The sequence below is a fragment of the Castor canadensis genome, chromosome 8 (assembly GCF_047511655.1).
Source record: "Castor canadensis chromosome 8, mCasCan1.hap1v2, whole genome shotgun sequence".
Lineage (NCBI taxonomy): Eukaryota > Metazoa > Chordata > Mammalia > Rodentia > Castoridae > Castor > Castor canadensis.
The window spans coordinates 63,678,217-63,782,993 of NC_133393.1; the positions used below are offsets into that span (position 1 = coordinate 63,678,217).

The 104,777-nt window shown below is 39.1% G+C and overlaps 2 protein-coding genes, 1 non-coding gene and 1 pseudogene across 8 annotated transcripts; 1 reads left to right on the plus strand and 3 right to left on the minus strand.

The window, feature by feature from the left end:
• Positions 1 to 6,381: 6,381 nt before the first annotated feature.
• Positions 6,382 to 24,161, minus strand: Med21 (mediator complex subunit 21). The gene is made up of 4 exons (XM_020156808.2): positions 24,083 to 24,161; positions 20,601 to 20,715; positions 19,955 to 20,055; positions 6,382 to 19,581 (listed from the first exon to the last, which is right to left on the minus strand). Exons 1-4 carry the CDS (start codon positions 24,122 to 24,124, stop codon positions 19,405 to 19,407), a joined length of 435 nt encoding a protein of 144 aa, XP_020012397.1. The 5' UTR covers positions 24,125 to 24,161; the 3' UTR covers positions 6,382 to 19,404.
• LOC141426012 (U6 spliceosomal RNA) lies at positions 18,466 to 18,572 on the minus strand. Its single transcript, XR_012451126.1, has one exon. It is a non-coding gene; the product is annotated as a U6 spliceosomal RNA (small nuclear RNA).
• A 12,461-nt stretch (positions 24,162 to 36,622) lies between the features above and the next one.
• LOC109681864 (DCN1-like protein 1 pseudogene) lies at positions 36,623 to 51,260 on the minus strand (annotated as a pseudogene).
• Positions 51,261 to 51,264: 4 nt separating this feature from the next.
• Positions 51,265 to 89,478, plus strand: Tm7sf3 (transmembrane 7 superfamily member 3). 6 transcript variants are annotated; one of them, XM_074083065.1, is made up of 13 exons: positions 51,342 to 51,496; positions 53,442 to 53,530; positions 61,209 to 61,363; positions 65,053 to 65,203; positions 66,330 to 66,450; positions 67,957 to 68,128; positions 73,002 to 73,179; positions 78,290 to 78,376; positions 80,273 to 80,353; positions 80,943 to 81,095; positions 84,999 to 85,096; positions 85,891 to 86,053; positions 87,547 to 89,478. In XM_074083065.1, exons 4-13 carry the CDS (start codon positions 65,125 to 65,127, stop codon positions 87,807 to 87,809), a joined length of 1,395 nt encoding a protein of 464 aa, XP_073939166.1. In that variant the 5' UTR covers positions 51,342 to 51,496; positions 53,442 to 53,530; positions 61,209 to 61,363; positions 65,053 to 65,124; the 3' UTR covers positions 87,810 to 89,478. The 6 variants fall into 6 exon arrangements, with proteins under 6 accessions (XP_073939165.1, XP_020012388.1, XP_073939166.1 ...); XM_074083064.1 differs by lacking the exon at positions 53,442 to 53,530 and having other exon boundaries at positions 51,265 to 51,496; positions 80,288 to 80,353; XM_020156799.2 differs by lacking the exon at positions 53,442 to 53,530 and having other exon boundaries at positions 51,267 to 51,496.
• Positions 89,479 to 104,777: the final 15,299 nt, after the last annotated feature.

Below are 104,777 nucleotides of genomic sequence, written 5' to 3' on the forward strand. Positions count from 1 at the left end.
CCATATGCAGGTATTCAGTTTACAAAGCACCATTTGCTGAAAAAGCTATCTTTTCTCTAATGTATGTTTTGGGATCCTTGTCAAAAGTCAGAGAGATGTAGCTGCATCAATTTATTTCTGGGTCTTCTTTTCCATTCCATTGGTCCTAATATCTGTTTTTGTGCCAATAACATGCTGTTTTTATTGTGATGGCTCTGTAGTATAGTTTGAAGTCAGGATTGTGATACCTCCAGTGTTGCTCTTTTTGCTCAGTATTGCCTCGGTTATTCCAGGTTATTTTACTTCCATATAAACTTTAGGGTTGATTTGCAATCTCTGAGCAATGTTGTTGGAATTCCAATGATGTATAGATTGGATTGCAATGAACATATAGATTGCTTTAGGTAGTATAGCCATTTCACGATATTAATTCTGCCAATCCATGGAAGATCTTTCCATCGTCTGTAGTCTTCTTCAATTCCTTTCTTCAGAAATTTATAGTTTTCATCATAAAAGTCTTTCACTTCCTTTGTTAAATTCATTCCTAGGTAACAACGCTATCGTAAATGGGATTGTTTTCCTACATTCTTTCTCAGTCTGTTTGTTGTTGGTATATAAGGTAGCTACTGATTTTTGTATATTTATTTTGTATCCTATTACTTTGCTGAAAGTGTTTATGATGTCTAAGACTTTTTTGGTGGAGTTTTTAGGATCTTTTAGGTACAAGATTATGTCATCTGCAAATAGGGAGTATTTGACGACTTCTTTTCTTATTTAAATGCCTTTTATTTCTTCCTTCTCCTGTCTTATTACTCTAAGAATTCCTAAACTATGTTGAATAAGAATGGTGAGAGTAGACACCTTTATCTCGTACCTGACTACAGAGGAAACAATTCCAGTTTTTCCCCACTAGGTATGATGTTGGCTATAGGTTTGTCATATGTATGTTTATTATGTTGAGGTACATTCTTTCTATTCCCAATTTCTTTAGAACTTTATCAAGAAAGGATGTAGAATTTTGTCAATGGCTTTTCCTGCATCTATTGACATGATCATGTGATGTTTATTCTTGCTTCCTTTATGTGCTATATTACATATGTTGCATATGTTGAACCATCACTGTATCCCTGGAATGAACCCGACTTGATCATGATATATGATCTTTTTGATATGTTGTTGAATTCAGTTTGCCAGTATTTTATTCAGAATTTTTGTCTATGGCCATATCACTCTGAACACACCTGATCTAGTCTGATCTCGGAAGCTAAGCAGGGTCAGGACTGGTCAGTACTTGGATGGGAGAATTTTTCATCTATGTTCAGTAAAGAGATTGATCTATAATCCTCTCTCTTTTTTGTCTTTGGTTTTAGAATGAGTAACACTGGCTTCCTGGGATAAGTTTGGTAAGTGTTCCTCCCCTTTCTAATTCATGGAAAGGTTCGAGGAGCACTGGTATTAGTTCTTTAAAGGTCTGGTAGAATTCAGCATGAATCTATTAAGTCCTGGGCTTTTCTATTTTGGAATACTCTTTATTACTCCTTCAATTTCACTACTTTTTATAGATGTATTGAGGTGGTCTATGTCCTCTTGGTTCAATTTGGTTTAATTTTGGTTGGTCAAATTCATCTAGCAATGTATCTATTTCTTCTAGATTTTCCAATTTATTTGAGCATAGGTTTTCAAAAAATTCCCTAGTGATCCTCTGGATTTCATTGGTATTTGTTGTGATATCCCCTTTTGCATTTCTAATTTTATTGATTTGAGTATTTTCCCTCCTTTTTTTAGTCAGATTCACTAAGGGCTTATCAATCTTATTTATCTCATCAAAGAACCAATTTTTTGTTCCATTGATTCCTTGTACAGTTTTTTTGGTCTCTATTTCACTGACTTCAACCCTTGTTTTTATTATCTCTCACCTTCTGCTGGTTTTGGGTTTATCTTATTTTTCTGAGCTTGATATGCAACATTAGGTCATTTGAAATCTCTCTGGATATAAACTTCCCCCTTAGCACTACTTTTGCTGTGTCTGGTAGGTTGTGTTTTCATTTTCCTTAGATTCCAGTAATATTTTGATTTCCTCTGTTATTTCTTTGATGACCCAATGGTCATGAACAGCAATGTGCTGTTCAGTCTTCAGGTGTTTTAGTATTTTCTGCTGTTTCTTTTGTTGTTGAGTTCTAGTTTTATTCTGTTGTCATACAGGATGCAGGAATTATTTATTATTTCAGTTTTCTTATATTTGTTAAGACTTTCTTTGTGTCCTAATACATGATCTATTTTGAAGAAAGTTCCATGGGCTGCTGAAAGAATATGTATTGTGCTGCTTCTGGATGAAATACTCTGTAGATGTCTGTTAAGTCCATTTGATCTATGGTGTCATTTAACTCTAAGATTTCCTTGTTGATCTTTTGTCTGGATGATCTATCTATTGGTGATAGTAGGGGATTGAAGTCTATCTGTACTTTTAACTCCAGTAGTGTTTGCTTAATGAAGTTGGGTACATTGATGTTGGGCACATATAAGTTTACAATTGCTATTTCCTCTTGATGTATTATGCCTTTTATTAGTATGAAGTGACCTTTTTTATATCTTCTGATTAATTTAGGTCTGAAATCTAGTTTATCAGATATAAGTATAGCTACTCCTGCCTGGTTTATTTTTTTGGGGGGGAAGAGCATTTGCCTGGAAAAAAAAACTTTTTCTATCCTCTCAGTATTTTTTATTTATCTATTTATTTACTGCAGTAATATGTGTTTGCTGCAGAGAACTACCAGATCTTGCTTTTTAGTCCAGCTCACCAATCTATATCTTTTGATGGGGGAGTTGAGACAGTTAACATTCAATGTTAATATTGAGAGGTATGTGGTAATTCCTGCCATCTTGTTGCACATATGTGTATGTGTGTGTGTGTGAGAGACAGAGATCGATTTTTTCCTACTCTGCAATAGCTTACCTGCTCATCTTATGAAATTTATTTTTTCCCATATCTTCATGGCCATGTTTACCTTCATCTTCTGTGTATAAAATTCCTTTGAGCATCTTCTGGATTGCTGGCTTAGTGGTCATAAATTCTTTTATTTTCTGTTTATCATGATACTGTAGTTTAGGTTTGAAATTATTTTCTTTCAATACTTAAAATACATCATTTCATGCCCTTCTTGCTTTTAAGGTTTCTGTTGAAAAAATCTGTTATTCTGATGAGTTTACCTTGATAAGTGATTTGATATTTCTCCCTTGTAGATTTTAATATTCTTTCCTTGCTTTCCATACTTAATGTTTTAGCTATAATTTGTTGTAGAGAAGTTCTATTTTTGTCATGTCTATTGGGTGTCCTAAAGGCCTTCTGTACCTGATGGGCATCTCTTTCTCAAGATTTGGGATGGTTTCTGTTATTATTTTGTTGAATGTGCTCCAGTTCATTTGGCTTACACCTCTTCTCCTTGTTAAATGCCCATGATTCATAGGTTTGGTCTTTTAATGGAGTCAAAGAGTTCTTGCATATACCATTCATATTTCTTCATTCTTTTTTCTAAGTGTTTATTGGGTTGTTTTCTATTATATCTATTTGTCTTCAAATCCTGAAATTCTGTCTTCTACTTGTTCTAGTCTGCTAGGATAACTTTCAACTGTATTTTTTATTTGACTTAAGGAGCTTTTTTATTTATAGGTTTTTTTTGAGATTTAATATATTTTTATTAAATTTCTCCTTTCACATCTTGTATTGTCTTCCTTATTTCATTTATCTGTTTTTTGTATCTTCCTTGATTTCATTGAGATGTTTTTTGTATACTCTTTGAGTTCATTACTAAATGAACTGTGCCTTCTCTTGGATTTCATTGACTTTTTTTGCATGTCTTTAAACTCCTTTATCATTCTTATCATCATGCTTTTGAGCTCATAAATTGAGGTTTCATCACCGTCAGTGTCCATAAGATCCTCTGTGTGATTGTTGACCTTTTGTGTCATATTCTCCTACCTCTCCCTATTTCTCATGCCTCTATTTTGAAATTTGCTCATGGATTGTTTAGTTGGTAGGGGTTTTAGTCACCTGAAATCTTTCCCTTGAATTTATTTCTATGTTCTGGCAGGATTGGCTATTGGCCAGGTTGTTTTATCATTTCTATCTGCTGACCTAGGGGTATAATTTATCAATAACAAACTAATGAATTCAATACTGAATCAGATATTTATAGAAGCATGTTGGAAGGTATGGTATATTGTAAGAACTTTAGTAAATGCCACAATATACCCCCCAGTACAGCAATAGTATGATAATTTGAAATACTTTGATAGTAAAAATAATGGGGGCAGGAAAGGACATAGGAAGGAGGAGGATGGGGAGGAGGAAAGAGATGTGAGGTGTGGGGGCTGCAGGTAAATAAGACCCTAGTGTGTAGAACTGTAGTTCAGTTGTTGTGCAGGAGGGTGCTATTGGCAGGGATTGCAGAAGGATAGAAAGGATGGGAGTAATGTAAGAAGGTGGTAGAATAAACCACTAACTGAGTGGTTTGTAAGAAGGAGATAGGGAAAGTGAGGAAAAAAGGAGAAGAAAAGAAGAAAAAAGGGAAGAATTGCAAGAATGAGGAGAGAATTTTTAAATAAAAGAGAGACAAGTTAAAACTTTAACAAAAAGAAATAAAACCTTTTTGGGGGTACTATGGTTTGAACTAAGGGCCTCATGAGTGCTAGGCAGGGTGCTCTACCACTTGAGCCACTCCATCACCCCCTCTCCTCAATTTTTTTTAAAGTCTGAATTTCCTCCTTATTAAGAAGTTGGTGTCTTCTGTGCCCAATCAGTACATGGGGTGCTTCTCTCCAATTTCTGATCCTTAGGTTTTTGTCTGCAGTTCTACTCTGTATTTACTCATGTGTCCCCTTAGGGGCCTGGATGTAAACTCTACATCCTTCTTGTTTTTAAGCTAGAGACTGGAGGCTGAGCTGTAGCCAGGTAGCCTGCTCACTACCTACCCTTCCTTTTGATAGACAGGTTGTGTTGGGTGGCAAGGATTGGCTGCCCTCCCCCACCAGACAGGTGTGGGAGCTGTCACTCAGTCTATTAGCCTAAAAGCTTTCTCCTGGGGTGAGGGTAGGAGTTTGGGGACAGTCAGATTCCTGCAAGCTGAATGGTCTGTGTGGTAGCCTTCAGGACTGAAAGTGGCTAGTTTACCTGAATGGTTTTCAGTTCATCTCTTGTATTAGAGGGATTCTCAGGTTGAAGGTCAGTGATTGTCCCTTTTCTCCACAGTCAGCAACTACCCAGAGCTCCTGAAAGGCTGTCAGCCTTGTGCATGGATGTTTAGCACTTTGGGTGGTATTGTTGTTCTGGAGGCTACTCAGATCCAGGCATGGGAATAAAGAAAGAAAAACATCCACCCACAAAACTCAAGCAGTGGCAGAGGCACAGGATGGAATGGGTTCCTGGTGGCACTTACACAGCTGGGGAGGATTCATGCTTTAAAAGGTTTAGAAGTTGGTCTTGGGCTGGTGGAGTGACTCAAGCAGTAAGAGCACCTGCCTAGCAAAGGTGAGGGCCTGAGTTCAAAACCCAGTGCTACCAAAAAAAAAAAAGTTTGTCTTTCTAGATATGGTCTGTCTATATATGGGTAATCTCTCTCTTTTTTTTTTTTTAGCAAACTAACTGGACCAACTACACTTGTAGACATGAATATAAGGTTTTCTTTCAGGTGGGGGCTTGATGACTGTCAGCAATCTGCCATCTTACTGTTCACCACATGTTTCTCTCTGTGACTAGTACAAAGATTATAGCAATTTAGCATCACAACCTACTTACATTTTTTCAGACATTAATCTCCTGTACCAAAAAAACTGCTCAGAAAGGGAAAACTGCATTCCATTAGATTCTTGAGTTGGGAATTATTGCCAGAATTAAGGTTTTGGCACACCAAAGCCTTAGCTGGCTTAGTTAGCAGGATTTACTTAGGGGATTAGTGATGGGAGGATGATAAAGCCAGCCTACATCTTTCTAAAGAGGCTGTATTAATCAGAGATTATTCTGCAGTGATAACCAACCTTCTGGTTAGCAGTGGCCTACAGCAACTAATCCATACCTGTCTTGGAGGATTTATGGCAGCTGAGAATCTGCTGCTCTGTGCCACTGCTCTTCTACAGATGTCTTCATTTGGGTACCTAGCTGAAGGGATGGCCCCTCTATCCTTGTTTCATGGCAGAGCAAAGGGTAAGAAAGGAATCATGCAATGGCTCCTAATGCTTCCGCTTTGGAGGAGGCATAAGTCACTTCTACTTTCATTACATCAGCAAAGCTGCTATCAGTGGGAGCAGCCTGAGTAAAGGTTTAACAAAATCATTCCTCTGCTGCCTAAGAATTTGGCCTTTTCACATGAAAAATCATTTCAAGATATAACAAGGAGTCCCACAAGGTGGAAATTTTAGCAAGAATTTATTTTATTATACGATGGTAAAGTAAGGAGAAATGGTGTACACTATTTTAGTATAGCAAGGTAGAGTAAGGAGAAATAGTTGTACAAATTTGCATTCCTGTGAGCAATCTATGAGAGTTTCATTTGCTCTACATTCTCACTAAAATTTGGCATTGACATTCTAGTTGAGGCACAGTGGTATTTCATTATGGTTTACAATTGCTTTCTTGACACCAAAGCATGACGAGTACTTTTACTTGTGGCCATATAGATATTGTCTTTCTGTAAGGTGTACATTTCCACTCATTTTAAAATATTTGGGTTGCTTGTCTTTTATCATTAATTTGACATTTGCATGAAAATATCTTCTTCCAGTCCTTTGCTTATACAGTCATGCATTACTTTATGATGGATACACATTCTGAGAAATGTGCTGTCATTGTGTGAACATTATAGAGTGCTTATACAAACTAAGATGGTTATGATATCTCTAGGTGATATGTTTTATGATATCTTCATCAATGGACAAGCACATCCCTGTTCTGCCACTTAATTGACTGTGTGTGTGTATGTGTGTGTGTGTAGAAAGAGTAGGAAAGGGGAAAAAAAGAAATTTTGAATAACACATGGAGTGAGGTTTACACATTTGCCATGCTCCTACACATAAAAGTTTTGGTTCTCAAATATCTGCTGAAGAAAGACTAATACATATTTTAGCACTGTAATAAAAGACAACAAGCTAAAATCAGTTTTTCCCTTCAAACTACTTCAAAGGAACTGTATACCTCAGCCACTCCTATTCTTTTTTTCTAGATGAAAAGTGAAAGTGACCAATACAATTAATAATCCAAAGCCTGTATAATCTCAAATGGACAAAAAAGACTTTTTAGTTTCAGTATTCATAATGATTTCTTCTTTTTATTCCGATAACATGCCAAGAATGTTCCCACCTCAGAGTCTTTGAATTTGCTATTCACACTACTTACAACCTTATTCTTTGCTCAGCTGGTTTTCTCTAAGGATCAAAGTATTAAGTTCAAGTGCCACTTATACAGAAAGGTCTTCCCAGACACCTATATCGATGACCTCCTCACTTCTCCTCACCAGTCTCTTCCCCTCAGTCTGTATGACCTTATGGAGGAGGACATGAACACTCAGTGAATTATTAAACACTATAAAATGATGTTTTCAGGGCTGGTAGTATGGCTCAAGTGGTAGAGCCCCTTTCAAGTTTAAGCCCAGTACTGCAAAAAAAAAAAGATATTTTCAGGTAGCATAAAGTAACAGCTAAGAAGATAATAAAACAGAGTCATTTCTACAATAAGAATGTTATCTGCTTTATCCATTGCTGTATCCCGGGGTAGTGCCTACAAATGAACTTCCCTAGTATACTTAATTATTCAGGCCACTGTGCTGGACTCTGTACAAGGTTAAGATTGTCTTCATTCTCTAGAACTTTGAGAAACTACCATATCAAATGTGAGCTAATGTTCCTAAGCACAACAGTTTTGGTTCATAAATATCTACTAAGGAAAGGTAGATTTTAATATCATGTGAAGAACAGCCAGGTTTTGGTAGCTCACGCCTGTAATCCTACACATTCAGGAGGCAGAGATCAGGAGGATTGCAGTTCAAAGCCAGACCTGGACAAATAGTTTGTGAGACCCTATCTTGAAAAATCCTATCACAAAAAAAGGGCTGGTGGTAGAGCTGGTGGAATGGCTTAAGTGCTAGAGTATCTGCCTACCAAGTTTGAGGCCCTGAGATCAAACCCCAGTCTCACAAAAAAAGAGGGTGCGAGTGGGGGGGCTGGTGAAGTGACTCAAGTGGTAAGAGTGCCTGCCTAGCAAGCACTGAGGCCCTGAGTTCAAACTGAAGTGCTGCCAAAAAAAAAAAAAATCATGTGAAGGAAATAAGCAACATATAGTAAATGAAAATTTAAGAAAGGCCCGGTGGAGTGACTGAGCGCCTGCTGTGAGGCCCTGAGCTCAAATCCCAGTCTGCCAAAAAATTAAATAAACTCAATAATTCAATAATGGATACACTCTTAAAAAGTTTTAAAGTTCAAATTTATATTCTTATGAATTGTATAAATCCTCTGAATTTGTTAATTAGGGTCTAAGACTATATGAGATATCAAATTTTTATGATTCCTCTACTTATAATAAAAAAGTGAAATTTGTAGATTTAGAATAGCATATTGAGAAGTGCTCTGTTTGGAATCAGAGAGCCTGCCATGGACAAGCCTGGATCACTGGAAAATTAACTCTGAGACTCAGTTTACCATTAGGGATACCTATCCAGAATAACCACAGGGTTGTTGTGAGGCTCAAGAAATAAAAGCAAACCAATTATAAACAACATTTATCAGCTATTTAGAAACAGACTAAATACATTTACTATTCACATAAACCACATAATCCTATGAGGTAGCTTACTGCTACCTCATAGCTTACTGATGCAGTAACTGAGATACAAAGTGATTATAGGACTTTAACCAAGGTCACAAAACTTGTAAAGACAGGCTTCAAACCTAGAGCCTGTGCTCTAAATAGTTATGCTTTATGTTTTCCAGAGAGTAAAGAGTTGTTCAAGGGTGATGTATCAGTAATATTTAGATCAAGTTCTTGTAGCAACGATTAGGAGACTGAGGACTGGGGATGTAGCTCAGTGACAGAGCACTTGCCTAATATGTGCAAGGCCCTGGGTTCCATCCCCAGCATCTCAGAAAAATAATAAGGAGGCTACATAGTAATATCCAGCTTCTCCTAAACCCAGCTCATGCCTACTGAGCCTAAAGCCAATGCTATTGGTATTCTTGGTAACTACATCTGATTCTCAGCAAAAATTGTGAGAGCAAATAAAAGTCAATGCTGAGTCACTATATAAGTCCTGATTCTGCACAGTATGCTATAGCTGGCAACTATTCCTTTGTTTTGACTTAGCCAAACTGGGAAATGAAGGCCAACATTGAACTTGCATCTCAAATCTGGAAAAGCCTTTCTGAATTCCTATGTATCAACCATTGTTAGAAAGAATAAGTACAAATCAGGGGAATTAAGTTTAATCCTTGTAATAAATAAAGAGGGTCTTACCCAGAGTAGGGAGAAATCTCTTCCAACAGCACTCTTAGGAAGGACAGGGATTTACTGTACTTTTGCACTATTTGCTAAAGCATTCTAATAAGCCAATGTCAGAGAAAGCATACTATGTCAGGATGAGGAAGCTCATCTGTCTTCTATACTCACTGCATATTTAAACTCATTACATTTTTTTCCCTTTGGAAAGGACTTGTTTTCAATAAATAATTCCTTCTTTGTGGTGTGAACCATAGTCTCAAGATCACCCATACAATTATGGCATCTGGTTATTTTCTTAGATTTTTAGCTCTAGCAGAAGAAATTTGTAATTTTTTTTGAGACAAGATCTTGCTATTATAGCTTAGGCTGGCCTTGAACTTGTGATTCTCCTGCCTTTGCCTCCTAAGTGCCAGAATTATAGGCATGTATTACCATGTCCAGCTCTGTAACTTAAGAAGAATCTTCCAACTTTAGCTAATCTTGGATCTGAATAATGAATATAAGCAATGGAAAAAGTCTGGATAATTCTGACAAAGAAATTCATCTTTTATACTCAGCAGGTTTATGTGATTTATGAGGACAATTTATATTATCAGAATTATTCTTGCCAAGTTTAAACAGTTAAGATAAAATACCAACTTCAAAGACAAGAGGAAAGAGTGAAATGAAATCATTAGGGTGTATAGCTCAGTGGTGGAGCATTTGCCTAGAATGCAGAAGGCCCTGTGTTTGACTTCCAGCACCAAAAAGAAACAAAAGACTGAAAGTGCTAATTTAGTTTTAAACCATCCCACTAAAACTAAATAAGAATGTCTGGGCACAAATGGCTCATGTTTATAATCCTAGCTACTCTGGAGGCAGAGATCACAGTTTGAAGTCAGCCCTGGCAAATAGTTCATAAGATCCTATCTTGAAATTACCCATCACACAAAAATAGGCTAGTGGAGTGGCTCAAGCGGTAAGAGTTCCTGCCTTGCAAGCATCAGGCTCTGAGTTCAAACTCCAGTGCCACCAAAAATAAAAAATGTATCTATATCATCTATCTATGCATATATATAAGAATAAGATATGTCTTATAGAAATTAACTATATTTTCCAAAGCGAAGTATAACTTGTGAGGACAAAAAGATTTTATAAATTCTGGGTTGTCATATCTGTTTCTGATTTCAATCTATTGTAATATGTTGTTTGGTTGAGGTATGTGAAGAAAATCTGTACATTCAGTTGGAATAGGGAGGAATATTTTAATAAACATTTCAGATAGTTGTGCATATCCTTCTTTGATACTACACTAAGAATCAAAAGTGGCAGTTTGTTAAGGTTAGTTGCAATGTGGAATCCAAAACCATTATCAAGTAATTTTCTTTCTGTGTACATTAAAACTCATTACACTTAGAATGGATATTAGACCATGAAAAATTTTATAACACCATGTACTAGCCATTTGGGAAACAAACAAAATTGTTTGCTTACACTGCTCAGATCATCCATCCATTGATAAATTTCACAGTTGTTAACACCATCACTGAGATCATCAGAAAGATCAGAAAAGTCTTTAAGGAAGGCTTCATTTTAGGAAGTTGTGAAGTTCATAGAGAGAATTAGAAGTTTTCTAATTTTTTTTTACATACTGGGAATTAAACTAAGGGCAGGTGCTCTACCACTTGAGCCATCTAGTTTGTTTCTCAGATAGGTTCTTCTGCTAACTTTGCCTGGGCTGGTCTCAAACCTAGATCCTCCTGTCTCCACCTCCTGAGTACCTGGAATTACAGGTGTGCACCACTATACTTGGCCAAGTTTTCTAAAATTCTAATTTTCACTTGAAGGCTCAAATTGTATCACTGGTAACAAATATGTTGTATTCCTTGAAGTGGCAGGATTCGTTAGTTCATTTGGAGATGAAGTTACCTAATTGTGAATAACCTGTTTGTCTCAATGATTAATAAATGCTCCATGAGAAAAACAGCTAGATTATGTCCCAAATCTAAACATTATGTGAACTCCTTTTATTCAATATAGCCATCATGCTTGGATACACAGGAGAAGTGTTTTATGGATGTATACATGTTTTTCCACAAAGAATAATAAATATATGTACTCAAGAGTCAAGATTTAATAATGAGTTTTTACTGCTTCATCAAGGGTGTTTGTTTTTAAGTGAAATAAGCTTCTTTTTTTTTTGAGTGTGTGAGACAGTAAAGAATAATAGTGTGTCTTGTTGGGTACCAGTGGTTCATGCCTGTAATCCCAGCTACTCAAGACGCAGAGATCAGGAGGAGCAGTTTGAAGCCAGCTCTGGGCAAATAGTTCAAGAGACACTATCTCAAAAAAACCATCACAAAAAATGGACTCGTGGAGTGGCTCAAGGTATAGGACCTGAGTTCAAACTCCAGTACCACCAAATAAATGAACAGAAGTGTCTTGATTGATGCTAAGGCTTTATCTACCACTACGTTTGCACCATCAGTACAAATGTGAACATAATGAAAAGGCAAATTAATGTCTTAGGTTATTATGAAAGTACTCTAACTTCACAGCTCTGGGGGTTTATGGACCACACTTTAAGAATTATTCTCTTTAGTAAAGTACATTAATAACTATAATATCTATATTGAGAAGTACCACCTTCTGGTTTTCTTCTTGGAAATTATCTTGGTACCACCTACATAATTATTTTGACTAGATGTTGTCATTGAGATAATCTGATATTTACTTAAACATATGATTTGCTTTACCAACAAATAGACCTATGATCGCCAAACATTTCTATTGGGCACTCTATCAAAACAACTGTTGAGCTGATATTCCTTACATGTGTATATTTTTCTATAAATCATATATAGTGGCTTACTAATATATATTGCACCTAAGCTATAACTCCAAAAATAGGAATTTAGAGCTGGCAGAATTGCCCAAGTGGTATGGCACCTACCTAGTGAGTGTGAGGCCCTCAGTTCAAATTCCAGTACCCCCCCAAAAAAAGAAAAGAAATTTAAAAGGATGAGAAAGAAATTATATTTTTTTTCATACTGAGGATTGAACTCAGGACACTGTACATGTTAAGCAGTTGCCTGATCACTAAACTCACTTCCAGCCCTAAACACTATTCCTTAAATGCTTTATTATCAATAAAACATTTCTTTGCCTTTACCAAAAGAAATATTAGTGAGAGAAATTTAACTTGATATGCTTTATTACTATAAAATTTGGGTATTATGCCATGGGACAAAGTGATATAAAATTCTGGTCAAAGGTTTAGTTTATTTTAATGTTTGATATTAAGGGCTCTCATAGTTTAAAAAAAGCCCTGTAGACAATTACGCATTTAAATTGAAGAGTTGCCTTCACTCACTAAATCATACTATTAATTTCTTAGTTTATAAATTATAAATATACTTTTATTGAAATTTAACTAACAATCTTCTACCTCCCTAGATATTAACAAATTGTTCTTGCAAAGTTTTTGTGTTCTCATATATATACATTTTTGGGAGGGTGGTACTGGGCTTTAAATTCAGGGGCTTATGTTTGTTAGGCAGGTGCTCTACCACTTGAGCTAACTCCCAGTCCTGTTTTCATATTTTAAATAAAAGGGTTCAAAACTAACTTTAAAAGATTTTAAAACAGATAACTGGTTTTAGAACTAAATGTTTAGATAGGAGAGATTTACAAATCATGTACATCATTTTTGGCAACAAAATTCCATGATGATGAATATATTTCCAAACACCTGTAGTCAAAAAGCTTTTGAAAAGTGTTCTTTCAAAACATAGGTACAGATTTTTCTCACTCATTGTTAAATGTTCCTTTTCCCTTGAAGTGATAGATTTAATGTGGGGTTTTGTGCATTTGCATGTACATGTAGAAAATAATTCATGCAAAGAAGTTACATGAATTCCTTTGTGGTTAATGCTTGTGCTTAACAAACTGTCTATGGTAGGCTTAAAACATCTTACCATGAAGTTGTGTCTACAGTTTTATTTTTTGTTTTCAGATGAAAATAAACAGTAATTTGGTTATCATATTCAAGTTATTGGCTCCAGGAAGATACTAGGTCAAATTTAATCATAGCACTAGCCTTGAATGGATTCCAGGGGAATCTCAATTTTCAGCAACTGCTACCAAGCCAGCTAATCCCCAGGAACTCCTCTGAGTGATAAAGCATCCTATCCAGTCATGTCCTACATAGAGCCAAAGTTTGAGATCAAACTGCCCTCTTGTGGTGAAAATTGCTGTTTTGTCTTCAGATATTTGCTCTTTACATGCAAGTTTTTAATCTACTTGGCATTGTTATTGTACATATAGTAGTGATAATTTATTATTATCTTATTAAGTGTATATATTCTTTCTATATATATATTACATACATAGATGAAGATAGATATATTTTTGTGATGCTGGGGATTGAATCCAGGGCCTTGCACATACTAAGCAAAAGCCATACAATTAAGCTATCTCTTTAGCCCTATTTTTAATATTATTATGTTTTATTAATTTATTATTCCCATAACATAAAATTCACTTTTAAAATACAAATTCACCCACTCCGCCCCCTCCCTTCGCCCCCCCACCCCCTCAATACCCAGCAGAAACTATTTTGCCCTTATTTCTAATTTTGTTGTAGAGAGAGTATAAGCTATAATAGGAAGGAACAAGGGTTTTTGCTGGTTGAGATAAGGATAGCTATACAGGGCATTGACTCACATTGATTTCCTGTGCATGTGTGTTACCTTCTAGGTTAATTCTTTTTGATCTCACCTTTTCTCTAGTTCCTGGTCCCCTTTTCCTATTGGCCTCAGTTGCTTTTAAGGTATATGCTTTAGTTTCTCTGCGTTAAGGGCAACAAATGCTAGCTAATTTTTTAGGTGTCTTACCTATCCTCACCCCTCCCTTGTGTGCTCTTGCTTTTATCATGTGCTCAAAGTCCAATCCCATTGTTGTGTTTGCCCTTGATCTAATGTCCACATATGAGGGAGAACATATGATTTTTGGTCTTTTGGGCCAGGCTAACCTCACTCAGAATGATGTAACACAGGTTATTCCAGAGGCACCTGCCACCCATGTTTATTGCAGCACTATTCACAATATCAAGTTATGGAAACAACCAAGATGCCCTACTACTGATGAATGGATCAAGAAAATGTGGTACTTGTACACAATGGAATTTTACTCAGCCGTGAAGAAGAATGAAATCTTATCATTCTCAAGTAAATGAATGGAACTGGAGAACATCATTCTGAGTAAGGTTAGCCAGGCTCAGAAGATCAAAAATCATATGTTCTCCCTCCTATGCGAACTTTAGATCTAGGGCAAATACAGCAATGTTGTTGGACTTGGGTCACATGACAAGGAGAGAGCACATACGGGAGGTATGGAAATAGGTAGTAAACCCAAAACATGAAATCATTTGATGTCCCCACTCCAGAGGAACTAATACAGAAATCTTAACGAGAAGGGGATCAGAAACCAGTGTAAAGATCAATTAGGGATGACTCAATTTGGGTTGTAACACATTGTACATGGAAGCAATGCTAGGACTCTCTCTGTATAGGTATCTTTAACTCAACTAGCAAAAACACTTTGTCTTTCTTATTATGCTTATGTCTTCTCTTCAACAAAATTAGAGATAAGGGCAGAACAGGTTCTGCCTGGAAGCGTGGTGGGGAGAGGGGGAGACAGTGATGGCAGGGGGCAGGGGGGAGAAATGACCCAAACAATGTATGCACATGTGAATAAATAAATTTTTTAAAAAAAGTTGTTTTAGTACTCACTCTAGTGATAATGAGTGTAACTCATTAGAGTCTACTAGCATTATTACTTTTTACCACTTAAAGTGGAATATAGGCTGGTGGTGTAGCTCTGTGATAGCACATGCTTAGCACACGTGAGGTCCTGGGTTCAATCCCTGGCATCAAAATAAATAAACAGAATAAATACAATCAAATGGATTCTAGAAACCTTACCATTTAGATTGGCTTTCATTCTATGATACAGTGCTAATTTTTTCTTTCAACCATGAAATGTGATTTTTAGAACTTCAATTAGTCTATCATTTCATTGTACTTTCTTCATTCCTAGGTTTCCAACTTTCTTTCTAGTACCACTTCCCTTCTTTCCTGAAGGAAAATTCTTTTACAGCAGAGCTGGTGATAAATTCTGTTGTTTTCCTTCATTTGGAAAATGACTTGATTTCACCTTCATTCCTGAAGGGTATTCTTGTTAGATAGGCACTGGCATTGAATTCAAGGCCTCACACTTGCCAGGAAGGTGCCATAACACTTGAGCCACTCCACCAGCCCTTTTTTGTGTTGGGTATTTTTGATAGGGTCTCATGAATTATTTATATTTACCCAGGCTGGCTTTGAACCACAATCCTCCTGATCTCTGCCTCCAGAGTAGCCAGGATTATAGGTGTAAGCCACCTGCACCTGGCTTGTTCTTTTCCACCACTTAAATGTGCTACTTCCTTCTCACCATCATGGTTTCTATAATATGGTATTATTTAAAATAATTATTTTCCTATAGGAAATATGTCATTTCTCTGTGGCTATTTTCAGTATCCTTGTATTTATTAGAAATTTGATTAAGAAATGTTTGGATGCCACTTTCTCTGGGATTTTTCTTATGGTTTGCTGGGCTTCTATGTAGCTTTGTCTTTCACCAGTATTCTTCAAATGCTTTTTTGGTCTTGCACTTTCCCCTTTTACTTAAATATTAGTTTCTTATTACCCAATAGGTCCCTGAGGCTTTTTTCATTTTTTCTTTAATTTAGTCTCTCTCTGCTGTTCAGATTGGGTAATTTCTACTTATCCACCTTCCAGTTCACTGACTGTTTTCTTTTCATCTACGTAATACTGAGTCTACTCAATGAGTTTGTTACTATATTTCAGTTCTAAAATTTCCATTAAATTCCTTTCTACATCTTCACTGAAGCTTTCTTTCAGTTCATTTTAGGAGTATTCACTGTTATCTTGGAAATTTTTTTATAATTGCTACTTTCAAATCTGTCAGATAATCCATCTTTTTAGAATAGGCTAATTCTCCTTACGCATACATGTTAGGTGACATTTTGAGTATGTGAATTTCTGAGCATTTTATCTTATGTAGAATCTTTTTTTTTTTTTTTTGGCAGTACTGGGGTTTGAACTAAAGAGCCTCACGCTTGCTAGGCAGGCACTCTACCACTTGAGCCATAACACCAGTCCAGAATCTTAATTTTAAAATTTATTTTTATTTACTTTTTAGCAGGCAACCAGTCGCATTGGATTCAGGCCACGAGTTCCAAGTAGCACATTGTGGGTTTGTTTCCAGTGTCAGTTCAGCACCTTTATAGCTATTGGGATTTGTCTCCTGTGCACATAACCCAGAGGATTTGGCTGGTCGCAGTTCACTTCTCAGTAAACATACACTGTTTAGAGTCAGCCACACATGCACTGAGGGTGAGAAGGTACTCATAGCAACTTTAAGAACTCACTCTCCCAAGTTTCTTCCTCTCCTCAATCTCATTACTTTCTGGTTCCCTGGGGCTCACCTTGCAGTCCTCCAGCTACAAACTGGAGCTTTAGTTACCCTACTATGCTGCCCACTTTTAACAAATATGACTATACCCTTGTGAAACACTGGGGGGAAGAGTGAAAAAAAGAATGGGCATTTGTTTTACTCTGTTGAAACCACAGCTTCTCCAATGGGTGAGAAAGATTCCCCTTCCTCAGAGTTTTGGTTTTCTTTACAGGCTTTCCTTTAATCCAGTGGAAAGTAACTTTTTCTTATTAGTACCTTCCAGAATCCTTTATAACACCTGATCAAATCTTCTTTCCCCAATAACTATTCCAATGAACGGTAAGGATTTATGCTGAATGTCTGTGTAAGTATTACTAAACTTTAATGACAATGAACAAACAAAAAGTTAAAGAAATTCTATGCTTAACCAATAAATTGCTGCAACTTTTGTAGCTACCGGTGTTCCTCAACTTTGAAACATACCATTTTTTAAGAAATACAGAAAAGCTTGATTATAATGGAAATAACATACAGAATGCTCTGGCTTTTGCTCTTGAGGATTCTTTAGAAAGTTAAACTCTGGATAGCATTAGATTGCAGCAACTATAGCTCAGGACATTACGGAAAAAGATTTAGATGATAGAATCAGTTACAGTGTGGAATACATTTCAACCCAGCCTTCCAATGGAGGTAATCCATCAGATGCAAGAGTTGGATGATAAACTGACACAAATCTCAGCAATAACAAACTAAGGTAAAATGAATAAACAACATTGACGTTACTGAGGTAGCAAAAGTATGTTCTGGTTTGATAAGAATATAGCAATAATGCTGAGAGGTCAATAAGATCAGAAGACAGTACCTTCAGATAAAGAGAATGAGAAATAATCTGATTCAAGAAATGTACTTCACTGTGATGACAAGCAAATTGGAAAAAAGCAGGTTAAAAGTATTTTTAAATAGTTCAGGATAAAGAAAATATTTCGTAATAGCTAGGCAGGCACTCTACCACTTGAACCACTCCAACAGCCTCCTAGCATGGAAATTCTATGAACAGAGAAAATGCAGAGATGGATTAACATGGATATAAGGTTCTGGAAAAGGTCTGCATAAGTAACTTATGCTCATTTAACCCCACTACCCATTTTGTTTCTTTTTTCTTTTGTACTATTGAGATTGAACCCAGGAGCTGTCACTTTAGCTATACCCCTAGCCCTTTTGTTTGTATTTTGTTTTTGAGATAGGGTCTAACTTTGTCTGTGTTGGTACAAAAGTGTACCACCACACTCACCTACTTTTTTTCTTTTTTGACAATACTGAATTTTGAAATCAGGGCCCTGTGCTTGCTATACTGGAGCTGTATTACTTGAGTCATGCCCCCAGTCCTTTTTTTTGAAAAAGTCTGGAACTTTTTCCCTGGGCTAGCCTCAGGTTGCAATACTCCTGTGAATCCCACATAGCTAGGGTTACAGGCAAGTATCACACCTTTGTTTTTTGTTTTTTTTTTTTTAACTATGGAACACTTCACGAATTTGCATGTCATCCTTGCGCAAGGGCCATGCTAATCTTCTCTGTATCGTTCCAGTTTTAGTATATGTGCTGCCGAAGCAAGCACAAGTATCACACCTTTTTTATGGGTTGAGTTTTGCTTTTTGTTTTTTGGCAGTACTGCAGTTTGAACTCAGAGCTTTGCACTTGGTAGGCAGACAATCTACCACTTGAGCCATGCCCTTAGCCCCTTTCTTATGGGTTGAGATGGGGTCTAAATTGTTTTTTTTTTTTTGCTGGGTCTGGCCAGCAAAAAAAAAAGAGATTGATCCTCCCAATCTCTGCCTCTTGAGTAGCTGAAATAACAGGCATGAGCCACCATACTTGGCTCTTCTACTTCTTAAAAGCAACAAAATTATAGAAACTTTAGCTCAAGGATTCACATTTATACAATGCTACCTCTAAAGGGCAGAACACCACCAATCTAAAGTGAAATGTCCCATATCTCTTCCTTGAGGGATACTGTGATTTGTAAAAGGACTGAAAAATACAAGAAAAGAAAGAACAAACTTGGGATTGGGGGGTGTAGTCCAGTGACAAAGCACTTGCCTAGCATGCACAGGCTCTTGATTTCCATCAGCACCACAAAAAATACAAACAAAATAAACAAACAAAAAAACCCCATAAAAACAAAAGAGAACTTTATAGTGTAAGTTCGTTTTAGTATGAACATTAATGCAATATCTATCTTGATACTTTCATTCAGATAAAAAACGATGGCAGATGATGGCGTAAAGCTAATTTGATTACAATTTTATAAGCTATTTTCAAAAGTGAAAATAGAAGGCTTTTAAAAATAGCTTAAAAGGTAATGTGTCATAGTGTGATGTTTCTGTAATGGTTGGTAAGGCTTACATCTAAATTTGATGCATTGAAACAGTTCTTTTCTCAGCCACAGGCTATGCATCTGGAAGAGTCTGGCTACGGGTACCACTTCTTGTCTTCAGCTGTGACTGTGCAATGTCAGCAAGTGCACTTTGGATCTTTTCCAGAAGCATGTCTCCTCGATAAACCACATCCTCCAGACATGTAGCAGCTTCATGGTTTTCTTCTTCTAGCTTATATAAGCTAGCTGCCTTTACAAAACACAAAACATAAAATCAGCAGAGATGAGGATACAAACTGCAGCAGAGATATTTACTTTTAAATCTAGATGATTTTGCAACCATTGTATTTTATTTTCCAGTAACAGGAATTGTAAAAAAATCAAATAACTAAAGAATTGTCCCTATATAAATTATTAAAACAATGGATTTTCAATTAGAAACACCTAAGTATCTATATGTGGTTTTCTTCCACAGTGCTTTTGACACTTATTTTAATTCCAGTGCCACCCTGTGCTAGGAAAAAAAACTAAGGAACATAGGCTTTCTTATAAATTGAAATTGGATAACTATTCAGGGAACTCAGTTTTCTATTACTAGCAATATTCTCATAAGAGATTTTTACCTGTAAAGCAGCTGTAGATTCTTCACTGGGTAAGGAATCGATCAAAACATCAATGTCTTTTGCTGTTCGTGCAATCAATGCTGCGAAAAGCTGAGCATACTCTAGAGAACAATGACTCAATCAGGATATCAGAGAATCTCAAGTTTTCAGAAATAAAAATTAAATTTAAGTTAATAGAACCAGAAAAGTTCATTTACCTTTTCTGTACTATGATTCTAGTGATTAAAGTATAAAAACTAAAGATAAAATTTTAGCACCAACCTATCACACATTTAACTTCATATTAGTTCAAAATGGGAATTAAGCATAATGTATCATTTTATTTATTAGGACAATATGGTAGTCACTTGAACAAAGGAATTTATAAATGGGATGCCTTCCTTAGGTCCTGCAAGTGAAATTCAGCTAGACTCACACAAGCTCTCCTCTAAAGGACTACCAATCTCTTATTTGTCATGAACAGAATTATGAGATGTATGAAAAAGCTCATTTATTTTATGACAAACAAAACTTGTAGTAATACCTCCAAACAACAACATTTTTAGAAAGTATCCATAAATAAGCTGAATTTCTCAATAAATCTAATTATACAGGATTATAAGAAATGTCAGAGTCAAACCAACAAAAACTGAGAAAACCTATGTACCTTCTGTAGGATTAGCTGGCTGGTCTTTGTTAATTCCTGTTTGAATGTTATTAAAAGAAGCAGGAGGACCACATTGTTGTAACACTCCAATTGCATTACAAAACTGATCTGCAAGCTTGGGCCAAAGAAAATATGTCAAGGTTAGAAAAGATTTATGAATTTTAAGGATCTTATCAGTTATGACAACAACAATCATTGTTTATAATAATAACCTGTGTGAGCATGGGAATACTCCTCAGAGAAAGGAGTAATTTTGTGTAAAATAAAACAGTTATTATTAGCAACAGTTAATTTTTCAGTGATTTCCAGCACTAAACCCAGGGAACTGTATACACAAAACACACATTCTACCACTGGACTATATCCCATTCTGGATTAAATGTTTTAATCAAACAAAGAAACCAAGTTGGGATTCTAGATGATTGGTATCAATCTAACTGAAATAGTTAAACAAGAAATACAAAATAATATTATATATATTATATATATAATAATAATATTGTCAATACTTATTTCAAGCAACAAAGACTTTTTGGGGGTAGTGATAAGAGAAAAAAACATGTCACACACAAAGTATATGATTTCTTTTCTGACAACAGAGTAGTTACAGGTATAAAGAAACAGTAAGAAAATAACTGCTTAAAAAGTCACCTTAAGTAATCAGAAACATGTTTCTTTCAACTCAAGTTATAATCTTCTGTTTATATATAATACATATTCAAATATATTCTTTAAGCAGTTTTGAAGACTGAGACTATAATTTATCTCCAAACTAAACAAACCTATGCTTCCCCACCTACTTCTCTCACTACTCCTGACCCCTCAAACCTCAATTCCTATTTCCAATCAGTGAATAGCATTGCTATTTTCTGTACCATTATTTCAATGACAGAACTCAAAGTCAACTGTTTCCTGTTAAATATCTAATTTGTATTAAGTCTGCTAGTCAAGTCTAACTGTAGATTCTTATTTTCCACTCATCTTCAAATCTGGTTAATACTACCTTTCATCATTATTGCTGCTGCCTTAGTTATCTCAAAGTTACTATTAAAAACTCCCTTATATTGTAGCTCACCACATTATTTTACCCTGTTCAAAGTGGGCACCTGTAATGACACCTGTAATCCTAGCTACTTGGGAGGCAGAGATCAAGAGGATCACGGTTTCAGGCCAGCCTGGGCAAACAGTTCAAAAGACCTACCCATATAAAAAGAGCTGATGGAGTGGCTTAAGTGGTAGGGAGTCTGCCTAGCAAGCATGAGGCCCTAAGTTCAAATTCCAGTACCACCAATAAATAAATAAGTAAGGATAAAATCTTCGACTTCCAGGCTGTTTGAAAGCTTTCAATAATCTAAGTCAACTCTTACAAATTTTTCATTTCTCCTTCATAATTATCTGACTAACCATAAATTCACTTATGTCTAAACGGGTCTGCTACAGTTTCACTGCTTGTGATGGAGTAATAAATGCTCAGAAGCAACACAAACTCAGATTCTCATTCTGGTTCTACTAACCTGAGTAGCTTTGTTTCATTTTAAAATTGGAACATTCCATCTTACAGCACTGTCATGAAAAAGAAAAAATGCAAACAAAAACTATTCAGCACAGAATCTACCTGTTCTGTCCTGCAACATCTTTCAAGATCCATGTGTTCAAAATGAACAAACAGATTTTTTGAAAAATCTATCCCAAGTATTGTATATATAATACAGATATAGTGAACATGACATAACTTCTTCACATGGAGTTTTCAGATGATGGAACAAATGTTAATAGCTATAAAATAATAATGATTAGGGTAAGTGCTAAGAAGATCCCATTTTAGCTCATTTTGCCAAAAACACCCATTTCATTTTAACTCCCTAGTCATATCTGGGTTTTGCATCATTTAAATGTCTCTTGAGTATACGACATCTTTTTCATCTCCTTAAGGAGTATCTCTTTGTAAGTAATGATAGTGCTTATATACACAATAGGCTCTCATACTAGTTAACCTAAAGGCTTCTCTCCCAAATCCGATTATCAGCATTCCTATCCTAAATTAAGGCCATATTCACTGTATCCGTACTATCCTAGTTACAGGATTTGTATAACTATGCAAAAATTTCCCTAAAATAATATTTGTAACCCCCATAATTACAATTTGATTTGTAAAACCTCAAAGGAGTTATCCCCCTGAGAGAGTTAGCTGGCAGCCCAAACAGTCACTGCAAGGTAGTGTTTACCTCGGTGAATTAATCAATATTTAGAGGCTGGCTCTCAGCCTTAAAAGCTCCTATTTTATTTACATCAAGATCAATTTTTCACAAGTAGACTCAAATTCTTCAAGGGCACGCAGACTGGTGTATAAGCAGGAACACCAAGTTATTCGCTTCGCTTCTATTGAGGAAAAAAAAAAAAACTGGCCAGATATCTAGGATTTTCAGTCAGCATATTCCTTCTATTGGCGCCTTACTTGGGACATTAAGTTACAATCAGAGTGACACTAAGAAATGTAACTACCAATAGAAATCTGCTTAATTCTTAACGGGAACAAGCAGGGTATCCCTTAATTAGCATGTACTTCCCACTCGGGCATAGTCAGCAGGAAAAGGGATAGTTAGGGGAGCCCCCTTACAAGGCCAGACCTTTAACACAGACAGACTGAGAAACATTAAAGACTTAAATAAATGGAAAGAAATTCGCAGAAGTTTCGCCGTCATAAAGACGTCAGTTCTCTCCAAACCGATACATGTTCGCTAGAGTAGCCAAGAGCCGCAACAAAACGCTTGGCCTCCGGGCACCGATGCCTCCCGTCTGTAATCCTGGCTATTCAGGAGGCAGAGATCAGAAGTTTCGGTTGGAAGTCAGACCCAGGGAAATAGTTCCCGAGACCCTACCTGGAAATTACCCAACACAAAAAAAAGGACTTGGTGGAGTGGCTCAAGTGGTAGAGCGCGCCTGCCTAGCAAGAGTGGGGCCCTGAGTTCAAGCCCCAGTGCCACCAAAAAACGAACAAAAATACAACACCCGGCCTACAGGAGCGAACAACGATGAAACAGAACATCTCACTCACCAGCTATCACTCCGCCGGAGCTGAGCATGATGGCGAAGCGATGCTCTTGGTTAGCAATAACTACAAAGACTCAAAAGTCAAGAGCACGCCGGGATCCGCTCGGCCGGCTGAGGTTGATGTGGAAAACAAACAAGCGAAGCTTCTGCTTCTCCTCCCAACCGACAGAACCAAGGAGACCCAGAAGCACCGCTGACAGGTCGGTCTTGGGACCAACGCAACCACGCAGCCTGCGGCCCGGGGTTTCCGCCCATACCACCGGGAAACGGCCTCTGGCGTACCGCCGCCGGGCCCAGGGCATTTGGCTGGGCATTTGGCTGACGCCCTTTGTCCGCTCTCCACTCCCGAGGCTTAACTCTCGGACCCCTCTCTTCCCAGCCTTTACATCTGGAAAGAGAAAGGCAGGAACTAATCGAATGAATTTACTCACCGAGTTCACTGCATCCTGCAGCTGCGTCAGCCTGTCCGCCATGTTCCTAGAACAAGCCAAAGCTGCTGCTAGCGCGCGATTGGACAGCTTTAGGACGCGTCACAGCCAATCAAAGAGCCGAGTTTTTGAAAAGGGTGGGGTCAGAGAGAACGCTCTGCCCCAGGAGGGGATGGGACTTTTCTGACGCTTTTTTCTTTAGACTTAGGCAAAGGATGGCTAGGCGGCTTGAGTGAGTCTGGGGTAGGTGGAGGTCCAGTCGCTTTGCGGTTAACTATTCAAGGTTGTTAGTTGTTCAGCACTTCACGGAGATTGTTGGGTTCTGTGGAGTGGGTTTGTGGTTCTTCCAATCCCCTGATCTATTTGGTTTTGATATTGTCTTGAATACTTATTTTCCAGGTCTACCACACAAAGCATAAACACGGCAAGCAGTTTACAAGTACTTGGGAGTCAAGATTGTATACTTGAAACTGAACAGATTGAAATTCACCAATCAGGAAAGCTGAATTAGGGCGTCTACTCTACTCTGTTACTTAGGGGCATGGGAAACTTACCGAAGTGGACTGAGTGCTTGCTTTAGTTTTGAGTGTTGATGTACTGGGGAAACTGATGCATAAGAAATGAAAATGTCAGAAACTAAGCATTAAAGTAGGCTATGCTGGGTACAGAGGACTCTGCAGGTAAAGGCGAGAAAGAGGAAGAAGCGCATTTGGAGTTATGAGGTAAGGTGTGAGCAGGTAACTAATAAGCCTCTTTTGTGAGGAATTTTATGTGAAGAACAAAAGGGTTAGTGGACAGGAAAATGAAGGATTCATGGTGTGTAATGGAAAGAGGAGGTTCTGGAAAAAATAAGTAAAATAAGCAGGTAAGGTACGTTCAATTTTAAGAGAGATCAGCCTCAGAATTTAGACTTAGAGTTGGGACCTATTCGGAGTTTAGGTGTGAAGAGTGATAGTGGAACTTGCTAAAGGAAAGTTAGCCTGGAGATTATCTGGTAAGAAATGAGCTTGAAATTAGCAAATGACTGGGTGTGGACTTCTGACAAATTCTTATAGCATCTTTTTCAGGTGATTATCCCTAATTACCTTCCTAGGGTTGGAGGAAGGTGGGTGTCTTTAGTTTGTTTTCTGTTGCCATACCTGAATGCCACTGACTGGGTAATTTATAAAGAACAGAGTTAACTAGGTAAGGTGGTTCATGCTTGTAATCCCAGCCCTCAGGAAAACAGATGCAGGAGGATCTCAAATTCAAGTCTGCTGTGGGCTACATAGTTTTTTTTGCCTCCAAAACAAAAAGAATAGAGGTTTATTTAGCTTAAGATTTTGGAAGCTAGGAAGAATAATATCAAGGTGCTGTCATCTACTGAGGGCCTTCTTGCTTCATCGTAACATGGAGGAGGGCATCACATGGAAAAGAGTAAGTAGGCCACTGAGAGCTAACTTTTATCAAGCCAGTCCCTTGATAATCCATTAATCCATGAATAGGCCTTTAGGAGATTCTTAAGATCCATCTAAACTATAGAGCCTTTATGACTTAATCATCTTCCAAAGTTCTCGCCTCTCAATTGCCATTAACATGGAACTTGGGGGAGTAAGTTGCCAACACATGGAATTTAGAGAGCACGTTGAAATCATAGTATTGGGGGAACAATCCTTGAGAACTCAGCTCCTTGGATTTATTCCAACTCTTCTGGATAGCTCCACTTCTGCTTCATAGCTCTCCTCCATTCCCATCCCCAACCTACTTACCTACAGACCAAACTGGAAACCTCTCTAGATGGGGTACCTCCTCCAATAAGTGGGATTAATGAAAGAAGGCTGTAATTTGTTTTAACTCTAATTTGGGGGTAATCTGTAATCTCTCACCCTCAGTTGAGAGTGTGCCTTGTTGGATGTCTGCCATGTGCCAAGAAATATTTTGGGTGCTTACTTTGTAAAGATAAAAAAAAAGCCAGGGACTCATTAGATGAGAGTTTTACAGTTGTCCAAGAGTGAGATGAGTTGGACGTAGAGTGTTAACCCTGAAAAGATTAAAACACTTTTGAAGTGGGGTGCTAGTGGCTCACACCTATAATCCTAGCTTCTTGGAGGCAGAGAATCAGGAGGATTGCTGTTTGAAGCTAGCCTTGGCAAATAGTTCATGAGACCCTATCTCAAAAATACCCAACACAAAAAAAAACTATTGGAGTGGCTCAAGCAGTAGAACACCTGCCTAGCAAGCATGAAGCCCTGAACTCAAACCCCAGTACTGCCAAAAAAAAGTTTTTGAAGGAAAAATTAATACGGGTTGGTGACTGGATAGAGTTTAGCTGGCAAGGATTCTGTTAGGTTGGATTAGCTAGAATTCCCCTCATCCCTTTCCTCTTATCAGTTTTTCCATCTGCTGATCCCCACCCTACTCATTGGCTATAAATATCCACTTACTCATGCTGTATTTGGAGTTGAGCCCTGTCTGTCTGCACTGCAAGTTTCCTGTCACAGTGGTCCTGAATGAAGTCTTCCTTACCTTGTTTTAACAAATTTCATCAAATAGGTTTTTCTGTCACAATGACACAGCTACTGTCATTTTTCAGTGGTATACAGAGACCTCAGGGTAATGTTCAGCCATCTCTCTTTGGTTTACAAGGATCACTACAATTGGTTCAGTAAACAGATACAACTTTGGTTCCTGATAAATATTCCAAGTCAAATAATACTCTGCTTCAGCCATGACCCTTGAACTATTGGTTTTCTTCATCTTAGTGGATTCCTTTCAGAATCAGATCTGTGTTTCTTAGCTTTTTGTACTGTAACAAGACTGGATTTAATCAACTAATAAACAGGATTTGGGCTTATAGAATTTAGAGGTTTCAGTTCATTATTGGTTGACTTCACTGCTTTGGGCTGGTGGCAGCATATCCTGACAGGAGTGTGTGGTAGAGCAAGCTGTTCACCTCATAGCCAGGACACAAAAAGAGAGGTGGGAAGAGATCCGGGCTCGTAATCTCCAACAGGGCACCCCAGTTACCCAAAGCATACTACTAGGACCCATGTTTTTAAGTATTTACCATCTCCCAATAGCAGCATTCTAGGGAACAAGTCTTTAACATACTGGCCTTGGGGGGACTCTTAAAATCCAGACAATAACAGGATCCCTTCCCCAGACAAGACTCTCAAAATTTTGCATACGTTTAAAGGGGGTTATGAATCTCTTGAAGCTGTGGACTTTGGGTATAACCCACCTGCCAAACACAGTCTTGTATGCCTAGCTCAGGATTTCTTAATAGCGGTAATGTTGATATTTCAGGCTAGATTACGCTTTATTACTGGGTACTGTCCTGTGCACTGAAGAGTGTTTAGCAGCATCCATACCTTCTACTCATTATATGTCAGTAAGAACTCCCTCACTCCAATTGTGACAAAAGTCTCCAGAGATTTCTAAATGTCTCTTGAATGCAAAAATTGCCCTCCAATTGAAAACCACTGTCTCAATTGTTTATTGTTCTCCTTTCTCAAAGTAATTTCTTCCTTGGTATTTAATTTATATTCTACCAATTTAAATTTTATTCTTTTCATGAGTTAATAGGAAAATTCCTTAAACCAATTAAATTTAGTAGAGTTTATTTGAAAAAAACAAAACAAAACCAAAATGACTTACAGGGCAGTTCCAAGAATATGAGCAGGTTCTGAGAACTCCTACCAGCAAGGTCATTTAAAGAAAAATAGAGGTGAGACACAGCAAACAGCTTAATTGACCACAGCTTAATCAATCAGTCAAGTGACTAGAACATGACTGTTGTTGTTTTTTTCTTCTTTCTGCTTTAGTAATAGAATTAAAACAATTCTAAGGTGCCATTCATAATGAACAACTAACTTTTATGCTTGTCATGCTCACTGTTTTGGCCAACAGTTCCAGTGTGGGTCTGGTAGAAAACTGAAAGAATGCATGTGGAAGAGGAGGCAATTGCATGTACAGATAGGTGGCTTTATTCCAAGCAACAACACAGCAGACTGCAGGAGGAAAGGAGAGAAGGGGGAAAACTGCCACCCCATCTCCTAAAATCCCCCAAAAAAGTAGTTACACCGCAGCCTGGGTTCATAAACACATACACTGTTACATGAGTGCAATTTGGTATCCATCCGGGGCCTAGTAGTTCAACGTTAGGTTCTACTTTTTTTTTTCCAAGGTTGCATTCCTAAGATAGCATTTCCATAGTTTCCCTTTCAAAGCTGTGCTTGTCCCAAGACAGTGTTCCTAGGGCTGTGCCCTCTCCTCCCTCCAAGTTGCATTGCGTGACTGAGAATATGGTTTCCACACACTCCACCCCCTCACACAGATGCATCCTTGAATGGTATTTGGGGCCATAAGGAAGCTCCTTAAATCCAGAAGCCATAACAACATTATCCACTAACAGGTGGACCCTAGGTTACTCCACCATTTCTGTTAAGGGTCACCAGTGAGAGCATCTACTTGCATTATTTTCCCTTGGTCCTGTGCCATCTATGGTGTACAGTATCCCAGTTGGCAGGGTTCTATTGCAAAGTAGCCAGAATGGTCCTGCATATATGCAGACGGTCCCAAGTGCAACACCCTACACAATATCTTGAAGATAGGGGCCAATTATGATGTCCACATACCCATATATACCCATGTAGGGTCCAATTGGCTGGTGTAGTGCTGATTGAACTAAGAATGATTATCCCATCAATGTCCAGGTGAAGGATAAATAATAGTATTACAGAATTCTCTGGGTAGCCAACCAGCTACCCACTTAGAGTCTCCTTTGGTTTGTTCTATACATATGTGTGCCTATACTTGTAACTCCACATGTTCTGCTGATACCACCCCCATCCATTCCAGAGGGTGTGGCATGTTGCCATGATCCTGTCTTAACAAAGTCTTAATCAGCTGTTATTGCTGATCTTATTCCCATTCTGTGCAGTTGCACTGGTACAGATGATTCCAGTCCTCCTGAGTAGCTGGATATATAGCTTACAGCAGTCCTCTGGCTGCATCCATTGGTAAGTCTGTGCATACCCAGCAGTGGGAGACGTTGAGCACATGAGCATATATGTGTGCCCAGGACAGCAGAGTGTTACTGTTCACCCCAGGAAACAAAGCAGAAGAAACTACTACTGGTAATATTGTAGGATGGCTCAGAGAGTCTGGGCATCAAACCTTTCAGGAAGCAAGTTTAGTAAGCAGGCCGGCAGTGACTCAGTGAACTCAAATCCAAAGACTGAGCCCTGAGAACAAAGGGGGCTTTCATTATATACCATCTAGAGCAGGTTACAGAAATGGGAGGGTACAGCTTGTCCCATACATGGTCACATACTATTTCTTGGCCATTTTAACCTCTGGGGCAAGGTGACCCTTCTCTGGTCTCGCCCCAAGTGCTACTCGACATTCCTCAAATCTGGTTTTTTTGCTTCACTATCTCATTATCTCGCATCTCCATCATTGTCTCTCATTATCTCCCTTCCCCCTCCCTGCCTTCCTGCCACAGTGAGGTGTCCTAGTCAATACTGTAGCCAATACAGGTGGATGACCCTGCTGCCAGTATCATACTCTTGCTCCAGATACTCTAGGGAGGAGTCCACATTGCATGGTTGTGGGCAACACTGAAAGAAGGCTCCAATAAACAACATAAGAACCTTTTAAAATAGCAGTACCAGTCTGTGAAGTAGAGATAACAATGGGTTGGGGCCACCCACCCACAGGAGTTTCAATTACAATTGATGTTCCTGTCCCAAAGCTGTAGGCCACACCATCACCATCCATGGTGAGGAAGGACCAGGTATCACCCATGGCCAAGACCACTCTTGTGTTTGCCCTTTTGAAATTGTAGTTGGAGCAGATAGCATTAACAATCCTTGATCTATCTGTGGGGCTGGTAGAGAAGCATCGTTCCAGACCCTTTTTAAATACATCTGGCCTGATACCAACAGCCTATCCAGCAGAGAATGGCCATCTTTTCTGGGCTGCTCATTTAATGATGGTAGGACGTTAGGGAGTCACTCAACCCATCTATTCCAAGAGGGGAGATTAGGTGCTATTATGTGCAAATGGCACTTTATCATCCCATTATATCATTTAATCATTCCAGCAGCCTGTGGCTGATATGGCACGTGCAGTTTCCATTGAATGCCTTTTTTCTGAGCCCATGTTGGCACCTTGTGTCTAGCAAAATGAGTGCCCCATCACTGTGTATTGTTGGGGGTGTATCATAGGCTGACATAAATTGTTTTAGGCCCTGTATATTTGTAGACTGGGAGGCCATTGGCAGTATCCACTTCAGTTAAAATGTAACAATTGCCTAGTGATCTTGGTAGAAGCCCAATATAGTCTACCTATGAATCCTGCAAGGGCTTCTGCTCTCTATCATTGTTCCCTAAGGAAACAACATCACAGGGATGCTCTGCAGCATACTTGGGACAAGCATTACATGCTTTCTGCACTTACACAATGGTAGTAGTTACTCTTAATTGTGGTCCCATAGCTGCCATAGTCCATGCCCCCACATCCAGGTGACTACCAAAGGATGAACTTTCCCAGTTCCAATTTTGGACAAATGCATCTGCTTCTACATGTCCAAAAGTACTAGTGGGCTGATGGGCAGACACATGCAATACACACCTAACATAAGTCTTGCCACAACTTCATACCCCATAGGGTGCTTCATCACACTCACTAGTCCTGGCTTTTCCATTGTGACAACCATGTAGTTAACTCCTTATACATAGCCTAACTGTTCATAGTAATATGTATAGGGGAGTGTTCCTCTTACAATATGCCATACAGCATATAGCTCAGCCTATTTAGCACTTTGTCCATAGCCTTGTTTATTCCATAGTTTCTTGGGATCCACCCAATATCCCATGGCTCCCTATAAGGTAGGCCCTCCCTGGCAACTGCCATCAGTATATCAAGTAGTGAGGAGTAGGGGCATTATCCCCTCCTGATATGGACTGGGGTCCTTTCCTATAACTGGGACATCAACTTCACCAGAAGTACATTCTAAAGGTCCCAAAACAGCTGCCAGCTGTTCTCATAACAAACTAGATTGTAAATTGGCATGTTGTTCCAAATAGGTTTCCCACTTGGCCAGTGTGGGGATTTGAACTACTCCCTTTTGGAAACTTAGATTTACTGCCATCCTGGGAACCTTAGACTTACTCTCATCTTGGAGAACTTTGAGTTACTCTTGTCCTGAGAGACTCTGACCAAAATTGTACCCATCCTGCTATGGGATACTTAATCCAGACCTTGACCTCTTGTTTCCCTATCAAGGGTCCTATAGTTATTAAAGCAGCATACATTGCCTCTAGCTGTTTCTCAATTAAAGTGTAGTGGAGTTCATCTCCTTTCCATATTGGAACCAAAAACGAACAGGCACTCATGTGCCATCCTGTCTTTGCCAGAGACCCCACCCATATCCTGTTGTCTCTACAATAACATCCAGTTCAAATGGTTCCCTGTTCCTAATAACAGTAAGGGCTTGCACTTGAGCCACTAACTGTTTTTGCTTTAATGAAGGCAGTCTGTCCCAAGTAACTCCAATCACATGTCATGCCCTTTTGTGCTAGGGCACATAGGGGAGATACAGTTAAAGCCATGTGTGGATAAATGCCCTCCAATATCCCAACAGACCTAAGGAGGCTTGTAGCTGTACTTTGCCCTGTGGTTTTAGGAACACCTGTATTTTGTCAATAATGGCTTTGGGAATCATCCAAGTCTTACCCAATCATTCAACACTCAAGAATTTGACAGAACAGCCAGGTCCTTGCACTCTGGCATTGTTGACTGCCCAACGCCATCACGATAGGGTCAATTGCAGAGATACTGCTGCTGCTTCTAGCTCTGCAACAGAATGATAGTATAATAAAATGTCATCAACATAATGAGCAAGTATACACCAGGATGTGTCCAAGTAGCCAAATCTTTGGCAACCAAATTATTGCATAGTGTTGGACTATGCACATATCCTTGAGGCATCACCAAAAATGTCCATCACCAAAAATGGTGACCTTGCCAAGTAAAAGCAAATTGATCTTGACTTTCCAGCACCAAGTCTATGGAAAAGAAAGTATTAGCCAAATCTTCCAAAGTCAATTGGTCCAAAATGTCCTTAGCTGAAGGCATGGCAGCATGTAAAAGTGGAGTAACTTTATTAAGTTCCTGATACTCCACAGTTATGTGCAAGTTCCATCCAGTTTCTGTACCGGCCACATGGAAGAATTATAAGGGCTGTGTGCTGGGTGGATAATTTTTGCCTTTTCCAGTTCCACAATAGTGCCTGTTATCTCTTCATGGCCTCCTGGCAGATTATACTGTTTCACATGCACTACCTGTGCAGGTGCTGGCATACAGACTGAAGGGTGATGTGGATACCCCTGCATCACTGTTTTCCTTACACATATGCATACTCGAAATTCTCCCACAGTAGTGTACCCACAATCCTCGGAGGCCATCCATCCCCAACATGTATTCTGGCATGGGGGATATGTACACCTTATACAGTCAATGTGTTCAGTCCAGTTCCCAAGGTCACTTGTGCCTCCACAACATGGATGGGGCACCTGCTATAACCATCATTACTGCTGTGAACCCTTGAAATTTTGAGGGTTGCCGAATAACAAAGTGTATTTGGCTCCTGTATCCACCAATACAAGCACATTTTGTATATTGCTGCAGATCCTCCACTACATGTATATCCTGACCATTCCATCAGTCCTTATTTAACAGGTCTTGCAAGGTCAACACCTGGGTTTTCACCTTCCCATTTGCTTGTCTCTCCACTTTCAGTGGAAAGTTTCTTCCATGGGGCAAACAGCATAGCTGTAGATTGCCCATCTATATCTGCAGGATTTACCCCAGCTGCAATTAAGTCAGTCCCTATGGTATGACAGGATACCTTTATTGGACCTGTCAAGGTCTGTTTTTTGTTAGTTCCCAGCTTTTCCTTGCCTCCTTTCCCCGCTTTTGCACCAGCAGACTGCAGATTGCGCACTCTCTCATTTTCCTGTTTTATCTCCACTTCACCCAAGCTAGCCATAGCCTGAGGGATATCATAAATGTTGTGGTCCCACGACACCTGCACCAGTTCAGCATATGAAGTCCATTTTGTGGGAGTAACTAGCATCTCCCCTCATTTGCCCATATATCCTGGGCAATGGCCACTAGTCAGCTCAATGGGAGTTCGCATATTATCCCATAAACACAGAAACCATGCCACAGATTCCTCAGGCTTTTGCCAAAGCTGTTTAGCCAATTCTCTTAAGTCCTCCAGAATATACTGCACATAAGTAGTATGCTTCTTAACTTCTGGAGTTCCCACTTGCCAGCTATACTCATCCCAATTGTGGGTCATGCCCTAATTGGCATTTAACAATAGACTGGGTTTCCAGCATTTCTGAGGTAGAAGGAGGTAAACCTTTCAAACTAGAGGCCGCTGGCTTCCAATGCAGTCTGTGATATCCTCCTACAGCAAAACAGCTTGCCAAGTCAATTCCTTTGCACGTTGCAACTGCCCAGCCATGCCACCCGGCAGGCTGATTCACCATGCTCCTCCAGCAGCGAATCCAACACAGGTGACACAGCCGTCTCCAAGGCAGCTGGGGTAGCCGCTAGGTCCTCCCAAGCCTCCATGGGAGCCCATTGCAATAGTAAGGCAACCACCGGATACCGTAAGTTAGTTGGGGGCCATAGCTCATGCCCGTTGTCCGAATCTACTGGAAGAATGGCCGGCTCAGCTGCCGGACTTACCAAGAGATCCTGCTGACCGCGCCAGTTTGTCATGCTCACAAATTTGGCCAGCGATGCCAGAGTGAGTCCAGTGAAAAATTGAAAGAATGCACGCGGGACAGGAGGCAATTGCATGTATAGACAGGCGGCTTTATTCCAAGCAACACAGCAGATGGCAGGAGGAAAGGAGAGACAGGGACAATCTGCCTTCCTTGTCTCCTAACCCCCCTTCCCCACCAAAAAAAAAACCAGTTACACAGCAGCCTGGGCTCATAAACACATATGCTGTTATATAAGTGCACTTTGGCATCCATCTGGGTCCTAGCGGTTCAAGGTTAGGTTCTGCGTTTTTGTTTTTTTTCCAACGTTGCATTCCTCAGACAGCATTTCCATGGTTATAGCGTTTCCATGGATGCCCTTTCAAGGCTGTGCTTTTCCCAAGATAGTGTTCTCATGGCTGTGCCCCCCCACCGCCCCCCCAAGGTTGCACTGAATGACTAAGAATATGGTTTCCACAATGCTTCACTATATATACAAAACTTTATGTATGTATTTTTGTTTAAAATTGCACAGTAATTATAAATGTTTAATACCATACTGATGACAAACACTATTTTGTTGAAAAGGTCTTGGATTTAAAAGGAAAAAATATGTAAAACCCAAGGCACTAGGCCACAATCAATATCAGATTTTTATGAAAAAAATTTTATATTGGGGGGAGCTAATGAGATCACATTTCAAAACATAGCATACTTGAATTAATCAATCTGAAAACAATGCCTAACTCAAAATCTTCAAGACAGGAAATAAAACAGTATGGATAGATATATCTTTAAGGTTTTGTCATAATTGAAGTTTCTCTTTATATTCATAAAAGTGAAATCAGGAAATACTGAAAACAGTAGAATTTTTATTTTTTCTTTTCTTTTTAATAACCAATTCTACAATCTGAATAGAAAATCTTCTTTTGATAGAACTGTATTGTTGAATTAAAGTTGTGATTGGAATATTAATATAATATCTATGGAATAAGATTTCCAGCTAATTTCAAAATCATATAAATAAAAAGCAGTTTTAATGCACCATTGTTTCTTAAAATCATTTCCACATCTGCATAAAATGTACTGTTACTCCAATGTACAGTCCTCTGTTAATACCAATAGTAGATGTTAGTACCTGGATATACCAAGCAAAATCTGTCCTGTTAGTAACCACAGTCATCCAACATTTGAACCTCATCATTTTCAACTTGCCCTATGGAAACATTTAAGAAAGCAACAAGCCCTTCCTCAAGTGTCAGTAAGTAAACAGAGAAAGGAGCATTTTCAGCAGGAAAGCAGTTCATGGACCTTGTAATGAAAAAAAAATACTACATGCACGATAGCATTCTGCTTTGATGTAAAAACTCAGCTAATTTGAATGAAGCAAAAACAGTACAGAGACTAAATAATTTACAAAAATAGAAAGTAGATTGGTATTTTGCATCAGATATATGATTATTTGAAAATCTTTGCTCCTGAAATAAATATTTGGCAATCACAGTGATTTAGGAACTAAAACAATTTCAACAAAAGACATCAAAAATGGGCTACTTGTCTGAAAGAGCAGTTACCTATAAAGATTGAACTTCATGGTTCATTGCAACCATTTCTAAAATTTAATTTCTACTATCTTCTTATAAATTAAGATAATTTCATTTGTTTTATATACTGCAATGACAAAAAAGAAAGAGAAAAAAAAACCCAAAACAAAAAATAAGCCCTTAAGCCTAAATTTAGAATATTATATTATGTAGCAATTCAAAAACATTCAAAACAAGTGAAATAGCTAAATTTATTTGATAGGCATAAAAGCATTTCAAAAGCATAATGACTCTAACATGCATACACTTTCTAAATAACAGCTCCCTGTAGGAGCACTGTGTAGAAACATGGGGAAGGTAAGTGCAGACTAGTGCTCTGGAACCTTTTTGAAATGGAGAGTCTGAAACACAATGCATTTTTATGTAGGAACCAAATAATCCTAAACATTTTTTCACATTGGTTATTTTGACATTTCTTTCACCACGTATTCTAGTTATGTCAATAGTACATGTGATTTGCCAAGAAAAACATAAAATCTCCCCAAACCAAAACACCATTCCAGTTTTGGTACACTTAAATGTATCACTCTCATGGGAAGTGCCATTATCATAGTCTTTGCAACTAGCCCAAAGCATATATTTAAGAAGTTTCTATAAATTATTTGTGATGGTTATTATATTTAATTCTTATGCCAAACCATTTTCTGATGAAGACAGTATTGTGGTTTATGCGAGAGTGGAAACCTTAAAATAATCACCATAAGCTGTTCAACAGTGGCTTACACTTATAATCCTAGCTCCTCAGGAGGTGGAAATCAGGAGGATTGAGGTTCGAAGCCAGCCCTAGGCAAATAGTTTGAGAGACTCTATTTTGATAAAACCCAACACAAAAAAAGGACTGCTGGAGTGGCTTAAGTGGTAAAGTGCCTGCCCAGCAAGTGTGAGGCCCTGAATTCAAACCCCAGTGCTACCAAAAAAAAAAAAAAATCACCATAAAGCTTTTAAGGCCTGTGGGAGAACAAACTAGGATGGTCCACATATACTAGATAAAATCCACTGTTGGAATTAAAAAAGTTTAGAGAGGCCCAGACTAGAAGACAAGCCAAAACTACCATTAGAAGAATGAAATATGATAAGGTCCAAGATGTAGCCTAAAGTTCTGTCTCAGTCCTCTGGATTATGAGGATTGACCTTCAGTTTAGTCCAGCCAGCAGAAATTGTGCAGTTTTCTGCTGTATTTATTTGTACAGACTATGTGCATTTTTTAGTGCTACACTTTGGACTTCCAGTCCCAGCAATTTGAGGGCTGCAAATTCCACAAAGTCATCAATAAGAATAAGCCACACTCCTTCTTCATCATAATTAGACATGACATCAGCAATCATTGTACTGAAGTCTAAAAGAAGCTTCCAAGTATCTTTTGGTATTGATTGCTTATGATATTCCAGCAGAAATTTATTTCATAAGTCTAAGAATTTATATCTCCCATTAATCACTAAGTTTTAGTAAGCAATGTCTATTTCTATATCTTATTATTTTTGTCCTGGATTTTTGCAAAATTAAAAGTAAACTGGCAAAAATCTTTGAATTGTCCTGTTTTTTTCAACTTTGTTCCATCTTGGGTTTTTGACCTTTAATTTTCTATGCTGTCACATCCTAATTCTGTCATGCCGTCCATGAACTCCTGTTTGGTAAATTCACACTGTGCTTCTGCCCTGAACTTCCACGTGATGAGCGACTCACTAATGCTGGCTGTATCAAGTGTTAAGTCATCACAGAACTACTGAACACCATCCATTCTAATTTTATTTTCACTTTAGGATCTTTGTATCTATTGTATAGTTGTTCTAGCCTCTTCCTGTCCAATGATCCTTTTACAATGTCTTGTATATAAAGTTCACGATTTTGGAAAAATTATCTATTGCAACACCTAACTTCCAGTCATTTTGAGAAAGACAATTTACTATTGTTTTTTTTTTGATTGTGTGAAGATCATAAACTGACACTATATTCAGCAATGATTTCAATTTGTTTATGCTACTGTCCTCCCAGATTCTCCCTTATAAATTGTTTATAGCCTCATCAAGTTAACTGGCTACAGGGTCTCCTACAACCAGCCCAAGCTCAGTTACTGCCATTGAACTTGATAAGGGTTTGGTCTGCTGGGGCCAGTATGGGTAATCAGTTCAGATCCATGGCCTTTTACAAAAATCCTATTTAACACATGTACGTTTTATGAATTACTAGAGTCCACATAGACCTCTCCTTTTTCCTTTTTATAATTTTGACACTTTTTCATATGCTTTTAAATTTGCATCCCCAGGTAGATTATATATGATTTTTTTCTTCTCTCTTTTATTTTTATTTTTATTTTTTTATTATTCGAATGTGCATACAAGGCTTGGGTCATTTCTTCCCACTGCCTCCACCCCCTCCCTTACTACCCACAATGCCTCCTCCCTCTCTCCTCCACCCCCTCGATACGTGGCAGAAACTATTTTGTTCTTATCTCTAATTTTGTTGAAGAGAGAGTATAAGCAATAATAAAAAGGAACAAGGGGTTTTGCTAGTTGAGATAAGGATAGCTATACAGGGAATTGACTCGCATTAATTTCCTGTGCATGTGTGTTACCTTCTAGGTTAATTCTTTTTGATCTAACCTTTTCTTTAGTTCCTGGTCCCCTTCTCCTATTGGCCTCAGTTGCTTTTAAGGTATCTGCTTTAGTTTCTCTGCATTGAGGACAGCAAACATTAGCACATTTTTTAGGTGTCTTACCTATCCTCATATCTCCCTTGTGAGCTCTCACTTTTATCTTGTGATCAAAGTTCAATCCCCTTGTTGTGTTTGCCCTTGATCTAATGTCCGCATATGAGGGAGAACACACGATTTTTGGTCTTTTGGGCAAGGATAACCTCACTCAGAATGATGTTCTCCAATTCCATCCATTTACCAGGGAATGATAACATTTCATTCTTCTTCATGGCTGCATAAAATTCCATTGTGTATAGATACCACATTTTCTTGATCCATTCATCAGTAGTGGGACAACTTGGCTGTGTCCATAACTTGGCTATTGTGAATAGTGCTGCAATAAACATGGGTGTGCAGGTGCCTCTGGAGTAACCTGTGTCACAGTCTTTTGGGTATATCCCCAAGAGTTGTATTGCTGGATCAAATGGTAAATCAATGTCTAGCTTTTTAAGTAGCCTCCAAATGTTTTTCCAGAGTGGTTGCACTAGTTTACATTCCCGCCAACAGGGTAAGAGGGTTCCTTTTTCCCCTCCTCCTCACCAACACCTGTTGTTGGCGGTGTTGCTAATGATGGCTATTCTAACAGGGGTGAGTTGGTATCTTAGTGTGGTTTTAATTTGCATTTCCTTTATTGCTAGAGATGGTGAGCATTTTTTCATGTGTTTTTTGGCCGTTTGAATCTCTTCTTTTGAGAAAGTTCTGTTTAGTTCACTTGCCCATTTCTTTATTGGTTCATTAGTTTTGGGAGAATTTAGTTTTTTAAGTTCCCTATATATTCTGGTTATCAGTCCTTTGTCTGATGCATAGCTGGCAAATATTTTCTCCCACTATGTGGGTGTTCTCTTCAGTTTAGAGACCATTTGTTTGATGAACAGAAGCTTTTTAGTTTTATGAGGTCCCATTTATCTATGCTATTTCTTAGTTGCTGTGCTGCTGTGGTTTCATTGAGAAAGTTCTTGCCTATACCTACTAACTCCAGAGTATTTCCTACTCTTTCCTGTATCAACTTTAGACTTTGTGGTCTGATATTAAGACACTTGATCCATTTTGAGTTAATATTGGTATAGGGTGATATACATGGATCTAGTTTCAGTTTTTTGCAGACTGCTAACCAGTTTTCCCAGCAGTTTTTGTTGAAGAGGCTGCTTTTTCTCCATCGTATATTTTTAGCACCTTTGTCAAAGACAAGTTGGTTATAGTTGTGTGGCTTCATATCCGGGTCCTCTATTCTGTTCCACTGGTCTTCGTGTCTGTTTTTGTGCCAGTACCATGCTGTTTTTATTGTTATTGCTTTGTAATATAGTTTGAAGTCAGATATTGTGATACCGCCAGCATTGTTCTTTAAACTGAGTATTGCCTTGGCTATTTGCGACCTCTTCTGTTTCCATATAAATTTCACAGTAGATTTTTCAATCTCTTTAATGAATGTCATTGGAATTTTGATTGGAATTGCATTAAACATGTAGATTACTTTTGGGAGTATAGACATTTTTACCATGTCGATTCTACCAATCCACAAGCCTGGGAGATCTCCACTTTCTATAGTCTTTCTCAATCTCTTTCTTCAGAGGTTTATGGTTTTCATTGTAGGGGTCATTCACATCTTTTGTTAGGTTTACACCTAGGTACTTGATTTTTTTTTGAGGCTATTGTAAATGGAATTGTTATCATATTTTCTTTTTCAGTTTGTTCATTATTAGTGTATAGAAATGCTAATGATTTTCTATGTTGATTTTATATCCTGCTACCTTGCTGTAGCTATTGATGGTGTCTAGGAGCTTCTGAGTAGAGTTTTTTTGAGTCTTTAAGGTATAGGATCATATCGTCTGCAAATAGGGATATTTTGACAGTTTCTTTACCTATTTGTATTCCTTTTATTCCTTCTTCTTGCCTAATTGCTCTGGCTAGGAATTCCTATGTTGAATAGGAGTCGAGATAGTGGGCTGTAAGTTTGTCATGTATAGCTTTTATAATGTTGAGTTACTTTCCTTCTAGTCCTAGTTTTCTTAGAGCTTTTATCATGAAATGGTGTTGGATTTTATCAAAGGCTTTTTCTGCATCTATTGAGATGATCAAGTGGTTTTTGTCTTTGCTTCTGTTAATGTGGTTTGTTACGTTTATTGATTTTCGTATGTTGAACCACCCCTGCATTCCTGGGATGAAGCCTACTTGGTCGTAGTGAATAATCTTTTGGATGTGTTGTTGAATTCGGTTGAGGATTTTGCATCAATGTTCATTAAGGAGATTGGCCTATAGTTCTCCTTTTTGGAGGTGTCTTTGCCTGGTTTCAGGATAAGTGTAATACTGGCTTCATAAATGTGTTTGGCAGTTTTCCTTCCCTTTCTATTTTGTGGAACAGTTTAAAGAGGGTTGGTATCAGTTCTTCTTTAAAGGTCTTATAGAATTCAGCAGAGAATCCATCAGGTCCTGGACTTTTCTTTTTGGGGAGACTCTTAATTGCTGCTTCAATTTCATTTTGTGTTATAGATCTATTCAGGTAATTAATTTCCTCTTGGTTCAGTTTTGGATGATCATATATATCTAGAAATCTGTCCATTTCTTTAAGATTTTCAAATTTATTTGAATATAGGTTCTCGAAGTAGTATCTGATGATTTCCTGGACTTCCTTGGTGTTTGTTGTTATCTCCCTTTTTGCATTCCTGATTCTACTAATTTGGGTTTTTTCTCTCCTGATTTTAGTCAGCTTTGCCAGGGTCTGTCAATCTTGTTTATTTTTTCAAAGAACCAACTTTTTGTTTCATTAATTCTTTGTATTTTTTTTTTGTTTTCTATTTTGTTGATTTCAGCTCTTATTTTTATTATTTCTCTCCTTTTATTTGTTTTGGGATTTGCTTGTTCTTGTTTTTCTAGGAGTTTGAGATGTATCATTAGGTCATTGATTTGGGATCTTTCAGTCTTTTTAATATATGCACTCATGGCTATAAACTTTCATCTCAGGACTGCCTTTGCTGTGTTCCATAGGTTCTGGTAGGTTGTGTTTTCATTTTCATTGACTTCCAGGAACTTTTTAATTTCCTCTTTTATTTCATCAATGACCCGTTGTTCATTAAGTAATGAGCTATTCAGTTTCCAGCTGTTTGCATGTTTTTTCTCTTTACTTTTGTTGTTGAGTTCTAGTTTTATTGCATTGTGATCAGATAGTATGTACAGTATAATTTCTATTTTGTTATATTTGCTGAGGCTTGCTTTGTGCCCTAGGATATGATGTATTTTGGAGAAGGTTCCATGGGCTGCTGAGAAGAATGTATATTGTGTACAAGTTGGATGAAATGTTCTGTAGACATCAAGTAGGTCCATTTGATTTACTGTTTATTTTAGATCTTGGATTTCTTTATTGATTTTTTGTTTGGATGACTTATCTTTTGATGATAATGGGGTGTTAAAGTATCCCACAACCACTTTGTTGGAGTTAATATATGCTTTTAGGTCTTTCAGGGTATGTTTGATGAAATGGGATGCGTTGACATTGGGTGCATATAGGTTGATAATTATTATTTCCTTTTGGTCTATTTCCCCTTTTATTACTATGGAATGTCCTTCTTTGTCTCATTTGATCAATGTAGGTTTGAAGTCTACTTTGTCAGAGATAAGTTTTGCTACTCCTGACTGTTTTTAGGGGCCATTGTCTTTTTTAAATGTTCTTCCAGCCTTTCATCCTAAGCCTATGCTTATTTCTGTCAGTGAGATGGGTCTCCTGTAATCAACAAATTGTGGGATCTTCCTTTTATTCCATTTCATCAAACTGTGCCTTTCGATGGGGGAATTAAGTCATTAACATTAAGTGTTAGTACCGATAGGTATGTGGTGACTCCTGTCATTTAGTTGTCTTAGTTGTTTGAAGGTTTGATTGTGTGTACCTAAATCGATGTTACTCTCTACTTTCTTGCTTTTTCTTTTCCTGTGGTTTGGTGCTGTCTGTCTTTTCATGGTTAAGTTGGGTTTCACTTTCTGTGTGCAGAATCCCTTGAAGAATCTTTTGTTGTGGTGGCTTTGTGGTCACATATTGCTTTAGTTTCTGCTTATCATGGAAGACTTTTATTGCTCCATCTATTTTGAATGATAGTTTTGCTGGGTAGAGTATCCTGGGGTTGAAGTTATTTTCATTCAGTGCCCGGAAGATCTCACCCCATGCTCTTCTTGCTTGTATTGTTTCTGTTGAGAAGTCTGCTGTGATTTTGATGGGTTTACCTTTGTATGTTATTTGTTTTTTCTCTCTTACAGCCTTCAATATTCTTTCCCTAGTTTCTGAACTTGCTGTTTTAATGATGATATGTTGTGGGATAGTTCTATTTTAATCTTGTCTGTTTTGTGTTCTGGAGGCCTCTTGTATCTGTATGGGAATATCTTTCTCTAGATTTGGGAAATTTTCCGTTATTATTTTGTTGAATATATTATGCATTCCCTTTGCTTGCACGTCTTCTCCTTCTTTGATGCCCATGATTCTCAAGTTTGGTCTTTTGATAGAGTCAGTGAGTTCTTATATTTTCTTTTCACAGGTCTTGCATTGTTTAATTAATAGTTCTTAGGTTTTTCCTTTAATTACCATTTCACCTTTGAGTTCTGAGATTCTGTCTTTTGTTTGTTCTATTCTGCTTGATTGACTTTCCATTTTGTTTTTCATTTCTGTTTCATTCTTTTTTCTGAGGTTTTCCATATCCTGAGTCACTTCCTCTTTAATGTTTGTTTTTGTCCTGAGCTCATTTATCTCTTTATTAATCGTGTTCTTTGTTCCACTTTGGTGTTTATACAGTGCTTCTATGGTTTCCTTTATTTCTTCTTTTGCTTTTTCAAATTCTCTATTTTTGTTGTCTTGGAATTTCTTGAGTGTCTACTGTACATTTTGGTTGACCATATCCAGTATCATCTCTATAAAATTCTCATTGAGTATCTGTAGTATGTCTTCTTTTAAATTATTCTTGTGGGCTTTATTGCATTCTTTGGCATAGTTTATCTTCATTTTGTTGGAGTCTGGATCTGAGTATCTGTTTTCTTCATTTCCCTCTGGTTCCTGTACTAATTTTTTGCTGTGGGGAAACTGGTGTCTTTGTTTTTTCTGTCTTCCCATCATTGCCCTTGGTGTTGTTACTGTCCCTGTACTGTGTGCAATTAAGTATTTTTGGCTGCAATAATAGCACTAGTGATATTTAGAATAAAAGGGTGAGAGGGGATGGAAAGCAAAGAAGTTAAAGGAAAAGGGAAAAATAAATAATCAAGTAGAAAAAAATGAAACAAAGAAACAAAAAATGTTTCAAAGATATAAATGGAGACACAGTGTACTAATCAATGGTAAGCTGAAAAAGTATTAGAGAGACAGAGAGAGGATTGAAAATAAAAAATGAAAAGAATAATGATAAGAATAAAAATAAAAAATAAGTAAATGAAAGAAAAAATATATAAAAATAAAATAAAATAAAAAATAAAAAAGAAATAAAATTAAAAAAAAACCCCTCCAAGTTCAAATGTAATGAAGTTTCAGTCTTAATAATTTTGGTGTTCATCCCTCAGCCTCCAGTCCTGGAGATTGTGCCTCAGATGTTGTTCTGTAGTTGTCTCATCTAATGGGAAACATAAAATAGAACAAAACCACACAAAACTAACAAACAAAAAAACCCCACAAAGTGTCCCAAGTTGAAATGCAATACAGTTTCAGTAAGTTTTTCAGCATGCAGGTGTAGTTCGGTTGTTTTCTCATCAAAGATAGGGAGAGAGAAAAAAAGAGTATGGTGACAGGTCTGTGAATGGCTACCTGTGGCTGTGGCTTGCCTGCGCACTGCTGTCAGCCTGCTGTTGCTGGAGGCATTATTTATGCAGATCTCTGGGGTGAGATTAACACACACCTGGCCCCACAGGCTTTGTTTACTCAGAGTTCTCCTGTGCCCGAGCCGCTACTACAAGCTTTCCCCTTTCCAAGCACACTGGGGGAGGTGACACTGCACCCGCTTTCTCAGGCCTGCGTGTTTATTTACAGTTCACATGGGAAGTGGGTCTTCCACCCTCTCCTGTGGAGTTTTCCTCCCACCATCACTTTATAAGCTTTCCCACTCCTGATTGCTGGGCATGTGTTGCTGCTCCTGTCGGCCAGCATGTTTGTTTACATCTCATGTGGGAAGTGGGTCTTGCCCCACTCCTGTGGAGTTTCCCTCCCTCTGTCACTCTCACAAGCTTTCCCACTCCTGGTTGCTGAGCACATGCTGCCACTCCTGCCTTCTCCGGCCCGGCTTGTTTATTTACAGTTCAGGGAGGGATTCCCCTCCCCGCCTCTTAGGTGCTCAGGGCATCCCACCCTCTTTGCTATGTGTCTTTATTGTTCTTATTGCTTATTACTCAGTTTCTCTTTTTTCCCCAGGTGGGGGTCAGTCTGTCCAGGGGGCTATGCTGATCTGGCCCAGGGTTGTCTGTGGATTTACCATGTACCACTGAGCTCACCTTGTCCGCGTCTTCCCAAGCCATCTAGGTGCTGGCATCTGGCGGCAGCCCAGGACCTTCCTGTTTTCTCCATTCAACATGAAGTGGAGATGCTCTGTGCAGGCTGGAGGTGTGGAGGGGTCAAAGTTTTGCCTCCTCTCAGTGGCCTTGCCTGCAAGGTGTGTCTCCAGTGTCTCTCCAAGATTTTCTTTAGAAGGCATGCTTTCTGCTTCCTCCCTGTAGTCACCATCCTGGAATCCCCCTAGATTATATATGATTTTAAGAGCAGCAACCCCCTATTCATTTTTTCTCTCTTCCTCTCTTTCTCTTTCCCTCTCTCTTCATCCCTTCCTCCATTTCCAGCTGCTCCCTCAACCTCTTCTCCCTCTTCTGTCCTGCTCTCACTGTCCCTTTCCTTCCTGTCTCCTTCCCTAGGGGCTTGTACTTGCTAAGCAAGTACTTTGCCACTGACCTGCATCTCTAGCCCATTTATCTCATTTTTAAAACATACAATTTTGGTAAGTATTTGTTTTTTTAGGCTCTACTTTGTAAAAGTTTCAAACATACACAGACAGAAATAGTGAACCCTCATGTATCCATCAGTCAGTTCCAACAATTAACAACTCATAGCCAATGTTGTCTTAAGTACTTTGGCTTTTTAACCTGTAGTATTTTCCTTATTTTTTCAGAAAATAAATCTTTAACAATTTTTAACTCAATATCCCATGCCCTTATAGTCCTTTATCAAGTGATAATTTATTAAATTTCTAAAATGATCCAAGCACTAGACTGAAATACTAGAAAAAACTATTCTATGAAGCTCCTTATAATTCTCTAAACATGCTCTGCTGAACATTATATAAAATATGTAATTCTTTCTTTCTTGTATGAAGTTCCTTACTTCTGTCCACAGCTCTGCATTGTTCCCTTGATGATTGTTCACTCGGCCCTCAAATCTTATTTTAAACATCTCTTTTTTTCTCTCCCAGTACTAGAGATTGAATCCAGCGCTTCACACATGCTAGGCAAGCACTCTACCACCACAGCCAACGCTCAGCCCTTTCTTTTGGTGATCTTTTGTTATTTGAGGGAGAGTTTGTTAACCTTGCCCTGAACAATCCTCCTGTCTCTGCCTCCTGAGTAATTGGGATTCAAAGTTTGAATCACCAACCCTGACTACATCACCTTTTTCTTTTTTTGACATTACTTGAGTTTGAACTCAGGACCCCATGCTTGCTAGGCAGATGTTCTTACCATTTGAGTAACCCCGCCAGCCCTGTTTTGTGTTGGGTATTTCCAAGATAGGGTCTCGCTAACTATTTGCTGGGGCTAGCTTTGAACTGCAATTCTCTTGATCTGTGCCCCCTGAGTAGCTAGGATTACAGGCATGAGCCAAAGGCTTGCATCTCTTCATCTCTTTCCTGAACTCAGAGTAAGTTAATTGTTTCCAACCTCTACCATAATTGTTCCTTATTCTTCTATTATCACACCTAGTATACTGAGGTGTGTTTATAACCATGCATAGCTTAATGGGATACATTCCAAAAATTCATCATTAGGCAAGCTTATTGTGTGAAAATCATAGAATGTATGTTCACAAATCTAGATGGTGGTATAAACTACCTCATAGCTATGCTATATGGACATATATGATATAGCCTATTGCTTCTAGGGCTATGATGAATAAACATGAAATTAAATCAAGTACAAGAGAAAGTGAGGCAATGAAGAGATTTGGTAAACATGAGCTTTTAAGGCTGCTACAGGAAAAACAGGGCATATGATTTTACAGTAAGCTTTTTAAATAAGTAGGAGTATATTCTGAAATAAATTATGAATTGTACATAATTGCATTACTGTACTTTTAAACAACTGGTGGTACAGTATGTTTGTTTATACTTTCATCATCATAAGCATGTGAATAATGCATTGTACTTTGATGTTATTATGGCTAAGACATCACTAGGTGATAGGAATTTTTCAGCTGCATTATAATCTTAAAGTACTCTCTCATGACATATGAAGTCTGTTGTTAACCCAAATCTTAATTGGCACATAACTCTAATTCACTCAGTAGACCATGACCTACATGAAGAAAGGAAACATTTTATTTCTATATTTCTGGTACCTAGTACCTAGCTTTTAGCCTGGCATAAAGAAGCCACTGAATGCATATTGTGGGCTGATTTTCCCATCATAATGATTTGCATGTGATATTTACTATATTCACTAAATATAGTGAATTTAATTTAATGAAAAAATTTAGTGAAAATAATGTAAATTTCTACCCACAGGATGAGCATAGAGTTAAAAAAAAAGCAGAAAGAGGCTGAGATTAGAGAGGAAAGGATAAAAAAGCAAATTTCTCAGAGGTTCATTCTTGCTTTTTTCTCTAGATTCCTGCTCTCATCCTCATTTTGAAGTGTCTTGGGTTTTATCAAAAATCTACTAGGATAGGTTTCCTCCTGCTCTCTCTACCTCCTTTCCTTTCCTTCCCCCTTTCCCTTCCTTCCTCTAAACTTTAAACAGATTGTAAGGCTGTGCTTATGCAGATTTTTTTTGGTGGCACTGGGATTTGAACTCAGGGTCTTATACTTGCACTCTTACTACTTGAGCCATTCCACCAGCCCTGTTTTGTGTTGATTATTTTCGAGATAGGATCTCAAGAACTATTTGTGCTGGCTTTAAACTGTGATCTTCCTGATCTCTGCCTTCTGAGTAGCTAGGATTACAGTCATGAGCTATGGGCATCCTAGTTATGTATATCTTAAAACTGGGAATATTTTTAGTTTTTGCATTTCCATTCAATGAATAGAAAAAATAAACTCATCTACAAAGCTGCTGAGTTTGTTTGCTTCTCAGGTTTCCATGGAACTTGGACATGAGTAAGAAATCCCAGCCAATTATCCTCCCAAACTGTCTCATTATTTCAAAACCAAGGTAATGAGGCCCTCTTCTCACTGCCGACACATCTGTTATCTTCTGTCTTACAGGCATGGGGAACTGCTGACCTAGGGAATTACAGTGCAAAAGTATGGAGGGAAGAGAATGGGATTAGTTCAGGAAACTGAAATTAATTCAGTGGACGGTATTAATGAGTTTTGTTTAGTTGCAGCAAAGATATAGAGATGGGAGCTACATTATGAATAACATCCATCATACTCAGGAAGATGAACCTTTTTTTTCCTTTTGACAAAATCTCCTTATATGGCCTATGTTGGCTCAAGTGATCCTAGGAAGATAATCTAAGAACAATCCTAAGAATAAAAATACAAATGAAATCAGGAAGCCACAAAGGAAGGGTTCTTATGCATGATTGCCCAAGAGTAACTGTCACAAGAGACTGTCAAGGCAGAAGCTTATACATAGGCCACTGCAACTTTATGTAAAAAATACTTAGAGGACGTCTCAGAAAGAACAGGACATCTCAGATAGAACAAACTCAGAAAGCCTGTTCTACTTGACTAATGTTACTCTTTTTATTAATCATTGCAGCCAAGGATTATTATTTCAAATCTGGTGTGGTCCTTCTAATTCTGTCTTTAATAACTGCCCCTTATCTTATCCTCTTTGAAAATGCCCTTAGTTTACAATGGCATGTGTATTTCCATTGCAATGCTTTGCTATTCTCAAATAAGTACCATTATTCTTTGGGGGGAATCTTTTTTTTTAAATTTAGATTGACAATACTTTTATAAGAAAGCTTTTAAAATTATATGTATCTTTTAAAAATTGTATTTTCTTATTCAAAAGCAGTAGACATTCAATATAGGAATTTTTACATAGAAATGCACAAAGGAAATTATTCTTAATTCATCTACCTGGTGATAACTATTTAAACTTGGTGGCACTGGGGTTTGGACTCAGGGCTTCATGCTTGCTAGGCAGGCACTTTTACAGCTTGAGCCACTCTGCCAGCCTAACTATTTTGATATAAATATGATCCATATAAAACCCATCTTCCCATGCACATAAACATGGATGCATGGTTTCCTTTTTTTTTTTTTGAAAGTTTTAGCAAGGATTTATTTTCATATAACAGAATAAAGTATAGATGGGTGGGGGATGGGGCGGGAAGAGAGAAAGAGAAACATTTCCTGCTTTCATGCAGAAAATGGGAGCAAACACTATAAATTTCCTTTTTATAAACACTTCAAGATCAGTCAGTTGCTTTCTAAGACATTAATATGAAGTGATGCACAGGATTCTCTTATATGGACATATCACAGGTTACTTAATTCATTTGTCATGTTGAGCACTTAGGTTGTTTTATTTTTGCTACTACAAATAATACTACAATATTTTTATATGTGTCTCTAATTACATACTTAAATATAAACATATTTAAATATAAACATAAATATAAACATAACTTCTCAGTTTGTTCATCCATACTGTATGTTCTTTTCTTTTAAAATATCTACTGCTTAATTTATTAATTTGACTTTTTTAGTTTATTAGTGAGATTTAACTTTTTTCATGTGTTCATTGGGCAGTTGTATTTTTTTTTGGGCGGGGTGCAGTACCGGGTTTAATCTTAGGGCTTGCTAGGTAGGTACTCTACCAGATGAGCATGCCTCTAGCCCTTTTTGCTTTCCTTATTTTCGGAATAAGTCTTGCTTTTTGCCCAGTCTGACCTGGACCATAATCCTCCTATTTTAGGGTTTCCTTTGTAGCCCAGCTTTTTCCAATTGAGATGGGGTCTCACAGATTCATTTTATCTGAGCCAGCGTGGAGCCAGGATTCTCTCCATCCCTGCTTCCCAAGTAGCTAGAATTACGGGTGTGAGCCACCAGTCACGCCACTTATTTGTATTTCTTTATTTTTTTGTTTTGTGTCTATGTGTAAAATTCCTTATTCATGTGTTTTGCTAATTTTTTTTGTTAGTAATCAACTTGCCTTTTCATATTTTTTTTTTACTTTCACAAAATGTAAACATTTATGTAGCCAAATCTACCAATCTTTTGCTTATGGTCTTGTCACTAGTGGATGAGGGCTTTGAGGAGTTTCCCTAGTAAGAAGGAAAAATGCGGGGGCGGAGAGGGAGGAGGTTGTTCTCCACTTAGCTCTTTAGATTCTTGTCTCTGAACATGGAATAAGAATTTCAGGCAGAGTTACAAGGTAAGGGTGAAAACGACTTACCAAGTAAAGCAAAGGAAGGGAATGGGTTGGTTTAGCAGAGATAAATGCTAGGAAAAGTGGGGCAGAGAATTCCTGTTACATATTTCTTAGGATTAGGGTGCCACTTTGTCCTAGGCATCTGGCACATCTCAATTATACCTGCTGTCATAGTGTCCTCATGTTATCAGCTGGGCCCAGAGACACTAATTCCAGGTACTTGCAACAGATTTTTATGACTTCTTAATGACTACTTTTTAAATGATGGGAGCAGAGTGGAGTGGATCAGGCAGCTTTCTTGCCCATATGCATGCTTAATCCCCAGGGCATAAAAATCATGTGAAACAAGGAGGACGGTGTGGAGAGAAGTCATTGTCTTACTGCTCAGCGAAGGAGTGAAGCTTAAAGGAAAGAAAATGGTGCTCATGCACCCTAATAAGGTTATACATTAACACAATGTTTATTTTTGAATTCCTGGTTTCTGCTTCTTACGTCCCATTCCCTAAATCTTATCCTGCCTCAGTCTCTTCCTTTGCCTTTTTGCTTAGAACGTTCCTCTCATTCTGAGGTCAAGTTCTTACAAGACAAACACCAAAAACTAAAAAACAAAGATATTTATTTTTGCTAGCTCCCTTATGGTTTCATATATTACTTTGGGACCTGTTTTGACAATCAGTGTGAGATACAGTTCTAATTCTTCTTGCCCAATACAGTGCGGCTAATCCCTTATTAGAAAGCATTCGCCTGCTTCAAACGCTACCCTTAGTTAATATAATTGCTCCTATCATCTGCTAAGGGTTATGGAAATGAGGGCATTGTAAGAGGATATCAGTAAGCACCTTAGGAGTAGAGTGCCATCAAAGGTGCAAAAATTTGGACTAGGCAGTGGGAGACTGCCTGGTAATGTTACAGTTGCTATGAACTGTTGGATGGTAGTGGTCAACTGACCACGTACTTTGCCATGGTACGTGGCAAAGAGGCAAAGGCAATCATCCTCAAATGAACCCCTAAATCTAACTCTATAATCTGTCACACAAACTGTTTTCCCTTTAACAGTACGAGGTAGATCTGAGAGAGGAAGTGCAGACTCAGGTTGAGTTTTCCAGACCGTTTCCCTTAGAGAAAAAGGAATTGTTTTTGAATGTGGCGGTGAGGACTAGCATTTTGTAAGCACTGCCGGGGCAGCACGTGCTCCGCTCTTCTGTGCACACCTTAAGCCAAGGCGACTGCTACAGTGTGGCAATGTTCAACTGTTGCGAAAAATGCAACCGCGGCTTGAAGGACCACTTCTCTTGGCTACAGGGTCGTTTTTTTAGGCCGCAACAGGACATTACCGTGTAACGGTGTCAGGAAGACACAGTGAACAGTCGCGGGGCGGGGCACCCTCACCCCAGAACTTTCCGCTAGTGCAGGAAGCGCGCACTACTGGTGACCAGCGTAGCGTGCTGCCGAGGGGCGCAGGCCGAGGCGGAGCAGAGGAGCGCGCTGCCCAGTACTCGCTGGGCCGGGTGCCGGACGCGGTGGGGAATGGGGCGAGGCCGAGGGGCGGGGCCGAGGGCGGGGCTGAGGAGCGCTAGCATCCTGCGCGGAAGGCGCCGCGGAAGCATAGACTAATAGCCGCCGCTCGCGGAAGACTTGGCGGGCAGCTGGGTGGGGTGGGCGCACCTGGCTATGGCGCGCGGAGCGGGCGCCCTGGGGTAGGGCGTCTCGGCCGCCCTGGCAGCCATGGAGCTCGCGTGGCTACTGGTCCTGGCCGTGCTGGCGTCGGAACGCCGGGAGGCCGGCGGAGCCGAGACCTACGGGAACGCCAGCAAGAGTAAGCCATCCGGAGTCGCTTTTGCTTTTCGTGCGAGGCCAGGCGGCGGCCCGGCACCCGCCTGGCGGGGTGCGCGCGGGTGGTGAGCTCAGAACCGGTGCCTTGGACCCGAGGCCTTCCCGCAGCGGAAAGTCAGCTTGCCAAGGAGGCCTTCCTGCCCGCTTCCTCGGTTACGCCGGGGAAACGGGAAGAGATAAGTGATTTCCCTCTTCCCCCCAAGACACACTCTTTTATCTCCCACAGAGAGCAGCCATGTTGTTCTTTCATACATTAAAACGGGAACGGCCGTTTGCTTGCCAGTGGCCTGCCTCAGCTTCCGTACAGCCTAAAGCTTTGGGAAGAACCAAGGCTCTAAGACTGATGACCTTCTGAACTGCAGCGGGGTTTTACATTCCAAAATCTAGAGGCTGTTCAATTCTGAAGTTCGAGAGAAAAAAATTCCTAGGTCATGTGCTCCGAGAAAGGGTTTTAGCAACAGCTCCCAGCTTGTTAATAGGAAATGTACAAAGCACTAATTGTGCTGCCTCGTAACATGTGTTCCGTAACCTCCGTTTTGAGTTTGAGACAACCTGCACTCCTAAAACAATATTTTCTGAAAAATGTGATTGCGTGCTTACCTCTTAAAAGGCCCTGTGCATACCGACCCCTAGGATGTTTTTAGAAGAACTTAGACCAAAGCTGAAAAGGGCAATTCTGCCCCCTCCCCCGCCAAGAAAAACCTGACTGGGACAGGGCACTAACATTCAGTGTGACCTGCACGTGCCAGGTGCGCTTCCAATGCAGTGGTCTTTAATCTTCACAGCCCATGAAATAATGATTAGCCTCTTCAGCAGAGGTTGAATCTGAGACCCAAAACACTCATTATGGATGTAAGCAGCTAGTAGGGGCACAGGATTTGTATCTGGGAGTGTCTCCCTGCAAATTTCATGACCCTTCCATGCCAACAAAACCTTCTTTCAATAAGAGTATCTTGCAGAATATAGTGCTTTACCTTGGATTTTTCTGTGTGTACTCATGTCATCTGTCAAAGTATCCTTACCAGGAAAGGTAGGAGAGATACTTTTCTCCATATTAACAGGTGAAGTTGAGGGTTGATCCAGCATAGCCCTGAGTGAGGAGAGTTGAGATCCAGACATTTTTAATTCTAGTTTGGTGCTAGAAAATTTTACACAAAATTGAGAAATATGTAATAATTTGAGAAATTAATATTTGTAGACACTGTCACTTCTTTGATTACAGCACTGATACTTCCTCAACAATGTTATCTTTTCCTCTTGCATTAGTATTGTTTTGTGCAGGAGAGAGACAATATGTGGGATCCTAACTGACAAGCGATTAAAAAAAGCAACTGATACTCTACATCTCTCAGATAAAAATTTGTAGAAATTAAAGACTTAGTTCAAGACTTGCATGATTCTCTTGTAAAGTGACTGGGTTGCTGCTAAGGATTGTGATAATGATATGAACTGAAGGATCTGAGCAAGCTGTAATTTAGGAGAGCTGGTCATCCTTAGCAGGAGGGCTAACTTGCACAACTTGAGTAGTGGCTAGAATGCTAAATGATCCCGTTCCTGGAATGTCTGTCTCTCTTTCTCTCCCTCCTCCTACCACTAACTAGTGCTTCCCCCACTACCTTTAGTGGTGCCTTGTGCATGCTAGGCAAGTGCTCTACCACTGAGCTTGCCCCTTGCTCCACTGTCATCCTGTGGAAGTCTCTGTCATAGGTTAGTGCCTATGATGTGCCAGATGTTTCTGTGAATCCCTTGTATTGGTTACTCACCTTCCCATTAGTTTATTTGTAAGGCCAAATTGAGAATTCCTATTTGTTTTTTCCTGTGTTTTAACATAAGTAGATGAGTCCTGAAATAATGGAAAGTTAATGATACTTTATTGTGTAGGATTGGATGGTGTGAAAACATTTTCCCCATTTGTTTGGTACTTTCAGGCAGTGAACTGATGCATGTAGCATAGCTACCTCCATCTTACCATGAGAGAACAGAGGCCCAGAAGGAATAAACTACTTACCTGCCTGAGGTAACACAGTTCAGCTACCATCCAACAAACCCTTATTGTGTGCCCACTAGGTAACTGGTACTATGCCAGGCACCAGAATGTGAAATATGACAAAGACCTACACAGCCAGGAGGGAAACCACAAGTGCTTTGGTTAAAATGTAATCTTCTGTGAAAATTGTGAAATGACTGTTGGACTGCCAAAGTATTTTCACACACTCAATAGGTTAATGATAACTAAGAATAGGAGAAAATACAGTTCTTCTCTTATCCATCAAACATTGTATTTGGAGCTCTGAAACTTAACTGGGCGTTAGAATCATCTGGAGAACTTTTAAAAAGGTATACTGGTAAAGAGAACTAGAAATTGAAATTTAAAAGAAAAAGTAAATTTACAAGAGCACCAAGAAACACTAAATATTCAGGGATAATTATATTGGGATAGGTAGAAACCTTGACAGAGAAAACTATATAATGTTCTTGAGATAAATCAAGAAGCTAAATAAATAGAAGAATATCTCAAATGCATAGATTATGAAATTTTATGTTTGAATTATAGATGGAGTACAATCAGATTACCAGCGGGCTTGTAAAAATGGATGTTGATTAATTAAATGGAATTTTATTGGGTATCCTACATGTAAATGGAAATGACAAGGACTGAAAATAGTCAAGACGGTTTTGAAGAGGAAGAACAAATTTGGGGCAGGAATGAAGACAGAGTAATGTTGATGTTAGGAAGAGGGATAAACCAGTGGAATCAGTGGAGCATCTAGGAACTAACACTCTTTACTTAGTGAGAGCTGGAACTGCAGAGCAGTAGAGAGAGGGAGGCATTTTTAATGAAGGTTATTATTTCAAATAGCTATATGTGGAAAAAGTGAACCTTGACCTCTGTCTCACACTACATGAAAATTCAATGTCATGTCAGGTTGCTTTGAGAAAGGTAAAACTGACTTCTAGAAGCTAACATGGGGAATGTGTCTTTGTGATCTTGGAATATGTTGGGAGAGATTTCTTCAAAAATGACAAAAACTAATCATAAAGGAAAAGCTTGAGAAATTGGATTACATTTAAAATTAAAACTTACGTCAGGCATGGTAGTGCACACTTACAGTCTCACTTACTCAGGAGGGTGAGCTAGGAGGATTGCTGATAATTCTACTCATATGTTCTACTCAACAGAAATGTGTATATACTTGGCCGGGTGTGGTGGCTCATGCCTGTAATCTTAGCTACTCAGGAGTGAGATCAGGAGAATCACAGTTCAAAGCCAGCCTGGGCAAATAGTTTGCGAGACCCTGTCTCAAAAATACCCGTCACAAAAAGGGTTGGTGGAGTGGCTTAGGTGAAGGGCCTGAGTTCAAGCCCAGTACCTCAAAAAAAAAAAAAAAAAAGCATATATACTCACACCAAAAGACATTTCCAAGTCAGGTGCAGGTGGCTTTTGCCTGTAATCCTAGCTACTCAGGAGGCTTGTCGTTGAAAGTCAGCCTGAGCAAATAGTTTGCGAGACCCTATCTCAAAAACAAAACAAAACAAAATCACAAAAAAGAGCTTGTGGAGTGGTTCATAGTATAGGCCCTGACCACAGTACTGCAAGAAAAAAAGTACAAAATGTTTGTAGTTATTTATAATAATTCGCAATTAGAAATAATCCAAATGTTTATTAACAGTACATAACACATTGTGGTATATTCAGTTCATGAACCATGCCACAATGAATTAATGGTTTCTTATGATAGCTGGAATGAATCTTACAAATAAAATGTTGACTTTTTAAAAAGCCAGATACAGAAGGATTCATGCTGTTAAATTCCACTTAAATTCCCCAAACTAACACTGTGTACTTGTAATTACAGCTACTCAGGAGGCAGAGATTGGGTTTGAGGGCAGCATAGGCAAAAAGTTAGTGAGACCATCTCAACCAACAAGCCAGGCATGGTGGCATCTGCCTGTGGTTCCAGTTTTTTGGGAGACATAGGTAGGAGCTGGCCTGGGGCAAAAACGTGAAACCCTACATAAGAAATACCTGAAGTGAAAAAGATGGCTCAAGTAGTAGAGTGCTTGCAGCACAAGGCTGAGTTCAAACCCCAATACTAGGAAGAAAAATCCCCAAACTAAATTTCTAGTTTCAAACATAGGATCATGGTTCCCTCTAGGAAGGAAGGAAGATGTGGTGCATGTCAGAGGCTCGGGGGTGCTAGAATGTTGTTTGTTGACAGGCGATGGTTTTGTGGGTATGTAGGCTTTGTGTTCTTCCCTGGATCTTATTTTAGTGAAAACTTGTTTTTAAGTTGGCGCCATCCCCACCCCAGGGGTTTTGATGTAACTGCTCTGGAGAGAACCCTTGGCAGCAGTAGTGAAAACTACTTATTGAGTCAAGTGAGTCAAAACCTGACTTACTGAGTCAGGTTTTAAATGTTATGTTCAGTGTCCCTCTTTTTATTACTTGTCTTCTGCCTGGTTCCTTCTATAGGCAAATGAGGGGCAGGGCAGGGCGGGGTGCGGGTGTGTGTGGTGTCAGAAAGGCATCATCTTCCTGCTGCATTTTGGAAATCCAGGCAGTAAGTTCTAACTGTCCTTGAAGTGCCAGGTATACTTATTTCCGTCCTTCCCTCCTTCCCTCCCTCTCTTTGTGGTTTTTTGAGCTCAGGACCTTGTGCTTGGTAGGCAGGTGCTCTACCACTTGAGCCATGCCTCCAGTCCTTTTTCCTTCAGGTTATTTTTCAGACAGGGTTTTGCTGGTTGGCCTGGGGCTGCTGTCCTACTTATTCTTTCTGCTAGGATTACAAGTATGACCATTATGCCTGACTTGCTTGTTGAGATTGATGGGGGGTGGGTCTCAACTTTTTGCCTAGACTGGTCTCCAACTGTGGTCCTTCTGATCTCTGCCTCCTGAGTAGCTGGGTTTACAAGTATGAGCCACTATGTCTGGAACAGGTGTGCTTCTTAAAGAAGTCAAAATTAGAAACTAGCTTATTTTTTTGGTCCTGATCAGTAGGTATTCTCACATTGGCTGTTTGTTTTCACTTCTGAGTTTCTTAGATTCGAATAAACCCTCAGGTGCAGTTTAACCATTTACCATCAGAGGTCATCTGTCATTCCATTGCAGCAAAAACGTTAAGCAGCTTGGATTGCCCGACCTTCATGCTTTCTAGAACACTCTTCCACAAAAACAAGAACAATTTTATTTTTAAATTTTTTTCATGCTGGAATAACAACCTCTATGTTCACCAACAGGAGGTCAATAGAATAATTATGGTGCATGCACAGAAGGAAATAGTAAGTAGTTTTAAAAATAGTAGAACTGTAAGTATCAATTTATTATTTTTTTCTGTGCTGGGGTTTGAACCCAGGGCCTCATATGTCCTGGGGAAACACTCTTATCACTGAACCCCAGCCCTACTCCCTGAATTACCAATGTAGATATAGAAAGATATCTAAGACCTCTTAAATGGGCCATGTCAATCATTTATATCTTTCTTCTTTCATAAACATGGGAATATGCATGCTGATATCTGTGTAAGTCCCAAAAGATCGAGAGCTGGCCCTCCAAGTCTACAGGCTCTAAATCTTGCAGATGCAATCAACTGTGGGTTGAAAATACTTAGAAAAAGTTGCATTGGTACTGAACATGTAGACTTTTGTTCTTGTCATTCCTGCCTGAGTAGTACAGTGTGACAATTATTCACATAGCATTTACATTGTGTTAGGTTAGGAAGCAGTCCATACCAGATGACCTAAAGTACCGAGGAGGATGTGTACAGGTGTTATGCAAATACTGCAAACATTTTATGTAAGGGACTTGAGCATGTGCATTTTGGGTCATGGACTCTTATTCCCTGTAGACACTGAGGGATTGTAAAGGTACTTAAAACTGCTTTTGCTGACAAGCACTGACTCCTTACTTGGGCCCATAAATTAACTAAAACCAGGAGAAAAATTTGACTTCTCTGCCTCCATTTTTCTGTCTCTGCTGTGGGCCATTCACTTGCAGTCACCCTGGAATCCAGGGAGGACAGGATTCCTGTCCTGTCCTGATGATGACGTGTTTACAAGCCTGAATGGAGGAAACTGCCTCCAAGGAAGGGAACAGCAGAGACCCCAGGACAGACTACCCACCGGGCAACAATGACTTTCTTGTCCTCACCAGATTTCTCCCCTGAAGTGATGACAGGAATAATAACTCCAGAATCCCTCCCAAACCTGGATTGAGATAATGAACAACCAGCTCACACTGTGACTTGGGACAGTTTATGCAGACCTCTCACCCCCTGTCCTAATTTTTTTTCTATTTAAGCCTAAAGCTCATGTCTGTACCCAGAAGATGGCTGAAGATGGACTGAGTGCTTACTCTGCCTCTTCTTTGGCTGCCCAAGCCATGTAATAAACCTCCTTTCTCTGCCTTCACCATGCCTCTTTATTTGACATATAGGGGCAAGTGGCCAGACCTGGGATGTAGAACCCCTGCAGTTTGGGTCTGGACCTAAAACTCTGATTCCAGAATGACTATACTAAAGTGGTAACAGTGTCCTTGCTGGACAGAACAGAATAAACTCTGTCTATATTTTGTACCTTTTAAATAAGATTTATGTATTATCTAGAAAAATATTACTATTTTAAGTGGAAGCAACGAGTATAGAGAGTGTCCCCATTTGTTTAGTGTGTCCCTATATACTTTTTTTAATTTAAAAAGCGATTGAACCCAGACACTTTTTTTACAAATTTAAACTGTAGAGTCAAGGTAGACCTTGTGCTTTGAGTACCATCAAGGATGGAAGCTTTTTATAAATCAAATAGTTTCTTTCTGATAAGGGCATCTCATGATTACCATAGAAATTTGACAAAGAACACATGTAAAGAAAAGAAAAATCACTTGACATATACTCCCAAGGACACCTGCTTGTCTTGTCAAATCACCAGTTTTTTAATAATATATTTTAATTTCCATGGTCCCATGTTTCTTTACTTTCTAAAGTTTTAATATTTATGAGTGGTGGTCATCCTTACCCCTGCATGACAGGTTAAAGGAGAGTTTACCACAAACATCCAGTGGTGGCTTCAGTCTCTTCTGTGGCTTTCAAAGGCTGTGTTCTAGATTAAGGTCCATGTGATGGGAGATACATTTAAGGTTTATAAAAACATTTTCTGAGATTAATGGGACAGCAAATCTTAAGTGATAAAGACAGAAGTCTTGGATAACCTTTATGATCATGCCCAACAGCCAGAATGACTTTCACAGGTACGTCATGAATATTTGCCAAATGGGAAATTAGAGAAAGGGGAAAATCCAAAAGCGAAACTAGAAAAGTCAGGGCAGCAAATGAGCTGAGAGCTCTGGACAGTGAAAGGATGGAGGTCTAATTCTAGGACAATAGACTGATGATGACCAGAATGAGGATTTTAAAGACTGGAAGATGGATGATAGATAGGCTCCAAATTAAAGTACAATATATGAAACATTTTTAGTGCCATTTTACTGAGGTCCATTTAGTTTTACATATAGTTTGGTTTCCTAATAAAATAACCATGATGATAGGAAGACCTGGAAAATGTAAAAATATTTTATGTTTGTATTTGTTAAAAAAAATGTATTTTCCAGACCTACCTCAGCCATTCCCTAACGTTTTACCTCTGGAGTTTCCAGCTGGAGTTTGGTCTATATAAAATGCAAAATGTCTTTCTGGTTTTATAAACAGGAGAAAACATGCTTCTTCTGTCATTGCTACAGCTACTAAAATTTTCTCTGGACTTTTAGAAATAAAGTCATGACTACAAATAACCTTTTTGCTATCATCAATTTTTTTAAAAAAATCATTAATTTTGGTATGGTGGCACATACCTGTAATCTCTCCTCCACTCAGGAGGCTGGGGCTAGAGGATCTTGAGTTTGAGGCCAACCTGTTCTGCATAGCAAGTTCAAGGCCAACATGGGCTACATAGCAAAAGCCTGCCTCAGAAACAAAAAGCCTCACCCTTAGACAACAACCCCCACTGAATATCAATTTAAAAAACACTAAGTTATAAAGGTAATAAACATCGCAGAGTTTGAGGAAAATTTGCAGAGATTATTTTTCTGTTCTTAGTACCCTTTGTATGAACTGTTTGGAGTTCCTTCCATAGTTTGATCATTTCCCATAGTGGTGGGTTTTTTTTTTGTTGTTTGTTTGTTTTGTTTTTTTGATACAGAGTTTTGCCCAGGCTGACCTCAAAAATCTCAATCCTGCCTCTGCCTCCTGAATGCTGGAATTACAGGTGTGTACCATCACACTTGCCTTTGTTTTGTTTTTAACTGTTCTGATGAAGTATTGGAATTTAAGGGAAAAAATGCTGAAAAGTAGCCTTCTTAGGAAATGGTATGTAAGAATATGTTATTTAATATCTGGAGTGTTTTCTTTTACCGCCCACTGACTCTAATTTCCTTCTAAAATAAAACATGATAGTTCCATTTCTGGGACTCAGGTGACTTATGATCTTTTCCTCATCAACTCCTTTTCATATATATTGAATTTAATTTTTTTTTCCTCTTTTAGTTCTGACCCTTCAGGACTGTTTATGTAATACTTGGGAACTCTTCTGTTATTTATGCAGAGATAATATTGACTAGAGGCTAGGGGGTGAGGTGGGAATCCAGGGCTGCACACAAGTAAAAGCAACCTAATTGAGTAAATTGAGAATTAGATTGGAAAAAGAGAGAACTGGCATGTAACTTGGGATAAAGATGCTTAGATCACCATAGACAAGTCAGTTAAACACAACCAGACAGGGTGGGGAGTATAACTTGCCTAGCATGCAGAAGGCCCTGGGTTCCATCCCCAGGAGTGCAAAACCCCAAACCAAACCCATAAGCAGACAATTGAGGCAAGTGGACAGATGGGAGAGGCCTTAGAGGAGGTATTGGAAAACTATCCTGTGGTAACTTTCTTTTGTATGGATTCTGAGCTTGATTCTTATTCAAGCAAGCATATAGCTCTCTTTTCCAGAATGCTGAGGGTTCACAATTACATGCCAAGTCCTGGTGTGGACAATCAACAAATATTTTTACCAGTGTTGATACCTGCTTTTGCAAGTTAGGTAATAATCCCCTTTTGACAGATGAGGAAATTGAGGTTTAGGGCAATTAAGTGAAATCACACTGCTGCAAAATCTGGGATAAATTGAATTGCATCTCTTCAAGTTGTGATGACTTAGGAATTCACTCAGTAATACTAGTTTTGGATTCTAATAGATTCATGTTGCCTTCAGAGGATTGCTTATCCTTAAATGCAAGGGACTCTGTTCCAAAGAAAATTGTTCTTCTCTTACCAGATGGGAAAAATTTCTGGGCTCTTCAGCACTTTGAGTATTGTTCACATCTTTTAAAATGCCCATCATCCATTTCAGTTCTCAGTGCCACTGATTACCAGCTGAATGACCTTGGGAGGGGCTACTCCACCCTTTGATTTTGGTACTGGGAATTGAATCCAGGGCCTTGTTCGTGCCAAGCATGTTCCATATCATCAAGCTATACCCCCAGCCCCTGTTTCACCTAAGCTTTGTTGTCTTCATTAGTGAGATAGAGGCAACAATAATATTTACCTCAAGGAGATTTTCTGAGAGTTAAATTAGCACTCTACATTTGTTCATGAACTTGTTTTGATTTCTACAAATTGACATTAGATGTATAGTATTGTAATGAAATGTTTTTCCCATTGTAGGTTTTCTTGAATTTTCTGTGGGGAAATTTAGATACTTCAAGCTCAACAGGTCCTTTCCAGAGGAGGCCGTTTTGCATCATATTTCAAGCAATGTGACTTTTCTTATTTTCCAAATACATTCACAGTATCAGAATACAACAGTTTCATTTTCTAGGGTAAGTACAAAGAATTATTTCAGTAAAAGCCATTTTTGATCCTTAATGATTTTTACCTGAGAATACATTTTAATGTGCTCCCATTGTTGTTTAGGCACTTAGTATTATAGTTTACTAAGAGCCCCTATGACCAACTTTATTCTTAGGAGTCTTTCATGCAAACAAAGGAGTTGTAACAGTTCATCTGAACTGCCTGGTACTCTACTTCCAACAGAATTAAACAATCTATTATAGATGGCATCACTAACCCTCCTCAGCTCTGGAAAATTTAAAATGCCTTGGGTTAACTTCAGCTGTTATCTATATTTAACCTATTTATATTTAGCTAATATGAGTCTTAGCTTAATGAGTGAATTTCACCACGTATGAAGTTATGCTTTCAAGCGATTTATTGTAAGGCTATCTTAATGATATTCTGGAATTAGTTAAACAAAGCTGTCTTAACCTAACTCATACATGGTTTTATAGGCATTAGTTATATTCTTTTTCCTATTAAGTATTTTGTATTTTCTTGCCTTCCTGTCCCTACCACGAAGGTTATTTATTTACTTGTTTATTTTAAAATACTACTTCCAATTTTGACCATGAAATTTTAAAAAATTTATGTGTGGGTGGTGGAGGCAGTGTGGGGCAAAGTATTTAATAGACCAGAAATGGGAAGTTCAGTCAAGGAAAAAGAGAAAGGAGTATTGTGTTAATTATAAGACGTATCAGTGCTTGTAACCCATACATTGACTTTTACCACAGTTCTTTGCTGCTGGCACAGAAAGGAAATCATGTTAAATTTCATAACTTTCTTAGAAAGGAAGCATGCTAATTCCTCAAGGGATATTGTTTAGTCTGGCACTACATTCAAAAGAAAACTCCATTCAGGGTTTTTTTTTTTTTAGTGTGTGTGTGTGTGTGTGTGTGTGTGTGTGTGTGTGTGATATTGAGGTTTGAACTCAGGGCCTTGCACTTGCTAGGAAGGCCCTCTACCACCTGAGCCACACCTCCAGTTCTTTTTTGCTTTATTTTTCAGATAGAATCTTGTACTTTTTGTTCAGGGTGGTCTTTGACCATGATCATCCTTCTTTTGACTCCCACGTAGCTGAGATTATGGGTATATACCACCGTGTCTGTACTGTTTGTTGCCCAAGCCAGCCTTTGAACCTTGATACTCCTGATCTCTGCTTCCTGAGTAACTGGGAAAAACCTACTGATGTTTTTATATAGGAGAAATGGTAAGTGACAAATAAATGATTTCCTTTCTTCTGTTTTAAGTTAGCTCTATTGAAAAATATTTTTAATTGACAAATAATACAATTTCCTTCTTAATAGTTGTAAAGACAGTTCTTTTTAGTTGCAAGTTAAACATATTTTAGTTAATACAAATAAAAACATAATTATAGGCTGGACATGGTGGTACATGCCTGTAATCTCAGCTATTCAGGAGGCAGAAGCAGAAGGATCTTGAGTTTGAGACTAGTGAGACCTTATCTCAAAAAACAAAACAAACAAACAAAAAAGGGCTGAGGACATAGCTCAAGCAGTTGTCCAGCAAGTGTGAGGCCCTGGGTTCAATCACCAGTATTGCAAAAAAAAAATTATACATATCTGTGGGATACTGTATGATGTTTCTATATATGTATACTTCATATAATGTTTAAGTGAAGTTAAACATATCTCCTCAAACATTGATCTTTTCTTCATGGTAAAAATAATTCAAACTCCAAGCTTTTTGAGAACAGTACCTTACTGTTTTCTGTAGTCACTCTTCTGTACAATAGCACACCAGAGCTTTTTTATTGCTGTCCATGACCAAGTATTCAATGATAAACTTCTTCCCATCCCTCCCTTGCCATCTTCTCTGGAGCCTGTAGTAACCACTTTTGTACTGTCAACTTTATTGAGGTTAACTTTTTTATATTCCACACATGAATGAGATTACAGTACTTATCTTTCTGTGCCTAACTTCTTTCACTTAACATAATGACCTCTAGTTCAATCTGTATTGTCATGAGTGACAGGATTTCATTGACAGCAACAACTTTCATGTGAGAGGATGTGGGGAAAAGCATTTATATTTATTGAATGCCTACTATGCACTAGGCAAATGGTTCTTGAGGCTAGAGACTGCTCAAGTCCAGGGACTCTCAGGCAAAGTATGTAATTTAATGGGTATATGTGTGTGTGTGTGTGTGTGTGTAAAGTCTCATGGGGGGTTTTGGAAACTCAGTGGAACTTCTGGTCCCTGGTTAGAAACCCCTGTGTTTGGTTTTCCATGTAGTTAATTCTCGTAGTAGTTCAACAAAGTGGTTGTAATGCCTGTATATACATCTTAGGAAACAAAGCTTGGATAAACAGATGTTAGCACAGCTAGTATCTGACAACAGACACCTGGATGAACACAGTGTTGGGCCTTGATTTCCATGCAGAAAGGATCTTAGTTATCCTTAAATATAATACTTTCCATTTCTCGGTCTGCTTTTAGTTCCATCATACACAGTACTGAGGGAATGATGACCAGAACTGCACGTGGCTCTAGAAGTGAGTGGTCTATGTGGAAAGAATAGTTTCTGTTTCTTCTGCACTTCCTGATGAAGTGTGGCACTTACTGGTTATAATTATGGGTTGTCATGGCAGTTGGTTTTCTGACACCATTGACTTTATAGTTAACCAATTAATGTTTGAGTCACTCCCTTACACTTGTGAAAGTGAAAAACATCTATCTGTTTTTTTTTTAATTCCCTTTCTGAGCTTTAAGAAAACATTCTGAATCTGTTGTTTCTTAGCATTTTATTCAGAAGCTTTCCAAACAGATGGAAGTTGGGGGGGCATACAAGAAGGTGGGAGAAAAAACTAGGAAGAGCACTAGGATCTTTTTTCACTATCTTGAACATGTCTTGATGTTCTTGGTGATGGCTTACAGGTATCTATATGTATCAAAACATCAAAATAATATACTTTATGTGTAGTTTATACTATGTTTATAACTTGGTTAAAAAACTTTCCACAAATTGTGAACTCCTCAGTGTAGGTCTCATGTTTTTTATCTTGGTAGCATCAATACTTGTCATAGTAAATCTTAATTCAAGTGAATTAAAATGCTTGTGAAATCCACTGTGGAGTTCCTGATTGAAGATCATTGTTTTGGACTGGGTGTGTCCCCCTCTCCCAAATTTATATGTTGAAATTCTAACCCCCAGTATCTTGGTATTAGAAAGTGGGACCTGTGGGAGGTTTTAGGTCATCAGGGCAAAGCCTTTATGAATGGGGCTGCACCCTTATACAGGAGGCCCAAGAAAACTCCCTCTCCCTTTTGCATGTGAGGATGCAACTAGAAGTTGGTAGTCTGCAACCTGGAAGAGGGGCATTACCTCAGCTTGACTATGGTGGCACTCTCATCCCAGACTTTCAGCCTCCAGAACTGTAAGAAAAGAATTTCTGTTGTTTGTAAACCACCCATCTGGGATATTTTGTTACAGCAGCCCAAACTGATTAAAACAATTGTATGTTTTAAAGAGTTCTCCAAGTGTAGGTGTGGGCATGTGAGCGTAGAGATGAAAATAATTCTTCCTTTAGGAAAAGGTCCCCCTCCCCCATTTATTTTGAGAAGATTAGAAAAGGGTGTGCATACTAGATCAACTCTGTTATTTATTATGCTTTGCACAATATCCTGTTCATGATAATTTTTTTCCTAATTGCAGACTCTCCTTCCCAATACCTCAGGAACAGGCAATGACAGAGGACTGGTTTTCATTCTTAGACCAGAGCAGAGTATGTGTACTTGGTACTTGGAGACTGTAGATGCAGAGCCTGTCCAAAATGTGGCCATTCCACTCTCTTACTCAGAAAGAGGTAACCTTTCTGTCCCTGCTAGTCTATAGATAAGCAATATGTTTGTGAAAATTTAAGGAAAAGTGTCCTATTAGGATTGTTTATTGCAAGTGCAGTTTATTTAACCAGAAATGTTTTATCAGTAAGGAAGCCAGGGAATTAGCGTGATGATTGAAAGCTCAGGTAGTGACTAGAATACATTTATTTAGTAAGAAAACATTTAAGGAGCCTTTGGGAAAAGCAGAAACACAGACATTAACAGTTAAGCATTTCTTCTAGGCAAAGGAAGTAGTAAGCTCAGTGTCCTAAAGAAAGATGGAGTGTTTACCAATGTAAGTCAAGTAGCCAAAACTTACCAAGTGTTTAATTAAATACCCAATACTATTCCTGTAAATGGTCTTGGATTCTTTTATTTTTAGTCTTTTATACATGCACAAAGACTGGTTCTGTAATGATGATGAAAACATCTTTTCTTCTTTCAAAAAGAGGCCCAGGAAAAGTGGATACACCTTCCTTTGCTACCCGTGAAGTTCCTTTTCTCTTTGGCAGTGATTTTTTTTTTTTAAACCTCTTTTCATAGGGTTTCAAGTGTTTTGGGGGTCATAGACTGTAACTCTTTGATAAAACTCCAAAGAAAATGCACAAACTCAATATTTGTTATAAAATTTCAGGGTGCTTATATAGTACCTGAAAATCTTTTTGTACTTCAGCTTACATCTCTATCTTTTCTGGCATTTTTAATTCTAGAGCAGAGATTCGCAAACCACAGGCACTACGCCAAATCCAGTTTGCCACCTATGTTAGTGCATTAAATTTTATCGAAACACAGCCTTGACCATTTGTTTACATGTTGCCTGTGTCTGCTTTTGTGTCACAAAGTCAGGGTTGAGTAGTTGCCATCGGAACCCTCAGACCCAAAAGCCGAAAATACTTGCTGTCTGGTCTTTTACAGGAAGATTTGCTGTCTCCTGCTCTAGGGCCCTTCACCTGGCTGACTTTACCTCTTTAACCTCAGCTCCTGGGACAATGTAAAAGTGGAAGCTCTATGTTAATATTTAACTTCTAGTGGGACGTTCTTCTTAATGTTCAGTCTTTTTGGAGCATAGTAAGAATTTGTGGTTTAGTAACTTTCCTGTTCTTCACCCAGATCCTATCCCTGGAGGCTGTAATTTGGAGTTTGATTTAGATATTGATCCCAACCTTTACTTGGACTATAATTTCTTTGAAACAACAATAAAATTTGCCCCAGCAAACCTAGGCTACTCAAGGTATGACTATCTCCCATCTCCTAAAACTGCTTTTAGGACATTCGTGCATGTTGTGTAGATTCAGCAAACTCTCTTAAATTCATAATTTTTCTGTAGCAAAATTGTATTTATTTTTTTGGGAATTGTGCAATTTAAACCTCATTACTAATATTTGAGTTGTCATTTGTTGTTAACATCCCATATCTTCTCCCCCTTCTTATGAATTCTAATTTAAGAACTGTATGTGAGCCTATTAGGGGCTCAGAAGTGCTTCTTGGTTTTAATTGTGCATTTTAAATATAGAAAGCAATCTATAGTCCTGAAACATCCTTATGTGTTATAAGAATTTAATATTTTGAAAACTAAAACTCTGCCTCAGTCTATTTTAATAGCAGTGATAACATTGAGTAACACTGAGATGCTCCCTATGCATCACTCACAGTGCTGAATGCTGTGTGTTCTTTGTCCTTTAATCCTAATAATTTTATGAAGATGGGGCAATTGCTCTTATGTTACAGAGCATTTTTCTAAGGGTTATTGAGGTTAAGTGACTTGCCCACCTACACACAGCTACCAAATGGTGAAGTTGGCTGTTCACTCTGGGCCCAACTCACGTCAGAAGCTGGTTATTTAAACACTTCTGCCTCTTTCTGTGTATCTTAGTCAGTTTGTGCTGCTATATAACAAAGTATAGAATAAATATCCCTTGTATGAAATGGTTGGGGCTAGAAATGTTTGAGATTTCAGAGTTTTTGGATTTTTGAAATATTTGCATAGACTTTTCGAGCACCATATCAAGAAGTTTCAGCTGGGTGCTGGTAGCTCATGCTTGTAATCCTAGCTACTCAGGAGGCAGAGATCAGGAGGCTCACGGTTTGAAGCCAGCCCAGGCAAATAGTTTGCAAGACCTATCTTGAAAAGGGCTGGTAGAGTGGCTCAAGGTGCAGGCTCTAAATTCAAACCCCAGTATTGAAAAAAAAAAAAACAGAAGTTTCAGATTTCTGAGCATTTCAGGTTGCAGATTTTTGGATTAAGGATGGTCAGCTTGTACCAAAGACTGGATGAATTATAAGCAATAGAAAATTTATTTGTCACAATTCTGGAGGCTGGAAGTGCAAGGTCAGAGGGCCAGCATAGTTGGGGGCTGGTGTAGCCCCTCTTTGAGGGTGTAAATTCTCGCTGTATCTTTATAAGATGGAAAGAAGGCTAGAGAGCTCTCTGGGATCTTTTTTTTTTTTCCATAAGCACACAATCCCATTCATGAGGGCTTTACCTTTATGAAAAGCCTCACTTCTAATACTATCACATTGAGGCTAGGTCTTCAAGATATGAATTTTTGGGAAAGCACAAACATGAATCCATAATACTGTATTACTTTTCTCTAGAACACCAGTTAGGCCCTCGGGGAGAGTGAGCTGCTCACTTGGAATTGTTGCTGCAAAAGTTTGAAATTAGGTCTTTTGGCTCCGTTTTATATACAGACTTGCACCAAAGGGACTGATGTTCAGTTTTCTTGATTGACTTTAGAGGTGCAGATCCTCCACCCTGTGATATTGGGATGGGCCGGGACTTCAGGTGGAGGTTGCAGTATGATGTGTATCAGTATTTTCTACCTGAGAATGACCTCACTGAGGATGTGTTGTTGCAGCACCTCCAGAAGATGGCCCAGGTGCCCCAGGTGAAGGCCAATGCTGTCAAGGTAAGTGTGATTCTAAGGGTTTATGTGACTAGATTGTGTCACCTTTATTAAGAGTCTTTACTGTTATAGTGATCCTTTTGGATTAGTCACTTTATTCTCTTTTGTTTTCATCTTGGGAGTAATTGCTAATGATGACCCCAAAATAATGTTGGCCCTGGTGGAGATGCATGTAAATAATAATAAGTTTTCATTGCAGCTACCTGTATGACCTGGTAATCTTTTTTTAAAAGTTGTGTATATTAATTGTACAAAGGGGTACTTTAATTAGATTAACCTCCTCTACTGATCTTTTCCATATCCTCTCTCCCCCAATTCTTAGGTTTTTAGAGGGTTTCATTATGCCATGACAGTGTACCATAATTCTCTGTCTCTTTTCTCCATGCCCCTCAAAACACCCCAACAATTCCATTCATGGTTTTTACATATATACCTATGTATGTACGTAACACACGTATGTATGTATTTAAATATGTATATATGCATACACATACATTTGTATATATATATATATATACACACACACGTTTTAGGTCTAGATTATGCATTTGAGAGAAAATACGTGATATTTGTCTTTCTGAACCTGCCTTGTTTCGCTTAACATTATACTCTCTAGTCCATTCATTTCCCGTAAATGGCATATTTCATTCTTCTTATGACTGAGTAATACTCCATTGTGTACATATCACATTGTCTATCCATTCATCAGTTGAAGGGCACGTAGGCTGATTCTTTAGCTTAGCTATTGTGAATTGTGATGATAAAATCATGGGTGTGCAGGTATTTTCTCTGTATATTGTTCTACATTTGTTCGGATATATACACAAGAATGGTATCACAGGTGTTTCAATCTTCTAGTGTCTTTTTGGTTTCTTTCTTCAGTGTTTTATAGTTTTCATTGTAGAGGTCTTAGTTAAATTTATTCCTAGATATTTTATTTTTTTGAGGCTATTATGAATAGGATTGTTTTCCTGGTTTCTTTTTCAGCCTGTTCTTTGTTGATATATAGAAAAGCTACTGTTGCTCATTGTTTTCTTTTGCCATTACTCATCTTTGGGTTTTTCTGGTTTGCTGAATTGAACATGTTTTGATACCTTCTAATTCTCATGTGTTCATCTATTTCCATTTTGAATTTTATTCTTTTCTGAGCTGTCATGTTCATGACTCTCTTCCTCTACTGTGTATAATATTCCCTTAACTGTCTTCTGCAGTGCAGTCTTAGTAGACATGAACTGCTTTAGTTTATCCTTATCCTGGGAGGTCTCCAGAAAAATTGAAGGATAACTTTCCTGGATATAGTATTTTTGGTTGGCAGTTATTTTCTTTCAGACTTTGAAACATACTGCTCCATGCTTCCCTGGCTTTTAGGGTTTGTACTGAGATATCTGAGGTGATTGTTATGTGTTTACCTCTGTATGTAAGTTGGCATTTTTCTTTGCAGCTTTCAGTATCCTTTTTTTGTTCTCTATTGTTGGTATTTTAATTACAGTGTGATATGGTGAGGTCTTTCTCTGGACATGTCTATTTGAGTTTGAAATATCTCCTGTACATGTGTGCCTATATCTTTCCCAATATTTGGGAAATTGCTGTAATTTCATTGAACAGCTTTTCTATGGCTTTAGTTTGTATTTCAGCTTCTTCTTTTATCCCATGGATTCTTAAGTTGGTCTCTTAATTGTGTCCCAGAGTTCTTGAAGGTTATGATCATAGTTTTTCAATTTTTCTTTATTGTTTTCTGAGTGCAATATTTTACCAATCTTATCTTCCACCCCGATATTCTTTTTTTTGCTTGATTTTGTCTGCTGTTTATGCTGCGTACTGTGTTTGTTACTTGATTTGTTGAACTTTTCATTTCTAACATTTCTGTTTTTTTCCCCTAATTTCAATTTCCTTGATGAATTTCTTATCTTTGTTGCTTACTTTTTTTTAATCTAGATCTTGAATTGATTCCTGAACTTCATTTATCTATTTGTTCACATTCTCTTTGAGGTCATTAATCATTTTAAAAAGTAAGCTTTTGAATTCTATACCTGGCATTTCAGTAAATTCAGTATCCTTGGATTATGTATGAGGTTTTGGAGGTGTAAGATTGCCTTGCTTTTTCATATTGTTTGTGTTTCTGGTTAGGATTTGCACATTTGAGTGAATTTCTATTTTACTGCAGTAACAAGGGCAGCAATTCAATAATAAATCAGATATTTAAATGTAGTAAGAAACAATTAGAAACCTCATTTACATACCCATAAAGTTGTAGAAGAAGGGAACTCAGGTGCTTATGGAATAAACTGAGAGCTTAACAATGCTATTAAAAGTTGCAGGTATTAAAAATTAGGTAATATAAGGAATGGGGGTGGAAAAGTGAAGGGAAAGAGGGGAAAAATATAGGAAATAATAGTATGAAAGAGCATTGTATAATTATTACAGAGAAATGCAGAATGGTTTGAGAAAGAGGAAGAAAAAACCTCAAAAGAAAGAAATAAAACAAACCAACTTCTTGCTGAGGAAAAATGTAGATACAGATTTCTTCTTTGCTGGGTTCTGCAGCAGTTCCCTTCTAGGTACAGCCTGGGTACCTGGCTCAGTTTTGGGTGCTGCTGCAACAGCTTTAGGAGGCCATGGCTGCTAGGGGTCACAACCCCCAGCTAGGCAGAGCTCATTTGTGAGAGCAGGTCCATACAGGAGGTGTTTTCCAGCTCAGTGACTCTTGTGGGCAGGGCCTCCTAACTCTGCTTGTGAGTTGCTTGGGGAGATGCAGAGTGGTGCTTCTTAGCACCATAGGCATAAGGCTTTTTAAGTGGTTGGGGACTCCTAACTCCATGGGTGGGGTTGCTTTGGGATTGCACAGCCTCAGTGGGTGGGGCAGGCAGAACTTCTGGTGTGGCGAATGGGTGTGAGGAGGGCTCTTTTTGATGTGGGTGGGATTGCTTCCTGCAGTAGTGGGGCTGCTTCTAGCAAGTGGTGGCTCAGAGCACATGGATTACTCACTGTGCCAAGGTTCATGCTGAGCAAAGCCTGCCTGCTTCTCCCAAGTTCTCCAAATAGGCCCTTCAGTCATGCACAGTGCATGGTCACCCCCCTCCACTCATGCAGTTCACTGTCCATCAGACAGTCCAAATCCCCACCAATTTGCTGATCCACACTGAGTCTTGATTGGACTTTTGCTTGCTCAGTGGAGTTGTGGTGGTCTTCAGAGAGTTGGAGGTAGCAAAGAAGAGAATAAATAAAAACAAAATAAATAGCAAACTAAGAAAGACAGGGTCTTCTGCTCTTTCCAGCTGGGAGGCTTATTTTTAAGACTTCACTTAAGTAGACTCCCCTCTTCAGTACCCTGTAGTGATTGAGTGAAGATGCGCCAGCACTTGTGCTCTGGCTTGTGATTACTGAGTATGTCTGCCATCTTAAACTTATATTTAGTACTTTGCTACTCAGAATGTGTAAGATGGGTGCATAGCATTGTCTGCTTGTTACAAAAACAGAATTGCAGGTAACACCTCTGACTGACAGAATCAGAATCTGCATTTTAACAAATTCCCCTAGTGATTCAGACACGAAACACTTGAGAAACACTGTTTAAACATGCACGTTGAAGTATTTAGAAGTAAAATGTCAGGATGTCTGTAACTGACTTTAAAATAGTACATCAGGAAAAAAAAATAGAAGAGAAAGAAGGGGTGATAGAAAGCAAGTATGGGCCTGAGCACATAGGTCAGTGATAGAGTGCTTGTTAGAAACCTGGTTTCATTCCACAGCACCTCAAAGAAGGAAAAAAGAAAATGTGGTAAAATATTGATAATTGTGATGGTATATAGTTTATTTATTGTATTCCTTCAGGTTTTCTGTATGGTTTCAACTTTGAGTGGTGAAAAACTTGACAAAGTAGGTGGTAAAGTTGAACTTGAGTACTCCTTTGCCCAGAAAAATGGGTATTTTGAAAATTAAGCAATATTTTTACACAGTGGTGTCTTTCTAGGGGCTCATAACTGTTTACTTTTGAAGCTCCAATGTTTAATTTTTTTCACTTATATTAGTAGGAATATTTATATGTATTATGGTTATATAGGGTATATATGGCTTCTTTTATACTATTACCTATTAAAGAACAACCTTCAAAGGGAAATGTTGAAGTAAGGACAACTGTGTGACAAAACTGCATGCAATATTTTCTTATTTAAAGCTTGTTAAGATAAAAATAAGTGGGTAATCTGTGAGCTACTAACAAATTTTATCTAAGTCACTGGTATAGCTAGTAGTAATAGCTACCATTTGTTGAATACTTTGCTGGGCATTGTGCTAAGTACTAAAGAGCAAGTTAAATATGATTCCTGCCCTTATGTTGTTTGAAATGTAATAAATGAAAACATTTTTTACTTTGTCCTAACTAGCATTTATACATTATTTATATCATATTTTACTTGCACTACCTAACATTTAACATACTATAAAAGTTATGCAAGCATTTAAAATAAGAACTTACTAGATCATATAAACTGTGTAGGATTTGTCAAAAGACTTTTGGTGTATATTTTAAACAAAATTAAAAAAAAATTTTTTTGATGGGACTGAGGTTTGAACTCAGGGCCCCATGTTTGCTAGGCAGGCCCTCTTACCACATGAGCCACTCCATCATCCCTGTTTTTGTGGTGGTGGTGGTGTTCTGTTTTTTTTTTTTTGAGATAGAATCTCAGGAACTATTTGCCTGGGGCTGGCTTTGAACTGCGATCCTGCTGTTTTCTCCCTCCTGAGTAGCTAGGAGTACAGGCGTGAGCTACTGGTGCCTGTCCAAAATTAATATTACAATTCATTAAATGTAGGTGGGATTATATTAAAACAGCTTTAAAAAGTCAAAGCAATAATCGTGCATTATTTTTGGCTTTAGGTAGTTACCCTAACAGCTAACGACAAAACAGTTGTTTCCTTCTCTACCCTCCGGGGACAAGGAGTCATTTATAATGTCATTGTTTGGGACCCATTCCTAAATACATCTGCTGCTTATGTTCCTGCTCACACATATGCTTGCAGCTTTGAGGCAGTGGACAATAATTGTGCTTCTCTTGGTGAGTATATGTATTTAAATTTTGACAGATTCTTCTTTGGCTTTGCAGATAATTTCTACTAATATAAATTTAAGGATGTTCAAATGCTATTGTCTAGTTTTCACTCACTCATTCAACCAATGCCTTTTGAGTCCCTACATTATTCTACTCTCTTCAAGGAATGTAGCAGTGAACAAAACAACCAAAGTACTTGGGATATGTATTATATGCAGTGTAGGAGATGAGACAGACAAAATGAATTTATAAAATACCTACTGTGTGAGAAACTTATGAGCACTAAAAGAAAAACAGAGTAGGAAAGGAAGATATAACACATGTTGGGAAGAAGAATATCAGATAGATGGCTGGGGAAGGCCTTGGAGGCAGACAGCCAGGTGGGTATCTGGGGACAGTGCGTGCAGGCAGACACAAAGTCCCACTTCTGGGAGCCTGCCTGGGGGTCTGGAGAAAGGCAGCAAGAACAGTGGCTCCAGAATGAGGAAGGTGAGAGGAGAGGTGAGGCCAGAGGTTCAGGGGCTGGCAGATCAGGTGTAGGCTTGTAATTCATAATACAGGCTTCAGCTTTTATTCTGAAGGAAATGGAAAAGTAGTGGAAGATTTTGAGCAAATAATATCTCACTTACACTTTGATGGAATCACTGGGTGCCTTTAGAGAAAAGATAGGGGCAAGAGTAGGAACAGCAAGATTGGTCAGGAGGCCCTGAAATAATCTAGGTGAGAGTTGATGGTGATTTAGGGAGAACTGTGACAGCGAAGATGTTGCAATTGTGAAATCAGTGTATGCATGTCTATGTGTGTGTGTGCATGCACATGGGCACTTCCATTTAACAGTTTATTGGAATAGTTTCACAAAAGATGCAAAAATTTAAAAAAATTGGCATAATTTCACCCTGATTTCTCTAATACTAGTAAACATACTATGATGTTTGCTTTTCATTCTGTCTTCTTTCTCTCTTTCTATAAATATATATATGCATACACACACACAACTCTTATTTTCTGAAACATTTGAGAGTAAATTGGAGACATAAAGACCTTACATAAAAATCTTGCAGTCCTTAAATACTTCTGTGTTTATTTTTTTAGATAACCATAGTAAAATAATCAGAACCACAAAATTAACATTGATACAGTACTGTTACCTCATCTGAAGATGTTATCAAATTTCACTAGTTGTTCCACTAATGTCTTAGAGGACATTGAAATTAAATAAGTCCCCCAAAGTTTGTTTTTTCCTTGTTCAAGGTCCAATTTAGGATCCTGAGTTGCCTTTAGCTGATGTGTTGCCTTAGTTTCCTTATAATGTGCAATGACTTCTCAGTGTTTTTCTTTTAAGACTTTGAACTTTTTTGAGAAATACAAGATGTTTATTTTTTGGGATGTTCTTAATTTTAGTTGCTTTGATGTTTCCTCATGGTTAAATTCTGGAAGTGATGACTGTGTCCTTCTCACTTGATGTTTTTCTCATAATTGGTAATGATAACCTTGGTTACTTGGTAGTAATGGCTCCCAGTTTTCCTCACCATAGTCACTATTTTCCTCTTTAAGTGTCTTTTGGGGAGGTATTTTTAGTGAATCTCATTCTCAAATCCTCACTATTTTTGCAAACTGTGGTCTTTGCCTGAAACGTTTATTACTAAGTGGTTGATCAATGGCATTTTTCTAATTTCACCCTGGTTGTCCCAGATTTCAGCAATGTGTGGCTGTATATATTTTAAAATAGGGTATGGTGATGGATTAAATGAGGGAGAAAGCAGTGTTAACATGACTGTAGTTTTTGGCCTGATCAACTACAGACAGAGGTGGGAACAGGATTCGGAGGGCATATCTAGAGTTCAATTTGGAACATGTTCAGTTTGAGAGCACTATTAAGCATTCAAGTGGAGATTTTCAATCCACAGTTGGTTATATGTATCAGCTAGAATTTAAGAGAGAGTCCAGGCTTGAAATTATCTTGGAAGCCATCAGATTAAACATGTGGTATTTAAGGCTGTAGACTTCATCTGTGGATGAATATGTAGAAAAGGGAAAGGTGTCTCAGGATAAGTCCTGGGGCTCCAGTGTGTGTTGGCCAAGGTGACTGAGAAGGAGGAGCAGGAGTGATAAGCAGAAAGTGATGTTTTTGAAGGCAGTGAGAGAAAGTGTTTCAAGAAAGAGAGTAATGAGCTATGTCAGATGTTGCAGGTAGGTTTGGGTAAAAAGTGATTAGTGGCTTGAGCATCATGGAGGCTGGAGGCTATTGGTGCCAGTGAAAGCTGTTCCAGTGGAGTGGTATGACTGGAATATGTAAGAACAAATAGGAGAACTGAAATTGGAAGAGTTCAAATAGCCTTTTCAAGGATTTTTGCTTTGAAGAATAATGTCTGTTGTGCTTGTTCCAGGAATTAGGGTTCCTTCCCTCTAGTACAGCTGCATCCCATTCTTAAAAAAAAAAAATTCAGTAACACTTGTTTAGGTGCAGCAAAGAAGCCTTTATTCAGGGGAAAAGGGTATTGTTATAGGTATAGGGACCACTGCAGTGGACTTTGGAATGGGAGAGAAAGAGTGGACTCAACTCCAGATACAGCTCGGGCAGTGAAAACTTACAGCCAAGGAGCAGGGTGGGGCCTATGGGTGGAAAATTATATCCGGGGTCTGGGAGAATTCTGTCTAATCTGAAATAACAGGGTTTTTGCTTAAAGTCAGGCCAGGGTAGTCAGACATCACTTTGGTGAAGGATGAGGAGGGTGGTCAGATAATGGCAGGGGCTAGTTCGTGCTAATTTGGTTTATCAGAGATCTTGCTGAAACTGAAGTTTACAAGGTTATGCACAGATGGGTCAGTGAGAGGGTTCAGGAGCCTCACTAAAGTGTGATCATGCAAAGATTCTGTGTCACCTAGTCTTCTATTGCCAGAATCCTTGAGAGAGAGAATGCAAGATACCTAGAAAGATGTAAGTTTGTATTTTAAACTTATAGACTAAATCATGTCTGGGTTCTTCTGTTTCTTTCCTTGAACCCTTCACACCAGAGCCCCTCCTGATCACAAAGCACCCCAAGCTCTGTGTTAAGACTCATGCTAGACTGAGGAGAAGTGGTCTGATCCAATTGCCCTTCCATCCTCTAGTGGAAGCCTCCTAGTGATGCTGGTCCTGTTACTATTTTTTTTTTTCTGGGCGTGCGCCCCCCGCTCCTGCTGGAGCCTCTTCGGCCAGGCCCGGCTTGTTTATTTACAGTTCCGTGAAGTAGTCTCCTCCCCCCCTCTTTGGCGATCAGTGCGCCCCACCCTCTTTGCTACATGTCTTTATTGTTCTTATTGCTTAGTACTCAGTTTCTCTTTTTTCCCCCCCCCCCCGGTGGAGGTTGGTCTGTCCAGGGGGCTATGCCGTTCTGGCCCAGGGTTGTCTGTAGAAGTACCCCATACCGCTTAGCTCACCTTGTCCGCATCTTCCCAAGCCATCTGGGCGCCAGCAACTGGAGGCCCAGGGGCCCTCCTCATTTCTCCGTTTAATGTGAAGTGGAGATTCTCTGTGCTGCCTGGAGGTGTTGAGTGGTCAAAGTTTTGCCTCTTCTCGGTGGTTTTGCCTGCAAGGTGTGTCTCCAGCATCTCTCCAACATTTCACTATTGGAGGCACACTTTCTGCTTCCTCCCTCTAGCCGGCATTGTTGAATCTCCTATGGTTACTTTTTCTATAGGTGTTTATATCTGTAGCTATTTTTAACCCTTGGATGGCCCTCTGTTTGGATTACCACTGCAGTGGGTAGTTAAGGACTGATTGTTTGGGGCAATGTCTACATTAGGGACCAGGTATACCAGGGGGTAGGTGCCAGTCCAGTTAGAGGGTAAACATCAATAGGTGTCAGTTCTGTGCAGAAAACTACTTTCATTTTCAAGCCTAATGAGTAACAGAAGGCCCTTCCTGAGAGTGAACAGGAAGGATGTATCCACATTGCTTTTTAATTAAAACCTTGGTTTGTGTATCATCTCTAGTGGAACTGTGATGGTTAAATCCCTTTAAACTTTGTCTGCTGTGATCCTGTTCCACTCATTCCTTTGTCCTTATTCTCCCCCCTCCCAAAGTGACTGCTTATTTCCTCTCTTGTGCTGTCTCAAGATTCTGCTTCTTATGAAACTTTCCCTATCCTCTGACTTTATTTGAATAATTATTTTTCTCTCCTTCCTGGTACTGTGATAGGAGAGAGTTAATTTCTGATGTCATAGAAGAATAGCTAGCTCTATGTTTAGTTTTTTATTGAGTCAGAAGATCTTACTATCTTGGTGGTCATACTGGTTGGAACCTTACACCAGATTTTCATTTGAAAAAACTCATTCCACTCAGCTCCCTATTTTTGGTGACAATCAACCATAGATCTAAAATAAGCAGAATGTGTCATTTCTGTCTTTTACATAATCTGCCTTCTGGGCTCCTCATTCTCAGAAAAGATGATTTGTAGGTATACATTATGTCCTGCAAATTGTGGTCTTTTTTCTTAATTAAATGTGTCTTTATGGTATCTCCATTTGGGTATTGTTAAGTATTTTGGTGTGTTTCAATTTGTGGCAAATTTGTAACATTTTTCATAAGAGATTGTATGGTGTTTTGCTTTTGTTCTTAGTTCAGGGATTATTTTCTTATGTTTATCTTAAAGAAGTTATGATGATGGTGAATTATTTAGTGAGCATATTTTCTCTTTGATAAACTGTATCTTTTGAGTAGTCATGGCGTCTGTATTTAAGTTTATACTTACGAAGGACCATGGGATTAGAGATTCTTTAACATCATGAAGCACATTGCGCTTTTTTGTTGGTTTTAATGAAATATTTTTTTCTCAAAGCAGTGTGTATTGATAAGATTGGAAGTGATATGTACATGTGTGGTTTTATAGTTTTATACATGTTCTTTTAATGTCAGTAGCTTGTATTGCCTGATTTCTCAATTGTTATAAAAACAGCCATTGACATTAATTGCTTATGTAGATTAATTCATTAGGGGCACATGAGTATTTTTAAGATAAATTATGCATATTTAGAATAAATCATTGTCATTTCACTTTGCTTTTTCCATGAATCTTAATTAAATACAGAGTATCAAATTAGATTTACTTATCCACTAAATTTCATTATTTTTTAGGAAGACTGTCTACCAAAGTGTTCTTCACTCTTTTTGCCCTGCTTGGTCTCTTCATTTGTTTCTTTGGACACAGATTCTGGAAAACAGGTATCCCATTCAATGTAAATGCTAGTTATATGCCTCATGGTATTTTGCCTTTATTGCTGCTTAGGAATTTATGATTCATAAGGAGAATGAGTGCTTACTTCTCTTCATTGTCTTCATAGATTATGGCTGGTTTCTTTCTCTGACTCTAATGAGTTGCTCTTCATTCTTATTTTTTCTCAACAGTAGAGTACATCTTCCTCTTATTAAAAGGGATATAAAATTTGGTTTGTGTGGCAAACTTCTTTAATTGCTAGATCTACTAGTTAGACATCACTGAGATTTTAAATCTCATACAAATCAGATTTCTGGACTATAGTGTACAGTGAGACCGAAATGTCTGCCCAGTCCTGGAGACTTCAGCCACCAAAGAGAACTTCAGATCCAGAGTAAGGCACAGAGTAGGGAGTAGAATATAAATTATGCTCACTGAACTGATTTCCATTCTTTGGGCTATCATTTATGTAATGTTTTTAATTATTTAAAAAAACGTCCTGCTGGGCATGGTGGCATATACCTGTAATCCCAGAATTTAGGATGCGAAGGTAGGAAGATCAAAAGTTCAAGACTTGCCTGTTTTCTCAAGAACAGAAGGCAAAACTAAACAAAACAATCTTTATTAATCAACAAAGTATATAACTGAGTAACAAGTGTAGAGTAAGCATAATCCTGACCTAATGCAATTCTTTGAATTTGCTATAATAAAGTGTTCAAGTTACAATTCCTTTCTCTCCATATGACACCTTTTCTTGATTAATTTAAGGGAATACTGTGAGGAATATTTAATTCCTCAGGGTGTAGAATGATTCTTTAACAAAGAATTTAATTGCTTTGCTATGGGCAAAATACCAAAGATCTTAGCAAGTTTTTCATTTACATTGATATGTATCATTTTATATATAATCGAAATTGAGACATGGTATAAGTGTTACCAATGACTGAGAAGAATTTAAGACAATAGATAGAGCTGTGTCCTACTTCATCAAGACAGACTTATAGGAAACCAAGTTGTTGATGTGTTTGTACTTTAACTAATTTTAACAGATGAAGATAAAAAGATGATCTAAAAGAAGGTACAAAAGTCACATTTTACTTTTTGTAACAAGAGTTTTATTGTACTTTTGAATTAGTGTACATTAATAGAAGGGAATTTCATTGTGATCATTTCATATACATGTATAGTGTACTTTGAACAAATTCACCCCCTTTATTTTCTTCCCATTCTCCACTCCTCCACATTTTTCTTTTCTTTTTTCTTGGTGTTACTGGGGTTTGAACTCAGGCCCTCATGTTTGCTAGGCTGGCATCCTACCCCTTGAGTCACTCCATCAGCCTTTGTGTTGGGTATTTTTGAGAATAGGGTCTTGTGAACTATTTTTCTTGTCTGACTTTGAGCCACGAGCCTCCTGATCTCTGCCTCCTAAGCAGCTAGGAGCCACAGGAGCCCAGCTCACATTTCACTTTTGAATATTTTGGTTTTATATGTTTTTTTCTTTATGTATCTTAAAATGTAGTGTGCATTTCAGATTAGACACAAGCAAAATGTCCTAGTTTGTTTGATCCTCAACACTTTAAGAAGGAAAAAGTACTATTTTTGTTTAAAATAGAAAATATAAATGTATTAAAATGTGTGATGAAATTAAGAAATAACAATTGAAACTGACCTGCCTACATGAAAGTGTGTCCTGTAGTTAACACTGTTCTTAATGTATTATTCATTCCTAATGACATCTAAAGTTCTCTTGCCTTTTTGACAATCTTTTTCTTTCTTGAATGCTATAATAAATAAATTCTGGGAGCTTAAGTATACATTTGTAGATTAGGTATTTAAATTGCATTGTAAAAAGAGAATCTGACCTCAGCTTATTTTTTGTTTGTTTGATGTTGGTTTGCTACTAGAATTATTCTTCATAGGTTTTATCTTCCTGGGATTCTTCTTTTATATACTGATTACAAGACTGACATCTATTAAGTATGATGGTAAGTGGAAGTTTATGAAACTAAACTTTATAGTTTATCTTAACTGGGTGTTCAAAAGGGAAATTGCCATGTTAGCATTCTACCTTTCCTTCTGCAGTTTGACGCATAGTAGATGATATTCCATTATGTGTGTGAAATAATGGGCAACCTATGCTCTGAACACATTTTTTAAAAATGCTCATTCAGGCCTTCTTTCTGGGTTTTAAATCTGCATGGTAAATTACCTGGTACTTAGGAATATGAACTTGTGTTCCAGCTATGTCATATATTAAAGATATGAAATGAATAACAAGCAAAATGATAAGATTTTCTTTATCTTATCACCCTTTTACCCTTGTTACTTAATAGGCACTTTTCCTTCATTGGTCCCAACTTACTGACAAGACAAGCCTGTCACCAATCTTGTGGGGTTTGACACTATGACTAGTTTCCATCTCTCAGAACAGTGCCCTCCTTAGTGAGGGCTGCTCCATGTTGTTTTCATGCTGACCAAGGGAAGGCTGAGGCTGGCTCTGATCAGTCTTATATGTCTAAAGCACACAGTAGGAAATGCTGGTGATCCAAAAGTGTATTTTCTCCCTTTGTACAGTTCGCTTGCTCCTAACAGCAATAGCTGGAAGCATCGGTGGAACTTTTTTGGTGGCTGCATGGTGGCGATTTGGAATCCTTACACTCTGCATGCTGTGTATTGGACTAGTGCTGGGATTCTTCGTATCAACCATGACTTTCTTCACTCCACTGGGTAGGGAGCGTTCTGTATGTTCAATTCACTGTTTTTGGAGTTTGGAAGACTTTCTTTGGCTCTCTAGACTCAAATACTGCCAGGAATAGAGTTCTGGAAACTTGGACTGATGATGTATTTTTGGAGAGAGCCAGTATAAATAAGAATCTCTCTTTCCTCAAAGGCATGCTGTGCTGTACTAGATGAATTATAGAATGTCTTTAAAGGTAGCTTTTTGTGCATGTGCTGTGTTAAAATTAATGAAGGTAAAGGCAATTTGCATTATGGCAGAACAAAAATTTTTAAAGCTCTGGAACTCTTTTTTTTTTAAAGTGATTCATAAGCAGAGGCCTAGTAGCTCTCACAGATAAATTTAATGTTTCTCTGATGATAGTTGAGCTGGGGAACCTAATACTTATTCCCAGTCTTCTCTTGGATCCTGCATCTCTATTCCCACCCTTTGCCGAACCCCCAGGTATTCCCAAGGTACCTGCTTGTAATTACTGTAGAGCATTTGCACAAAGATGGTCTGTGGGATTTTGTTTTGTTTTAAATAATTTTATTTCTATCAATTTAAAACAATGTGGTTAATTTATCAGTTAGCATTCTTAGTAGTCGTACAATAACATATTTCCAGATTGTTGTCAAAGTGCAAAGCAAAAAAAAAAAAAGAGTACATCCAAAGATACTCTACCTAGGTTATTTCCTTTCTGTGATAATGTTTAGTTCTTATATTAGAAAAATAAAATTGATGGAAGTAATGGAGGTATTAGATATAAAAATAGCTGCTTTGCGAGGCTGTCAGCTCTTGAGAATGTAGGCTATAATAAAGTGCAATTCATGTATCCTAGCCTCTCTAAAGATTTTTTTTAAAGATGAGAATTGATAAGCCCATGTGTTTACTGACTGGCTGGTAGATAAGCATGTTTTATGCTCTGTGCCCTTGCCTCCCACTTATATCTAGAAAGTCTAATGAGAGGTTGCTACCTCTCTTAAGTAGTCTTTAGACTTTAAATAACATTCACATGAGGGAGATATTGGATGAAGATGCAAATTTGAAGCCCTGTCCTATATGTGATAAATCAGATACTATTTAATGGGCTCTCCCAATTTTTGTTAAGACTTAGAGGATGGAGAGATCATAAGTTAGAATTTTTAGTAGTTATTGTGCTTTTGGATGAGGAGCATGAGGATAAATTATGAAGTCAGAAGAAAATCTAACGTGCATTCTGGCTCTGTTCTTAGTGCCCTTATTAGCTTATAACCTTGGACAAAGTACTTAAGCTTTATTTTATTATCTATAAAACTGTTTTATAGGATAGAAGTGAGGAGTGAGATAATATAAATAAATAAAAATCTTAATTTTCATCTTTCTTGTATTCAACTTTTATTATTAGCATATATTAATTGTACAAAGAAGGGTTATCACTAGTATTTCCACATGTGAATATAGTATACTTTAATCAAATTCAGCACCTCTATTATTTCTTAATGCACCCCCATTTAAAAAACAATTTCAACAGACTACATTATTTTATTTTTATACATGCATATAACACTTCCATCATTTTTACATCCCCCTTCACCCTCTTATTTCATTCTTCCCCCTTCCCCGACTCCTACCCCAAAACAGATTCAATTTTACACACTGTTCTAAGTTATAGATCATCTATCTGGATTTTGTATATGAGAGAGAATATACAGTATTTCTCTTTCACAGTCTGGCTTATTTTGATTAACAAGATTATCTGTAGTTCCATCCATTTTCCTGCAAATGTCATAATTTCATTCTTCTTTATAGCTGAATAATACTCCATTGTGTATATAGACCACATTTTCTTTATCCATTCATCAGTTGATGGGCAACTGGGCTGATTCTATAATTTCACTATTGTTAATGGTGCTATTATGAACATGAATGTGCTAGGATCTCCATTATGTACTAATGTACATTCCTTTGGATGTGCACCCAGGATGCTGTAGCTCTGTTTTTAGGTTTTTAGGTTTTTGAGGAACCTCCATACTGATTTCCATAGTGGGTGCACTGATTTACATTTACCCTGACAGTATATAAAGGTTCCTTTCCCCTGTATCCTCACCAGCATTGTTGTTGTTTGTTTTCTTGATGATCTTCATTCTGACTGGTGTTAGAAGAAATCTAGCATACTATAATCCTCTTCACCCCTCAGTATCCTTTTCTTCTTCCTCCCTTTGCATTCATGTCCCATTTTTATCGTCATGATCATTATTTTAGGTCTAGGTTCCACAAGTTAGCGAGACCATGTGCTGTTTTGGTTTTTGAGCTTGGCCTATCTTGCTCAACATGATGATTTCTACCATCCATTTTCTTATATATACCATAGAATAATACTAAGCCATAAAAGATTTCTATATCTTTATCAAATTCCCATTTTATATCTTGCATTGTTGTATTTCATTCAACTGTTTACTTGTATCCCCTTTGAGTTTATTTAGCTGTTTGTATTCTCTGAGTTGATTTAGCTGTTTATTCATATGTTCTATAATTTCATTGGTCAATCTTTTTACCCTTTTGAGTTAAACATTTGAAATTTCATACATTTCACTACCATTCAAATTTTTTATTCTATGATTTTTTTTTTGAGGTATTACATTTCCTTGTTTTTTCATAATTCTTGTGTTTCTACATTGAGGTTTGCTTATTTGAAGTCAAGTTGTTGGTTGGAAGTTTTAATCATTGAAGTCTCTGAAAAGGGAAAAGATCCATTCTTCACATGCCTGTATCATAACTGGAATTCCTTATTTTGGTGGTGCAGGGCCTCATACTTGCTATCAAGTGCTCTACCACTTGAGCCACACCCCCAGCCCTTGAAAAAAAAAAAAAGCCAAGAGTCCTGTGCTTTTTGGCTGGGCTAGTCTTGGACCACAATCGTCCTACCTCCACTTCCCAAGTAGCTGGGGTTACAGATGTGTTCCACTGTGCTTAGCTTATTTGCTGAGATAGGGTCTCACTAATTTTTTGGCTGGATACCCTTGAGTTTTCTATTTCTACCTCCCAAGTAGTTGAAATTACAGACATCCACTACCATGCCTGACCCAATTATTTTCAATCACTATATTCCTTGGAAGACTTTTTTGTCTTTTCTTGTGATACTGGAGATTGAATTAAAGCTCTTGCATACACTAGTCAAGAGCTTTACCAGTGACTTACACCCTCAGCACCCCAATATTTTGTATTTTGAGACGGGCTCTTGCTAAATTGCCCAGGCTGGCCTCAAACTCACATTCTGTCCCAGCCTCCTGAGTAGCTGAGACTATAATTATAGTTACTATAATTATGTATCACTATGCCTGTCTTTGCTTTTTACAATTAATTTATAAAAAGGAGCTGTCATATATTGGTTCTGTGTCACCCTAAGATTTGCCCTATAGTTGGAATCTGGCAGCAGAAGGGCTTGATAGAAACAGATGAATGTTAACTCCTGTTTGTCCCTGATTTCTTCATGTGCAGTGTTTGGCAGGATATGGGTTGATGGTAAGAATCTATTAAGAGGATTTTGCTGCTTATATTGTATTCACAGTTTAACTTTGAATGTCCTTTTACTTGTGGATTCCTGCCCTCCCCTAGTACAAAACAGGGAAGCACAGAAATTTAGGGACATAAGTTTCATTTCATGGAAACTGAGGCCCAGGGTGACAGGGCCAGTGAATGAAAAAGCTGGGACTCTTGCTTCTTAACTATCCTGCTACTAAGTGCAGGATTCTCCTATCCCTAGACCCCAAACATACCCTTTAAAGGAGATTTTGTTGATAGTTGAGTGAATAAAATCAGACTTCATGTTCCCTGGTTGTTACTTTAAACCTTCAGTGTATGTCTGTGTTCAGATATTGACAATGAAATTTAACTGTGTGAGACTCTTATTAATTCTTCACTTCTTTTTTCAGGAAACCTGAAGGTTTTTCATGATGATGCTGTTTTTTGGGTGATTTTCTCTTGTATAGCTATCCTCATTCCAGTAATTTTCATGGGCTGCCTAAGAATAGTAAGTGTTTCATCAAGTTAGATTTGTTTATTATATTGTCCTGGGCCTTCAGCTGATCTCTTATTGTACCATTTTGTACAGTAACAAATTTACTAGGGAAGGCTATATGATTATTTGTATCAGATGACTGCTTTCAAATAGACATTACTCTGAAAGCAAAGGAAACTGTATGTATGACTCTCACTCAGTGTTTTCTGCTTTTCCATCAAATAGAGCATCAATTATCAATGTATTTCAGCAGTGGAAGCAGGGAAGTTCATCTTACTCTAGTGCAGCAACATGATGGAGTAACAATTTTAGCTGCCTCTCCAGAATGGGTCTCATCTAATTAAATTTTATTATTGAAGTTTGGTTTTTTTTTTTACAAGAAAGGTTATTTTTTATAGAATAGTCATACACTGCTGAATGGGACCACATTCTCAAAACTGTATTTTCTTGTGATTTTGTCATAGTGCAAACATGGAGTGTACAAAGTATGAGGGCTACAATGTTACTAGGTGATAGAATCTTATGAGACTGCTATTGTATATGCAGTCAGTTATTGACTGGAATGTTGTTTTGTGGTGCATGACTATGTTTCAATAAGCTAAACTGTATTTTAAGAACCCACTATGGGTTTTTTTTTGTTTTTAAGTTTATGTTTTCAGGTAACCTTTATTGTCTCTAAGATCTGGAATCTTTTCATGAGCCCTGAGGGAACAAAAGTGATTCTCTGACATTGAAGCCAGTTGTGAGAGTTAGAAACTATACATGTTCTACCTGGGATAATGCCTGACTCTTTTGTTCTTTCACAGATGAACATCCTGACTTGTGGAGTCATTGGCTCATACTCAGTGGTTTTGGCCATTGACAGCTACATGTACACTAGCCTTTCTTATATCACTTTGAATGTCCTCAGGAGAGCACTCAACATGGATTTCCACAGGGCTTTCACAAATGTGCCTTTTCAAACTAATGGTAAGACTTTTAAATCCAAAAACTGGAGTGATTGTCAACTAGGAAGTGTTGAGTCACCCATGTGAAAAAGAACACATGAAAGTGTCAACTGGGATGAAAAGAGGAAACATGCTATACAAATGCTATGACAGCTCTGTGTTAATAACTTATAATCATGTGATCATAAGTCAAGGTGGTTGAATTGCAAATTTCTAAAAATTTACTAAAAAATCTATTAAGAAATTTCAAACCAGTGGGTGAGAAGGTGAAAAGAAAGTGTGGGAGCGTGAATATGATTGAAGTACTTTATGTGAATGTATGAAAATAGAATAATGAAATCCATTAAATACAACACAAAGGGTTGGGGGACAGGGAACAAGTAGAGTAATAGAGGGAATGAATTTGATCAAAGAACATTGATGTGTATGGACATATCACAATGAAACTCCTTTATACAATTAATACATGCTAATAAAATATTTTTCCAATAAAAAAGAAATTTCCAGGCCAGGATTACTTAGGTAACTAAATGTAAGTCAACTCTCAGATGGGGAAAAATGCTGATAGTAAGGATGTTTGATACCCCACAGGTGGGGGCAGAATAACAGATGAGAATGACATCCTAGTTTAATTTTTCAGTTATTCGTTGTTTCCTTCCTTTAATGCAGGATACAATTTGCTAGTGAAAATTGTGATTTTTCAGTTAGTAAGTATATATATTATCTCCCCAATTTTAAGATTCTATCCATTAAAGATTTTCCACTAACTTTTTGAAGGAAAAAATAATGACCACCACTTTAAATGTTCACAAATGTAAAATATGTTGATTCCAGAAATGTTAAGATGTGGAAGGTGGAAAATCATGTTTTAGAATTGAAGGTATGTTGAACAAGCACAACTGTGTTGTTATGAACTTCTAGGACAATTCTTTCTACTATCCAGAACTTTCCCTTTGGATAAGAGGTTGATGGTAGAGACCTTGAAATCCATGTGTTTGAAGCTTTAAGTACAAGACAATGTTTTGTCAAGAAGCAAAACATTTACTAGAAATTTAATACAACCTGTGGTATATTTTCATGCAGTTCCACGTCTTCTCTATATGACTAGGTAGGGTCCCTTGGAAAGTAGAATGGGAAAGAAATGAGCATGACAGTGGCTAGTGTCCCATATATAGAGCATAACTAGATCGTTGCTTTTTGCCCCCAACCCCCATCTGCAGAAACCAACAGTTGTGTCTTTGGGCACTGATCAAGTGCAAGGATCCAAACAATTGATAAAATATTATGACCTATTTAGACTTTTTGTATGCCTGTAACCGAAAGTTCTTAATTGAAAAATAACACATAGCTTCCTTACTCACCCCTTGGTTTGCAAGTGAGAAACTGAACATAGGACTCATAAGGAAGTCTGATATTAGAAAGGAAGACACAGATTTAGTTCATGAAGGGTTGTATTGTTACATGTTAGGTTTTAAAATACGAAGCTTCAAACAGTGCTTCTCTTTTGTTGTTTAGATTTTATTGTCCTGGCAACATGGGGGATGCTGGCTGTCAGTGGAATTACCTTACAGATTGGAAGAGAAAGAAGGCAGCCATTTCCGCCCCCCCACCCATACAAACTGTGGAAGCAAGAAAGAGAACGCAGAATAACGAACATTCTGGACCCCAGCCACCACATCCCTCCATTGAGAGAGAGGCTGTATGGTCGATTAACCCAAATCAAAGAGCTCTTCCAGAAGGAACAGCTGGCTGGAGAAAGGACACCTCTGCTTCTATAGATGGTCACAGGATTGGTCAGTGTGCCTCTGCTGTGGAGTTCATGCTTAGACTGCTTCAGCAATACCCTGTGCAAAGTCCAGATTGGGATCAGGCTTTGCATGATATTATGGTGCCCTTATTAATACAGTGAGGGTACACAAGGGAGTTAGGATGATTCTAAATGAGACCAAAAAGTTGCTGGTAGGGATGTTTTTCCTTTTTCCAAATACTCAAGAAATCACCTTTTGGTTTATAAATAAGTGGTCAACATATTCCATTAAATAGATAGACCTAAAAAAAAAAAGTGATTCTTTTGTAAAGCCCTGGTTTTTATTTTTAATGCTCCTTAAACAGTCTTTCCCCTGCGACTAAAGTTACTTAAGTATTATTTGCTTCTGTGCTTAGAAATACAGGCATTCGGTACTGATCCTTTGAACATCAGAATATAAAAAGAGAAGTAACATTTTGTTTTTAAATTTAAATCAGCAAGGTACCCCTTCTCCCCAAAGCTTAAAAAATTTTTAATTGTGGTAAAATACACATAAAATTTACCAACTTATTTTCAAGTGTAACGTACAGTTCAGTAGGTTCCTTTGTTTTTTGTCTAATATTGTTTAAAATGGTAATTTAAATAGCTACATTATTTCTGTTATTTGAAAATAGGTCCACTTATATAGATAAATAGAACTTGATGGTCTATTTATATTCCAAGTAATTGCCTGTTGTCTTTTTTCTTTGAAGGCCTGTGTTGACAGCTGATCTTTATTTTTAACTGCATTAGATGACATATGGGTTGTGTTTTGTTTCTAGGAAGAAAGTTGACCTTTAATTAATCCATAGGGCCATTAACAACTTTAAAAAATTTTGTACTTCAGTTCTGTCTGCTATGGTGTAGAGTTTTGAATAATTGCTTTTCTCTGTAAAGCCTTTGTGCCACCTGTGTTTTGAAGTGATGAGGTAGTCAACAAGCACTCAAGTGTTCACAGGACCTGCTCTTGTGATTAGGACCACTTTGGATTCTGTAAGGAGTGTTGCCTCAGTTTGACACTCTTGTCTCCCCACAACAAAGCACCTGAATACTTTGGGTTGCTTATCTCCTGTGCACAGCCTTTTTCCTTACCTGTCAGGGTACTGGACTGTGAGCTGGTTTCTCTGACATGCTTGAGTGATACTGAGATAGGTTATGATTGTAGTATGTACATTTGTGAAGTAACCACTATTTAATTGATGCTGCTTTTTATAGTTTCTTCAAAGTACAGTAGATTATTGAAGTTTCAGGTAATTAGGAAACTCTTCAATTTTTGCTTTTAAAAATGTTTTGGGAAGGATAAAACAATGGAAAAATATAAAACAAACTTTTTTTTTTTTGCCTTAAAAAATTCAACACAAGTGTCCTATTACTATTTATTCTGTTATTCTTACTGACTACAACTCAGTAACAAAAAGTACTAGTACTTTAAAAAAAAATAATTCACTGTAGGGATCCTGGCTTGTACCAGATCTTTGTACATTCTGAAAAAGTTTGTACCATCAGAATGCACTGCCAGTTAAGATGCTGAAAGGCAGAACACAGTTTGTTGGAAGGAGTTATACAAATTATTTAAGAAGATTTTATAATAATTTGTAATAAAAAGTCAGTTTATGTGATTTTTACAATAAATTCCTTGTTTGGTTTTGGTGGTACTGGAATTTGGACTCAGGGCCTCAAACTTGATAGGTAGCCCGTTTTGCATTGGTTATTTTGAGATAAGGTCTCACTTTATGGCTGGGCCCACCTAGACCATGATCCTCCTATTTGTGTGTCTCTGTGTAGTTGGGATGCCAAGCATGTGCTGTCATGTCCAGTCATTGGTTGAGATGGGGTCTCTTCGACTTTTGCCTGACCTGGCCTCAAACCACAATCCTCCCAGTCTTTACATCCTGATTAGCTGGGATTACAGACTTGAACTATCATGTTTGGCCTAAATTCCTATTTTGGAAGAAGTGCTAGAAAGCCTCATTACCAACTATTATAAAACTTTTTACTTATTATATTTGTACCATAGCAATAAGACATGAGAGAACAGCTTCAGAGGTATAGAAACAGAATTATTAAACCTGGAAAATTTAGTTTTTTATCTTAAAAAATGAGCTCAAGGATGATAGGAAGTAAAAGAGATCTCGGTTTTGATAGAAAGCTGATTTCTTCTAATGGATTAATTTTTGTTGGTCTCATTAGCACTTCAGGTGTGTCAAACTGAAGAAAAGTAGTTATATTACAAGAAAACCTGGTACACAGTTTTTATAAATGTTTTCAAAAAGGTTTGATTAACCTGTTACAACTTGGCTATCAGATTGTCAAACCATACTAGCTAAGTAATACTGTAGGCCAGTTGAGTTTTCTATAGAAGGTGGGATAGAAAATTGATTCTAAGAAATTACTAGAATATTAGGTCTGGAAAGGATTTTAGAGAACATGTTTCTGACCTTTTTATACCTGGGGAAATTCTCAGAAAACAGTGCCCTTACCAAAGCTGGGGACACCTGACCCCATAACCAAAAAAATGAGCTTTACATTCTATCATGATGAAGATGTAAAACACTGATTATTTTCAATTTACTTCTGATGAATTGAATGTTCTTAATTTGTAGCCATGGTCTCTTTCTTTGGAAATTATTATTTTTACAAGTTAATATTCTGAGGTCACAGACCATTTCTTATTTATTTCAAATCACTGATACATAATAGATATTTTAAATTTTCCAGTAACTATAAATGTGTCTGTAGCAGCAGTTTTAGAGAACCTTGGTGATGTCCTTAATACCTGTTAGTAACATTCTTAAAACCCAGAATTTTTGGTCTGACTTTCTCTTTTCAGTCCTCCATTGTGCTTCAGTCCTTGCTGAGAGAGCAGCTACCTGTGTTTTCCTTTATATTATATGTTGAAGCACTGGAACATCTCTCCCTGCCCTAATATTTGGAGCAGTGCCTTTAAAGAGGTGTTTAAACTAAGAGTGGCCCTAATCCAATCTGACATCCCTGTTAAGAGATTAAGATTTATTAAAAACACCAGGGGCATATGCTTTGAGGAAAGGCCATGTGAACAGCAGCAAGAGTAACCACCTGCAGAGATGCATCAGAAGAAACCAACCCCTGCCAGCACTTTGTTCATGGCCTTTCAGTCCTCCAGGACTGACATAGTTGTTTAGGCCACCCAGTCTTGTATTCTTTGTTTTGGCAGCTCTGGCAAAGTAATATATTTTACAAATTTTCTTATCCTGATTGTTAGTGGAAATGCTTCTTGGCACTTTGGCCATTGTATTTGCAAGGACCCTGTGGCAGGAAGGCAGGGAGGGGGAAGGGAGATAATGAGTGATAATGAGACATAATGAGTGCTACAGTGAAACCCAGAAAAACTGAATTTGGGGAATGTCACCTGGGGTGAGACCAGAGAAAAGTCACTTTGCCCCAAAGTTTAAAGTGGCCAGTGAAATATCATGTGACCATGTATGGGACAAGCTGCACCCCCCACCTCCTCCCCCAATTTCTGTTACCTGCTCTAAATGGTATATTAGGAAGTCCCCCTTTGTTCTCGGGGCTCAGCCTTTGAACACAAATTCACTTAGTCACTGCGGGCCTGCTTAATAAACTGGCTTCCTGAAAACTTTGGGGCCCATCTCTCTGAGCCAGCCTGCAACATTCTGGGGCTTGTGGCCAGGATTTGGGGAGTGGTGTTTTCACCTCCTTGTCACTGACTCAGCGTCAGGCAGAGGACTGCCTGTTCCAAGTGCCATGGACACATTGATCCGAAGGGAGGGAGCCTTTCTCCTGGCAAACCAAGGAGACAAGTTCCAGTTGCACAAAGGAACCTAGAAAGGCTCAGGAATCAACATGGGGACCCTGCTCCCCAGACTGGTAAGAACCTGGGTTTGAACTCAGACTTGCCTCAGGAGGCAGAAGGGGAGTCTGATCAACTCCCTAAAACACGTAAGTAGCCCCCTTTTGGGGTGAAGCCATGTCTTTCAGGTTCAGGGAGTGGGGAGCAAGTACTGTGCTGTGTGAAAGTGTAAAATCACGAGCCTGAGTCGCAGCCCAGCTATGAGATGAGTGTGGAGTCCTGATTCATGGTCCATGGCAAACTCAAATGGTCTAGGGTGAGCCCTAACAGGGTCTCTAGTCTGGGGTTTATACAGACTCATTACAACTAAGAGATGCCTAAATCCCTGTGAGAGGAGCGGCCAGAGGTGGATGAAGTGAATGGTGTTATTTGTTTTCTCCTGTGTGTCGGAGAGGAGGACCTCCTACCTCCTCTCCACAGCCCTCTTCCCTTCCGTTTCTGTCCCTGTCTTGCTGTCTGGCAAATGGAAGGAAGGGGAAGGGGTCAGAGTAAGAACACCTCTCTAGAGTGCACACTTAAGAACTTTAAGAGGGGATTTAATGGAGATTAGAGAGTCACGCTGACTCCTGGCAAGCTTAGGACCTTCTGTGAAATAGACTGTTTGATGTAGGATGGCCTCAGAAGATAAGGTCATTAGATAAGTTCATAGTCAATAGAGTTTCTGAAGTGGTTGTAGGAGAGCCTGGACACCCAGATCAGTTTCCTTATATTGACTACTTTCAGGATGCAGTCCTCAGTTGGCCCATGTGGCTGAAGCCCCACCTAGAGGAAGCATGTAGGGTCCTCGTAGCCAGGGCAGCAGCAGCTTCCAAGTGCAGGGAAAAATGTAAAAGACTGGAGAAACCTGTATTAGCAGGGAACCCTGAGGAGACCCCACCCCCTTATGTGCCACTGTACCCACCTTTGCCACCACCGTCCATCTCTGGAACGGGAAGCAGCATCCGATGGGGAAGCCCCAGCAGCAAATATGGCTACAAGGCTGGGCCCAGGAGTCCTTGAGAGTACAACAACCCTGCTTTCCTCAGGCCCCATGAACCTCATGCTGACTCTGAGCCCACCAGTCCTCACTCCACAGCTCCCTGCAAGACTGGCCTCTAGGTTTAACCAGGAACATTTGAAAAGTCCCACTACAGACCTAACCTCTCCTCCCGAGGCCCACCACCCTGCAGATGCCCCTGAGAGAGGTCCAGGGCCAAGTATATTATGACCAGCATGGTAGATACAAGGGGGAAGGCAGGCATTCGTCTACCAGTCCTTCACCACCACAGACCTCCTTAGTTTGAAGCACCGTACCTGCTCTTTCATGGAAAAGCCTCAGGCCCTGATTGATCTAATACAGTCCGTCATCCAAACTCATAAGCCCACCTGGACAGACTGCTGACGCTTCTGACTATTTAATACTGGGGAGTGATGCTGTATAACCTTGGTGGCTCCAAAGTGACTGGAAAATCATGTCCCTGCAGGTATGCCCAAGCCTATTCCCAGGGCTAGTTCCTCTAGGAGGACCCCCACTGGGACTCTAATGATGACTGAGATTACCACAGCTTGTATCGTATCAGGAGGCAATGTTAGAAGGCATGAAGCAAGGAGGGAAAAAGGCCATGAATATAAGTAAGACATCAGAAGTCCTTCAAGGGCCAGATGAGAGCTCCAGCCAGTTTTATGAGCAGCTATGTGTGGCCTTCTGCCTGTACACCCCTTTTGACCCAGAGATGACTGAAAACCAGAGGGTGATTAATACAGCCTTTGTCAGCCAGGCCCAGGGGGACATAAGCTGAAAATTACAAAAACTTGAGGGTTTTTTTTTTCCTTTTATTATTCATATGTGCATACAAGGCTTGGGTCATTTCTCCCCCCTGCCCCCACCCCCTCCCTTACCACCCACTCCGCCCCCACCCATCTCCCCCACACCCCCTCAATATCCAGCAGAAACTATTTTGCCCTTATTTCTAATTTTGTTGTAGAGAGAGTATAAGCTATAATAGGAAGGAACAAGGGTTTTTGCTGGTTGAGATAAGGATAGCTATACAGGGCATTGACTCACATTGATTTCCTGTGCATGTGTATTACCTTCTAGGTTAATTCTTTTTGATCTAACCTTTTCTCTCGTTCCTGGTCCCCTTTTCCTATTGGCCTCAGTTGCTTTTAAGGTATATGCTTTAGTTTCTCTGCGTTAAGGGCAACAAATGCTAGCTAATTTTTTAGGTGTCTTACCTATCCTCACCCCTCCCTTGTGTGCTCTTGCTTTTATCATGTACTCAAAGTCCAATCCCATTGTTGTGTTTGCCCTTGATCTAAATGTCCACATATGAGGGAGAACATACGATTTTTGGTCTTTTGGGCCAGACTAACCTCACTCAGAATGATGTTCTCCAATTCCATCCATTTATCAGCGAATGGTAACATTTCATTCTTCTTCATGGCTGCATAAAATTCCATTGTGTATAGATACCACATTTTCTTAATCCATTCGTCAGTGGTGGGGCATCTTGGCTGTTTCCATAACTTGGCTATTATGAATAGTGCCGCAATAAACATGGGTGTGCAGGTGCTTCTGGAGTAACTGTGTCACAGTCATTTGGGTATATCCCCAAGAGTGGTATTGCTGGATCAAATAGTAGATCAATGTCTAAGCTTGAGGGTTTTGCTGGTATGAACACCAGCCAGCTTCTGGAGGTGGCCACAAAAGTCTTTGTCAATTGAGATCAGGAGGCCAAACAGGAGGCCGATAGAAAGATGAAAAGGAAGGTGGACATCCTTCTGCAGCTCTATCCTAACAGTTGGGCAGAACCTGGTGTGTAGGCCATGGCAGGGGAAGAGGCAATCCCCACGGACAGTGGTCAGTGCCCCCGGAATGGCCTCACCCTAGAGAGGGACTAAAGTGGGACCAGTGTGCTGAGTGTTGTCAAGAAGGACACTGGAAAAATGAATGTCCCCAGTGGCCAGGGAGCCCCAGAATTCCCCTCAGACCAGAGGCAGAAGCCGAGTTGTTGAAGGGAAGTATTGGCCTGCTCAGGGGAGGAGCAGTTCCTGGGAGGAAGACATTGTTGGACTGGTCACTTCTGAGGATTTTGAGGGGGACTAGGATGGACTGGGCTGCATTCTACTGGGCCCCAGAGCCTATGTCCAAATGAAGATAGGGGGCCATCCCATTGACAGACAGTGGACACTGGCTCAACCCACTTGGTTGTAACCCAACCCATGGGTCCTCTCTCATAGAGACATGCAACCACTGTTGGGGCCCTGGGGAATCAGACTCTCTGCCTCTTCCTCATATCTACAAAGTGCAATCTTGGGAAGCATGAAGTAAGGCATGAATTCCTTTACCTTCCTCATTGCCCTATGATCTTGATGAGCAGAGACTTGTGCAAACTAAGGGCACAGATAACTTTTGACTGATGGCATGGCAGCCTTAAGGCTGAGAAGGCCTGAAGCCAAGATTCTAACTCTCATGGTTGTGCAGGAGGAATGGTGACTTTGTGCCTCTAAGAAAGGGATTCCTGAGATGCCCCAGCTTCCCTTTAAGATTCCAGGAGTATGGGCTGAGGACAACCCCCTGCACCCTTTCCCTCCACACTGGCTCCACTAGGGGTAGAGTTAAAGCCAGGAGCCATCCCTGTTAGCCAGAGGCAATACTACATTCCTTGGAAGGCCCACATTAGGATCCAAAAGCATTTTGACAGACTCTTGAAGTATTGGATCCTTTGACCTTGTCTGGCTCCCTGGAACACCCTCCTACTGCCTGTCTAAAAAACAGGGAGAGAAGATTTTAGTCCAGTTCAAGACCTCTGTGCAGCTCAACTCAGAAACTGTTACTTTACACCCTGTGGTCCCAAACCCGTACATGCTTTTGGGCCTTATTCCAGCTGAGGCAAAATTCTCTACCTGCCTGGACCTTAAGGACACATTTTTCTGCATATGCCTGGCCCAACAGAGCCAACCCATCTTTGCCTTCCAATGAGAAAATTATAGTACTGGAGAAAAGGGACAATTGGTTTGGACTTGGTTGCCACAAGGCTTCAAAAACTGTCCCACTATCTTTGGGACTGCCTAGGCATCTGACTTAAAGGTCTCTTGGCTGACCAGCATGGCTGCACACTCATCCAGTATGTAGATGACCTTCTATTGGCTGGACCAATTCAGGAGGATTGTATGGAAGGAACTCACCTCCTTCTCTCCCTTTTATGGAGGGCAGGATAAAAGGTTTCCCAGAAGAAAGCCCAACTTTGCCATGACACATACCTTGGGTTTCACTCATCACAAGGACAATATAGAATGGGCCCTGAGAGGAAATAGGCTGTCTCTTCCATTCTGACCCCCAAGACCTGTTGACGGGTTAGAAAATTTCTAGGAGCTGCAGGTTTCTGTCAAATCTGGGAATTCAGGTACTCTTTCTTGTTAAAAAAAAAAACCTTTTATGAAGCCACAAAGGGGAGAGAACAGAAACCCATTGTATGGAGAGAGGAGCAAGAAAAGGCTTCTAAAGAAATCAAGAGGGCACTCACAAATGCCCTTGCTCTGGGCTTGCCAGATGTGATTAAGGCCTTCTTCCTATATGTACATGAAAGACTGGGAACAGCTGTAGGAGTCTTGACCCAGTTGCTAGGTTCCTGGCACCAACCAGTGGCCTGTTTGTCAAAGCAACTTGGTGCAATTTCCCAAGGCTGGCCGCTCTGCCTGTGCACCCTGATGGCCACTGCTGTCTTGTTGGCTGAGGCAGACAAACTTACTTTGGGACAAGTACTCACAGTCTGAGTTCCCCACTGTTTTGACTCTTACGGAATATAAAGGAAATTATTGGTTGATAAACACCCAAATGATCAAATATCAAAGCATGTTATGTGAAAACCTGTGTATCCGGCTAGAGGTTGTTAAAACTAAACCTACCTACCCTAAACCAGCAATAGCTGGTTGATTCAGGCTTCCCAGAGCATGACTGTTTAGAGGTTATGGATGAGGTGTTCTCCAGCTGGCCAGACTTGACTGACCAGACATTGAGTAATTCACAGATGGCAGTAGCTTTGTTTGGGATGGCACATGTTTTACCGGATATGCAGCAGTGACTCTGGATGCTGTCATTGAAACCCATCCACTGCCAGTCAGGACTTCTGCACAAAAGGCTGAGCTCGTTGATTTCATGCAAGTGCTCCAGCTTGCTGCAGGAGTACAGGGAAACATCTATGAGGACTCTTAAATATACCTTCACTACCATTCATGTCCATGGAACCCTATGTAAAGGAAAGGGGCTCATTAACTTGGGGAGGGGGAAGTGTTAAATATGGACAAGAAATTCTGGAATTGCTGGAAGCTGTGTGGGCCCCTAAGCGAGTAGTGGTCATGCACTGCCAAGGGCACCAGAAGGGGAAGACAACAGCTGTTCAGGGAAACTGAAAAGCTGATAGGGAATCCAAGTGAGCAGCCCTCACAGGAGGACAAACCTTGGCTTCATTGACAGCTGCTTTGTTCCCATGTCCTTTATCTGAATGGGACCTACAATATACTTCATAAAAACAGGCTTGGTTTGAGACTGAAGGAGGAAATTTTCACCTGGACAGATGGTGGTAGTTTGCTGATGGCTGCATTGCTATTTCTGAGTTACGGGCTCCCACTTTTGTCAAGCAGTTCCATGAATGAACTCACTCAGGGTGGACAGCTCTTGAGAGCATGTTGGCCCAAGCTCTCCAGCATAAGTAAGACAGTATGTGAGAGATGCAGTTTGTGTGCCAAAAACAGTCCCCAACAAGGACCAAGAGCACCACCCTAGGTACAAAGTGTTGGAGGAACTCCTTTTGAAAACCTGATTGTGGCCTTTACTGAGATGCCATGGGCCAGAGGATGTAAGTATCTGCTGGTATTTGTCTGTACCTTCTCAGGATGGGTAGAAGCCTTCCCAAATCAGACTGAGAAGGCCTGGGAAGTGGCCAGGTATCTATTAAATGAAATCATCCCTCGATTTGGAATACCTGTGTCTATTGGATTGGACAACGGGTCAGCCTTTGTGGCTGAGGTGGTACAGTTGGTGGCTAACCTGGAAGCTGCACATGGCCTACCACCCCCAGAGTTCAGGGAAGGTAGAACATATGAACAGGACTCTAAAATTGCAATTGGGAAAACTATGCCAGGAGACCAACCTACAAAGGATCAGTTACTGCTCATAGCCTTGCTCAGGATTAGGTCTAGCCCCACCAAATGGACGGGTCTCTCCCCTTTTGAAATTCTTTTTGGGCATCTACCCCCTTTAGTCAAGGACCTGTGAGTGGACCTTAGGAAACAGGTGACCTCACCCTGAGACAGCAGATTCAGGCCCTTGGGTTGACGCTCAGAAATCAATGACTGGGTAAGACAGAGACTCCCTGTTAGCCTGACAGCTCGCACACACCCTTATAAACCAGGGGATGCTGTTTGGGAAAACAATGGCATATTCAAGTGCTAAAGCCACACTGGAGGGGCCCTTTTGTTGTTGTTTTATACACCCCCACCACAGTTAAGGCAGCAGAGATCGTTCCCTGGATCCACCACAGCTGAATGAAGCCAGCTTCCCTCAAGAGGGAGTGCATCCCTGACCCAGCCTCACCATGCAGGATCATCCTTTGTAATGCCTGTGCCCTTCCTTGGCTGCACCCTGCTTTGCAGAAGACAACAGGAGACCACAAACAACAAGACAGCAGCCCTGCTCTAGTCACTCCAGAAGCTTGAGGAGTTGCTCATCTCACCTTTGAGGATGAGTCCATTTTGTGTTTTCTTTTTGCTAATCTTGGTCAGCTCTTTACCTGGGGACCCCAGGACTTGGACTGTGACTCCTGCATGCATACTACCTGAGTGGGGAGTGCTGTTACCAAAACTCTGGTTTTCCATACTTCTTATTCTTGTGCAGGCACAGTTGTTAGGACATGCATCTACAACCATACCTCATACTCAGTGTGCTCTCATGATGGTCAGTGTATCTGTTTTAACACCATCTGTTCTTGGGAGCAACAGCTAGCAGTCCAAAGCCTCACAACATCAGGGAAACAAGAGCCGGACACAGGTTTACAACCCCAAAAGGCTAGTGTCTGTATACTTTGATGTGTGCACTGTAATAGCTAAAAACACTGTTTATTGACCTCAGGGTATTGGAAATACCTGCAGAGGCCTGGCCTGGGAGAGAACTTATATGTCAGATGATAAGTATGTAGGCCATGGAGACAACTCTTGGCCATGTACTGGCACAAGCTGGAACTACTGCCCCATACTAAAGTTGTGTTTCATGATCTACCTGGCAAAAGGCAGAACCCTCCGCACTTCTTCAAAAGGAGTAGGAACCTCTAACTTCTCCTTTGGCACCTGTAACCACATAAATTTTATAATACTTAAGCCCTCAGATTGGGAACAGAAATTTAACATTGGTATAATGATAGATGGAAAGGGGCTTGATCCTGGGACTCTACTGCACCTCAAATGAGTAACTATTACCTGTAAGAGCTCTTCATACTAGGTCTTTCACTCATTCTACAAGGAGATGCAAAGTGAGTTTCCCATCTCAGTTAAAACCAAAAACCTGTTCCTCTCACTAGCTGAGTCCATAACACAAACTCTGAATGTAACTTCATGTTATGTTTGTGGGGGAACAAATACGGAAGATCAATGGCCTTGGGAGGCAAAGGAAACCCACAAGAGTCCTTTAATGAAACAACTCTCCCTAGCCTCAGGGAGAGCATTTGCCTTCTAAAAATCTCTATTATCAGGAATTACTGTATGTCCCATCCAAAAGGCCAATTCTCCACCCTGGTAGGGGACTTGATCTGTTTGGGGCAAAAATTTTACAATGGTGCTCCACAGGAGACTCAGTGGTGGGTGGCCCCCAATTACACGGAGCCCCTACCTCACTCTCTGTCTAAATTCACTAAGCTCTCAATATCCTGGAATAATCTAACCATGGGCATAGAGTGGCAGGTGTCTAAGTGGCTGGATATATTGGATCTGTGGGAATGAGCTTGCACAGTCTTTCCCAGTGACTGGTTCAGATCCTGTGTGCTGGGCATCATCCGGCCTTCTTTCTTCTTGCTCCCCTTGAGACCGGGTGAAAAATTAAGAGTCTCCATATATGAGGAAAGAATAAACAGTAAAAAGCGAGATGCCCTACAAATAGGGGACTGGAATGGCAATGAATGGCCTCCAGAGTGGATCATTCAATATTATGGTCCCTCTACATGGGCAGAAGATGGCTTCTAGGGCTATCACACCACAATCTGTATGCTCAACCGCATCAGGCAGTAGTGGAAATTATAACTAATAAAACAGCTAAAGCCCATAACATATTTTCCAAACAAACTAAAATACACAACACTATCTACCCAAACCATTTGGCTTTGGACTATTTGCTAGCCTCAGAGGGTGGAGTATGTGGAAAGTTCCATCTGAGTAACTGCTGTTTACAGATTGATAATGATAGAAATGTAATTGAAGAGATTATTGACAAGATGAAAAAGCTTGCCCATGTCCCTGTATAGACCTGGAAGGGATGGAGTCCCGGTGACCTGTTTGGGGGCTGGTTCTCAACCCTAGGTGGGTTCAAGACCTTAACGGGCAATGTTCCTTGTCTTAGGAGCATGCCTGATATTACCCTGCCTAATCCCCCATACTGCAGTCCTTCAGGACCATTATGGAAGCCACTATAGAAAAAGACAGCTGCTCATGTAATGGTGCTATGGAAATACAAACCTCTAGCTCAAGATGATGCCCTTTGACCCAGAAGAGGGTCTGGGCATCAAAGGGGGGAATGTGGCAGGAAGGCAGGGAGGGGAAAAAGAGATAATGAGTTATAATGAGAGATAAAACAGAGAAAAACTGGATTTGGGGAATGTCACCTGGGCTGAGACCAGAGAAGGGTCACCTCTCCCCAGAGGTGAAAGTGGCCAATGAAATAGCATGTGATCATATATGGGACAAGCTATACCTCCCCATTTCTGTAACCTGCTCTTAATGATATATAAGGAAGGCCCCCTTTGTTCTTGGGGCTCAGCCTTTGGATTAGAATCTGTTGAGCTGCTATCAGCCTACTTAATAAACTTACTTCCCAAAAGCTTTGGTGCCTCGTCTCTGTCTGAGCCAGCCTGTAACACCCTACTTTATGCAAGTGACATAAAGAGGGGCTCAAGTTAGGTAACCTCTAGACATATCCAAGGTTTAAAATGTAGTCATTTTACTTAGGAGGTTGGCAGGTCTGGATTATGCTACATCAGTACAAGAGGCAAAATTAATAGAATATAATGCAATGATAGTGGGTTTTTTTTCTTTTTTCTTTTGGTGGGACTGGGTTTGAACTCAGGCTCATGTTTGCAAAGCAGGTGCTCTACCACTTGAGACATACCTCTGATCCATTTCGCTCTGGCTATTTTGGAGATGGTATCTTGTGAACTATTTTCCTGGGCTGGCCTCAAACTACAATCGTCCTGATCTCAGCTTCCCAAGTAGCTAGGATTATAGGCTTGAGCTACTTGTGCCTGGTGATAGTGGTCTTTGACTTGGACTCCCTTTCACTCATTCAATACAAATTTGCTAAGTTCTTATGTGCCAGGCATTTCCTTGGGTACTAGGAAGAAGAAGACAATATAGGCATGGTCTTTGCTCTCAGGGCAAAAAATACAGTAAGTGAGACAGATACCAAAATAGTTACACAAAGAGGTGCAATATTATGGAGACCAGGCTGTTCCTTGCCAAGTGACTCCATTTTAATAAAGCAGCAGTTTGCTTTATTTTCAGTGCAAATACTGAGGCAGAATGACTACATCTCATTTGTGCAAATAAATTATATGTCCAGCATAAACCATAAGACAGACTGATAATTATTTATGCAAATAAAAGAAAAGATGACCACCTATGAACTTGTCAAATTAAATCAAGAACACATGAACACATATCAAACCATGAGTTTATCTGACACACTAGAGAAACAAATACTATAACCCCTTCACCTGGGCCATATAAAAGGAGGGACATTTAACACTGCAGGGGTGGGTGGTCTGGCACACACCACACAATCTGATGCATGTGCACTGAAAGGTGATGAACTCCTCTCTCTGTTACCAAGGTCTTTAACTTGACCTTACTCAAACTACCATCCTGGACCCAGTAATTATGGAGCCAGCTCTGTACCTTGAGCTAGCATTGAGCCTTGAACTAGCTCTGCATTTTGATACTCCTATGCCTCAAAAGCACTCCGAATGGTTTCTTTAAATTAATATCTAATCACCTAAAGTGATTCTCTTTGTGTCTGTATCAGCTTAGTGTCCTTGACTTCAGCAAGGCCTCTTTGGATCCTGGGGTTGCTTTTAGCTTTCTGTAACATGTATACCATTGTGAAGTGTAATGTGTGACCTGAGAGTTAGTATTAGTAATGAAAATTGGAATAAAAGGAACTATTTGCTAATTGGCCCATGGCTATCAAGCAAAATCAGTAGCCCTTGGCAAATTAATGCTAATGAAAAAAAATTTTTTTGCTAGAAGAATACATTCTCCCCCCACCCCTTTTAAAAAATTCATTCATTCACATGTGCATACATTGTTTGGGTCATTTCTCCCCCCTACCCCCCACCACCTCTGTCTTCCCTCCACTCCTTCGCTTCTAGACAGAACCTGTCCTGCCCTTTTCTCCAATTTTGTTGAAGAGAAAACATAAGAGCTAGTAAGAAAGACATAGTGTTTTTGCTAGTTGAGATAAGGATAGCTATACAGAGAGGTTCCTATCATTGCTTCCATGCACAACTGTATTACAACCTGAATTGACTCATCTCTACTTGACCTCTTCACTACTTCCAGTAAACTTAAAACGACAGAGGTCAATACCTCTATCGTTTTAAGTTTACTGTATTAATGCTAATGAAATTGACATAATTTGATAAACTCTTGACATTGTGGAGAGACACAAGTGTGTCCATTTATGTTTTTGACCTAGCTGGCCTTGACAAATATGCAATGTCAGTACTCTAATGAAGGGTAGAATGTAGCCTGTCAGAGAAGAGTTCTTCCAGGAAGTGATATTTGAGCCAAGATTTGGAATGGTGAAGAGTGACCAAACCATGAGGCTAGTGCATCCCATGTGATGAAGGCAAGAATAAATAGAAACTTCCAGGCCTCCCTTCTCATTATGGAGAGCTCTCTGCCCATCCTACTTGTATGCCCAGCTAGTCATTATAGCTCTCCTTTTGGTGGTTGGTGAGATCACCTCTTTTCATAAAGAAATGGCCAACTGAATTAAGATTTAGCAGTTCTCTGGGAGGAGGGTCAGGATGCTGAATGATCCATAAGCTAGTTCCCTCAAGATAATTTCCTCCCCAAAGTCCTGTACACTGTAATTTTAATGTAACTATTGTCCTTGGAAGATTAAGGAAGGGTAAAAGTTAGTCCTTAAGGGGTAAAAGTCTTATTCTATCAAGGGTTCTCCTGCAAATGGATTCCTTGTTGCATGTGCTGTGACCTGCCTGCATTCATTGCCGGACATGTTGAGAAGAACATGGATGTCTACATATGAAAATTTAGAGCAAAGGGTCAGAGGATCAGAAAATGAATACAAGTGGAAGGAAGACACAGTATTAAGTGTGCTTTTGCTTCTCAATTCTCCACGGGTTGTGTTTTTGGCAATTGAACCAGGCAGGCCTCAACTTTTTTTTTTTTAAAGACCACCCAGATTTTAACTGCCATTTGCCCTTTAAAGCAAAGACCAGCACTTCTGTCTCACCTGACTGGGTCCCACTGCTCTTTCTCTTGCAATGCCTTCCCCCTCACCTTTAATAAACTTTACTATCATCTTCACATTATTTTCTTGTGTTGCCTGAATTCTCTCTCGAGCCCCAAGTGCCTAAGAGTCTTCTGACCAGAGTCTTCAGAGACCACCCATCTGGTGTACAAAAGTAAATTGTGAGGCTTGGGGGTTATATATAACCACAACAGGGACTAATCTTTTAGGAAACATGGATTCTAACCAGCTTGCTTCTTTAAAATTTTATTGAAAGTACAAATGTGCCTGCTGCTCCAGGAGTATATCCTGTTTCAAGATTAGTGTCTTTTATTATGGCTACAATGCTACCTATTGATATTTTCTGAAGGCTTTGGTTGCTCTAAACAGTGGGCTTAATGATTTCCTTTTGCTCGTATGGGAAAAAAATTTCAAGGGATATCAACTTAAAAATCCAAGGTCAGAACAGACGTATACAATAAGGTATCAATTGTATATCCACACTTATTTAAAAGCATTGTTGATAGATTTTCTGATGCACAAGAAATTTATAATGACTTCTGGAATCAGAGAAATCAGGAAGAGGTTTGTTACTTGAAATTGTGTATTTTTTGGTGCACATTTTTCTATTTGAAAGATTCATGGTTGGGGGCTCGTGGCTTATGTCTATAATCCTAGTGAGGCTGGATAGGTAGATGAGACAAGGAAACTATATTATTTTTAATAAATATTATAAGGGCCAGACTCAGACATTGTAACCAGGAAGTAAAAACTGGAAAACTAGAGCAACAAGTTCCCCTCCCACCTCCTTTTAGATGTTAAATTATAAGTAAAGGGAGACATAATGTTGTGGGCAGTGTCGAGAGTTCTTGCTTTCATGGGCCAAAGAATTGGCTTGTGAGGCAGCAGATTGACTCATGACACAAGGTCAGCACACAAAGTAGGATTTATTAGAGAAAGAAAGAGCTGCAGCTAGAACAGTGCAGTGGAACCCGGAAACCACTGGCTCTCCGCTGAGGTGAAGGCTGGGGCTTTTTTATGGACACTTTAACTCTGGGTTAGGTGGGTTCTTTCCATTGGCTGTGGACTCACGATGCATGGGTTCTCTTCGATGAGCTGGTCTGTTTGACCCTTATAGGGGGAAACAACCTTGAGAGCATTCTGTTTATCAGCCCCATGGCAGATTTATGAGACCCTGTATCTCCTCTTTAGTGTGCAGAAATGCAGATTTATAACTCCTCAGGGTGTGGGGCTCAGAGTGCTCTCCATGGGGGATGGGATACTCACTCATCTGTCCTTTAGGTTCCCATTCCCAACAATAAAGGGCTGTGTCTTCAAGGCTCCTCAAATGAGTAGAGGGGACAGAAAATGAAAAGTATGTCTAGCAAAAGTCAGTC

Excerpts from the sequence above, each read along its gene's own strand:
- Med21 (XM_020156808.2), bottom strand. The coding sequence starts at position 24,124 with ATGGCGGACAGGCTGACGCAGCTGCAGGATGCAGTGAACTCG. Across the intron at positions 20,716-24,082 it reads TGCAGGATGCAGTGAACTCG|CTTGCAGATCAGTTTTGTAA; the intron begins GTGAGTAAATTC and ends CTTTGGCCCAAG. Across the intron at positions 20,056-20,600 it reads GCCAGCTAATCCTACAGAAG|AGTATGCTCAGCTTTTCGCA; the intron begins GTACATAGGTTT and ends ATTGTTCTCTAG.
- Tm7sf3 (XM_020156799.2), top strand. The coding sequence starts at position 51,406 with ATGGAGCTCGCGTGGCTACTGGTCCTGGCCGTGCTGGCGTCGGAACGC. Across the intron at positions 81,096-84,998 it reads GACTTTCTTCACTCCACTGG|GAAACCTGAAGGTTTTTCAT; the intron begins GTAGGGAGCGTT and ends TTCTTTTTTCAG. Across the intron at positions 86,054-87,546 it reads TGTGCCTTTTCAAACTAATG|ATTTTATTGTCCTGGCAACA; the intron begins GTAAGACTTTTA and ends TTTGTTGTTTAG.